The 144179-nt window shown below is 35.1% G+C and overlaps 1 protein-coding gene across 1 annotated transcript; it reads left to right on the plus strand.

Moving 5' to 3' along the window:
• Positions 1-5826: 5826 nt before the first annotated feature.
• On the plus strand, positions 5827-117564 carry LOC149798411 (receptor-type tyrosine-protein phosphatase epsilon-like). The gene is made up of 25 exons (XM_089963609.1): positions 5827-6056; positions 21857-22093; positions 33428-33622; positions 34479-34625; positions 38683-38823; positions 39782-39922; positions 46044-46184; positions 91956-92067; positions 92643-92743; positions 93156-93382; positions 93919-94006; positions 99080-99153; positions 99747-99783; positions 100177-100274; positions 100682-100807; positions 101356-101498; positions 102100-102235; positions 102597-102746; positions 103254-103410; positions 104282-104355; positions 104657-104794; positions 106239-106358; positions 106829-106983; positions 107407-107542; positions 113681-117564. Exons 1-25 carry the CDS (start codon positions 5999-6001, stop codon positions 113750-113752), a joined length of 3204 nt encoding a protein of 1067 aa, XP_089819735.1. The 5' UTR covers positions 5827-5998; the 3' UTR covers positions 113753-117564.
• The last annotated feature ends 26615 nt before the right edge of the window (positions 117565-144179 follow it).

The raw sequence follows: 144179 nt of genomic DNA on the forward strand, positions 1-144179 counted from the left end.
GTCTAAAGTGATGCCTTCTTGTTCGTAGTATTTCTCTTTGAATTGTCTTTGGTCTTCGGGAGTGTGACACCAGGAAGGATAGCCGCTGGCTTCTTGTTTCAGTTTCAAAAAGGCATCCACGTAGTCAGCGAAAATGCCTTTCTGAGTAGGGTCACCCTTGTGGTATTGTTGTGTCTTAGGAAAGTGGCAAATTTCGTACACTTCTAACAGTTGGTATCCCATGTCCAGAGCTTTGAACAATTCTACGCTGACCCAGGTTCCCGTCAAGGCACGTTCTTCCTGGCTGTGCTGACAAGGTTGGTCTTGGTTGCACGTTTCGGCACAAGTACGGCACAAGGGAAACATCAGTTTGCCTTGACAATGGTGAGGTAAGACGGGATGGTATAGGTTCGTGGGAGGCAAAACTTTGCACTTGATCAAGCCTTCGTATTGTCGAATGTTTTTCAGGTCGATGTGTTCCGTCAGCAATTGCGGGTGCCCTACGGGAAAGCGACAATATTTGCACACGTAGGGATACAGCGAACACACATCCAAGTATTTGATTTCTTCTCCTTTCTCTTCGTCGGCTTGGTACAGCAAACAGGTGGCATTGGTCCTTTCTCCCTACAAACTATCCCTCGGGTTCAGCGGGTCCATGAACTGGTAACTTTCCACGAGGCGTTTAAACTCGGGATCGGTTTTCATACGGTGATCGTACTCGTGTTCCCACATTTCCACCACTTGGTATCCTTGCTGTTCCAACTTTAGGCGCCGCTGACAAGTGTCCTGGTACAAGTCTTCCATGGTCCGTTGTAAAAACTGATTTTTAGTGTCACGGTCAGGGTAACAGACGGGAAATCCGTGAAATAAGCAACCGTTAAACTCGTACACGATCTTGGGGTCCCAGCCATCGACCGAATACGTTCCGATGGTCTTTTCACCCCCTCCGTTGCGGGCATGCTGAATCCATTTGTCTTCCTTGTCGCACAAGTAATGTAACCAACGTAGGGCTTTGACCGAGTATTGACGCTTGACATAGTGGGTCGTTTGAGGACTGATGACAGCCACGGTCTTTTCAGGCACGAATCGTTGGCGGTACACTAAGGAACACGCTTTGGCAATGGTGCAAGCTTCTTTCAAAGGATCGACCCCTCCGTGTTCCATGAACAGTTCTCGAAATTTTCCACAGCAGCGTCGTAAAATGTCCACGTCGGAACGACAATACTTTAACATTTCTTCCTGAAAGTCAAAAGGGTCCGAGGCGTGAGCCTGGTACCAAGCGTAGAAAGCTTCTTGTTGTTCGGTACGCATGTTGTCGGGGTCGTAATAGTGAGCCTCGGGCAAATGGGGTAGAACGGCATGTTGATTGGCTTCCGTATTGAAAAAGTGTGGAAAGTACCCTTTAGCCATTTCTGTCATTCCAAACGTTTTAGGCATTCGACTCAAAGGCATGGCCAAGTAACTCATCGAATCTTTAAACTGTACTTGTCCCACTTGCATGAAAATGATTTTGGCTCCGTTCAAAGTCACTTTAGGACGTTCGGTGCCTTGTTCCGTATAGTATCTCAAAAGAAACTGTCCATCGTATCCGGAGAAATTTTGAGCCATCACTGTGGCATGACGATGACATTCTCCGTAACGTTCGATGTCCTCTTGGCTCCACGTCTTGTCGATGGGGTTTAAGACCCATTGGGCAAAATCGGCTAACGTGTTCGGTCCCCGAAAGATTTTTTCACGCCCTCCGGGAATCTTGCTGCAGTGAGGGCAATGACTGAAGATAGGTTCTTGAATGCACTTCTCGCCCGCTCGATGAGCCACGCAAAAAATAGGAATGTGAATGCCGGTCTCTTGTATGCATTCGAAATCGAAAAAGATGAAATTGCCTTTCTTCTTGTGACCGTCCTCTTTCTCTGGTGGGGGTTGGTATTTTTGCACGTAGCATTGGTGTTCCAAGTCCACGATGTGGTGACAAATGTGACATTTTCTCTTTCCTCGACATACGTATGCCTTGGCCTTATTGGTACGTATGACTTGTTCACACGTAGGGCACAATCTCAGGAGTTGACAAGCACATTTCTTCTGTGAACCTTGTGTTTTCAGGTGTTGTTGGTAACAGGTAGGACTGACAAACGTGCGCAGACAAGTCGAACAAGGCACTGGTTCTTCGCTCAGACAGGGTGGAGAGGCTAAACATCCTGGGCATTTCCATCCACAATGCTTGTGTTGCTCTCGATTATTATAACCATAATCACATTTCTCACAATAATATCCGTATCCCAGGAATCCGGTGATACTGGTAATGGTATAGAAATGTTCATCGTGATGATAAAGGTGAATGTATTTTCCGTCCTTAAAGTCTTGGCCTCGAAACAATAGAGACCCACGCATTTCTTGAGGGTGCACTTTCAAGGTGTAGCGTGGAGCTAGGGCATCTTGCAATTTTTGCATCTCAGGAATGCCACAGGGTGTGTCTTTGGACAGGCCAGCTTGTTGCAACAGGAGTTCTGCTTCGTTTCGTTGTTTGGCTCGGTCCGATTGTTGAATAGTTTTCCAGGCTATTTTCCATTCTGCCGTGTCCTTCTTGTTGGCATAGGTTCGTCCCACCACGATGGCACGGGCTAAACACATCTGGTCTTGAGGGTTGTGAATTAGGACGAGACTCTTTTTGGTGTTGCGAAGGTCGTCCACCAATAACATCTTTTTGCGTTGTCCGGTCCCTTGAGGAGGAGAGACGTGAGCCATTTTCAGTGTGGCTTTACCATCGGTGATGTCAAACTGGTCATTAGATTGTTGTACGTGTTGAATCTTGTCCATGACTTTGGAAGGGGTCAGTTCTGCGGGTCTGCTAAACTCGATCCAAACAGGGGATTTCAAACCGTCGTGATCTATGGATAGTGTCAAGCGATCGTCTTCTTTGGCTTGACATTGTCGCTTGAGTGAGGTGAGCAAAGAATCCCACATCTCGGTGATGAACCCTTCTGCTTTCTCCAAGGGTACGTCGGCCTTGAAATCTTTAAACTTCACCGTGTAGGTGTAAGCCGTGGTTCTAAATTTTCTAGAGGAGCGCTTTTCCGTCTCTCGAATGGAATAGTACTTTTCGGGGTTGACTAAGGGTGGTGAACTTGGTTTAGAGGGTTCCAATTCTGGTTCACTCACGTCCTCTTCAAAATCACTGGCATGAATTTGTGCCAAGATTTCAGCTCTGGTACGAGGCGATAGATCACGTTTCTGCCTCTTACTTTCTTCTTCTTTCTTCTCAAATGAATAGGATCGTTTCATCTTGAGTGAAAAACGTCAAATGACTCAAGTTTAAACACCATAGACTAATTTATAGTCATGGCAGACTAGCGTATATAAAAGGGTGTGTGTCTTGTTCTTTCACTAGTCATTTCACTCTCAAGCCGAGCACAACGATGGAAGAGACTACCCAGATGGAACGTTTCGTCAGAGCTTTGCGAGGGGTCATTAGAAAATTCTCTTCAGACCAGCCTACGGACTACTCTCCTTCCTTTCGAGATAAAAGTCAAGATACTTGCTATATCTGTCAGAAGAAAGGGCATTGGTCTTCAGAGTGTCCAGACCGTCAAAAAAAAAAAAAAACAGGGACTAAAAAAGACAAAAGTCAAGATACCTGTTATTACTGTAAAGAAAAAGGACATTGGTCTCCAGATTGCCCAAAAAAGAAACAAGAGGAGTCAGAAGAAAAGAAGGATTCTTCAGAAGAAGAGAGGGATTCTTCGGAAGAAGAGAGGGATTCTTCAGAGGAAGAAGAGGAAGAAAGAAGACAATTCTATTTACAAGAGGCAAAGAAACAGGAGAAGAAGAAAAGAAGAAGGGAAGAAAATGAGGAAAAGACTGTGAAGAAATTAAAAAAACAGAGAGACTAAATAAGGAGAAAGAAGAAGTTAATGAACTTTTTATTAAAGTGTTCTGTTGTGTTGTGAATTGGATTGTAAAAAAATGGATAAAAGAATAAATGAATGATAGAAGGTAAGTGTCTTTGAGTTTTGATTTTAAAATAAGAAGCTACACTCACGCACTCATACAAAAAGACACGTACTATAAGGGTAAAATGGGTTGTTTTTTTTGGGTTATTGGCAAATTGAAATTGTATTTTTTTTCGAGAAATGTGGGTGGCCCTGAAAAGGGCCTTTTTCTTTATGATGTAGGGGTGAGTTTAAGCAATCAACTTTAACTGCCTTAAGCTTTTGCCACGGCCAAGGCCTACTTCTGGACTGCGTAATGTTGATGATGATGATTGGGTTGAAATCACTAAGGGTGGTAAGGTAGGCTTAGTCACAGGGTTTACGTGTTTAGCTCGGGAAGGTTGTATTCTCTCCGGTCGTAATAAAGAAGTCTGATACATTTGTTTCAGACTTCTTAACTCCGCTAAAATGTCCAACAGTACCGTGACCGTTTGATTTTCACCCTCTTGTTTCTTTGCTGCTACTTCTTCTTGCTGTTGTTGCTGTTGTTTTTTTCTTACCTCTTCTTCTTGCTGCTGTTGCTGTAGGAGAAAAGCTTGTTCCGCTTCCTTTTGTCGTTGTATAAATTTCTCCAATTCTTCTTTCTGTCTCTGTCTAAAATTCTCCACTTGCGGTAATTGAAAAGGTAACGAAGGTTCCGGAACAAATTCTTGCGAGGAGAGAAAACCCACAAAATCCCAATTCACCTCTTCTGAAAGTAAGTCCGGGTTCCCTTGGGCAGTCTCCCCTGCTGGTGCACCCCAATGGATCGTTTTCTGAGTTTCCGTCATGTTGAATCACTGTCGCATAGATTGACTGCACACAAGCGCTAACGAATCTATATAGACCACGTGACGTCACAGACTGCTCTCTTCGGATTGGATGCGAGCTGACTGAATTTTGTAACGCGTGTTCGGATTGGTGAATGAACTCAATCCGTTTCAATCCTTCCTCTACCTATAAATAAGCGCAGTTAACTGCATTGATTCACCTGTTCTCGTCGCTTCAAGATGTGGACTACAGTTGAGTCATCCACCCTTGTGTCTTCCATGATGTTCAGGAGAGACATGCTCATGTATGTCCGATCCAAGTGAACCGTTGTCCACAGGACAAACACCAGCCTGTGGATACGTAGGATCTACGTCGAAAGACAAGGATGCCTGAAAAGAGTGCTGATGTACGGACCAACAGTAAGACGCAGCCTAAGGACAAGAAGAAGACCAATGCGGTGCCCTTTATGTTAAGGGCATATTAACATAAACCCAAAGGCCCTTTTCAGGGCCAGCCATATTTCTCGAAAAGAGATAGCCTTTCAATTGCCTACCCCTTTTTTAAAAAATTTAAATTTAAATTTAAATTTAAATTTAAAAAAAATTTTAAAAAAATCCCATGTTCAATTTCCCTTGACGCCATAAAGTCCCACCCTGTTTAAATTCCTTTGACGCTAAACCGTCCCACGATTTTTCTCCATGTTAAATTTCCCTTGACGCTAATCTGTCCCACGATTTTTCTCCATGTTAAATTTACCTTGACGCTAATCTGTCCCAGGGGTCTCTGTAATGCTAATTCCCATTGACGCTAATGCATCCCCCCTTACTACTCACACACACACACATATATATATATATATATATATATAGAGAGAGAGAGAGAGAGAGAGAGAGAGAGAGAGAGAGAGAAGTGTGTGTATTACTGCAAATATTAAATCAAGTTATTCATAACAGAAACAATCCGGGTCAATATCGACGTAAGCATGCATTATGTATGATGTGTTCGGATATGAGACTAAATAGAGATAAGGTTCTGTTATCAGATCCAGCAATTTTCCCGTGTCAAAATGATAGAAGGAAATAAATGTCCTCATTATACTCGACGAGTTTGCGTTGCAGCGTTAATACAGGTTGAAAAGGATAGGACAGTGAACTTAATAACAAGATAAATATTTGTTTTACTAGTTAGTAGCGGAGAGTTATCTAATACAGCTGTTCTCGCAGAAGAGACAATGCCTGAAAAGAAGGGGTGAAACTATACACAACAGCATAACGTGAACACGAATGACACAGAAACTTTTGTTTTACGCCGTAATGTCTGCCTTTATTTATCAAGGAAAAGGTAAGTGTATATATACTTCTTTAAGGTGTAAATGGCTCGATGGTATACACATTATATCAGAATGCAGTACTGTGAACAGGGGATTCCTAACATCGTGGCGTAGTCAAGGTAAGTAGTTACCGTATATAATCAAAATGTCTTATTTTATATTTAGTGATCAGATCTAAACTATATTATAATCATATTAATGAACTGAATTTGTTAATTGTCCTTAATCATATGTTGTTAATTTTTCCACTCCAAACGGAAATTTTACTGCTGTTTAGCGGGAATTCAGTGGAGGTGAGGAATAGTTTTGTCATCCTCGTCAAGTGTATGTTTGTGTGTGTGTGTGTGTGATTTGGAGTTGTAGCGTAGTGTGTGTGTGTGTGATTTGGAGTTAACCATTTTTCAGACATATCGTTAAGATGAGTACAGTGAGACGGTTTACAGTGATTGTCTGGCATTGCGTCATCATACCGCATACATGTAGCATCATCTCCCACCATTCACACTATCCTGACACCAGGCCGACTAGGCCAGCCAGTCCTAACACTAACCTCTAAATGCTGTGCGCATAGTGAGACAGCTGCCAATATCGTTTTTTTTTTTTTTTTTTTGTCTTTCGTATGACTCGGCCAGGGTTCGAACCAGCTATAAGTCGCATCTGAGGTGGACGTTCTAACCATTAGAACACTGGAGCTGTCATCATGCTCGCCAAACTGATAACATTGCTTGCTGATGGTTTACTATCCATTTTGTTCAATGTACATTTATTGTACAATTATGCATATTCATTCATATTAATAACATATAAATCGTATTACTTACGCTTTAAATATATTCACTCAGCCGTAATAGCATGTGTGAGACTGACCAGCAAGGGCTGATTAAAAAACAAATCTGACGTTACGTCATTATAGACCAATGAACTAGCATCCATATGTTTTATTTATATGAAAATCAATGGATCAAATCAACAGTATTTAGCTTCAATAACAAATAATTTGGTGTCTATGATTAGTGTATATAGGAAAGTTTCATTTTTAAAATCGAATAATTTATGTAAATGTCACTAATTCTGTTCATTTGCATTGTTGCGGATACACATACTATTCTCTACTATTTTCATCCTTTAATGCCATCATTTAATTCAAAACGCATGTTGCGTTCTTGATTGTATACATTTCATCTTTTTGATTATTCCAATAGGATTTTTCTACCTATTCCCAACCGCAATCCTGCCCCACCTTGTGCATGGGTAAGTTCACAGAGGAAATCATAGATAAATAATTACTAAATCCTTGAAATCAAATATATATTTTTCATATTTTGGAGCTTGGCATTAAACATTATTTTTTTTAAATTCCACGGAATCCGCAAAATTTGTATCAGCAGTTCATTCACCCCCGTAATAAATGAATAAATGCAAACAAAGATAATTATATAGATAAAGACACTAAAGAAACATACACGGTGTAGCCTACTCTCTCTCTCTCTCTCTCTCTCTCTCTCTCTCTCTCTCTCTCTATATATATATATATATATATATATATATATATATATATATATATATATATATATATATATATATATGTGTGTGTGTGTGTGTGTATAACTGCCATCTCACCTCCGCTTGTGTGTGTTTGAATCTCGGAATCCGTCATTGTCGGTACGTGGGAATGCTTGACGGTAGCGTCCCGTGGTTCGGTGTTCCTTCCCGGTTTTTGGTTTTCGGGGTTTTTCCTCAACCACTTATACAGGCCATTATGTAGAGTCTATCGTTTAATGCAAAAATGTCATTAAACCCCATAACAACAACAACATAAAACTATATGGGCATATTCCTGCAGCGATGACTAGGACTATGCCTGTAAAAATTTGTGGAAGTTAAATTGCGATATACAATGACAATTTACATAACATAACAAATACTATTAAAGTAAAGAGGGAATTCAAAATGTTATTTTACATTATTTATTGATACGAGTTTTTGTAAGAATGTAATAATTGGGAAAGAACATAAAAATTCCTTGAATCCGGGCTGCGTGAGATCGATTGTTGTCCAATCTACATCCTCTATTTTACGCTTTTCAGTTTTGTCTTTTTCATTCAATTGAAGATCATAATTCAACTATTGAAACAAATTGTACAAAGCTCCAATGGAAATATTTTCCAGCGTAATGACTTATGTGAGAGATCATACATATATTTACAATATGTGTACTCTTCAAAATGATTAGAGTGTATGAAGACTCGTAGTTGTTACTGCTCAAACATTTAGGACAGTACAGAGTAATGCATCAGGTGTCTCAGTAGGTAGCGAGACTAAGAACACGCCATAACTGTATGTTTTGCAATTAGAATCCCCCATGCAGTCTAACATGAATGACGCATGTCATCATTTTTATTTTGCGGACAACAAAATCGACTAGGTGCGGTCCTATAAAGTACAGTTGCTCCTAGCCAAGAATTTGCAAATATATTAAACAGCTGATTTCGTTCATGTAGATTGTGTTTATTACTAAATAAACAGCTCATATTCATAACTATTGCAAATAAATGCCGGTGATAGCTAATACTGAGCGTGACGCAGAATGAGATAACATGGGCAAACGTGGCTGTAAAATTATTCGTCTCACCTAAACCTTACTCCAGATTACGTTCGTGGCAAATGGTAAGGTTATCAACGAATCTGGTATTTCGAAGCATTACGGTATTTCAGGTCCCACGTCGGTTAGGTAGCATATCACATTAAGTTCAACCATTTTCTCGACTGGCAAATATTTTAGAAATAATTTGGTTCTTTGTGCCACAATAGACATTGAAAGAATCAAAGATTCAAACGAAATAAAAAAAAATGCTCAAGGATGAATTTTAGTTAAAAAGCATATAGATAAATATAAACCATATCGGAGTCGTTGGCAATATGTGTCGATTCTCGTATTTACTGCATCAATACCGCTATGTATCGATATATTAGCTAGCCATACACCGTTATTAATGTGTATCCTCTCGAAAAAAGAACCGCTCTACGGTACAAGTAATGATATCTGAACGCTATCCCTAATTAATGTATGGTCATCTTGATTCTGACATACGTTATGTACCACATTTATCAAAGTCCTGACAAACAAAAAAAAATATTTTCTAAAGGTACGTATGTCTGTTTACTCAAGAGGAACAATTAGATCTACTTCTACCCCAAAGTATTTTGGTTAAACGCATTGAGCTTCTTAACATAGCTTTTTTAAAACCTGGATTATCTGTGCATTTCGCTCCCAACCAACCCTAGCTATATTATCATGCAATGGATTAAAGACATATATTATTCAATCATATAATTCTATAATCATTACTGCAAAGGATCCTTTTTATAACATATACCAACTCTTCGATAGTTTCAATCATCAGACAGTCATATACGCATTAATTTGTTTCGATAATGTAGATTGAGCTAATAAGGTTGCAACTAACAGTAACGTTTACGTCATGTAAGCGTAGAAGAATACGCATATAATCTAATGAATAATTTTCACATGTTTCAATTAAAGATTAGTGAGTATATCACAACATTATTCTGAAGGAGTATTTCTTTAAGGGTTTTTGTTTCTTAACATTGTACAAATTGGCCCGTATGCTGTTAATGTACAGACATACTCCGATTCGACTTATCCAGTTTTGTTTAAAGGTTGTGAAAACATAATTTTTCTATATTCTACTAATCATACATAACCACTTTGGATGAATCACCAACGTATATTTACGTACATTAAACAGTACAAGGGCAAGATGTGATCCACTGCTGCCTGCAAGGTACAAGTCAATACTTGCATGAACTTGTAGTGCTGACCTTCGACCTAGAACGTACGTGTTTGTTTTGATTAGACTGGCTAATCTAATCCATGTTATGGTTCTTAATTCAGTTCGAAAGATCTGAATTAATCTAACTTTATTGATCTTCACAAAAACGTACTCTCTCTCTTATCTAGCTGTTATGAATCTTGTACGTCTTAACATTCGGATTGATTTCTTATCTTTGTATTAATTGTATTTGTTGATGAGCACAATATGCACTTAAGAGATGCATTTACGTTAGTACTTTGGTTATCATATCGTCAATGGTATCTAGCTTCCGAATTGTATAATATTTACCTATTTCATAATTAAAGTTATCGTTGCAGGGCAACCTTACCTTCAAAGCTTTGAATTAAAGTTTATCAAAGTTGCATTAAACATGCTAAATAGAAAAGTACATATTACTCCAGTAAATCTAATTTAGATCATATCAGATTAAACTCAGTTTTAATATTGACAGTATTTTACAACCTGACAGTGATAATGCTAGTTGGCGTACCGGACAATCGTGTGCCGAGGACAAAGGTATATATATATATATATATATATATATATATATATATATATATATATATATATATATATACATGGGGATGTATTATGAAACATGTCACAGGGACAGAATTCCGGCATAGAGTCGTACTATGGTCGTAGAGATGTATATAAGGAGAGAAGTGAACAATTGTTTATGTTCTTATCTTAGTTACTGTTCTTATTATTATTTTTTGTATGTAAAATTATGTAATGTTTTGTTCAGATTTAATTTGAGTGGAATCTTTTAATTACGTCATGTATTAGAAGTATGAGGTGATCATATGACTGTTTTGACTAAATATCGAATGTCATGGTCATCTTGTTATCGGCACAGCAGTGTCGTGATTTATTTTGATTCGCAATTCAATCCTAGTATGGAAACAAAAATTGTTTTTACACGTAGTATTGATGCGCTGGCACAATTTTTTAAATCGATTTGAAAATAAATTGTCATAAATACAATGTATATGCGATGATTTGTGTCGCAAATTCAACTGTTTGCCTGACAATCAGAACAAAAACAACATTTTCAAACATTTTGATCAGTATTTCTAATATATTTTGTTTGAGCGGAAAGACGTATCCATCTTATGGTCCAATCTTCATGTCTTTTATATTTAAACTTTTACCACATATATTTCAAGTAGACCAGGCTGAACTTGATTTATGAATTTACTCCAAACGGAAACCACGCACAAACCACTAGTGTGGCGCCGTAAGCTCAGCTCTTAACAACCCGGAGCATGTACACTTTATATCCCTAATTTTATTATTTTCCATTTTATTGTGCAATAAATATAAAGTTTACAAATTGAAAGTTCTGGTAGAGAACATTAAGTAATAACTTGGGATTTTTATAAGCGCTATGCTTTCCCGTTCATTGTGGGTGTATAGATCTCAATGTCACCAACAAAACGTTCACGAGGAAAAATGCAGTTATAACTTATCAGCGATTCGCGTAGCGAAACCAATCCTCCTCAAGCGATGTATGAATGAGCTCTTTACATCCCCGATTTTTTTATATTTTCAATTCATTAACTATTGTTTAGTACAATTTAGTCATAGCATTCCGAAGCAACAGCAGTCATACTTTGTACAGAATACAATCTTAAGTAATATCAAACTTTTCTATTTTTAGAAACAGTGTCATATACCGTGATCACCTTTAATGCCATAAAATAGCTTCACACAGACCACTAAATATATCATGAATGACGGCTTTACAAACTAGAATATATATTTTAAACTTATCATATCGATATGAATTATTATTAAGTAAATCCAGTTAGTATCGAGTCTCAGACACAAAAATATCTGTGAAAGGAAATGCAACCTCTTCCCCGAAAGTCTAGTGGCTTATTTTCATTTATTCTGCCCTAGGAGGAGAGGCTTTATTTATTAAGTAACGCGTTCTGCAAAGTTTATTTTGAATATAACATCCTTTTCTAACACGCGGTCTAAGTTATTGATATAGTCATAATTGACCTATTGCATAATACGACTGTAAAGATTTTTGACGTCATACAACGTCGGTGATTAATACCATACATGAACTAGGTACAGAATCTAAGGGTCTACATTACGATCGTACAAGTCCAGTTGTTTTCACAAACATTTCTCACTACATTCTTTGACAGGATAAAATGATAATAGCGATCACATATTTACAGATTACTCAAACAGGGTTAACATTGATTCAAATAGAAAAGGATTTATGTGATACACATTATAGTATCACGAATCTAAATTAAGGACCATACAGAACAAAACCCGACATTTTTTCTAAAACTTAAGTATCTAATTAATAGTTTAAATTATACAATGAAAATTTAAGTAGAACTGACAGTTATTTTATAAACTCTAAAATAATCATAACACGTTCTACATACTTACAAAAAAATCGAATGCTCAGAACGAATCACAGGCCTTCGAATGTATTGATGTACGAACAGTCTTTATTTATTACAATAACATTATTCAGATATCCTTTGAGTTCAGTCACAATGCAATCAGAATAATATTTTTATTCAAACAGTAATATCAGCACTTTGTACGTCAAATGAGTAAACCAAATACGACATTAATTTCATCTGCAGACTGATATTAAAACAAACATAAAGGAAATAATGATTATAGCCACCAATTAATTGTCCATCGTTACGCCTAACATGGATACAGTCAACATCTCAATATGCTCCAACTGCATGCATGACATATTTCACATTATGCTACCTTGCAACAGGACCCACCTGACTGAGCCATTCAATCTAAAATCTACAGATATGCACTAAGTAAAAAGTCACACTAATGATAGACATAACACCTACCCTGATAAGAAATCAAAGACTTGCACAATAAACCTTCCTTTTACATATTAGTCAAACATACATATAATATTATAATAACATAAGTATGCATGAAGATGTCTTATGAATGACACAAGCATATACAAAATAAAGCAATATATTACTAATATACACGCGATAGTACATCTACAATTAAGGAGTCCTTTCCCTTGATGTAACTAATTATAATGTTATATTACTACAACATCAAACTACATTTCAACATCATCCGAGGTTTCGTTTGTACTGTATTAATGTAAATAAGCAGGTTGTAATCAATGAATACATTAAAAGGGAAGGAGCTGACTTACCATACACTTTAAAGTGTTGCAAATCCAATATTAAAGTCTAGAACTCATCGACAGTGGAATAATGTTTCTCGTGCTTGTTTAATGTTTTGAAGAAATAACATATATTATGCTCCACATCACTGTTATCTACTTGAATTAATGTGCCATCAACACCATCGTCACTTGCATCAACAGTTTAAACGGTTTGTTCAAATCTGGAGCTGAAATAATTGGTACACTCTTAACTATTGACTCTAATCTATCCTAAGCTTCCTGACATTTGACCGACCAACAAACCTTGGTCTCTTAATCGACAAATTGGTCGGGAGTTCAGCAATATTTTAGAGGGTTGGGCAAAAGTTTCGGTAATATCTAGACATACAAAACATCACTGGGAATTATGAGATATCCTTTACCGTAGCTTCTGCATATTTAACCTGTTAATGTTCCACAATATGTCCTAAAATGAAACACAAGCACTGCAAAACTCACGTTTATTTTTGGAGTGGTTTCAAGGTAATCGTTACAGGTGTGGCTGAATATTATGATATTATAGACTTACACGTCATAGCCATTTATACCAGATGTTATCACCATTATTAAATGCTGGAAATTTGATGGAGAGTTTTGTCATATGACATGGCAACATTGTATATTAATAGAGTCCATCTGGAATTGCAAATGCCGATTTCTTATTCCATGTGTGGAAGGTGCCAAAATACTTTCAAAAAGTCGAATATTTGGTGACATTTTTGTTTCCAATGTAGTCAATGCAATATTCGATTCGTGATATTATAAATGAATCTGACGTGGTCACTCTAGTAAGGGCATGTACGGAAAGTATTATCAGGTTTCAATAAAATCATTCCCCAAGAAATATTGAATTTATTTTTCAAATATTCATGCTTTGTAGAACTCATACTGTGAGTGTTTATTTCACGGCTGTAGAATGTACAAATCATAATGCTAAATTTTATTTCTTCCGGTCGGAATATCTGCAAAAAGTGCTATATTTGCAGAATAGTTGTTTCAATTAGTTCTAAACTTTATGTCGTAGACATGAAAGTTTCTGGTCGAGATTCTCTTTTCTTTCCGAGTTCCGAAGACTGGTTAAACCAATATCACTACAATCCGCATGTACAATTTAAATCCTCATTGCGTGGAACAGGTACAACTAAATTCATTCAGTGATTAACAGTGTTGCCTCAATGGACATACTCATTTAGCATATTCATATGGCATATTTGTGTCTGTTTCCGCCTCCTAGGCATGTTGGTGTCATAAAGTAAGTCACTTACTTTCCTTTTAACTGCATGGAGACCATACTACTTATCTGGAAGAGGACATCAGTTTTAACTGAGTAGATTGAAGATTAGTTCATGCAACCGCACAAACATTTGACAAATGGATTAGAAAAATAGAGATGTGTGAAAGCAAAACACACATAACCAAAGAACCACGAAAGGACACACAGACCTCTTAACGTTTTAAAGTTTAAGCCAGTATAAACTAAACATTTTGCGGTCCTTTTTATTACAAAGACTTGGACAAAAAACGTTGTCTGGCGGTTTTCTCATTTTCGTTCAAAAATGAATAGCAATGAGAAGAAAAATAAAACAAATATAAACTTCTCATAAAGCTTGTCTTGCTCTAAACAATTCTTCTATTTGATGACAGCAACACAGGCTTGGCGTAGTTAAACAAATATATGTGTACCTATTATATAATGCATGTGATTGGATTATGGATTGATTAGCAGCAGGGAACTGTATAGGTTTTGATATTCTGAAGCCGACGCATTATAGAAACTTTGCCAAGCATAAGAATGATTCTATAATTTATACAGCCTGTAACAACTTTGATATAATTGCATTAATATAAGGGCATTAGAATCGTACCTCTGACGTGATTTGTAAATATGTTAGTCAAATTGTGATCTTCAAGGCAAGATAGTATAATGCTGACCGAACTCAATCTTGGATTGTTTAACAAAGTAACACGAAGTCATTGGTTTATTGATATATGCTCTTATTGACCAATCCAGTTCGAAGAGGAATATGAAATAACTTACTAGATAGGTTTATATCAGTACGTGAGAGGCTGATCAGACCACTTTGTGTTCTCAAATGTATGTAGCGCATATGTCAGAAGATGCGATTTAGGTAAGGCGGTTCTGAGGTTTAAGTTGCTTGCAGTTCTGCACTACCGGTGCAATGATCATCTGTTCAAGGCAATGCAGACTATCATTCGTGAAACGGCCACATACTACGGCGACCGATCCATAATACCAGCTCTATCTCAACTCAACCGCCTACCCATCCTCATCTTTGGATTCACATTATCCGGGTTTCGAGCAGAGCTCAGTTCTCCAGCATTTATCAACGTCTCACAGTTTTATATCCATTCCGATCAGAAACCACAAATGGGAGTGATCTCGATCGAAAAAAGTGCACCCTTCTACAACTCATTTATGTGTGACTTGCGTTCTAGGTGGAGTTGCATACTATATCATATGGGAATTCACACTGGCATAGACAACGTGAAGGTATCATCCATGAGTTTTTGATATGCATCTTAAACGAAAGACAATCGCCTTTTAAAATACAGGCGTGGACAATCACCTGTGAGATGTAAGCAAATTAATATTTTTGATTGCACGCACTGAGGATATGTGGTTAGGGCGTTTTTGGTAACGACGTTGCAAGTACCATCAGTGCCACTGTTGGCGTCTTAACACACTAACCCCTAGCGACGACTTAACGGGGCATGAGGTAGTAGGCTACTGCCGAGCTCTGTAGCGTCATGGTCATGCATAATACACTAATGTTGGTGGCATTATAGAAACGTAGACCGATGCATCTCTACAATGATACCAATTAATCTTGAATATCTAGTTGCACTACAAAATACAGATAAAAAACCTCATTTTTTTGTACTACGACATTTTCCTACCGAAACTTCGCCAGTGGTCGGAATCCGATTTTGTGTGCGGAATTTAAACTTTTTGGTCTCAGATCTAAGGCAAACCGGTATGAACTGCAAACAGACAGCTAAGCATTGGAATAAAGAATGGTCTCGATGCAAAAATAATGGTTCCGTTCAGCAATACAAAAAGAATTCCAACTGTTACCCTTCTGCCTATGCCCGAATCAAATAGCCAATGAAAAACGATGTTTCGAACACAACTAGGCAATATGTTATTGAAAGATCATCAGGGATTTGGTAATTTTGAATCTATTCAGAAATAGTTTTCAAAATGTGTTTCCTACTCGACTTCAAGCGAAAATGTCAAAATCCTCCAGTGGTTAATGTGTTAAGTCTGAATATGTCACATTGTCGACGGGATTACAGCAATAAATGCTTCATATTATCTTAGGTAAGATTTAACTCAAAACGTTCAGAACGTTAGTGGTTTTATCCTCAGCAACAAGGGTACGATCAGCTCTCGGGGGGGGGGGGGGTCTGGTTATTACTTTATTTACCAGCATCGGAATCGTGACTGTGCTAAATGGACTCTAACGGGCAATACATTTCAGTGGTACTCAGTCTATCGTGTTGACGAACGTCTCATACTAAAGCTCTACAATTGGATTTGAGTCTATATAGACACCATTTCGTGTTAGGCCCCCAATGGAAACGTATAAGTGCCGTGAGTTTTAGTCGCTTAGGCCATTCAGCACTTACAATCTACAATATACTTTTCTTAAAGGCAAAATACAAAGTCATGGATGAAGGAAAGATAATAGACTATGGGCACGAATCATTGGTGTTCCCTGATAATCACTCGATTGACAAAGAAGACAGGGTATTGTTGAATGTCTTATAACAAGCGAAATATAAGGATAAGGAATACAAATCACTTGTGCGAGCGTATGTGTCCTGATCGAAGCGTGCATGTATCAGATGGGTTCTGGGTGGAACAAATAATTAAATCAGTTGGACGTAGAGCAGTGCTCATTCAGAACGTGCTAAATCATAGCAGCTATGGTTACTAGCAATTTTGCTGATGGAACAACAATAAAAGTACTGGCCTAGGGTACGTTTAATACAACGCATTTCACCAGCAGACCAATCAGAGTTTTAGTTCAAAAAGACGCGTTTTAAGGCATCATATTATTCGGCGCATGTATTATAGACAATCGCAGATCATGTATCTAAGGAACTATGCAAAAACACAACATCCGTATAATAGTCATGTGCAAGAAGATGTAGTAGACAAACAACAACATAACATGAAATAACGGCTGAATCGTACAAAGCGTATACAAAGCAAACAAAGAATCGAATGCCCAGGGAATAGCCCAAGCGCGCTATGAACTGGTGGAAACTCTCGCTGAAAATGCATAGTTGCCAAGTTGTGTGTTCTTATTGTTTGTAGTTTGAACCTGCGTAGAAACAATATACATTAGATAATTAAATCAACTGATTCGCTACTATGTCTGAAATATTTCAGTTTTAAGATTGTACCTCTATGCATATTGTGTAGATAAAAGAGCAATAATAAATTGTTAACCTAAATCTTTTCACGTGTCTATGGCTGCTCTACATTATCATATTCCACCTGTCCTGTTTATGTAATACTTATAAAAAGAGCAAAAGGGTTATATAAATAAAATGTATTACGAAACAACTATTATGTATATATAAGTATATAATAGTTCAGTATTTATTCAGTGTCTACTCGGCGCTTCTTTCCTTGTCTCTTGTATTCCTTGAATGGAACATCTATTGTCACTTTTAAGCAGTAGCCTGCAAATAGTGATGGGCTCCATTTGCCCTGATAGCGTTTCTCCAATGTTACAATGTCCTGATGAATTCGCTCGCCGAGCTCATCTCTCTCAGCTCCGCACTTTGGTGGAAAAATCTATATGAGAGTGCAAAGTTTTTATCTTTAGTGACATGTTGCAACCAAGGCTCTTGAATGCCTTGAGGAGGTTTTTCATCAACTCTCTGTAGTCGTGTGCCTCGTTGTTTCTGAGACACTTTGTTGCCACTAAATGTAAGGCTTTCCATGCCGTCCTTTCCTAGATACGCAGGGCACGGTCAAATGCATTATCTCTCGAAGTTCACGATCTTCCTTTATCTTAGCTTCACTTAACCTTGGCAATTTTCCACGGAGGTACTTGAAAACTGCTTGTGTTGTTTATTTTTAAATGGCCTTGACAGCGTTCTTCTTCAGACCCAGCTTCATCTGCAACGGTGTTAACAAAATCTATCTTGAGTGAATAAGTGGTTAATGATGAACACTTTTCATCCCAGGCACCAATGACTGTCGGTGTGGCCAATCTCTATTAATGTTGTGGGAATCTTTCGAACGACTATCCCGTTCGCAGAGAAAACAGTAGTACTTTCTGTATCCAATCTGTAGACCAAACAAGAGAGCACGAACCCTCAAATTTCCACAGCTACCACTGATGTTGATCATAGTTTATGCACCTCAAAGGTTTTTTTTCATGTTTTCATAGGTTTCTTTCATATGGACTGCATTACCAACTGGAAGTGATGGCAAAACGCTAGTAGTATGCAGGAAAACATATTTAAGACTAGTCATCGATGAATACCTGAACAGTCCCCATTAATTTGGATCATGAACGATGTTGAATGATGTCATCACATCATCGATGCTGTCGCAGGCTACAAGATCGCCTTCCATGAAGAAGACAAGAACCTTTTGACGGTCACGGAACATGCAAACCATAACAACAACTGCGAGGAGATTCCACTGCTGTAGTCTGGAGGCCAAGAGCTCTGATGCACTCTTGCAAAATTCCAAAGTCATTACAAGGTCATTTAGTTCACCTTGTATTATGAGGTGTAATTCAGAGGAGGAGGATGGGCGAAAATGTGGATTATGTAACATTGATCGTTCAGGACTAGACGTTCACTTCATAACAATCATAGCATACGTTATCTGCATTGTTCACACAAGCACGAAGCATCTCTGCTAATTGTGGCTGAACAGAAATGCATCCCTTTGCAAAATCACACACTGATAAATACGAGAGCACGACACGTTATGATTTCTAGGTCTGATATAGGGCAATTTGTGCAACAGAGTAATGTAAGCTTAGTTATAAATGCATCAATCAGGACGTCTAGGAATAACATGACGCAGATCATATCGTGCATGACGCATTACCAGCTTCAAATTCATCATTCATTGTTTGCCAGAAAGGCAACTACTGTCAAAACCCAGTCATATATTATTTAGTAGATCCAGTCGAAGATGTATTTGAGTCGATTCTGGTTTAAATTGAGAATACTTTCGTTTATAACTCACTTATCCTCCACCATTCCCAAAAAGGGTCGTATGTACTGACCAAGTATCAACTGTAAGCCTCATTTTCGTTCTCAGTGACCCATAGTTAGTAACGTTTGACTATATTTATTTCGGAAGCATTTTGACTCTATGACAGTTTAATCAAAGCGTAACTTCCGTAATCGCTGCTTGCTGTCACTACGACATGCTAATATCATGTGCGTCAGAATAGTAGTATTAGCATTATTTTGTCATGGGTTGTACTATTTGTAATCCATGCGCTATTTTACGTTCTAGTCTCCGACTGCTTTACATATGCATTTCATAATATTCCTTTGCTTAAAGATTCGGATCTTACCACTTTGGCATTAATGACTATAACCCCATAAAGTTATACAAATTACTAAATATTGCAGTGGATTGTTCTAAAGTCCATTAATTCTGCAATCTAGTGGTGATTGGTATATCAAAAAAATGGAGCAGAAGGAATTTCGGTCATGTTTGTGACCATAATTTCTGTTTGTCTGACAAAAATTGTATTTATTTGAAGGAAAAGGTGCACTTAGATGAATGATAGACATTATTATTTGCACCCTGTACCATAAAAACCAGGAGTCCCTATCGGAAAATAAAAGTAAAAGCTAGCAGCAAAAACGTTGTATCCTATCGTTCATACAATACCACTGTCAGGATAATCTTCCCCAATGACATATTTTGTTATGTAAATTAAAATCCCAACCACCAGCATGGCTTCCACAACCAAAGGAACAAAGTCATCAAGAAAAAAACATCAGGTGACCAGTTTAAACACAATGTTTCGTTTCTATAAATTGAATAGGTAAAAGCAGCAAAAACATAATATAAATAAAGATTTCACGCAACACGTTCATTCACAACTTATTTGTAGAATACTTAATATGAACTCCAAAAATCTCAAGATGACCGTGATTTACTCAAAATGAAAGGTTGATACTTACGATGAGTATAATAAAAATATGCAGGGTTGATGAGCTACAATTTTGCAATGTTAAACCAAAACCAAACCATGGTATATTCGTTTATAAAAATGAATATGCGCGTGATCGTAATCCAACAAAACTATGGTTCACTAATTTATAAAAATGAATATGCACGTGTTCAATGCATCGCTATACTAAATCGAATGACAAATGGTAGGTTTAGCTTTCTCGACAGATGCCGAAGAGACATCAAAATGTTCTTTTGTGAAAAATATCTTCATTAATTTTATATGTAGAAGGGAATGCGATTAAAATCAAATCTCCACAGTCATATGTGTAGATCTAACCGACACCAGTACGAGTTCATATTCTGTTGATCATGTGGTTTATTAATTAAATAACAACTAGTGACGCACGTAAAAAAAAGTATAAAGAATGAATCTCCCTAAAACGAACTTTCAAACCTTTTAGATAGGATCTTAAATATAAGTGGACTGGAGATTCCAGTGGTCACCAAAACATAATATTGTATCGGTGTCTGTCGCAACCGAACGTAGGACTGTCAGACAAATGTTAACGCATATACGTTTTGCGTTCTCCTCAACGGGCAGGGGATCAATATTCAATTTTGCAAATAAAATTAGAGCGCCTTGGTCCATGTTAAACACTAGCTCCTTTTGCCTGTAATTGAAGGCAGACAACCTGACTATTCGTACGCTTTTGTCATCTTCGTAAGTTATAAATATGTTGTTTGACTCATATTTGAGTTAAAGGTCTAGCCTTTTTTACGAATTTATAATGTTCTGAAAGAAAACATCTGACCAATGTTAGTGATGTCATTGTGTCATGTTTATCTATAATATTGTGGTGAATGACATTATTTTTTCATATCTTATGACAAGTTTGAAGAGTTGTTTTCAGTTGTGTTAAGATGTAATTTGATACTAATCATTTATTTAAAATTTAGTCGTTTAAATTACAAAGTCCTCATTGGTATGTTGGACAAAATTACTACTTGCGATTAGTGTGAATACAATCAGAGCCATTCTTGATTATATCATTGTGATGCATCAAAACTGTCGGTACTACAACCTATTAAAAACTATTGGCAGGTTGGCACATTAAAGATTGAAAATCATTATATCCTGTAGAACTTGTGATAAAACAATTAAGTTTATTTGTGGTTTAACTTACAATACTATAAGTTCCTTTTAAATTTTCACATTGTAACTCTGAAACATAGAAACTTAAATGAATTTGTTGATGTTACTAATTTTGATAGCTTATTTTATTTCTGCTACTTAAATTAAGACCATAATAGTAACTGGATAGTTTGTACCATTTTTAAATCTGGGTTCCCAGAATGCCTTCATATTGGGCGAACAAATGCAGCTGCAAAATATATGCGGCAGAACCAAGCTGGGAAAAACCTTCCATACTTATAGTGCAGAAAGTGTAGGCATTGTAGGGCATATTAGTTCGTATGGATAGATCGACGGACGGGATTTCAAATAGATCTAACATTACTCAAATTCATTTTAAAATAAATAAATAAAGGAAATACCTTTTTTCCAAGGCACGATTAATTTTGCTCTACATAAGACGGCGGACCAGTCAACAGTATTGGAATATAAGAATTTCCACTGGACTGCTGATAAGGCTGTGGATGGGGAAATAGATGCCAGTACTCCGGTGCAGTCCAAGACATGTAGCGCAACTGCTGTTGTAGACAAGGCTAACCATACCTGGGAAGTTGAAATTGGCTTCAACATTGCTGTAAAGACCGTCACGGTTTACGGAAGAACAGATCAAGGTATAGTTGCTTCTCAAACTTTGATCGTTTTAACCTCATCAAGAGAGGCTTATCAGCTTTTAATAGTCTTTTCTTAACATTTTAACAGTTTTACAAGTCAGTTTGAAGACGTGTATTATTGTTATTATTATTATTATTATTACTGAACATAAAGAGAAGAAAAAAGAAATTACATCGGTAAATAGTATAGCAAAGATTTGTGTACAGGTCATAAACTGTCGTTTGACTAAAATATCGCCTCGACCTCATTTTGAGGCTAAAATTATTCTAAAGGATTGAGAAAGGCAGAGTAAATGGAATAATTGCTCCAGGATAAACATCACTATTTGTTGAATGTCCATTGAGTTGTGGTGATCGGCAAGTTTCACATTTATTTCATTGCGAATGTGACTTTAGATTATTCACTCGTTTTCTGAAGTCAATCTTTTCGTAAATATATTACTTGATACAGATTTAGGAAGTCGTGAGATACGTTGTGCTTTGGCTCGACATCCTAACTTTTATTGGATAGTAAAGGTAACTCATGTAGCCGAAAAATAGGTACATCTTGAAATATACTTTTCAGACGTTGGAATAATCTGTTTCCACTGAGATACAAATGAAGATGTGCACCTTGGTCTTCTATTTGTTTTACTCCCCATGGTTTCGGCGGACAGCAACAAACAAATGGCGTTAGTCGTGAGCTTTTTTATATGCCTGATAATCTCCCATGGCTTGTTATCCGTGTGACGCGTGGACGTCAGCGCGCTTAACAAAATAGCTTCTTAGCCTTCCCACTTGAAATAAATTAGAAAGTTATAATTTTAATAAGTATAATTGGATAAAACAAATCGAAGTAGCTCCACATGGGGAAGACTATATTTTGTTATCAACTTTTTGTCGGCAAGTACTGTTTGATACACTTTGGCATAATTAGAATGGGTTGAGGCCTTATTCCGTGTGTAATATATCACGTTGGCGCTCTAGGACAAATACCTTTATGGTGAGCGAAAACGATGGGCCCGTTCGTATGAACGTTCCAAGCTAATGTCATAAATACATTTGAGAAAATGTTATATTAGAAATATTAAACAATATCTAAATGATGTCACTAACAATGATAAATTAACGACAAATAAAAATGCATCTGGGCAGCATGCGATGACATTAATAAAAGAGAAGAACTCAAAAATGATCACGTATGGACAAAGTTGCATAATATCATTACTCGCAATTTGGATGATGTTTATTTTCAACAGACGATAATGATTTATATACTTGATTGTTCTATCACATTTATTCATCAAGGTCACATGTAGATATATGTACTGATGTGAACTGGAGACAATCCCGTCTTCGTTTTATCACTCAGCGATAACTAACATTATACTTAATGGGTTATGAAAGCTCGCCAGATCTCGACGATATTCTCAACAAGATAAATTCACATTTTAGTCGTAGGGCAATAGATGTTATAGATTCTATGGCAGCTGAGGCACAAAGCCTTTCTGCCCAAATAATTATTATTGTAGACGATATGACATTCCTTTTAGAGATATATACATCTTTGTATATACATTATGACAATATCAGGTCGTCAGTCAATAGCCCGTTGGGAACAAAATAGGTATTTTGGGCATACTGGAACAAAATATATGACCATGCTCAAATTCACAACTCAGTGACCTTCACGCAGCGCGTGATACCATTCTCAGTGAACAGAAAGTTGTAAAATGTGATCTTGATCGTTTGTGTATGTCACCATGTCATACCACCCAAAGAAGTTTCAGAACTGCATCAGTATTTTCTTGAGGCAAAGGAAGAATTCGTCGTTTATAATGCCGCATATGTGTATTCTACATGATATTTTGAAAAACAGAAAGAGCAACGAGTTTACAAGGGCATAATGAACAACACATGTCCTGCATCTATTTGATGTCTTCTTCCTCCAGATTGATCGCCAAGAGATAAAATGAAGATTGTTATGAGGGATAAATTAGATCCTATACCGGTGGAACGACGTCACGGTACGTCTGTTGTCACGATAACACATCAGACTCCCTTTGGAGTTCTGAACGGCTTTAACAATATCAACGACAATAATGCATTCACACTTACCGCTGCGCTGTGATATATGGAGTTTATCTTGTGACCGGGAATTTTACTAATTATCCACGTAAATTTGGTGTTACTAAACATAGATGTGCCGGAATATCTCAGTGAGAAAACAATGTCGGAAACGCAGGTGCTAAACTTAATGTAACGGTCACTGAAGACGCCAGTTATCATCACGAAAATAACCGAGGAAGTTATTGATTACACAGGATAACAAAGATATTGAAAATCTTTCAACAGCGGTGTTGCCATAAAACTTATCCAACTTCACGCCCAAGCGTGGTGGGCTACTTTGCACTTTCCCTGCAAGCGTTCGTGTTAAAATTTACCTCGTTGATGTTTATGATAGCCAAACTGCTCTGCAAAATATCAAGAACAACATTATCATTTTTCCGAAAAAAATTATTTTCCACGAATTCAAAATCTTATATGATAAATGATCTAGTTGCAAGTCATACACTTATGTATCTAAATGGGGCATCTTATTCTGGTAAAACCGAGCTCAAGATCAACTTATATACAAATTTGGTTGAACATTCAAACCTCGTATGGGACGAAATATGTACCGTACACGTTGACACGGTGAAAATGATTTTACCATGGTTGAGTACCAATCCTTGTTGCATAATCATGTGTGGGAATCAATGTCATTCTCCACCTATTTGTTGCAGATCTCCCCATCACAGGCTGGTGTCCAAAGCGAATTATTGTGATAAAGATCTAGACGATCATTGCACCACCGATAATAGATTACGTGAGTTAAAGTTACAAATGCGACAAAAATATGACCTGAAAAGATGTGAACAAATGCGTGGGGCGATCGTGCAAAATTCATATGATGACTTTCTTGCCACCTGAATCTCAGCCATATAATTGTTCGTCACCGGTGAACAATTACGTTACACTCTTCAGTGTGAATTGTTAAGGCTTCATAAAGACAAATACCCAAATGAATATGCCCCAATCGTATACCGACGGTGGATACCCTGGGAAAATAAATCAACGTACCAATACCAGGATTGGAAACAACCCTCAATCTCAAACTTAATGGTACAAATCGATATGCCGTTGTGTTAGGTTGAGCATGCGACGAGCATTGATTCGACTTCATGGTGTCGTGCATACGCAACCACCGTTCGTTGATTAAATCGTCTAACAATATAGAGCTCACAGCTTTTCTGGATCATTGACCATCGCGTAGAATGGTCAAATCTTGCATAACTTGCTGTGTCGCGGGTCCAGTATGTATTACAAATCGCACGCGTTGAACTTGATAGCATTTTCAACAGCGCGTTGTTCAGCATCGAAATAAACTTGTCTCAACCGCTTCCCCAGAAAATTAGCATCATGATAGCAAACAAAACGTATCTTACCGACATTTTGACACCCAGCGAAGTTTTTTCTGACTGAAGTGATCTCGCCTGGATTACAGAATGGGCTTGGTACACCAACAGAATAGTCATTAATCGTGTTAATAACCAACGAGGTCATCTAAGTGGTAAAGTCATCATGCTATGTCTTGGGTGTACCCGGCCACACGGAGATATGTGCCTTGTGTGCTGTCACTCTGATAGAGAACTTTGTTGATGCATTACCCGCCATGGTCATACTGTGTATCCGCCGGTATCACTACCAACTCTTCTCTCACACACCAACGTAATCATTGCTGCGACGGGTCAAGTTTGAAATTGTGTTTGTCGTTAAACTTCAGATAGCATCAATAACTCTTCTTGTTCCACCTTCTGTATCTCCAGATGTTCATTGATATCACACTACAGCGAGGCTGGCGCTTGCCAATATTAGTTCAACATAGTTTACATCGGCTCCAGTGGTTTTTATTTTGGCCACGGCGGGTTTCATCGTTGTCGTGCTCGTAATTTAATTGTTTGATGCGGCTACGACCACATTAAGTCTTTCTGCCATTCCATAACCGTACCGCACGTGTACGGCTAAATTGTTTTAAAAAATATCATGTCGCATGCGATAATTTAATCCTGTTACGTTTCATAAACGAGTTTCGTCTCCTAGAAATTACCAGACTTGATCAACCTACGTCAGACTTGTCCAACATAATGGTCCACGCGTGAATATGCGTTTGGATGTGCCTGCGACCTCCGTGACCGTTTTCTATGTCAACGGTGTAACCTTCTTCTGACAGAACCAAAATATCCGACTGGTGAACTTCGTTGGGTGATTTAACGTCAAAAGACTCCCATGGATTTTATTCTTGATAAATCTGACATAAATGCTTGTCGCACCAACCAAATATCGGCAATATATTGTTTAAAACGCGAGAGACATTTCCTAATTTACTAACATTGCGGTGACTTTCCAATGACCACTGTTCTGTAATAAATCTATTCCATCATAGGAGTGTTAACACTCCAATATTTTTTAAGAGCCTAGCCAATTGCCTCCAACCGCTAACATTGCCCGTATTTCGGTTCTTATTAACCATCTTGCAAGATGTTGCCGCAAATATGGTGAACTAATTTTATTTAACCGGCCAATTGTTTTCACGATAAACTAGGTTTGGCTGAATTAAGTCACAGTTACTGAATGCAAGATTGTGTCGTTAACATCAGCGATCTGACTCCATGGCTGTTTGTCACAATCGAGAGGACATCGTTCTAGTAGAATGTTCAGTCGAGTTCCATTCCCATACTAATTATACACCGATAAATGTTTCCTCTCTTTGTATTTCGTTAATAGCGGCAATTGTCGCCTCCCTCAACGACGATGCACTGCAGCTAAACAACTTCTTTGCCGTCGACATAAATTTGTATATTTTCACGCCACATAGCGCACACATCCTTGTGATTGTGTTCCGTTTATTTATCTCGATGATGATATGTCCGTCTACTGCGTCCATGTAACACTTGAATCGCAGACAGTATAAACATGTGGGCATTTCATGTCACTATCGCATTCAATAAAACGCATTGACCAATGACAATAATTTGTCTGAAGAACGTTTACTATCCCGCGATGGGTTTCACATAGTTGACAATTCATCATCAAAATAACAACCGACCGGTAAAATTCCATTTGGCATAACCAAATAGTGTGAGTGAGATAATCATATGACCATTGCTTTGCAGTAAGACTCATTTGTTACTTAACCTAGTTCTGAGAATGCTACGATGGGAAAGTTTATATCTAGTTGTGTCAACCGCAGATGACCAGACAAATTATATCGTTCTGCAAGATTACAACGGGACCACCAAGAACATGGAAGTCAGCGACATTGTTGGATGCTTCAGCAGCATGAAAGACGAAAATGCCATAGAAGACACAGATATAACCATAGCAAGAGAAGCAACCGCAGTGACACTGATGCTGAGATAGCATCTTCCTGGGATATTTAAACAATCATATGTGCTACCCTCATTCATTCCTGAGAAAATCAGAAAAGACATTGTGGCACCAGAACACAGATATCGCCACGAAAAGGTCAAGAAAAGACGCTGATGATTTCTCTTGCATGTCTACGCATGAAATATCACCAGAGTAATAATCAGAACTGCCAAAGGTATTACAGATGATAACGAGGAAACCAGTATGACAAGTTTTGAGAAAAAGGCCAAGTTAGTCGCGAATGAGTATGACCACAGAGATAAATATTTATTGCAGCTTAGAAAAATCCTAAATCAAAGGGAGACAATTTAAGATGGGTTTATCGAGAAATTTCCCGTTTCACTAGGGTAAATAAAGATGAGCCCAGACGTGCCAAAGTTTTAAAATAAGTAGGGATTAAATTATCAAAATAAATTGTGTTAAAACATTAACAACCAGCTGAAAATCGATTAAAACATCGACTATAAAGACCGATTGAAACTCATAGTGAGAGGTCCGGTTTAAACAAGGCTATAAACCCCATCGGAATGACGCAATCGCGACACGAATCTTGGACCCACATATCGTACTCGTGCTGAGGTACGGGGTGATTGACTACCACGTTTAAAATAGCGACTAAAATCCTCTACGCAATTAAATTATTTGTCATCACACTTACACAGGTGACTTGCTAATAGCAATACTGGTATGCACGTTGAATCGGAATAGATTAATTCATCACTTGATATACTATATGGAAATACCACTACGAGTACCAACACGATTTTGTCAATGTCGAAGATGATGCCAGAATATCATGTTGTTTTTTCCCCAGCGCGGGTATGGCGCCCCGATAGGACACTTGAGATAGCAGTGGGTCAGCTACGTGTGTAAAACATTAGATAGGTGCCGTTTGTTTGAAAACTAGTCAACAATTTCGTCATGAAAAATGCAACGTGAATCACCGAATCATAAATTGCCCAAAGTAGCAATTCTCGGCCGCATTTGCGAGACGATCAATGCTTAATTTAATTAGCGTATATGCACAATAACATGACAATATTATAGTTCACGAGATGACACTCGATTCGGACATAGAGATAAAACCTTCCAGGTAACTCAATGACAATATTACATCGTCGATCAAAACGGCGCTCGGATGCGACTCAGGAACAAACCGTGGAACATTATCCCGATATCGATAGGCGTCATGTAGCACCAGATATCGTGACCACCATACAGGCGATCGCAGTAAATCTCAGGTGCGACGCCATTAATGGACGGTTTTTACCGGGGGAGGGCAAGGTGTATCGCGAAAGGAATATATTTTGTATATTTTTCACGAATATAACTCTGTGCGACATAATAATGGTCATAACAATATTTATATCCGCGTGAGATTCACACTGACATATTGAGATGTGTGTTTGCTTCATTTCCTAAAGAAACACAACCCGTTAGTTTGTATATCATTGGCACGACGACGTAATGGTAAGCTACAATTAGTCCCTCGTGTTAATTGTCATTAGTCTGTGGTATGAGCGGTTCTTTACTGTTAAATGGTCGTCAAGAACCATTACAAGAAATCAGTCTAAATTTTTAAAATCTAAATTATATCGCACAGACTAATCAGTTTTACGGGAGGAGAACAGAACGTTGATATATGAATCCAGATATTTCAGAAAGAATTCACCGCGTCGTATCCTATCTACTATTTTTATTTCGAGCGTCTCGATTTATTCAGACAGAGCGTCGTTATCATACATTTAAGAACATCTATGGATACGACAGGCACGGGTATTTGTGCCTTTCGATGAATCTCTGCGATAATGCCGGGTTTGTGAATAATGCTACTCGCGTTACAAGCATACGTCAACGGGATATGACATTCTCTGTGAGCCCAAAGCCGTCAAATTTTGGTTTACTTCAAATGGTACACACAAATCGAATAAAATATTGGAGAGGTGTCTTCTATGCCCGACAAATAACCTGATGCGAACGGTTCCATGAAACATGAATACATAATCTAGACTAGAATGATAGTCACAGTGCTCCCTTGGTTGCATGTTACATCAATCCGCGCAACATCATATATTTTACTATTATTGCCCGATGCTACGCGAGGATCAATCAAGCGCATCGCCGCGAGTGGAAGCGTTCAACCGCTCTGGCTATCAACGCTGTCAACACAAACCACAGTAGATCCTAATCTGTGTGGGGCATAATTTATAGCGGCGTTACGTATTGCCGTGAAAAACTCAACCAATCCGGTGACCGCGTTGCACAATTATAAGGATACGGCGAATATTACAGCCATCATATCGGGCCATTAAACATTGATGTAATTGAAATAATTGTATTACCATATATATTTATGGATGATCAAACAAAAGGAGAGACGGAAAACGATCTGCCTGCATGAACGCATCAAAATTGGAACACAAATGACGATTTAACCACGTTAGTGGACTACACTGAAGTAAATAAGGAAAAACCTGTCGTATTTCAAAATCAATTTTGGCAAGATAACAAGTACAAACATTAGAATGAATGACTTTAGTATTAGAATGCCTGCCTCGGTCACAGGTGATTTCTCCATAATCAACGAGGTATGCAAAATTAGAAATGCTAAGATATCCCTTGCGTACTCGCAGATAAAATATGAAGTATTATTTATCTCGCCCGCGATACAGTGCTGGAGAACTTAACATGAAAAACAAAATAACGATGTTGATGTGCGCAACCCAGAACGAGACCTGGAAGCTGTGACATAAAAAAGGTAGACATCCTAACTGTTGTACAGAAATGTGATATATATGAACATGTAAAGGCATTTCCCCGTTTAAGTGAAAATATCCCGGACGACTTTAAAACCATCGATACATTTGAAAACCCCAATAGTTTTAACATAAACCTTGCCGATATCTCTACGAAACGAACCACACTGGAATAAACGGGAACTAATGGTACAGTTTTACAATCTGGACTAGAAATTGCCATGACTGTGGAAATCACTAATTGATAGATCGGCGACACCAAATTGATTGATAGTCTGTACAGACTCACAATCAATTTGGTATCGCCGATATATCAATTAGTGATTTCCACAGTGACAGCAAAACCATTGAATCGTTGTATGGAAAACCCAATTAAATTTCATTGAAATTTTCTGATGTTGCCATGACATTAGCTACTCTGGAAATAGTGGTAACACAACACAAATTAATCTGGATCTAATATATGATATCACAATCGTTTACGATGAAATTTCTGAAGTCCGTTCTCATGAGTTTAAAAAATTAGATTTTCGAGAGCAGCGGGAAAACACATATAGAACCCTATGGTTGCGTGAATGCCTGCCCAAATGGGTATTATATTTTTAAATCTGGCATTCCGATTAAAGACAATCCAATGACGCACTAAATATCAGTTCTGGAGACACGGCTTGATTCATATTATATAAAGGTTGAATGACGTACAAGGCGTTGTACAACCGACCATTAAAATAATTCATAATTTAAAATAAACTTTGAGCAAACACTTCTACACATAGTTGCATGTGGATAAAGGGATGTCGGTGGGGATAAGACTAGATGAGTATTACACCTCTTTACCTGAATATAATATCGACTGGCGATGTGAGACAAAATTCGTGGTTACTGTCCAATGCAGCCTCTGACCACATAAAAAACCGCTGAGTCCATATGAGGGTTAAAAAACCTGCAATAGACCTCTGAATATTATAGAAGGGGAAAAATAGTTTGGTTAAATGCTGTTTTTAAATCTACCTAAAACAGATTATGTTTACTGCATTGAACTTTTAAATATAATTGCGAAAATGAATTATGGATGGGGTGGGTTTCGCAGCTTACAACGACTATCCTTAGATAATAAATAGTCAGTAATATCAACGTAAACAGTCAACAACGTAATTTTGAGCGTTAATTGATAAACGGCAACTTATACTACAGCAATACAAATGTAATCCCCATCAAGTTAAATTCAGAAGGACGCGGTATAATCAATACTGCATCTGAATCATGAATTATCAATAACACCGCAAGTGAGGTGTTTTGTATTATCTAAACATCACATTTTTGTACACTAGTCAGAGTTCCCGACTCCCAGCAACCTCTGACTGCGTGTCAGTATAAAATGTTTTCGCGACCCACCCCACATTTTTGTTTCCATCTCAATGCGAGTTTGAAGAATAGAAGGACACGGTGTGTCTTCTCTTCTGTTCAATGTCTCCGAGGTATGTGTAGTACGTTTGGTGGATAGAGACTGTAAGGAACCGCGAAAGAGATGCATGTTTTGGGTTTCCCGACTTTTATATTTCAGAGGGTAATTTCGATCGTGATTCTGGTTTTGTTCACTGCCTAAGCAAATTTTCCCCACTGAATCCTCTACTTCTAAGGTACCGTCTTACTCATAGTTTCTTGTCAATGCTTATCAGACTAAGACAGATTAGTCAGACCGTATGGAATATAATTTATTGCGCTTTCGGGTGTCAGCTGGTGATGAGCAATACTAGTAGGTCAATTCGTTTGCACTACAGCAGGATTATGATGTTCTCCCCCCAGGCATTAAAAATAACCCATTCGACCTGATTATATAGGATGCCTCATAGAGAAGCCATTTTTTAATTGTTGAAATGAAGCTATTGTTTTACAAGGCTATATTTAAGTAATATCCACATTGCTGTCCGATTAATTTAGAAGGAATGATTAATGTACAACAGGACCTTAACCATACTGAGATCACTATGAACACGTTTTACCAAAAAATCCGTTCCAGGTTAATGATCTAGTCGACCATCTTGTTTTCTCTTAGTTCTTAGATTTACTACTACTATGGGACGTTGGTATATAAGGAACTGGTATACACAGTGGTGAGTAGAGTATAGTTTATAGAGTTGGGTTCCCTAAATATGACAGTGAACGAACTCAGAACATTTATTTCAGTGCGATAGTCGTTTCTGGAAATGTTCATTTTAGAAGCTAAGAAAACTCCTCCAGCTTTATCGTCAGCTGATATAATGAAAGACAATATCTGGTCATGAAACAGCCCTGAAAAATGTCTGTCTTTTACGTTCTGACACTGTTCAGTCGGGCTCAGGGAACGAGAAAGTTATTTCAAAGTCAATACACTGAATAATAAGCGTGAACAGACTCGTATCGGTGTGCTTTCAAAACACAAACGAACTGTGAATACACAAATCAGCAATAGACAATGAAGATTAATATGTTAAAAACGAGACATGCTTCATGTTTTGAGTATAGCTCATAAAGTCTTTTTCTATCAGAAATGAAAGACATGACTATATGAAGTATCCTAAGTAATGTAAACGAAGTGTTGTTGCATACTCCCCAAACCTAGATGTCTTTCTGTCAAGAGATATAAGATAAAACTGAATAAAAAAGAATAACTCTAATACGGGGGAAGATATATTTCTCCATCCGCACCTAAACTGATCTTTGATTACGATCTATAGTTTTGCAATGAAGTTCAACCACGTTCATTGAAGGTAGACAATTTTTATTATTATCTTTTTTTTAATGATTAATCAGACAAATTACACGTATAATTTTATATACGCAATCCTAATCTCAGATAATGAGGTACTCGGCGTCAATAGAAAATAGATCATGCAGAGATCCGCACCTAATTTAATATGATTACAATTTTGTAGCTAATATAACATTCATGTTCAGGAAAAGTATAAAATAATTTTCTATGCGCAGTCCTCTAAAAAGACGCAGATCGTGTTTCCGTGTTCGAGTTGAAGAAGCTTGCACACCGAAACAGTATTGATTTATACTGGATATTTTATACTGAATTTGTTTATTAAGATGTGATGCTTTATGAAGGTAAATGTTTATCTTTTTCTTCCTTTTCATTTAGAGGACGATCAACTTTCAGGCTTTAAGCTGTATCTTGGTAATAATTCAAGGTCGTGGACTTACAGCCAACAATTAGTGGGAATCTCATCAGCTAATAACACACATGTTTTTAAACCTAATAACACCGTTGCTCGTTTCATCTCTTTGGTGAGGCTCAGCAATATCTTGACCATATGCGAAGTTATTGTTGATGGTGGTAAGTTGTTTATGATATGTTTACACTTTAAGTGGTCAACAAAGAATAACATATCAGATATAATAATATCTCAGTGATTCCCATAACGATTAGAAACAATATCAAGCTCGTTTTGCTTGAGGTACCTGATTAATGGCCCTCCCACTATTCATAAGATTGATTATTAACTTAATGTTTATTTAATTTTGTTGACAGTTGAACAAACATATAAATATATGCCGTCGAAGTTGTGTTGAGAGCTTTAAATAACCATTTGAAATAACGTCGAGTTGTTTTGATAATATATATATAAAAAATATCTATAAATCTACTTACAGTGAAAATATCTAATGAATAAAGAAATTTTAAGCATGGGTAAATTAATTAAAAGAGAAGAAATGCGAAATTGGTGGTTTGTTTTCCTGACAACTAAGTATGTAGCATATTAAATAGACACATTTCATATGTAAAACATATTTATCACATAAACTACATCTGAACATTTGTTCATGTTTGCAAAGATATTATGTTATTGGGTTCTAAACATTTAAATTTTATGTATGACACTCTTGTTATGACATATGAGTGAGTGATATCAGGATACTAAATGCGTCTTAGATGAATGTTAAAGTAAGTACTATTTATCCTGTGTAAAATCCCCATCCACATGTATTTTTGTCTTAATGATAATTGATGCATGCATGCATCCTCTCATGTTTAGTTATAACTTCATAGCCACATTATTCGGACAAAGCAATGATACCATTCGTAAATCTGGAGGGCAAAAAATGCTAAATTTATTTAATTTTATAATATTTTAATTTTTGCTAAATTTTATTTATTAAAAATTTAATATTCTCTACTTGACAAAACTTAGAGTGTACAGACGGTGTGTTCTCGGGGCTTACTGAGTTTTGTAACAATACATGTGGAAATTGTGTCCATGGCCAGCCATGTAACAAAACGGATGGAACGTGTCCTAACGGGTGTGATCCAGGATGGAAAGGAACTCATTGCAACCAAGGCAGGTGTACTATTTAACTAAATTAGAGTGATATTTTTAAAGAGTCTATCTTATTTCTGATAAAAAAGGCAACAGCACCTTAAATGCATTTAAATTATGTTCTCTAACAAACTAATACAATTCTTCAACCATTTTAGTTTTAAAGATGCAACATTTCCTTTCCTTGTTTTGTGTTTTTTTTTTAAACGGAAAGACTATAAATAATATATTAAAATTTAAATGTATTGATATCTTAAAATTAATTATGTTGCGTAAAGGTAACTACAATCGAAATAAAAACAAGGTTAAAATATGAAATATCTTATAGCAGTTTGGAAGGAATCTGTTTATATTATTCATATTGCTATTAGATGGTAGAATATGTCATTGTGAGGTTATATCTAAAGCTTCAAAAGTGTTTATGTTTATCTTATGATCATACATAGATGATGATTTAATTATTAAATATACATAAGTCTAAAAAATAATTGTATCAGCCAAAAATAAGGTTTCACATTACCATTATTGCAATATCACTTTTCATTATGTTTTCTCATTGCTTTATCACTGAGAGGCGTGAAACTGCAACTAACAGGGACGATGTGAACCAGAACAGAATACAGTGCTATATTTTAGATGCACAATTCAGATCGAGGAAAAAGGTTCATGACAACTTTTAATCCGTGATGACAATCAACGACATCATAGCAATTAATTTGCTCAGGAAATTGGCAGAGTAACCGACACTAATATTCACGATTAATAAAACAAGATTGCGTTACGAATATATACTATTAAAACAACTAGTAGAAATGATCGAAAACCAACACGTTTTATAACATAAGGCACATAATGTATCTCCCTAGAATACAATATCACAATTCATATAAAAAACAATGCTGAGTACCGTGAATTAAAACCTAGAGAGTCTTAAAGTTTATATCACTCTTCATCAATGTATGATGTTACAAATGAAACCCAGTGTTTTTACAAAAGAAGTAGAATATTGAATGTGCTGATGTGCATCTAGCCGCGAATATGCTAATGTGCCAATGGCCTAGAATGTGGCGGGTGTTAACATTATTTTGATGGATGACAATAATATAGTTCAAGACGTCCGTCGTAAATTAAGTATAACTCTAAATTAATGATTTAGTCACAATATTAATGAACACAATGTACTTCAAGTGAAGAATTTAAATTAAAAAAATCCAGACATATTAAAAATGGAATAGAACAATACAGATTGATTCTACTTGAAATTTTAGTAGAGATAAGGAAGTGTTTGTTTTAATGTTATATACCCCTCCACTTGCCCTAGGTCGCAAGGCCATTTTCTGGAAAACCTGATCCTAATGGAGACGTTCATTTCTGCAACCCTATATGTCAGAAAGAAGACTATATTTATAAAACAAAAACTGTGTAAAATATGTTTACAGGCACTATTCAATCTATAATCATAGAGAAATACTAGCTCTCCACATTGTTGATTACAAGCTAAATGTATCTAGTTAAATAGGCCCTACCCTGATTTGGAACAAAAATCAATTACAGAAACTAAAGATAACCACAGAATATAATCATTGGAAACACCTCTATAAACGATGCAAATTAACAATAAAGAACACATACCCTCATAAATAAAAAATATATGCAGTAAAGTTGTTTTGTTTATATCAGGCAATCATGCCTGTGATTAAAATGGCATTAGATGATGTCATATGACAACATACATACATGAAACAATACATTACTTCCATACACGTGAAAGCGCATCACCAATTACATAGTATATTCCCTTGGTTGTCTGATGTCAATCCTGCGACACGAAACTCTATCTTAAGAATCCCTGATTTATTTTTATATTGTTAATAAAGGTTAGGGGATTGTGGTCACTGAATACTATAATCAGAGAAGGAGCAGTACAAGATATACACTTCAACGTGTTGCAAAGCCAATATAAAAGCCAAATATTCTTTCTCGATTGTGTAATAACTTACCTGGCTATTGTTTAATTTGATAGAGAAATATCACAGTGATGATCTACACATTTTCTTCTTCATGAATCAATATTCCATCAGCCCCAACAATTGCGCCAACATACATTTTAAATGATTTATTTGGGATTTGGAGCTGAAAGAACTGGTGCACGCTTAAGGATGACTCTAAACTTACCAAAGGCCTCATGGCATGTCTTCAGACCAATGAAACATGTTTTCTTTACTCAACAAAATGGTTTTGGGGTAAGCTATTATGACAAATTTAGAGCAACATTTCCATAATATTCCGCTAAAGTTAAATTCGCATCAAATACTTTACTGATATGTACATGAAATTCATAGATAACCATGACAATAATTTCTAAAGGTTAAACTGGATAGTATCCCACAAAATGTCCTACAAAAAGTAAAACAAGCATCGCAAAAGTCACATTTACTTAACTGTAAGTGTTGCATCAATGAGTATGTCAACGAATTTCCGAATGGTTTCCATGTGATGTTGTATGGTGTCAATGTAAATGCCGATATCATCGATGTAAGCGTCACGGTTATCTAGAACAAATGTAATCATGTTCAATAAATGTTGACAAGTACAAGGCGAACCTTTAGCCCCAAGCCATTTTACTTTATGGTAATTTACATCTGGCGTTACTAATGACGAAATTTCATTTGCCCATTCTTTTGTGGAGTTTACCAGAATCCTTTCAAAAGTTTTAACTTCCTGACATATGTTGAATTTTACAATTTTATCAATGCAGCCGACAATTCTCAGCAATTGATAGGAAGTTGTTATAACTACAATATTCACCTTGTTTATTCAGTGCACATGCAGACACTACTGTCTGGTTTTGCCACAAGAATACGTGGCGAATTCCAGTCGGTTTGGCGTGGAGTATTGAAATCATTCTCGAGCAGATATTGAATACCTTTTCAAACGTTTCTGCCTGAGAGGGTTCATTTTAGATGAATGCTGTTTCTTTGATGCAAAATATACAGTTTCAACGTCGTGGTGGATTTTATTAGTTCGTGCTGAAAACTCCGGCAACAAGTCATTTTTTTCCTACTATCTATATTAGTTCACTCTTTGTTTTAGCTGCAGATATGAAAGTTCCTTGTCCAGTCTGTTTAATACTTCTGAATCATTACGATTAGTTACACCAGCGTCACTGCAGACTGTGATGAATATTTATTGAATTATCAATACGAGGCTCAAACGTGACCAATAGATGCGTCAGCTAAAGGAATAATTAATTTCTGATCAACATCATCCTCATTATCCCTTTGTGCAATTACTCTAGTAAATGAATTTAGACAAAGGTCAGTTACAAAATAGATACATACATACATTTAATATACATCGAGGAAAGGTAAGCACACAATATAGATCAAATATACATAACAATTAAAAATAATGAAAATATAATACATTTAACTCGAACAGTGCATTCGATCAGTTGAAACCATAATATATGGATATAAAAATTTGGAAATGTAAAACTGTGTATACGACAAAGATAATACAGATGTTAATTTTGGATGTGCGTCTATTGCTATTTCAGACACTTAAGATTACCCGTCAAAATCATGTTCAAGTTCGGTACACGAATAATGAGGTATCTGTCTGAAAATGAGCCAAAATGCTGTTACACTTAATAATCACTTTGTGGAAATTGTTTTCCAAGCAATGACAGCTGCTTCAAAACAGACGGACGTTGCACTGGTGAACATAAGGCTGGATGCAAAAGAGGTATATGGCAGGGTGCTGTTTGCAAAAAAGGTATGACATATTTTCGGATAAAATATAATTGTCCCCAACAGCTAGGTGTGATTGACACGTATGTTTCTTTCGTCGGGGACGGGACAACATGGCAACGCGTGCAGTGAAACGTGGCAATTGTTTTCACGGCAATGAGAGTTGCTTCAAAGAAAACGGAACCTGCACTGGTGGATGTAAAGCTGGATAACACAGTGATGATTGCAAAAATCGTATGACATTTTCAGACCAACAACAAATTGCCACCAAAAGCTAGATGTGATTTTTCGTTCCCATCCATTGACGCGTTTCTTTCTTTCTTCAGACTGTGACACGGGAAAATATGGCCATGGATGCAATGAAACATGTGGCAATTGCTTAGTCGACAATGAAAATTGTTCCAAAATAGACGGAAACTGCACTGGTGGATGTAAAGCTGGATATCAGGGTGATGGTTGCAAAAAAGGTATGAACTATTTTTAAAACAATTGAAAGCACGATCAAAAAAAGCCTAGATGAAATCTTTCTACCCAGCAACATTATGTAATGCCACTAGACGTTATTTTAAAGTCACGATTAATATCGTAAGTACCACGATCGATCACAGTTTTTGTATTAATAACCGTATAATGCCAGTGGATACAATAATTTCTTTCCAGCTGGTCTGGTCATGAACGGTCTGAAAACTATGCGACCATTAATTTCTGTTTTTTATTTCTTGAGATACACTCTGTCAAATTTTTGTTTTGCAATGTTAGCTGGCAATGATTTTAATAATACCCATTGATATAAACTGAGTTTTTGGCGTCAAAAGGCGCATTTAACAAAATTATATACTCACGGAATGAAGGAATCATCATGACCGATTATATTTCTTAATAGCTTCAAACATGCCAGTGGATAAAATAATCAACACTAGCAAGTCTGATGAAACAAGTTATCAAATACACGTAACCATTAAATTATAGTGGACTTTTTTAAAATTAATTGGTGTCCTCTCAGATTTTTCTGTTTCTATTTTTATACAAAATAATGATCTAATCTAGGGTGAGACTGTATCATGCATATTAACTCTTTGAACCTTGTACACATTTGACTGTCATATAAAAATTAACATGAACTCATTTAATTCACCTCTTACATTATCCAGATTATTTGGTGAAATGAACATGAAGGAATCATAAGGATGGATTGTATTTCTTAATAACTTCAAACATGCCAGTGGATACAATAATCAACACCAGTTAGTCTGGTGAAACAAGTTATCAAATACACTTGACCATTACATTCTTGTGGACTTATTGTTCATTTCGTGATGTACTCTCTGTCAGATATTTATGTTTTTATTTTCATTACAAATTAATGATATAATTCGAGGTTAGGACTACGAAAATGGCGTAATTAACATTTGTTTCTTTCATCAGCATGTGACAACGGAAAATATAGTTATAACTGCAACGAAACATGTGGTAATTGTTTATACGGCAATGGCAATTGTTCCACATTGGACGGAAACTGCTTCCATGGATGCCAGACTGGATGGATGGGTGACAATTGCAAAAGAGGTAAGTAATATTTTCAATGCAAACGTAAGTGCCACTAAAAGCTATATATGATACTGGCACTTTGATAAACAAGCGCGTGACATCAATAAGTAAATTTGACTAATATACGTAAGAAGTATGTGCTAGTGTTGGACCTGTTAAACACTTGTAAAGAAACAATTAAAATATTGTATATCTAAGACCATGTCTAGACCACTACTATTTAAGAAACCTACAAGGTCAAAATACCATATATAAAATTCTAATCTGGACTATAGCGAGTTATTTCAGTACTGGACCACATAAAAACATCCGTTTAAGTTTCGTTTCTATTTGCAATGGTATTCCTAAAGTACATGTCTGGGCTCCATGGAACAAAGAATCTATTTCTGGATCCCTCTTTTCTAAATAAAAAAGCCTACACCATTTACATTTATTTAATCTGGACGATAATGATAACTCAGAGCTTAACCAATGATATACATTATTTTACAGTCGCTTATCCCTACATGTGGATGTTCAGAAGGTACACTTTCTTTAAAGGAAGAATTGTAATAATTTTTGCCTATTCATATTTTATATAAAATTAAGAAGTATTCAAGTTCCTAATGAAAATACTAATTGTTTCATTTAATGAATGTGGGTGAACATATAATAGTATATGTATAGTTCAACATAACAAGAGAAACTCGGTAAACACGAGGTAATTCTGTTTGCGAACGAGGTCATGTAGACATCAACAGAAAATCAATATGGAATGCAACTCTAAAGCTTGTATAGCCCTGCGAAACTACAAAACTGGCTAACGTCCAATCAAAAAAGAAATTTATTATTAAATTAAACTATTACGACGCAACTGGTAAATACTAATTTATTTCATCATATTGTACACAGAATTCCTCCTAACTTATATTAAATGTAACAAGGAATACTGAGAAAGTATTTCAAGACCTGTTTTATATACCACTAAATTATAATCAGTGCATTTATTAAAATGAACTAGTCCTACTGAAAAAAGGTCTTAAAGAGCTGTTTTACTACAAAACAGATCGACAAAAATCTGTAGTAATATTCAGTGCATATAAGGTAATATACTGGAATCAGTCCAATGCGATATAAATAATATATACAAACCTAAAATGTACAAACACTATATTTCCATGTATATGAGCTAGTAATTCATAAATAAATTAAGAAAATAAGTATTTGTTATGAAATGCTGTGGACATATCTAGCAATCTGGTGGGGTGGCCAGCTTTCCGAAAGGCGAACACCTAACAGCTGGCACTTTTATATGATACAACAAACATAATGAAAATTTTCTCGTATGGTGAATTGATTTCAATGCAGCTTTCCATATTATGACAGTTAGATAACACGATCATGAAGTACAAGCAAAGGTAGATGCAACTTGATAGTAAAACCAATAATTATAACCAGACTTCTAAACTAATTAAATGAATTAATTAAAGATGGATTGCTGATAACAATTATTTCATTCAGGTCCTATCAGATGCAGAAAACTATGTTTTCCGAATTTTTTTTTTGGACAAAATGCGGATGATAAATACAAATAATAAGTATTTTGTACAATTGTTATATATATTAACTATACGTCACTGTTAGAAGAGAGAACAAATTAATAGTGAAAATGGAAAATGGATCGTTTACTGTGACTGAAGTTTAAATCCTCTTTATGTTTCATAATTTGTTCTCCAACTCAATACAAACCATATCAGCAGTTGAAACAGACGGGCGACACAATTTCACAATATAAATATAGACCTAGCTCCTGTTATGTACGTCAAATGGATATTGATCAGAGGATTGTACAAATCTTTCATAAAACACCAAATACCGTGCTCATTTGTGCAAAGGTCTTCATTGTACCATTAAAATGAATATGTGAACGAAAAGCAAATTTTAAGTATTTCTCCGATAATACTTACCAAAACAAATTACGTTAGGAATTTGATTGGAGAACGTATTCGAAGGAGAAAGCAGCTGTTTAAAAAAAAATAATGTTTCTCCGAGACTAGTTAAACACTCTAATTACTGAATAACCCTTCCAACTACCCCGCCATGCGAGCATCTTCGTTAGTATTTCGCTCGGCTAAACATGGGCGACCCCGATTGGTATCCAGGTAATGTAATGGGCAAGAGTTATTACCCTGTATATATTGATACAGGCTAGGAAAGACGAATTGTATTCTTTTATTTGTTCTAGATTTGCAAGTTAGCAGCCAAATATTCCCAACCTAATGTGATTTGAGAAAGTAATCGAAAGAGGAAGTTGATATTTAATAGATACAAAATCCCATATGTGCTTTGTTACGAGTTGGGCAACAGAAATTCCTTTACAAATTTATACGCCGTACCAAACTCGTTATTTCCAATAGGTTTCGGAAATATATAGCTTAGTCTTTATATCCCAGCTATGCTAGGCACTCTGCTTGAATGCAAAAAGATGTATCCAACAATTAACATTTAACAGTGTAAATCATACTCAGATTTCTACTAAAACAGGATGAAAAGGAATTTAAAATCTAAAGCTTGTAAATTTGTAATGTATTTAAATACAAGGCTAATGGATTTTTACGAGATAAAAATAACTAAAATATGTTCATTAACGAAATGAAGATCCTTCGTGAACTCAATCTCGTTTGAAAATATGTCTAAAATCTGTTTACTTATCATATCCAGCATAAAATCAATTTGTTATTTCAGAATTTTGTGTCTATTAGAAATTGTGTCATGAGTGCATGCATTTTACATTACTTTTTAAACTGAATGCTTACGTGAACACTCATTGCGATATTAAATGCAAGCCGGGAAGAAACGATTTTCCCCGAGTCTCCTGTAAAATACATCTCTTCATTTTTAGACCAGTCTCAAACTAAAAATTTTAAAGATTAACAGGGGCCCCGAGTGGCCGAGTGGTCTAAAGCGCTGTCCGTTACGGATCACTGCCATCTCACCTATATCTGGTCCGGTTCGAGTCTCGCATTCAGACAATGTAGGTATGTGAGAAAGCTTGCCAGTAGCTTCTCGTGGGTAGGTGGTTCTTTCCGGTGTTTTCCCGGGTTCATCCTCTACCATTACTTTTGTTCGCCATGTATAGCCTATCGTGTGTTGAAAAATGGCGTTAAACCCAACAGCAACAACAAGAAAGATAATGAGATGTGTGCAATACACCAGTGAGATATATTCAATTATTTGGGCCCCGAATTCCTAGATATAGTCCAGGTAGATGTCATCTTTTACTTGTCATACATACCAAGTTCTCAAGAAAGGCGAAACATATTTCAGACGGCTTAACGTATTAATATGTTTATACGTAACCACCAATAAATATTTATAAACTCAAATTCACAGTCAACGATGTTCTTACTGTAGATTGCAGCTTGATTTAATACCAGGTGAAAACCTTTCTAAAAAACTTATTAAAGTGTACATCCATCTTAAAAGCTGTTACTAATTCTTTGCTTTTATTAAAACTCTTACTATACGTTCAGAAGTTATAAAGTATTTTATTATTTTCGTTTGCTTACTAGAGAAAACACTCACAATAGCATGAAAAAGATGATCATATTAAGAAGATGATTGTTTTAGTCATCTGCAGTATGAAATTTTCATTTTTACACTGGTCTTAAATAAAGCATAATAAAGGTAAAGAGACGTGTAAACATTCGAGACAGGGAGCGCCAGATTTAGGAGCGGGGTACTATGAAATGGGGCTAGGAATTTTAGTGAAATTCTCAGTGGTTATTAATAATGAAGATTTAGTATACAGATTCACTTCATATCAAAAATAGTTTTCCTGTTCCATCCATGCATTTATCCTTTCTGTGCGTTTCTATTCTATGATCAAAGTTTCAGATATACCTTTTCTGTCAAGTTGACAGGTGTGACTTACGAAATGGTAGGGTTACAAAATAGAATGGAAGAAGGGAAGTTTGTCAAGGGCTTTATAGATATTTCACGTATGCCTAACATCCGGACTATATCAGAATATGAAAAACTCTATTCTTAAGTTTTATTATTATGTATGGTAATGTCGGAGAAGAAGGCGTGTTGCGTGGATTGAATAGCAAAACAGAGAACAGATGGTTCTAAGAGCGTAGTTTTTCAAAACAGTTTTATAGCTTCATAATCGTCATCAACAATATAATAAATATTCCCTACTTGCCCATAATTATTCCATTGAAAAAAGTATCGTATCTTAAGAAAAACTGCATAATGTCTGAGAAGCGTATCATGTGTGTCTGTGACTGGCTGGATGTGTTCACTCATCTGCATATTAATGCTGGCATGGAAATGGAAAGGATACAGGTTTGCAGATATATGTATTTGAACGTAATGGTATCACAGGCATTCTTAACATTTTAATACTTTTCTTCAAACTATTCAGTTCTCGTTAGGTTCCGTGATACCTTTTAATATTTTGATTCATATTTAAACAGTCCAGTGTTTCAATGATTGTTTCAGCCTTGATCTTCAAAAGAAACCTTTGAACACACTTGTAGTGTTGTTTTTCACCTACCCGCTTTTTCATCTTGCAATATGCTTTGAAAAGATTTTTCAAAATGCCTTTGTTCATGTTTTGGTTTTTTACGAAAGGTGTCTGGCATCTTATTGTCTCAAATACATTGCAGAATAACACGTCCTAAACCAAAAATCAATTATCATATACACTTTTATCTGTCCGAATGTATTGATTGTTTTAAATTAACGAGATTCTTAAAACAGTGCAGTTTTAAACAACGAAGCGTATATTCGGGGCATCATGAAGGTAAAACAACTTTAATTTTGAGTCTCTTCTAATTGTAAAACTGTACCACATATGTTAGGCCACACATCCATATTCAAACTGAAAGTGTCATTCCATTAATGTTCACAGGTTCGTTTAATATCCGTATGGAAATGTCCTTAAGATCTTTACACCTTTATTATTATGAATACAAATGGAAATGAATAAATGATCTGACCGGCGTCGTTACAAATAACTAGAACGTATTGTATATGAACTTTAAACATTGAATTATAGATTACAAATTAAGGAAAATTATGTTGAGACCATATTTAGCTTTGACAAATTCAAAATCAGTAATACCTCCCTGAATTTGTATCACCAATATAGATTACATTATGTTCCAGCCATTCCTAATAGATTAATTGTACTTTGTTCACTCTTACAAGTGCGTTCATCCATAAATTTGTTTTCATAAGCTCTTTTCCTGACCGATGTATATTTTTTCTATTAACATATGAAACGCCAATGAAACATGACGCTCTAAAACAGGTTTTGTTGGGTTTGTGTTTTTATAATGGCAGTACATTGTTATTTACTGAAAGGAACAGTTATTTAATCTCACTTATATCATACTCCAACAAACTGACAAACATTTGTTTGATAGAAGAGACATGCAAAGCCATGATATTTTCAAATTTAATAGAACTTTATAAATGTCTATCATTGCCAAGCCACCATTAGAAAATGTGTCATGCATAATGGTTCTGTGAATGTTGTGCAGAATTGACTGTCATATAAAAATGAACATGAACTCATTTAATTCACCTATTACATTATCCAGAGGATTTGGTGACGGAATGAACACACAATTAAGCTTATGAATAATTAAGTTTTTCAGAACTGTCATTTTAAAACTTGTTGTTATGAAAAGCTTTTTCTAATGTTTACAGACTTTATACTCATTTCTATTTTAATTTCAACATTGATCTTTATACATTTATTTAAATCCATCAAAACCTAATGCATAGTGATGTAAATTCAGTCATGGACTGTACATGTAATCTGTTATAAAATGCTTATGCACGATCAAAACCTAATTCTGATATTTAGAATTTGCATTATTATGCATACTGTTCGTATACAAAAACATACATTCACGTATGGCAGGAATCATACGGACGCATCGTATGTCCTAATAACTTCAGACATATCAGTTGATAGAATAATCAGCACCAGTTACTCTGGGGAAACAAGTTATCAGATACACGTGACCATTACATTCTTGTGAACTTATTGTTCATTTCGTGGGGTGCTCTCTGTCAGATATTTCTGTTTCTATTTTTAATACAAATTAATGATGGCGTAATTACCATTTGTTTCTTTCATCAGTCTGTGACACAGGGAAATACAGTTATAACTGCAACGAAACATGTGGTAATTGTTTACATGGCAATAGCAGTTGTTCTACATTGGACGGACACTGCTTCCATGGATGCCAGACTGGATGGATGGGTGACAATTGCAAGAGAGGTAAGTAATATTTTCAGTGCAAACGTAAGTGCCACTAAAAGCTATATATGATACTGGTACTTTGATAAACAAGCGCGTGACATCAATAAGTAACTTAGACCAATATGCGTAAGGAGTATGTGCTTGTGTTGAAGCTGTTAAATAATTGTAAAGAAACATTTAAAATCGTACATATATAAGACCATTTCTGGACCACTACTATTTAAGAAAATCCCGAGGTCAAAATACCATGTATGCAATTCTATAGCGATGTATTTCAGTACTGGACCACATACAAACAAACGTTTAAGTTTCGTTCCTATTTGTAATTATTTTCCTAAAGTACAAGTCTGGGTTCAATGCAACAAAGAGTCCATTTCTGGATCCCTCTTTTCTAAATAAAATAAATCTACACCATGTACATTTTCTTAATCTGGACGATAATGATAATTCAGAGCTTAACAAGTGATAAACATTTGTTTTTGTACAGTCGCTTATCTCTACATGTGGATGATAAGAAAGAACACCTTTTTAAAGGAAGAATTATAACAATTTTGGCCTATTCATATTTTATATAAAATTAAGAAGTATTCAAGTTCAAATGAAAATACTAATTGTTTCATTTACTGAATGTGGGTGAACATAGAATAGTGTATGTATAGTTCAACATATTAAGAGAAACTCGGTAAACACGAGGTAAATCTTTTTGCGAACGAGGTCATGTGGACTTCAGCAGAAAATAAACAGGTAATGCAATTTTAAAGCTTTATAGCCCTGCGAAACGACAAAGCTAGCTAACTTCCAGTCAAAAATGAACTTTATTATTAAATTAAACAATTACACAGCAACCGAGAAATAATTATGTATTTAACCATATTGTACAGAGAATTCCCACTCCCTTATATTAAATGTAACAAAGATTACCAAGAAAGTATTTCCAGGCCTGTTTTTTATATCACTAAATCATAAGTAGTACAATCATTATAATAAAATAGTTCTAATTAAAAAATGAAGGTCTTAAAGTGCTGCTTTACTACAAAATAGATCAACACAAATTTATAATAATGTTCATTGTAGAGAAACTAATATTCAGGGATCACTCCAATGGAATATAAATAACATATACAAATTAAAATATAGCACCACCATATTCCATATACATAAGTTAGTAATTCATATATAAATTTAGAAATTAAATATAACTTTTGAAACACTATGGAACGTTCTGGCAATCTGGTGGGGTGTCCACCATTCCGAAAGGCGAACAGCTAATAGCTGGGCACTTTGCTAAGATACAGTTACAAATATAATGAATTTTCTTTCTTCATATGGTCAATTGATTTCAATGCACGTTTCCATGTTATTATAGTTAGATAAGCACGATGCTGAAGTATAAGCAAGCTAGATGCACCTTGATATTTAAAAGCATTAACTCTGACCAGACTTTTATCATATGTACAGGATTTACATTAAAGATGGATTGGAGATAACTATTATTTTGTTTAGGCTATATCGGATTTAGAAATAACAAGTTTGTTTCAATTTTGTTTTGACATAATGTAGATTATAAATACAAATACTATGTATGTTTTACTATTCGTCTAGACATTAACTGTTTGTCACTGTTAGATGGCAGAAACAATGAAGGTGAAATGGAAAAATTCTCTTTTACTGGCCCCAAACCTATTATATTTGTTACGTATGGAACGTTTCATTCGTCTGTGACTCAAGTATCAAACTACTGTTATTTATCATAATGTGTTTTCCAATTTAAAACAAGGCAGTCACGAACATAACCATAAAAGCAATTGAAACAGACCCGTGACACAGTTTTGCAGTATAAATCAAGACCTAGCTCCTGTTATGTACGTCATATGGATATTGCTCAGAGGGTTGTACAAATCTTTCATAAATTACCAAATACCGTGTTCATTTGTGTAAAGGTATGCATTGTACAATTTGAAAGCATATGTGAATGAAAAGCAACTTTTCAGGTAATTATGTTTCTCCGATAATACTTACCCAAACAAATTACTTTAAGAATGTGGTTGGAGAATGTATTCGAACGAAAAAGCAAATTTTGTGAATAAATGATGTTTCTCCGAGACTACTTACACAATCAGATTACTTAATAACCCTTAGGCAATATAATGGGCAAGAGTTACTACCCTGTATATATTGATATAGGTTAGGAAAGACGAATTGTATTCTTTTACTGGTCTAGATTTGCGAGTTAGCAGCCTAATATTCCTAACCTAATGTGATTTGAGAAAGTATTCGAAAGACAAAGTTGATATGTAATAGATACAAAATCCAATGAATGTTTTTTTTTCCGAGTTAGGAAAAGGAAAACCATCGACATATCCATTCGCCGTATCAAACTCGTTATTACCGCTAAGTTTCGGAATGATATAGCTTTGTCTGAATATCCTAATTACGCAAATTATTCTGATTGAATGTAAAAAGATGTATCCAACAATTAACATTTAAGAACGTACATACACAGGTTTCTACTAAAACAGGATGAAAAGGAATTTAATGTGCAAAGCAAGTAAATTTTTAATGTATTTAAATAAAAGCCTAATGGATATGTATGACCTCAAATAACTAAAAGAAGTTCATTAACGAAATGAAGATCCTTCTTGAACTCTATTTCGTTTGAAAATATATCTAAAGATCTTTTAGTTTTCTTATCCATCATAAAGCTAATTTGTTATTTCAGAATTGTTTGCCTATTAGAAATTGTCTTATGGGTACACGTATTTTACATTACTTTGTAAACTGAATGCATACGTGAACACTCATTGCGATATTCAGTGCAAGCCTGGAAGGAATGTTTTTCCCCGAGTCTCCTGTAATATACATCTCTTCATTTTTAGACCAGTCTCAAACTAATCATTCTAAAGGAAACAACCCGATGTGTGCAATACACCAGTGAGAGATATTTCATTATTTAGGCCTTGAGTTCGTAGATATAGTCCAGGTAGATGTCATATTTTACTTGACATACATACCAAGTTCATAAGAAAGGCGAATCATATTTCTGTCAACAATGTCCTTACTGTGGATTGCTGCTTGATTCAATACCAAGGGAAAACCTTTCCAACAATCAAATTAAAGTGTACATCCATCCTAAAACCTGTTACTTGTTATTTGCTTTGATTAAAAATCTTACTGTATACTCAGAAGTTGTAAAAGTATTTTATATTCGTTTGCCTACTAGACAAAACACTCACCAGCAGGGAAAATATGATCATATTAAGAAGGTGATTTTGTGAGTCATCTGCAATATGAAATCTTCATATGTACACCGGTCTTAAAAAAAACATACTAAGGTAAAGATACGTATAAACATTAGAAACATATAGCACCTGAGAGAGGAGGAGGGTACCATGAATTGGGGCTAGGAGTGTTAGTGAAATTCTCAGTGGTTATGGATAATGAAGATTTGCTGTAAAGATTCACATCATATTAACAATCGTTCTCCTGTTCTATCCAGACATGTATCCCCTCTGTGTTTTATAGAGTTCGGAACTTATTTCAATTAGTCTTTTTCCTTGACAAAATCATGAGAACGTATGCGTTTTTATTCTCTCTTTAGAGTATCATGTATACATTTTCTGTCAATTTGACAGGTGCGACTAACGAAATGGTTGGCTTACAAAATAGAATGGAAGACAATATGTTTGTCAAGGGTTGTATACATAACATCAGGGCTTTATTAAATGTGGGAAAATCTATTCGTAACATTTATTATTCTGTATTGTAATGTTGCAGAAGAAGGCGCGTTACATGGAGCAAATGGCAAAACGGAGAACACATGGTTAGAATAACGTAGTTTTTCAAAACAGATTTGTAGTTTTATAATCATCATCAACATGATAATAAGTATTCCTTACTTGCACATAATTATTCCAATGAAAAATGTATCGTATCTTAAGAAAAAATATGCATAATGTCCGAGAAGCGTATCATGAGAGTCTGTGACTGGCTGGATGTGTTCTGTTATCTGTATAAGAATGCTGCCATGGAGATGGAGAGGAAACATGTTTGCAGGTATATGTGTTTGAACGTAATGCTATCACAGGTATTCTGAAGATGTTGATACTTTCATCAATTTATGCAGTTCTCGTTAGGTTTTGGCATACGTAGTAGTATATGACTGCGTAGTTTTCACACCGTCATTTGGATGTAAACATTCCAGTATTTCAATGATTGTTTCAGGCTTGATTTCCAAAGAAACCTTTGAACACACTTGTTTTGTTGTTTTTGTTTACCTGCTTTACCATCAATGTTTTGTCCATTTTCCAAAGCCACTCTTTAATTTGTAGATTTGAACTATTTCTTTAAATCAATATCAACGTATTATATCGTTCGCAATTATGTGTGTTATTAAAAGCGAAACATTTGTAAATCCTTGCCACAAAATATTTATGAAACCATGTATAGTGTAGCTTACGAAATAGTGTATTGTTTATACAAGTCTGTGTGTGCAACATCTTGCAATATCCTATGTTGTTGATGTACGGTTTAACGCCATTTTACAGCACACCATAAGCTATGCATCGCGGACAGTATTAATGGTGGAGGACGAACCCGGGAAAACACCGGAAAGAACCACCGACACACGAAAAGCTACTGGCAAGCTTTCGCACATACCCACATTAGACGAATCTGAGACTCGAACCCACGCAGACAGAGGTGATATGGTGATCGGTAACGGATATTTAATCTTACATATGTCATACTCCAAAAAATTGACAAATACTTTGTTTTGATAGAAGAGATATTCAAATCCATGATATGTTCAAAGCTAATTTAAATTTACAATGTCTATCGGCCACCATTAGAAAATGTGTTATGCATAATGGCCCTTTGAACTTTGTGCACATTTGACTGCCATATAAAAGTGAAAATGAACTCATTTAATTCACATATTACATTATCCAGAGGATTTGGTGACGGAATAAATACACCATTAAGCTTTTGAATAATGTAAGGTTTGAGAACTGTTATTTAACACATTGTTGTTATGGAACGCTTTTTCTAATGTATAAACAATTTATAATCATTTATATTTTATTTCCAAAATTAATCTTCATACATTTATCCAAATCCATCCAAACCTGAGGCCCAGTGATGTAAATTCAGTGACGGACTGTAATTGTAACCTGTTATATAAAACGTTTCTGCACTTTACGTTTTACTTTCTATCCAAAATGGCTGTCAGAATAAAAAAAGGAATTGCTTGCTTGTCCTTTTTAAAGGAATTTTAAACCCTGTACACACAATATCAAGTCGAATAAGAAGAACCACAAGAAGCTGTAAAGTGAATCATGTTATACTAGTAAACATACTAGTAACAATAATACATGGCTAATTCCTAAACATATGCATTAACAATACCCTATTTCCCACCACTGATTTTGTGATCTCTAAAACCTGATGTAGCAACAATACTACATAGCTCTCCACCTAACCCATGTAGTAACAATACCCTATTTCTAGGCACTGATTTGTTTTCTTCAAAATCTAATGTAGTGACAATACTACATGGCTCGCCACCAAACCCATGTAGTAACAATACCCTATTTATAGGGCACTGGTTTTGCGATTTCTAAACCTGATGTAGTAACAATACTACATAGCCTTCCACCAAAACCATGTAGTAACAATATCCTATTTCTAAGGCACTGGTTTTGTGATCTCTAAAACCTGATGTAGCAACAATACTACATAGCTCTCCGCCAAACTACTGTAGTAACAGTACCCTATTTCTAGGCACTGATTTTGTGATTCCGAAGCCTGATGTAGTAACAATACTACATAGCTCTCCACCAAACCCATCTAGTAATATTACCCTATTTCCATGTGACATTGTAAAACAGAGTCTGTGATCTCCAAAATATGATGTAGTAACATGCTACATTGTCAATCACCAAATTTGTATAGTAAGATTACTTTATTTCTAGGTCACATTGTAAAACTGATTGTCTTTATTTCCAAAACTTGATGTAGAGATAATACTACATTGTTCATTAGTTGTATTACCCTACTTCCATTTAATAGTGTAACACTAACTTATTTGATTTGCAAAACCTGGTTTAGTAAAAATACTACATCGTTAATTCCAAAGCACAAATAGCAACATTACCCTATTTCCATGGTAACAGTATACCATTTATTTGGTTCTTTAAAATATCTGATGTAAGATTACTAGATCTATGCCTCACACTGCCTCCAGAATATATAAAAACGATGTGTTGTTATTCCTATATGACTTGAACTTTGTGTTTAATATTAGTTGTAAATGCTTATTACATTACTCTACTGATTATTAAATGTACTACCCTCCCAAGTGGAGACTGCCCAAGGTAGTAATAATAGAATCCATCATATGCCTATGTGTAAATTATGAAAATTCCATCCTTGGCTCAGAATTTAAAGTGGTACACAAGGTTGTGCTGAGTGTTTGATGCAGATCTGTAATCCCAAGGGGAAAATTTCTATCCCAGATCAAAGCACAATGATTAATGTCTGACACATTTTAATCAAAATGGGAGTCCATGTCAAAAAGGCACACTGTTAATATTGCAGCAACTTTGAAACTTTCATTACCTAATGATAGAGCTTAAAAGTTAGATTTACACTGAACTATTCAGTGGAAACTTTCAGTGATGTTCCTTTTAGCTTTCAAAGAACATAAACACAGTAGTTAAATAACACACATATGAAGAGGTCACAAAAATAAGTCCACTTCTGTTGAAAAGATTAATCAAGATGGAAAAACATAATGACATAGTTCTCATTCAACTTTGAGATACAATTGATTTACCCTTCAGAAAAGATACAATAAGAATGTATATTTTATAAACAAAACAACAATTACAACAGCAGCTTTTTCAGCTTAAAATGCTTGTTTTGACTACTGGGAAAATATGTTCAGGTGTTGATGCAAATGAAGACATATTTAATATTTTGTGTGCTCCCAGTAAATGTGTATATGAATGTGATAATATCACTATATTGCCAAACATACCATATACCTAATTAAATTTAAGGTGATTCCTGAATACATTTACATATCATTTGATATTTGCTTATACGAAGAGGTGCTAATGTTAAAGGTGACTAGTTATAGATTTTATTGTGGAATAATATCTGGATACAAAGAAAGATGTCACCCCTACATCAAGTTTGTCATCCTGAAGATCATGCTAAACCTTCTTTATATGATCAGTGCACAGATATATACCTGACAAGTGTGTCACTTTAAACTGAATAATGAACATTTGTTTCAGATAATAAGGGCTGTTCCATTAAAACATACATGGGACAAAGGGAAGGCACGTTTAAAGTGGAGTACTCACCAATAGATGCTGTTTAGAAATTTCTTATAATTTTAATATGAACGCGTTGAAATCAAAGTACCATGGCATATATTTTTTGAAAACTGCCTTCCCTGGGTACCATGTATGTTTAAATGGAACAGCCCTAATGGTTATAATAGCGCAATCATATCTTTGTAAAGAAGCAAACAGTAACAAGTGTGCATATACTGTCTTCACAAAATAGTACAAAATACTTCCTATAGAGATTGTCGTAAGTTTAATATTTTAGCATTAAAGATTGAAAAAGTTTGTAAGTTTTGCTCAAATCTGTGATGTCTTGAAAGAATCAAATCGGTCTCAAAAGGAAAATAAATCACACAGATCGTATAGCAATTTACTTTTGTCATATGATTAATATCAATTTTGCAGTTTTGTGCCACAGTGACAAGATTGTTAGATTTATTTTAAATAATTTCTTATTCTAGTTTCCAGCCACTTCTTGTTAATATTTTTTATTGAAATTATATCTTTGGTGACATGTCCAAACAATTTACATGCTAGATAAGCTGCATGTATAACATGTTTGCCCTTCTTTATCAAGCTTCATTGACATTTTGCTGTATGCCAATTTCTTTTTGCACTTTTACTATTGGTTCTTTACAAAATATAAAGTGTTTTCGTCTGAAAAAATGGCCAGATACAAAAATTTGTGGGTGTATTCAACAAGAGCTAACTCTTGGTCTGTGCTTTCTGATCCTTTTCCTTCCTGCAATCAAAGATAGAAAAAAATTAATTTGTTACTTCTAATCGAAAAACCAACTGCATAAAATCTGTGAAGATGAAATAATTAAGGATATAATCTTGAGAAACACACTTTAAAGCATATAAATTTTGAATTTTTGGTCACAAATGTCCTAAAGACAGAAGGCTCATAGACCCACTACATGAATGAGTAAACCTCTGTAAACTTTACATTGGCATTAAGATACATATCATGGGGATAAATATTGATTTGTATTGAATTATACAATGGAATTTAATAAAGTTAGTCAGAATCATGCCGAAATATCACTAACATTTATTTGTAAAAATATAGGCTTAATAATAAGTGTGTATTTGGAATTAAGCTAACAAAGTACACCGCTCCCTCAGTAACTCATGCCCTGATAACTTGCAAACCCGCTTATTGTTAATTCCAATTAATTAATTTGTAACATGTGATCGGTTGTCGAAACCAGTTGGAACGATCTTTCATATGTTGGACATTTTGAAAATAAATGTTATTTAAACAGAATAACGAACAACTTCATTAGAAAAAGCACGTTATTAAAAATTAATATCGACATGATTGTAAAATGAGGAATTGGTCAATAAACAGCACAGTTCCATAATGACACTCCCCCCACCGTTTTCTTGATATCTAAGAGATTTTTTTTCTCAATTTTTGGAGTTCCCTTGGTAACTCACATCCTGCTTATAGTGTGGTCTATGTTTGTGCACCTCGTTATGAAGTAAGGAGTTTTATAATCAGTTATCCTACATATATAAAATTGTGTCTTTTGTATTCTTCCTACCATTGTCCAGTATTCATAGCATATATTGTAGAGGTTCTTTTTAACTTAATTCTCCACAAATACTTCCAATATGAATAAATATATGGTTGAAGTATTTAACATTACCGGACTTGCAACTGTGTAACTTTCATAATGACCAAATGGAGAATATCTTCCAACTCTTATTACCCAGCCTAATGATGTTATTGTCTTTTAGACTAAAGGTCTGCTTGGGTTATTATTGTGGTACTAGTCACAATACATCAAATTCGTATATAAAATACCTTGAAAGAATATTTATTGATATCTATAAGGCCATTCTTAAGCTTAAACTCAATCTGCAACTCAGTTAAAGCCAACACATTTTACATACATAACTGATATAGCTAATCACATCTACTGTATAAATTGAAAACAAAAAGTGTGACTTGGAAAATCTCATATAAAATATTCATCCATCTTTAAAAGAAAGTAATTTACTAGTTTAGAATTAACCAGTTCGATGTCATTTTGTTTATGGAAATTACATTATATAAGATTAAAAAAGTCAACTGAAAATATAACTATCAAATTAAAAGAAAATATTAAATCAATTGTCAAATATCATGACATTGAAAACATACTTTTGCATGTTGTCTGACTGCTATTGCAGATATCTGAAGTATTATCTTTTCTGTCATCAAGACAGCGTTCAAAACAAAAATATTGTCTTTTATCCCCCACTTATCTTTCTGTGCCATTTGGCTCTGCTGTTTATTGGTGTGATCCCTCTCAGACTTGTATCATAGAAGGGACTCCCTATGTCACTTCACTAAGGATGGAGTTTCAGAAATGACCAGGCAAAATAATATCAGTTTGCCTTTTATGAGAAACCCAGTTACTGGACTGGAGGACATGGAGGCTATCGTATTTCAGATTATCAATGTCAGTTTGTTGGAATCCAATTGACTGTAATTGCAACAAAGAGAAACCTGTTGATATGTGATTATGCAGCTGTTCCCCTGTAGCTGTGAAGGGTCACCTGAATGGGGAGTTTTCAGAATTAGATTTTGAAAATAAAAACATTTTAGCACAATCAAGCAAAAACAATTGGGGAAGACAGATTATATATATATATATATATATATATATATATATATATATATATATATATATATATATATATATATATATATATATATATATATATATATATATATATATATAATTGACCCAATTAGATGTTCAGGACATTATAACTTCATTGTATTTTATACTTTCCACACTTTGTAACACTTTGTACTTGAACATGCTGTCTTACAACAATTCCAAGTACAAAAAATTCACATATTCTGTCTATATCATTATTGGCTATGTATGTATTTATGTAAATGTGTTGTAACTGTGCATGGGAAAGACTATATGTATGCATGTATGTATGTATGTATGTATGTATGTATGTATGTATGTATGTATGTATGTATGTATGTATGTATGTATGTATGTTTGTATGCATGTGTGTGTGTGTGTGGATGGATGGATGATGGATGTGTGTGTGTATATATGTATGGATGGATGGAAGGATGGATGGAAGAATGGATGGATGTATGTATGTATGTATGTATGGATGGATGGATGGAAGAATGGATGTATATATGTATGTATTTGTGTATGTGTATGCGTGTGTGTGTGTGTATGTGTAATTTCACCTAGTAAAGGAACATGTGATGGCTCATTTCATAGGGAATCAGACTCATAATCCTAGCATTCAAACTTTGACAGTCTCCTCAAGCCAGCATTGCGCTAACCGTTTTGGTGTGTCCTTGGGAAAAGTATTTGGTTATAATGGTGCTGACAAAACCAAAAAAAGCAAAACACAAAAAATCCGGCTCTGTGGGTCAACAATATAATAACTAATGAAGCAGACTCCGAGAACAAATACTTACATTAACAAGGAAAACAAAATTAACCTCTGGGTTTTATCAACTCATTATAGTACCTACCTTGATATATAAAATCAAGTTATTGTATGCCATGCCCTGTCTTATCACTGTGAACACCATTTCATTGTCAAGATAACTTGTATATAATTTTTTCTACTTCATAATTCTTGTTTCCAATTGTTACTTTTCTAAAAGATTTGCAATGGTAGTTATATTGATTATTCTCTGGCTCATCTAAAGTTACAAATGGTTACATCGTTCAAGACTGCTCTCGTGGCCTAGTGGTTAGAGCATATGCCTTGGATATGGGAGGTCATGGGTTCGATCCCTGGCCAAGTCATACCAAAGACTTATAAAAAATTGGTACTAACAGCTGCCTCGCTTGGCACTCAGCAATAAGAGGTTTAAGTGTTAGGACTGGTTGACCTGGTGTCAGGATAATGTGACTGGGTGGGACATCATGCTACATGTCTGCATCATGGTGCTGCAATGCTAGACATCACTATAAACTGCCACACTGCAGACATCATACATCATAGCGATATGACTGAAAAATTGTTAAAGCTACGTTAAAAATTCAAATCACACACACACTTAATTTGTCACACCAGCATAAGTTGTCAGCTGTGTGATATACCATACCTTTATTCAATTCATTGTAATTAATAAACTGCATAGAAAACTGATCATCTTCATTCTATATTCAGAGTGATGCTCCTTTCAAAAGGAGAGGGTTAACATTAGAGGCAGCATGGTTCAAACACTGCCTTAGTTGCATGGTTTTCAAAGTATCAGTGCTTGTAGTTCCCAGTCAGCCTTTGTTTAGAGAAGATGACAATAAAGATCTAAACATAATCAACAATTTCATGTGCAGATTTCCCTACACCTGTATAAAAGTGTACAATAAATAACAGATTGGAACTTGCTGTTTAGTAAAGGCATTCAAGTAAAAAAAAGTAGAAAAAGCTATCAGAACCATATTGAATTATTTTCAAGCAAGTACGTCAGGCATAACCACTTACATACAGAACCATGTATAGCCTAATATGATTATCATACCAAAATTAATTTTAAGCCAGAAAACACTCAGCCCTCACAAGTTTTGTGTACCCATTCCTCTCTCTCTCTTTCTCTCATTGATTTATGCTCCAGTATAAAAAATAAGCATTGTACTCAAAGCTATAATGCTGTAGCTATTATTTTTTTCAAACTGTATAACATTTTCTGCATCAGTGTGCTTCTAGCAAACATGCTTGCAGACAACAACATCTTGCTACAGTAAATGGTTATGTATAGTAACAATATAGTAATTTTGATTGGTTCAATTTATTTAATGCAATTACATGCAGCAAACAGCGTATTTTCCTCCAAACAGTGCTGATGTCATAAACTATCCTAACAAATAGGTTTAAGATTGTGTCTTGTCAGTTTTGCAAACAAATCATAGATAACTTCTCTATCCAAATGTAAAAAACAGTGATATTCTTTTATTCAGGAAGGAGAGCCTTTTTCAGTTAAAATCTACTGAAATGAAATGATTAAGTTTAGTGGATTGGGCTGCCTCTATACTAAATTCAAGTTCCTCCCAAGCAGCTATGTTATAATTAGGTGATCATCATATTCATGCAGCTACTACCTTCTTCCCTGTATCATTTAGTTCTATCCATGTACATTTAAGGCCAGAAATGTCCAAGTCACACTGTAGAACAGTCTGAATGTTTTTTGTTTTTTTTAATGCTTGCATCACACTCAAGTGTAACCTTTCCTTCCTCTATTTCATCATTTAGAATAATATGCTTAAGCCACATCTCAGCAAAAATCACTACATTAGGAAAGAAAAAGTAAATATGAGTGTATCTGGTTGGCTGACCATCTCTGTTTTTTGTTGCTGACCCCTATCACTTTTTCTCCCTGCAGTACTTTTTTAAAATCCCAAATATATATATATATATATATATATATATATATATATATAATAGTGCAATATTAAATATACTTTTTGGGCCTCAGACATTATTGTCTATATCACGCTAACCCAGGATGGCATAGACCGGTATCCAACCTGCAAACTAAGATCTCTCTCTGTATCAAATCAATGTTACATCATATATTGTGTAATTAAAGTACATAATATTACAATAATTTCAACATGTTTGCGAACTGGGTTTAGGTTATATCAATGTCAACAAAAGTAAGATTCTAATAAAAAAAAAAACATTACTATGACAATAAAAAGAAACATTACTGGTAAAGAATGACCTTTATAAAAGTAAGTTTATGTGCATCAGATCAAATAACCAAACAAATGGTAGGTAACATTTGGCATTACAATGTGCTGATCACATTATATAATTTTAAAAGATATTAATTAATTAATATGAATAATAATAACATGATTGTAAATATTGTCCTAAGATAGGGATCTGAATACATGTAGTATCCAAGCTAAAACCTTGCATTACAAAATTTCAAAACTGTTGTATACATCTGTGAAAGTTGATTTGCACAAATGTCATACAACCTTATGCCAACAATTCTAACAGAACAATTTGGGAAAACACCACTGCCATAAAAGAAAGGGTCATTTGTTTTTATATTTCCCTGAACATAGACTACAGTTGTTCAAGGAACCATCTGACGGACTACATCATAATTCATTGTGACCACATTACTTTACAGGGAGTATTGGTTAACACTACTATATAGCATCATATTCTAAGCCCAAATCAAAACTTAATATTGGCTACTGTACAGAAGGAAAAAGAAAGAGGGAGACAAATATGTCAGTCTCTTAAGGGAAGAGAGTGCAAAACAAAAAGAATAGAGTGAGAGTGACAAAAAGAGCCTGTGTTTATTATAAGCACTTTCTACATGTACACATATTTAGCATACAAACATATATCAACACAAACACTTAGACAATATACACACATATACTTATATGGTCATGCACATTTGCATGTTATCACTAGATCAAACATTTGCTTGTTATTACAAGCTTTATAAAGTTGACAATATTTGCATTCTGTCACTATTTTAAATAATTATGTTCTCTTATTACTAATCTCATATGAGACCAAGAGCACTTTAACAATTTACTGCATTATTACCTTTGAAATTACTCTACTTTACTGATGTGTATATACAATTGCTAAATGTTTCTTCTCCTTTCAACAAAAGTATTAGAGGCCCCGAGTGGCTGAATGGTTTAAAGTGCTCTCCCTTATGGATCACTGCCATCTCACCTCGTTTTGCGTGGGTTCGAGTCTTGGATTCAGCTAATGTGGGTATGTGAGAAAGCTTGCTAATAGCTTCTCGTGGGTCGGTGGTTCTTTCCAGGGTTTTTCCTGGTTCTTCCTCCACCATTAATCCTGGCCACCATCTATAGCCTACCATGTGTTGAAAAATTTCTTTGAACCCTACAAAAACAACAACAACAACAACAACAAAAGTATCAAATAAACAAGGCCATACCAACAACTGTAAAAGTAAATATTTAACTTCTCTGAATTTGCTTTCATAATTAAGCTTGACCATATTGTCTAACTCTATAGAGAATGTAATACATGTACCTACATACCTAAATTAAGATGTATTCCAGTCTAAATGATATTCTTCACAGTACCTTATTGTACTTTATATAAATACACATTTAATTATTTTCCACTATTTATACAGAGTCCAAAAAATTTACAATATTAGTAGATAATATATAGAGTTGACTTAAGGGACTTTGAAAATTCATCCAGGGTGAGAGTGGTGTCTTCTGCCTACTGTGAAACTATATATTCTTTGTTTATAAGTGTATACCTGTGATTGTTAGCTGAAATATCTAAAACTATCTTGTTGTCATTTGCATCTGCTTTTACTCTGTGTATGGAAAACTGAAATTTATTGTTTAGTAAAAAAAAATGTATTCCCCTTGAATTGGATGCAGAGGAATTGAAGATACATTCATAAACCAAACATGATCTAATATGTGTCCCATCGTTTTATAATATGGAGGCAATTCTCAATAACTCATCCATTGTCCCTCTCTTAAAATTAATGATATTTGACATTGCTGAGTACTTTATTTCTGTATTTGCATAGACAGTCTTCTTCAAAACTGCAATAGTGAACATTTTATTTATTATTCTTTGGTTACATGTAAAACAGTTTCATACTGTCAATAAGATACTGAGAAAAGAGGAAAGACAAGAAGTAAACAAAGTCACAGGTGATACCTAAACACAAATTGTCCATGTTGTTAAGTGAACTATCTAAATGTTTTTAAAATGGTAAAACCAATGCCCAGTAATTTAATAAGAGTATTGCTGTGACTTGTTTGTCACTTATTTTTTAACTTTGCTTTTTTAATTTCTTTTTATCTAAAATATCTTAGCAATCCTAATGATGCAACCTGTGTAGTCTGCTTCATTGCTGTTCATTTGGTATTAGTGAAAAATCTTGCTTTTGGTTTACCAAGGGTTAACTTTCACCGACCCCCAATCCCACTCTCAAGGCAAATTTCTTAACTTAAGGCTGTGGTATGACTTTTTTTAAAAAATATTATTGTTTAATAATTAAAGATATGGATATATTTGTTAATTAGGTCTTTTAGACTTGTGGGGTGTTTTTTAAAACTGATGTGAGGCATGTACACCTCATATAATCACTGTACAGTAAGTAGCCAATGAAACACCCATAGTAATCTAGGAAGCAGAGATAGCCAGTTATAGCAGTAGACATGTTGGTTCAAGGCAAGTAGAATATCTCAAACACTGCTTGGATGAAAAAATATTTGGACTTGCATCTAGCTATTAAGTAGGCAATGTTCTTCAGAATCATTAACCAGGGAAAGGGCTGGTGTTTGCAATGTGAGTTCCACAAAACATTGCTGTCAAAAACGGCAGGCCTTCGAACATGAAAAATGCATGTAACAATTTGGGGATAAGGTGCAAAAACATTTTATTCTGTGAATTTCCATTGACTTATCAGGCCAAGTGAATGATATTCTTATGTTCTGCTTTATTATGCCTATCCAAAACTATGGCCCTCTTTGACCTCACTGATGTATTGTTTAATTTAAAAAAATTATTTGGCAGGTTTATGCAACATTAAATTTTGTCATACAAACTGTCCCTTGCACCCATGACCAGTTTTCGTAATACATGATCAGCATTAAAGAAGTGGATTTTAATTGCTCTCCAGTCTGACAGTAAGCCTTTAGACGATTTGTAGAAACAAAAGCAGACTGGTTTTCTGACTCTTCTTGTAAGTAAACAAGCTAAACTCAAGTTATACTAAATAATGATTGCAAAAAATAAGTAATTTGGGGACATCCATTACAGTTTTGCATGGTTAACAATAGGTATCTTCCTTGTGAAGATAGAAAGAAGGCTAAATGTGTGAGTGTGTGTGATTTGGATTTTTAACGTAGCTTTTTATTTTAAATCAGTAATATCACTATGATGTCTGCAGTGTGGCAGTTAATAGGGATGTATTTCACTGGGGCATCATACAGTAGACATGAAGCATGATGTCTCACCCAGTCACATTATCTGGACACTTAAGGCCAACCAGTCCTAACACTAAACCTGTTAATGCTGAGTGCCTAGCAAGGCAGCTGTCAGTACCATTTTTAGAAGTGTTTGGTATGACTTGTCCAGGGTTCAAACCTGCGACTCCCTCATTCGAGGCAGATGCTCTAACCACTAGTGGTTAAATAGGTAAAAAAGCTATTTTACAAACAATTTAATTTAGTATCAAACATAAAACAAATATTGTAGGAAAGGAACACTTCCATATATTAAATTTTAAAAACGTTATATGATACTAACTTATAAGTTTACTTACAAACTTGGTCAGATTTGCACTATGCTGTAAGATTTTACTTGGGAATGTGGTCTTTTAGTTTTGACAGATTTTCTCTCATCTAGAATCTGAGTTTTTATCATTATTCATGTTCCCATTATTCTTCCATTACAAAAATGACAGTTTACAAAGATTCATGTTTTACTTTTACCGTGAAGTCACATGTTGCCTTCATTATATCTTCCTTTATCACATAGTTCGAGCCTTTAAAAGTCTTCCTTGTGCCTTTTTTTTTTGCTTGTGTCCTTCAGAAAATTTCTGTCCTTATATCCGTATATCAGTATGGCCATTCCAAATCCACTTTAGTGTGATGGCAAGAAATTTTTCAACTAAGAATGATTAAAATTATATACATTTGAAATTTTCCAACACGCTGACGTGATGGAAAATATGCTAATCAGAAGAGTTTCTGGTGTAATTTTACTAGCCACCTTGGAAGGCTTTCCATAGACAAGATGATTTTTCTAATGCAATTTTTTGCTTGAAGGTGATCTGATGTCCTCTCAGCCAGCACATCCTGAGATGGCTTTTCCAGGGAGATATACTATGTTGTTTTTGTTGTCGTGGGTATCAATGTTTTTATTGCAGGCAAGGTAGAAAAAATTCTGATTTCACAAGTTTCATTTGTTCTTATTTCGCCCTATGTTTAAGAATTAGTTTGTAATTAGTGCTCTATTTCTTGGTTATTTTCTGTTAATTCTCCCCTGTGGTATTTTGCATGACTCACTCGTATATGTCCTAATGTTAGATCCTTCTGTGTTTATCATTCATAATTAGGTTGCGTGTTTATGTGGGCATACTTATCAGTCTTTTTTAGTAATTTGATTTCGGCTTCACCGCCTGCTGTCTTCCATCTGTCATCAGCTGGCCGGATTTCGGTCCACTTTCTCCTGCACATTGTGTTAGAGGCACTATGTGTCTAAATTAGTTTCTAATGATCTTTTTTTAAGCATACAGTTGCTGTTTTTGTTGTTGTAGGGTTTAACGCCATTTTTCAGCACACGATAGGCTATACATGGCGGCCAGTATTAAATATTTAATTAATTAATTAATCGACCCAAGAGAAGCTACTGGCAGATGTGCCATGCATACACACATACATACATACATGCATACATACATATTCTTGTCCATATGATGTAATCATTATTCTGTAGGACAGAAATTCTGTCTACATCTGTTGTAAAAATTATTCCATCTTAAATATACTTCTAATCAGAGTGCATGCAAGGAAATTGAGTGTTTCAAGAATAAAGGAAAGCATATCCCCCTCCCACTTGTATTATGGAGAAAATTCAGGTTTGGTAAAGTTATTTTATAATTACTTCAAATGGAGAGACAAATCCCTTGTGTGAAAAGATCAAAGTTTACAGCTGTTGAGATAGCAGTTACAGAGAATGGCAGAGCAGTTATATTGCCTGACATAGCAAGAGACATGTCGGCTATGTTGGACTATATTTGTACAATTACCTAGTGTCTGAGAACTGATGATGGGAGTATCAAACTAAATGTCAGTACCTGTTGGGTAATGAATGGGATCCAAAGTGGCTCTCTAGTTGTAAAACAAAGCAGAAGGCTAAGGACTGGAGAAAATCCAATTACTCACATCAGCTATGCTAAATGTGATTCATGCAATGCCCACTGCTTTGTATTTTAACTGCTAATATCTAGCAGTAAATGTAAGCATATGGCTTATTAAATGGGTTAGTATTATAAGCTGCCTGAAGTAAATCCTTGAATGTATTGCCATATAACACTGAAATGGTCAGTGAAACAGACTTTGTCTTTGATGAAGTAGGCAATTCCATGGAAAACAATTATGAAACTGAAAGTAATAATGCTTTAGGAACCTCATTAATGGAAAAGTATGTGTGGCAGGATAATGCTATATCCAAAAGTATTGAAGTTCTGGGTACAGCACTTATTGACAAATTGGGAAGTTCTTTGCAAGAAGATCTGTCACAAAGTCATGATGCTTCAGATACATCAGCTGCAGAGGAACACAACACTTTTCAAGATGACAACATGACTAAGAAAGATGATGTTGATGGATTTGGATCATCAATAACTTCTACAAAACCAGCATATTCAAGAAGTTGCTTCATGGATATCCAGATGGAAAACCCATCATTTACTGAAGGTATCAAGGTATGTAGCATCGTAAATGTTATACCACAAAATATTTATAAACCTTAAAATAAATGCAATGTATTTGAGGATGTTATCTATTCTGCTTGTAATTAATTGTAATATCTACCATTTTTTTCTTCAGATGTAGCAGTTAGCATTTACATTATTTTATATGATTCTTTAGTATCCTACTTCTGATTAAAATTTAGTCTAATTTATTATTTAACCAGGTGGTGTGGAACAATACGTTTTGTAGATGTAGATATGTGTAGAATTTGTACAGTTCTTATTGTGCCATTAATATAAGCACATCACAGCAATACAGAAATAAATGTTAGTCTGTTGATGTAGCTGCCAGTTCTAGCATGCAATTTAAGCCTCAAAATGGGGAGAGTGACACAACTGAATGCACTTATCCTTTTAAATGTTCACTTCATCATATAAAGATGTTCATGATCTTAGTTATCCTTAGTTTTCATGTGACATCAAATGTATTCAAGTTGCCGAGTGGTCGTAAGCGCTCTCCGTTACGGATCACTGCCATCTCACCCCTGTCTGTGTGGGTTTGAGTCTTGGATTCGGCTAGTGTGGGTATGTGAGAAAGCTTGCCAGTAGCTTCTCGTGGGTCGGTGGTTCTTACCGGGGTTTTTCCGGGTTCTTCCTCCACCATTAATACTGGCCGCCATGTATAGTCTTTCATGTGTTAAAAAATGGCATTAAACCCAACAACAAATGTATGCACTTTATCCAGAATTGCATTTTAGCGAGAAATATGTTTGTTAATTAGTTATGACACTATTTGCAGCTGGAAGATATTGCATGTGGTGATGCTCAGGGTTTTAGTGTCATTTAAAAAAGCCAAAACAATTCTAATTTTCTTGTATTTTGAAGATAAAATGTTCATTGTTGAATCATTATAGCTATAAAGTGTGTTTTACTGATGTTTATGTTCTTGTACCAAAATATGAAGTAAAATAAAAGAACAAAAAACAAATTTAAACTTATACATTTTATTACACAATTTAACTCTAAAACCTACGATTTAAGCATCTGCATCTATGATTTAAGCATATAAAATTACATCTTTGATGATACATGCAAATCGAATAAGAGCAAACAATTGAGAACTTACAGTAACTCCAAGCTGCTGGGAAAAGCTATGCAAGATGTAACAACATGCTTACAGAAAGCAAAACAATGTGTGAATTACTGTCTAAAAATGATAAGATAAACTGGTATCAAACAAGCAAGATGCTGATACTGAACAATTGTTTTGAAAGCAGAGTTGAGTGCTTTTTTTGACCAAATAGCTGATGGGAAGGACAAAAAAGGATTGTTTCTTGTTTTACTGATGGTGGAAAACGAGTGTGTGTATGTATGTGTGATTTTGGATTTTTAACATAGCTTTAACACTTTTTTCAGTCATATCCCTACGATGTCTGGAGAGTGACAGTTTATAGTGATGTTTAGCACTGGGGCATCATGCCGCAGACATGTTGCATGGTGTCCCACCCAGTCACAGTAACCTGGCATGCAGGCCGACCAGTCGCAACACTAACATCTTTATGCTGATCGCCAAGCAAGGCAGATGTTAGTACTGTTCAATATTTGTAAGTCTTTGGTATGACTCGACCGGGGATCGAACCCACGACCTCCCGTATACGAGGCAGATGCTCTAACCACTAGACCGCCAGAGCGGTTGATGGAAAGCATGTTTGTGGATTTGCTAAAGATGTTTGTATAGGATTGACAAACATTTATATTGCAAATACATAAAGAAACCTAAGGGTGGCACAATTTCAGCTGGATGCAGAAAAGGGAGTGGTAAAGGACAAGGAAGAGAACATGTAATATCTTGGCTTCAGGATTATGCATACCACCATGCTGACAGAATGACAGTTAATGGTGATATGATGATGCCTTACAAATCTAAAAAAAATAACAATATACGAGCAGAATCTGCATGAAAAAACAAATGATCCATGCAGTTAGTCGGTCAACATTTTTGGACATGTGGAACCAAAGTTTCCATCACCTGAAGTTAAAACAGGTTAGGAAATTTTCTTAGATCATGATTTAAGTAACTTGACTCGTTGTATAATTGCCATAGTTCATATGCAAATTATGTGATAAATCATCACTGCAATGACTCTAACTCTCACATATAATGTTCATCATGAGAGTATGGACATTACTGTCCATGTGAAATCTGAAGTCTATTGGCCTTAATATCAAGTCGTTGTTTTGCAATTGCATGCAGTTTAGTCTTTATCATTACTACAAAGTAGTCAGGAACTTGACACAGTCTTTCAACTTCTGGTCTAACAGATACTGAATGTAAACTGGGTAAATCAAATAATTTAATATTAAATCGATCAAGGCCATCTTGAAAATATTCTCACTACTAAATATTACAAAATATTTTAGAAGTTTATATTCAGTTTTCATAATAAATGTATTATTCTGTTTTTTGTAAAGGCAGGTATTATATGATCCTTCCAAGACATTAAGAGGTTAGTGTTAAGACTGCTTGATCTGGTGTCAGGATAATGTGACTGGGTGGGACATCATGCCCCAACATCTATATAAACTGCCACACTGTGGGCATTGTAGCGATATGACTGAAAATTGGTTAAAGCTACTTTAAAAATCCAAATCACACACACACATTTACGATCCAGCCTGTCCTACCATCTATATGTATGTTGATACATACATACATAATGTAGGTTCTTAAGAAATGCAGGTTGAGATCTGAAAGATGGCATACGTAATAGGCTTCATAACTACACACTTGGGTCTTCCCATTCTCCAGTGATGCCCTTGGGTAAGCCCCTGGAAGCTGTTGACAGCACCCTATAACCATATATAGTTTTAAAGGTCATATTGTATGCTATGTGCATGGTGGATCAAAATAGCATTAACAAAATTTCCATGCTAGTGTCTGCAATGTTTTCAAATAAACTATTTTATCTTTTAAGAAAATTGATGAGGGAAAAACTCTGTATTAGTGGAGATAATGACTCTATGCGTAGGCTATATGTTGAAAAGAGATCGATGGAAGAGCAGAACAGAATTTATATGAAACTAACAGCCTCCTAAGGAAAGAATTACCCAAATATCTGCCTTATATGGAATAACTACCAGAAATAACAGCATGAAATGCTAGTGACATTTTAATTCTATTACATGAGAAAGAAATTCTGCATTACATTACTGTTGAAAATATCTATATTTCATGATGATTAAAATGTTGTGTGCAATTACTTCAATATACTGAATATATTATATAAATAGCACCTTCAACAATCTCAACTAGACTGTATTATTACTGGCCATACTATTAAACCAGGCTTGTTGATGACAGCTTCAGAACAATGCAGTCTCCTAGGAACCACATTTTTACAAAATGTTTTCAAGTATAACAATGTAGAAATGCTACATTTGCAACTAATATTATGTCATCGGAGAGCAATGTAGTATTGTTACTACATCAGGTTTGGAAATCACAAAACCAGTGCCCTAGAAATAGGGTATTGTTACTACATGGGTTTGCTGAAGAGCTATGTAGTATTGTTACTACATCAGGTTTGGAAATCACAAAATCAGTGCCCTAGAAATAGGGCATTGTTACTACATGTGTTTGGGGGGTAGCTATGTAGTATTGTTACTACATCTGGCTTGGAAATCACAAAACCAGTACCCTAGAAACAGGGTATTGTTAATAAATGGGTTTGGGGGAGAGCTATGTAGTATTGTTACTACATCAGATTTTGAAGAAAACAAACCAGTGCCTAGAAATAGGGTATTGTTACTACATGGGTGTGTTGGAGAGTTATGTAGTATGGTCACTACATCAGAATTTAAAGAATACAAATCAATGCCTAGAAATAGGGCATTGTTACTACATGGGTTTGGGGGAAGGCTATGTAGTATTGTTACTACATCAGATTTTGAAGAAAACAAATCAATGCCTAGAAATAGGGTATTGTTACTACATGTGTTTGGTGGAAGGCTATGTAGTATTGTTACTACATCAGATTTTGAAGAAAACAAATCAATGCCTAGAAATAGGGTATTGTTACTACATGGGTTTGGTGGAGAGCTATGTAGTATTGTTGCTACATCAGGTTTTAGAGATCACAAAATCAGTGGTGGGAAATAGGGTATTGTTAATGCATATGTTTGGGAATTAACCATGTAGTATTGTTACTAGTATGTTTACTAGTACAACATGATTCACTTTACAACTTCTTGTGCTTCTTCTTATTAAACTTGATATTGTGTGTACAGGGTTTAAACTTCCTTTAAAAAGGACAAGCAAGCAATTCCTTTTTTATTCTGACAGCCATTCCAAACCTTTCAATTTTGGCAAAGTTAAGTGGTAGTCCTGAAAAAAGTATTGCAATGAAGTTTAATACGTCCAAAGAGGTTTTCAGAAATTCAAAGGAATTAAGAAGATTCAAAAGGGGTATGACCTGCAAATTCTGACAGTTATATAGCATTTCCCTTAGCTTGCTAGATTTTATAATTGTATTATTCTTTAATATTATAGACAAAATGTCTTCAGATACTAATAAGAGATAAAGGGATATTTGATTTCCATGTCTACAACCTTTGGAGACTTTGAAACACTCTGAAAGAAAGCCAGTTGGTAAATCTGCTGATTGGATAATACAATAAAACGTTTAGTGAAATAACACATTCTTAATCCAACATTAACGAAAGTAAGAAATTTAAAATGCTTGTTCAAATTCCAGTAATAATAGCATACTCGAAAATTGTGATTCCTCTATAATGTGCATTCAGGATCGGTGTATTTTCGCCAATATATAGTCCTTTCAAAACACTAATTTGATCGTGAGCTATTGATTTATTCAATACTGCCTTTTTTAAGCAATACAACATGATACTAATGTGTATACAATATTAAATACAAGAATTGGACTCCAGTTCCTCGGTGCTGTTTTTGGTGTATCTTCCTTGAGTGTGCAAGTGATAATACCTCGCTTCAAAACAATTGAGAATGATCCAGTTTTATATGATTCATAAATTGTTCCATCGATAAATTCTCAATTTTTATCCAAAATACTTTGATAAATTCAGCTGTAAAATATCTAATCTTGTACATTTGATATTTTTGCTTTTCAAACGATCAGGTACTTCTGTTTGGGTAATTTTTCAGCTCAGGTTAAAAGTTGCCCTTGGCTAAACATTTGAATTGTAAAGTTGTTTTATAAGGACGTCTAGTCTATATCTGCTACCTGTTTATAATAATGCTCTTTAACATCCCACATAATTTTAAACTGACTTGTTATGTTTTCATCTCCATCTTTAATTAATTTGTAATTGTTGTACCGATATAACTTATATTTTATAAATAGTTGGTTTTGTGCCCATGTCTGGATGTAAAAGTACTTCCTCTAAGCTTTTCTTCTCGCACACCTAGTCTTTTAACATATAAATTATGTTATAATGATTTTTTTTATTATTGGTGAATTTGAGCTGAATGCTTTTTTAACACCATATAAGTAATTCTGAGACAAAGAAAAATATTAATTGTGAAGACATGAAACTTTTCAGTGCCTTTAAACCTTGAGATGTGCGTTTGCATTGGCTAATCAAAGACTATCGTGTAATCGTTTGCACTTTAGAATCAAGACATATCAAGTGTTACCACAACAACACTATTGTTATTTAACTTGTTTGAAATTTTTAAATCCTAAATTGTCATTTGTTGTAAATGTCTTTCAGTTTAACATATACCTCATCTTGATCTTACAACTCAAATATATAAGTTGGTGCTCAAAATTTAAGCAAAACTTTCATTTACAGTCTATTCCTTCTTGATAGGATGTACACATGGGCGAGTTCCGATAGTGTATAGATTTTGCTTTCGATTATGGAACGACCGGTAGTCATTTTAAGCTTAAAAGGAACGGCGGTGTTGTAATTTATTCGTACCCTAAGGTTTATCCGTGCAGCCGTGTTTTGAACCTTTTGACGTTTCTGTAGTGGATACTAAGACGCACCAGATAAAAATTGAATTACAATACTGAAGCCTTGAAAGTACTAAGAATCACACGGGCGTTTTAATGGCCTCTAGCGAACGAAAATTGCGATCGGAGTTGACACGTCTGAGCTCCACGTTTGTAGTATTGCATAAGTTGCTTTAATTAGTGAGTGACACCTACGTTTCGTATTTTCTGTGTGAATATTATTCTGGTATTGCCAATACTTATTGTTTGAGATAAAGACTGTGAATAAGAAAGTCCATCCGTGCTGATCACTATAGTTTCAGTTATACGGTCATTCATCAGTAGCTTGTTACATGTCAACCATATCGGAAATGGAGCCCTCTATACATTGGATGGTAGCGTCAACATATGTTGGGCATCTAGATTTCTATATTTTAGAGCTATCAGCTTACTATAGGTGTGAGAAAACAGATGTTGATCTATATTACACCTGAGACCTGAGAGCGGCTTCATTTATAGAATGAAGCAAATGGGGTCGAGAAGAGAGACATGTGCAACAATAAAGTGTTGATTAACTGGGCTGGAATGTTTTCCTATCACGAACACAATTTCAAATACATGATGGGAATATTGAAGTAATATAATATGGTCTATTGTGTCAAATGCTGCAGGATGTAGAGAACTGTAAGCTATCTACTACCCAATGCAGAGCGAATTTCATTGACTACTCACGGAAAGTTAGATTCAGTACTATACGAGGCCATACTAAGACTGTACATTTCTAAAAGGACTATCGGAATTCCGATGAAATAAAAATTCGGATATGACGTCCTTGCATTATTAGTTATTGTTAAACGTTCGGTTCTTCAATAGAGGCTTACAATCGCAGTTGTGAAAGCTGATGGCTGTTATCCGGATGAGAATTGATAACATCGGTTAGTGATGTCAACAATAAATCTAAGCACTCAGGCAGCAGTGATGTCGGAGTCTCGTCGAGTACACATGACTTTGGGGAGCTCTTCGTCACAGCTGCATGCATCAAATCCATAGAGACGGTTTTGTTAAAGGTTGTCGTTTAAATTCTTTACACTACTATATAGTAAATACGAATAAATTGAGATCATTCCATCAAACCTTTTGTAATCGATTGAACTTTGTAAGGAAATAAATACACAAACAGGTATGGAACATCACAGCGATCAAAGGTCGGAAGAATTGATGTATATATATTCCATAACATTGGCTTGTTCTTATCCAAGTAAAGATCTCTGCAGCTGAAACATTTGGAGAATTTAGTACTAAAGTGGGCTAAATGTGCGGCATGAACTATGTTGTGACATTTTTCTTAACTGCTTCATAGATCTGCTTATGAATAGTGAGCCTCGCTAGAAAGCGGTGTTCTTTCTGTCTTACGACGTTCTCAGCATCTCTGTATCTAGATGAGTAAGATGATGTATAATGGTATAACAGACGTGACAGTACACATGTTTAGCCATATAATCGGATTTCATATCCGGCAATTATATTAAGTATTTAAAAATTCTCATGTGTTCAAAATATTTGATATTATCAAGCCATGAAAGTAAAATACTGAGTCACCATTTAGGTCATGTTTATATAATTGGGGATAAACGAGATAATCACGCTATGAAAATGAATTGTACAGAACACACAATTCGCCTTATTCCACTGCGGAATTGCAAAGATCGTACTATTCACGAGACTGCAGTAGTCTAAAGTAATGTCACCAGTTTGTAATACTTAAAGGTTACCAATACGTTCAATGTTGGAAGAACATTATTGTATTATATGTCTCTCAATGTTCAACCCCATGGAAATGACACAATTTACCGCTATTTCCTACAAGCACGTAAACAATAATATCCCTTTGTGATTAGTATTCAGATAATACAATTTAATATGCAAACGAAAACTAAAGCCATCGTAGTGTAATTATGCATGGTCAGTTACATCTCATTATCTAACGAAAGTACACGGGACAATTTTCGAACATTTATGTGCTCATCTTACATATTCGTAAAGTCCAAGGTTATAATATAAATGTTACTTGACATATTTGTTGATATCGATCTACTGAAATGGATAACTAACTAGTTGAAACTCTGCTTTGTTTAATACATATTTGACAATCATTTATACACCATAGCTTTATAGACCTCAGTAAATAATTTCTGAAAAACATACAGTTAGTGATTTCGTTAATAATTTTGATTTGCAATTTGATATGTTTGTGACGGATATTGGATGGATGGCTTCTTACTATGGCTATGGTAGTAATAATGGACGGACCAAGAAATGTGAGCGTAGAACAGAATATGATCATTATAACAAGAGAAAAACAGAATAATTTTGATTTTAGAGATTCATGTAACAAAAGTTCAAATATTGAGCAAGATTCGAATAGAAAAGAGACCATAGGTTTCAAAGGGAAATGAAGAAAAGGGCATATATTGTATTATGCGTCTTGACTTTGTAGGGTCGGATTATTTAATGTTTCGAAAGCGAATGTCATATTGAACTGAAATTTAAACATTGTATAATAGCATGGATACACAAACGATTTTCTTTCTTCAAAGTGCACAATTCAGTAGACCTGCATTTGATAATCTCGTTTGACTAACGAATTAAACTGTTCTAAATGGTTCACAAATACACTCGCCATGGTACATATCTGTAGCTGTTGATTGTTGAGGATAATTTCTCAATTAGCTAACACTATATTTTTAACGATGACAACACTTAAATTTATTTTCTGCTTAGCATAATGCAAGTTTAAAGTCATCAGTTTTAGAGGGAGGATAATATCATATCGCTTTAAACGACCAAGTATGCCTACGTTAACTCAGAAGACTAAATCCATGAAGAAACTGAAACATATATAATGTCATTATTTCTACATAGCTTCTAAATTGGTGAATTTCAATACTAATTATATGAACACAGGAACATATGTAAAGGACAAAACAAGTGTTGTTATATCAATTATTTATCCAGCAGACAGCACGTACTCCTACATAGGCCATTTTTATATAGTTCGCAGTTTCGAGCAATAAATCACGTGAGTCCACTAGATGCAAAAATCGCATTTCCTCCGCAATTGTTTAATTGGAAACAATTAAATTGCTCAGGGTGGAACTTTGCTTGTACATAAATTGTAATTGGCTGCTACGAAGCTAATGTCGCTATCAGTTAGGAGCCCAGGTGCAAATATTGATTGGTCTGTTTGTCCCTCATGTTTCAGTTATTATGTCTTTATTGGGCCATGAAACGGTTGCCTCTATTTTTTTTCTTTATCTTTTACCCTCTTTCTTTGTTTTTAAGTATCGTACTGAACGTTTGTTTCTTTGTATCTGTAGCAGATTGGCAGTGTCTGCCTTGTTTAACGGACTTACCGTCATAGAAAATGGTAAAACGCATCATTTGCTCTGACTTTGAACTATGAACTACTTTCATATTTTTTAGACTTCGAAACTATCAGTGGATCTTTCATTACCATCAACTTCAAAAGACTGATAATTTTGTTTCGGTTAGCAAGCGCGATCTTTTACATGGGGTGGAATTATCATTGACCACCTGTATCTGAGTAAAAGAGGTCATAAGAGTTAGAGTGATGAGACAATCTGAGACTATATCGTCTTTCTTACCATCGCAGATTGTAGATGGTGCTATCCGCTGTGCAGAAATGAACTAGCCGTTGGTCAAGTGAATAAACAATATACGGAATGCTAATGAAATATATTTAATATATAGCGCCTAAAAAGTCGACTTTGCTGTCACTTATACGACGTCGTATCTTGTTATTGTTACACCTTTGACTTTTATCGATACGAAAGTATTCATTGTAGTAATGGCACTTAAAGTGGCGATAAATGCCAACAATTAAGGTTAGTTGGTATGACTTGTGTGCAGAGGAGGCAAGCAAATAATTGCATTCCTCTTTCTACTCCACTGTGTTAGTGTCGGTGAGAACTGTATTTACGTCCGAGGCTTATCTTTGCCTTCAGTGATGGACTCACGTTAAGAAAGACGATACTATGAAAAGAAACTAGGTGATATCCAATAAAATTAAGCATTGTTATGTTGGTTAATTTGTTTATGCTTATGTTTGATGTATAATTGCATGTTAGACTTGACCTTGTCAAGTTCACTGTGTACCTGACTATATAAGTTTATGTTGTCCTTACTTTACAAACAAATAATACCTAGTTAATTTAGATCTAAAGGTGCGGAATAAATATTAGAATCATTATCAATAATGTAGACTTGATTGTTTGGGTCTGGTTCTAGGATATTAAGATTCCATTAGGAAAGAACATGCTGTACCTGTTGTTTCCTGTGTCCTTTATTGTATTTTCTTACAACATTGAATTTTTCAGAAATGAGATTTGTACTCATCGTTTGCGACTTAGTTTTTTTTATATAATCTTGTTTACTTAAAGACTGTTTAATACTTGTATTTAACATCTGAGGTAAATTAGTCTTGTTGTTGGGTTCAGTATTTGACTTGGGCGGAACTGTTAGTTAAAATTATCATTCACTGACAATACAAAGGAAGTATCAAAAACATTCTTATAATGTAACATTAATTGGGTATTTAATGTTTACAGACAAGAACAATTTTGAATGCATGAAAACACTTAGCACATGATCACAATTCAGGCCATTAGTACATTACCACGTTCGGGATTTCGGGCACATCAATCGCGTTCAATAATTGAATTTATTTGGAATACCGCTGGAATTCAGTTAAATATGTATGCATTTGAATTAGTTATACATAATTTATGTCTAATTAGAAATACTATAAGTTGTTTTTAAATTTATATTTGTATCCCAGGAAAACATATTATTTGGTAAATCTTACAAAACTTGCTGGTTTTTGTTATTTTCTGTTATATAGTTAAGATAATAGAATCATACTACAATCGTAATAATGGTAATATTTGCCGAACGGGAAGATGGCATGGCCTTTTGTCTGTTGTCATTTAAACATGCAAAATTAAGTGGTTTATGGTACGAATTAATGCAGGTTTCGTCGAAATTTGATATTCTAAATTGCGTGCCTTTGAGCCCACTTTCTCTCATAACCTAGTCCTGTTCACTTAATACTAACCAGTTCCATCTTAGGTTGCAGTTTCGCTCAAAAGATGGTTATCTTCTGGGCATTTTTCGTTCTCAGATCAGGAAATCACTTTAAATATCCATAGAAGATATTGCCCTTAAAATCATCTTAACCAATGTAAGCAATATGCTTGATATAACTGAGCACAGATTGTCAGGACTATTTGTCCCATCTAATGATATTCTGGGTTAGTGGTTAGACCGTCCGCCTCGGAAGCGGGAGGTCGTGGGTTAGAACCCCGGCCGAGTCATACCAAACACTTACGGAAATGGTACTAACAACTACCTCGTTTGGCGCTCAGTTTTAAGATGTTAGTGTCAGAACTGGTTTGCCTGGTGTCAGAATAATATGACTGAGTGGGACATCATGCTACGTGTCTGTGGCATGATGCCCCAGTGCTAGACATTACTATAAACTGCCACACTGCAGAGATAGTAGCAATTTGACTGATATTTTTTTAAAGCTACTTTAAAAATCCAAATCACAAACACGCTTTCTCTAAGTGTTGACTCCAGGACTCTCTGAATACAAGATGCTCGATAGACCGATAGCCTGACATTTAAGACAGTGTAGCCCCAAATGATCTTTTGAGTTTGTCTTCGCCATAAGTTGTCTGAATTCATTCTTTACAGTCCGACAGTAATGAAATAATTCTAACTAGATTAAATTTACGAAGAAATCCATATATTATTGGTTGGAGACATTTCATATAGCATTATTACTTTATTGTTTCATTTTGAAAATAAATTTTCATCCAATAGTAAAAATATACACAATTAAGCTTTAAACCTAATAAATATGCAAGTGTCAAATTTATTAACATTTACAATTATCTCAATAATAAAGTTGTGGTATTTTTATTTTTAAAAACATGGCAACCAGGAATTAAAATGCAGTGCTTTAAATACACGTTCTGTTTTCAAATTGAGTCATGATCCTCTTTTCCGCTATATTTTGTTTCGCAAAACCTAGCGATGAGATGGCTGTCTTTGTGACTCGGATACACCAGCGGCATCAAATGTCCAGCAGGCGACTAGTTCACGTCACCGAAGGAAATTATTTGCTTTTTTTAGTTTGCTAGGAATACAGTGGTAAAGGATTGGTTCATTTGTATTGATTGATTCAGTTTTGATTATATTTCTTTCCATTCGTTTTTTATTTGCATTTATGTCTTGCAACAACAATTATTTCTTTTGATATTTTTTGTTCAATTTCCTTGATAACTTGTTTACTTCTTGTTGTACTGCTACTGTGGCAAATATCCGGTAGTTTGGGACCATTCTAGTATGTAAGTAAATAAGCTTAATCTCAAGATTATGACAGTCACCGTTATTGGGTAAAGGTTATTTGTATGCTATTTGTCTGTATATGATCTGTCGAACCAGTTATATTTGTGTCTGCCTTTTCTCGTGTTCTCATCGTTACGATGTATTCCTTCATACTTTCAAGATATGCGCAAACCATTTCTTGCATTTACGTTAACATACCAATGAAACAAAATAAGTTTATTTATCTGTTTGTAAAAAAGCACATTGTTCAAGACAGTCACATGTTTTATTTCTTTATTTCCTATTTTGCTTTAAAATATAAAGTTTTAGATTGAATTAAGGAACTTCATCCCACAAAATATACCACTACAATTAAGTTTTTAACGTCCCATAATCATCAGATCCAACACACCAATAACCAAGGCCATCATCCGTCACCATCGTCAAAGCATGACCACCTTCATCATCAATAATCATCACCATGACCACCACAACCATCATCAGCGTCATCATCATTACCAACAATCACCGTCGTCTTCTTCAACTACATCATCAATGAATTTCAATAAAGAGTGAAGCATGGATAATAAATAAATACGCAAATAATATGAAAAAACAAACTGAAACTCCATATTGTTTAAGCATTGGTGTGAGTGTGACGACTTAAATGAGACCATAAATCAACGGAAATACAGAATAATAATAAAAAATATAGGAGAAAACCTGATTCTGAAGTATCATCTGCGACCGTAATGTCAATATTTAAATATTGGCATATCATCTAGGAGCTGAATTTCCGTAACCTCGTATGCAAAATTTCCGCGCCTATTCGGTTACTTTCGGTGTTTGACGTCATAGTAGCGAATCCAGCATCCGAACTGGGAGTTGCCAGAGTAAAAGACAAAGCCGTTTCGCGTTTCTTTCTTAGCACATTAAGAAAAGCTCGTGGACAACATTTTGTATTCTTTTCCAAAGATAAAGGCATAAAGAAAGTATGGATACATTATAACAAGCGAGTCGATTTCAAAGCAACAACATACAGCACTCTGTGATCATTAAATTTCTAAAGGAATGTTACGAGAACGATCCTGAAAAATGTCAGCTCTAGGATATGCAAATGCTAGGCCTAGGCTAAAGGTTGTCACTGTTCCATTCATACTGTTGGTTATTTTAAATCCTGGGAAAAGTGTTAAACCTAGTAAGTGACCACAAAATGCAACAATCAATAAACAAATTGTGTATCTACACCAGAAGTGCTACAAATCTGAAAGCCCTACATCCAGGGCCCCTCTGATTTTGGTTCGGACCCATCCTCTATTCAAAGTTTGGTGCCCGTCGGGTTTGTCGGAATAAAACTGTTTGCATGAGGAAACTTGGATCGCGCTGATGAATTGAGTAAATGTATTTTCAAGATGTTGACATACATACCTTAACATGGCACAATCGAAAACAAATCACCTCTGTCCTATGTGAAATTGAGATCTGATTTTAATCAACTGAAAGCTTTGCTAAAAATAAAATTCTAAACAACTGACACGGTTATGTTTCAAGAAAACACAGTTTTCAGTAATCTTAAACAAAAATTAAAAATTAACAAGAAAATGTCAGTCTATGCCTGTTACACGTAGTGTGTATAAGCGGCAATCTGTAATGATTGGAACTGATATAAAACTATCCCTTGGGATGGTTAAATAGCAGCGACTAAAATAAAAGAGGTCAGTTATAAAATCAAAGTTTCAATTTAACTGGCTGACAATAGAATTTGGGGGGAGGCTACTATTGACTCCACCCCTAGCCCCGATGTGCGAGCGCCTATGGGACGCGCCATTTCTCCCTCTGATAAGGCCTTATTATCCCCCAGAACAAGACCCTTGTATCTTAGTCTGGTCAGCTGTGGCTAAACTGCATAATAGCTAAAGGTTAGACTTGAGTACACAAGCATAAGGGTAGTGTGACTAATTAACAGTTAATCATTATCAATTTATTTATCTTGTGAAAAAGGCTGCCCTTCTGACATACCTGAAAGGAACCATGTTCAACAATATGTATATGTAAACATCAGCATTGATTGGCAAATAAACGATGCCCTATTTTATTATAACTTACGATGCCTAGGATTTCATTTTAACAGTTAAAATCTGCTTTTCCCACATTTAAATCCAACCTTATTTCTTTAGGTTTAAATCTTAAGGCGTGCAACACTGTTTACTGAATAAAATATTTATTCTGAATCAGTTTTTTGGGGTCACATATATTGCGTGGCACATTTTCTTGTATTCCTTCTTTTAATTTAATCATGGTAATTAAGCTTTACATATACGGCAGAGGAATGTCAGGCGTTAACTGGCCGAGTTTCTTTGGTGGAAATGGAGATTGATTTTGGTTGCAGAAAAATGTTGTCAACATTCACAGTGATCATTCATGGGATTTAAGCTAATTGGTGACATTTTTTTAATGTTTTTATTACTACAATTATGTTGTAGTGTTTTACAAAATCTGAAATTTACCTGAATAATGTTTAATCTTAACATTCTATTTACTGAAGAAAAAAACTCGTTTGATATTTATTATTTCGTTACTACAATATTCGCAAGTGATAAAATGGAACATGGCATCTGTGGATTGTATACGTTTTATCTATTTATGTATGTTTGTTTCTTCTTCTGGGAAATGAAAATTGGCAGACATAATAGGGAGTTCTCTGCGAAAACTCGGGAGATAGTACGAGATCTGGAGGTAGGTGTGGAAATATCCCCAAAATAGGGAGGTTTTTCTCCTGGCTTGAGAGTTGACAGGTATGAACTGTCCGGGCTTGTAGAATTTCAGTCAGGGCTAGTGAGTTTATTTAAGTCACCAGCGCTGGGCCCGGTTCTAAATAATTTCTTTAAGCACTGACTGCAGATTTATTTGTGGGTTTTGTATGTGTGTGAAAAACTAATGCTTAGGTTTCGACCAATGACAACCGTTCTCAATGCCTTTAACACCTGCAAGGTAATGGATTTGTTTCACACACAAGTCTGTCCCCGTTTCAGTCTTTTCGCCCAGAATTCAGTATTATCTCTCAGCGTTTCAGTGTTGGGTGTATATTTTCAAGATATCATACCTTCGGTGGTGTGTGTGTGTGTGTGTGTGTGTTTGTGTGTGTGTGTGTGTGTGTGTGTGTGTGTGTGTGTGTTGGGGGTAGGTAATGAATATGGCATTTACATATACTACGATTGAACCTCATCCTTTTTAAATTAATTTATTGCAGTGTGGTAACTTTTGAATTTTTACATTGGGCACGATCACTTAATCCGTATCACATTTTTGCACAGCACACGATGCATAGTTATTTGCTTAAAATTACATTGCATTTTTTAAGTTCCAAAATATGAAATATGAGCACCTTCTTACTGTTGTAATGTTCTGCTGTCAGGTCTTGAACACATTATTAACACACAACTCAACTGATATAGTTATGAGCATAAATCTGCAGCATATTCAACTTTTGAATGAGCAACCCCAATCTGATCTCATCTGTCTCGCTCGCCATGTATATGTTTGTATTTGAGGACTGGCTAGTATTGCATCAAGGGACCACGTGATCTATCGTCTCATCAAAGCTCGGAAAAACTCGGCCATTTACGGAATCGTGGTATCTTCCGCGAAAATAATCACTACCCCGCCTACGATATTTAATTTATAAACATCACAGTCCAATTAAAATTTGTAGAGAATTACATACATAAAAGGAAAGTTTTGTTTTCTTGTCTCCTTTAATTTACCTTTTTAGCATCGATCGCAGCGTAAAAAGATTTTCAATATACAAGGCGTATTTTGTCAACTCGGACAACAATATTACTCCCTAAGCTCAAAGACGTATAGATTACACAGATATTCAGAGCAAACAGTAAAATTATTTCAAGAACATGCAGAGTTATTTCTGTTGCACAAACGTTATGGAATATGTACACGCAAAATGAATGTTTTGTTATGTATATCTGTAATTTTAAAAAATGTTGTTCATGACTATCAATCGTAATGATTATGCATAAAGAAGATATTATATTGTAAATTAGTTTTAGCAACAGGCATGAATTATATTAGAGAATATTATTAATGCCTGTTGATAGCATATGATCGATAAATAGGCGTTTAAATAACTGTCTACTATCTTCAGTAATAATATTAATGATAAAAACTGTTTGCAAGTGTTTTTTTCCGCATTGTATGGATATTTGCTAGGTATCATGTCGTAAGTAGGAGAAAATGCGTTGTACGCTTTTATATTTTGTTTATAAGGAGAGAAAAAGCAATTGATTTCGTTCCTATTCGGGTTTTTATTTCATTTGTTTTTGTGTTAATGTCACTCTCCATATACATGTAATGTTGTGTTTAGAAACTATGATAGGACATGTTTTTTTTTTATAGGATTGTTCATTCTAATTTACATGGTGCTCATTTGTCTAAAATATTATTCTTAAACTATTGCGAATTACTGAACGGAGTTCTAGACATATTTTGATTACCCAGTATATAAAGCTCATTCGGAACATTCGGTTCCTTTTGACTTTAATATAACATTTTAGGTTTATTTTAAATTCAGTTCATAATGTTGTTAGTTCCTCTTAAATTTTAATTTAATAAATCTGTAATTAAATTTCGTTACAAAACCTAATAATTTATGTTATTTACTTTGTTACTACAGAGTCATATCAGAACTTGGTGGCAAGTCATGAATCTCATTAATATTTCATTTAATTAAAATTTGTTTTTGAAATTTAATTTCATTTTGTTTCAGAAATTTATTTTCCCATGGTCTTTTGATTTACATAGAACAACCAACAAACGTTCACAATGTAGTTAGGGGTTGAGAATTTTGTTTCCCTGAGATAGTTGGAGTGTTTAAGTAAAAAAGAGTTGTTGGAGCTTGCAAGCCGCTTTCATTTTCGGACATAAAACTGTCTCTGTTAACAAAGGAAATTATAACCCTTTTGGTCCAGTATTTGGTGAAGAAACAAATTTATGATGCAAATGCTTTGAGTTTAATTCGTAAATTTGTATCTAGCTTTAATAGGAATGAAATGTAATTGCCATTTAAATAAAAGATACAAAAAGATCTAAGGAAAGAGAGAAACGAAATGAAAATGCTAATACATGTGCAGAAACGAAAAAAGGAAAAGGGAAATGTGGGAAACGTAAATACAGATACAAAAGAAAGAGAGATGAGAACACAGAGAGACACAGAAAAGGTAGGGAAATGCAATTTAGATTAAAAGAATTATAACGGATGAGCAAAACAGACTTCCCTCACGAATGTTGTGGTTTTGATGTTACCTAAAACTAATAGATGAGTATTCTCATAAAAAATAATTAAATCAATATTTTCCTGAAGTTATTAAATGGCTGATTATTTGAAATGGCCAAGAGAGCAGTTGTCTTTGTTACTACAAAGTGTACGTGTTGGGGAAACTCGTAAAATTTATGTGATTTGTAATGTGATTTTGATTTTTAAAGTAGCTTTAACAATTTTTCAGTCATATCGCTACGATGTCTGCGGTGTTGCAGTTTATAGTGATGTCTAGCACTGGGGCATCATGCCGCAGACATGATATCCCACCCAGTCACATTATCCTGACTCCAGGCTGACCAGTCCTAACACTAACCTCTTAATGCTGAGCGCCAAGCGAGGAAGCTGTTAGTACCATTTTTGTAAGTCTCTTGTATGACTCGGCCGGGGATCCAACCCACGACCCCCGCATCCGAGGCGGACTCTCAAACCACTAGGCCACGGGAGCGGTTCCTAAAGTTTATATTTCACTGCCATTAGAAGCATGGGTAGTATAAAAACGGTATACAAGTTGATACCTGCGGCACAAAATACCAACCCATGACTAGTTTGCTATTAAAATAGGAAGTGACACATGGAGCTCATCAAAGCCTTTGTTTCTCAGATACATTGCTTGTATCGGAGAAGTAGGCTTGTTCTGACAATGTTCTTATTCAAGATGGAGAGTGCAGCTTTATTCAAGTTCCAATCCATATTATAACTTTGTCATCAAACATAGTCTCATTATCTGTCACCTTCGGAGCAGGTTAATAATTTGCTCATTGAGTGTCTTCCTTTATTACTAGGCAATGACCTAGCTCGACATATGGTTGAGGTTAAGCCATTTGTAACTAACAAGGTTTGTTTGGATCAGAAGACGATCCTATTTAAAATAAAATCCATGATTTATACCCTGCTTGGCTAATTACTAGAGCTGTGGGAACAAAGCTCTTGAGAATGAAATGAATTATGAACGTATTTTTTAGTTGACATATATTCAGTGAGTCTTTCGATGAGGTCACCTTTGCTCCTAGTACTGATCAATCAAACGATATTGATCACATTAATTCTTTTATAATACTCGTTCTCTCCCATGTAATCTGGGTGACTAAGGGCACTTGTTATCGAATAGGTATAAGATCCTAATATTTCCTATTTGTTTCGGAGGCCTTTTTACAAAACTGAAGCTACCAAGGTTTCCCGTTTTTAAAGAAACGTGGTCCTTATGGGAAAATGGGGACATTCTGAGGTACTCGCTGGTGATGAGTGGTCAATGAGCTTTCAAAGTTTTTATCCTAAGTCGTACAGAGAGGACATTCTTAGTTTAGCCCTTGACATGTTCTTTTCTAGTCATATATGAATCAATAAGACTTATAAGATTTCGAATCATTTTATAAGCCGAGAATGAAAAGTGATGATTCTAAATACTATACAACATGTCAATATTGACAATCTCATGTTTTGTTCTTTTTAAACCAGTGTTTGGACATACTGTCTGGAACCATTAAAGTTCTTAAAAGACAAACTTCTTTCGACAGACGATTCAGAGATTAATATTCTTGATTATGTCTTTGAAGTCAAATGAAAATTATTAAAGGCTTGTGAAAAAACAAAAAACGATCTTAAATCTACCAAAACAAAAATGGAATTAAAGTATAATAAACTACAAAGACAAGAACTTGCATCCTAATGATACAGTTTTGATTCTATTGCACATACCTTAACATGTTCTTTATACAGTTAAAAAGAAGATATCATTTTTACACCTGGGAGTGGTAAACCAGAATAAAATCTGCCTTATCAAACTATTAAAGGAGTATGTTGATAGAGACAGTCCTGTTAATCATTCAGTGACTTTTTGTACCTGATTTTCACAATGAAGCTTAAAATGATGGCGTGTAACCGGGTTGTAGTGACCATTGTTAACCAGTCTTGTAAAGTTGGAAATAATGGAGAATCTCGAACAGAAATTTTCATACCAACAGCCACATGAAAAGAATGAATTATAAAAGCTCTTATGTTACTTTGAGTACCTTGAAAACGCAAAATGATTATTTGATAAAGAATGATTTGTTGAGCCAGGCAACAGTCAAGAGTTCACCGTGTATTCTTAGGCCAAAACTAGCAATACCTTCCGTATTTCCACTCACATAATTTTAATAACTTAATTCAACTCCGTATTAAATTGTCAACCTTTGTGTCAACCATTAGAGGTATACCACTGTGTATTGCATTATTCAATGCCCAATCAGTAGGACCACCGTAAGAGCGCACAGACATAGTTAATTTTATCAACTATCAGAATATCTACGTCTTTTTCCTGACGGAAACATGGCTAAAGACATCAAGCGATAACCCCATGCGCGCGGATTTAACACCCAACGGTTAATATATCAAGTTGTTCCCCCGCCACTCTCGCTTAGATGGAATTGCTGTCATCACAAAGAACTCCATGCTCAAACGTCTTAACCACACCACAATCTTCAGTTTCTACCAATTATCATTTACACTAGTCCAAACCACACTCACTTTGGAACAAAGGTCATTCCATTTTTTGTCCCACTACCACCCTCCTCCTAGCAGAGGAAACAAGCTAACCCAATCGCCCGTTTTTTGGAGCAGTTTTCGAATCTCCTGGAGTATAGACGTTCGATAGGTGGAAACCTGATTATTCTTGGAGATTTCAGCTTTCACTTTGACTCTCCTTGAAACCATTACACATCAAAACTACTAGATTCAGTTAATGTTTTGAACCTCAAACAGTCCGTTAACTAGCCAACCCATAAACATGGTCACATTTCAGAGTGGATTCTTTATAGACCTGATGATAATATTATTCTGTCATCCCTGGTATCCCACGAACTTGCATCAGATCACATCTGCATTATATGCCATCTTGACGTATCAGTAACTAATCATCCACCTTTATTTGCTACAAAGAGAAATCTCCTTATTATAAATAGAACCAAACTAATGCATGACATCCAAGCAAACCTAACAACATTCTTACCTCCTACAACAGAATAACTAGATAACTGCCTGCGTTCATTGCTCGACAAACAGTGCAGAGTAGCAATTCAAAAGTGTTCTCCGTGGTTTGGTAGTGTTGTGGACCAGATTTGTACTGCTAAAAGAGACACCCGTAAAAGTGAGAGGCTTTGGCTTTCCACCAGAATCACTATTCATAAGCAAATATATGAAGCCGCTAAGAATAACATCACAAACATAGTCCATGCAGCGAAATCATGGACGATCATGGAAAGTTTCAGCTGCAAAGACCTCTTCGACATTACTAACAAGCTAATGTTAAGGAACTAATGTACACCGCTTCTCTCCACTCAACCTTCCGGACCTCTTTGCAACTTTTTTCAGTGACAATGTACAAACCGTTATAAATAAGCCTGACAACATAATTTCAATTGACTCTTCATCACCATACAGTTGCGATACAGAATTTCAGCGGCAACCATTAGAAGTATTTGAACCTGTCTCTATTTATTTAGTACGTACAATCGTGACGAAGGGTGCAACAACGTCATGTGAACTTGATCCAATTCCAACATCACTGCTGCTTGAGTGCTTAGATCCAGCATTGTCTGGTGTTATTAATACCTCTCTCTCATCCGCGAAATTACCATCATTTGTCCAATCTGCCATTGTAAAGCCTCTGCTGAAGAAACCAACACTCGAACATAACGATTTAAAGAACTACCGCCCAGATTCTAATCTCCCATTCATATACAAAATCTTAGAAAACGTTGTTCTATCCCAACATGTATCTCATCTCAATTTAAACAGTCTTCGTAGCATTGTACAGCCTGGATATCGACCCTTAATTAAGTTCTCCCTGCTTTTGATAGCGGAAATATTACATTTATCACCCTCCTCAGGATACAGCCTTACCGTGGTTCACGTCCTTCTTGCCTAACAGGACACAACTTTTGTCTGCAAATGGAATACACACCAGCCCAGTTGATCGATGTTGCATTGTTCCAGATGGGGTCTGTTCTTGGTCCTGTTCTCTTCATTATGTACACTCAGCCGCTCTCAAGTGTCTTAGATTGATATCCAGTATCTCACCAATTGCACGCTGATGACACCAAAATATACAAATCTAGCCACCCAGCTGAAGTTGATGCTATTATCCAAGGTGTAAAGAGGTATATTTCTGATGTCTGCAGATGAATGATAATACAACAGAGGCCAGTCTGATCACAACACAAAGACTTTCACATTCACATCCTTTACCCCAAACAATAAATATCAGCAACACTAACATTAAATTCACGCAGTCGCTATGAAACCAAGGTGTTACTCTGGACAGTACTTGACATGAACATATGCAAGGCCTCATATCTTCAGCTGATACGCATCAGCTCCATTCGCAAATATCTTTCAGATGATGCCACTAAAACACTTGTGTTCAATAGAACTTTCAAGGCTGGACTTTTGTAACTCAATTATGCCTGGTTCGTCTCAATATCTACTCCAGAATCTTCAAAAGGTTCAAAGCACAGATGCTAGGATCCTCTTTAGAGTGCCACGACCAAAGTACATCTGTCTACTCCTCTGTACCCTACACTGGATATCCATGCGATCCAGAATCAAACACAAAATGTGTTTTCTGTGATACGTTTCATTGACAGACCATAGTCCAACATACCCATCCGGCCTCATCCACGGGTACACAGCAGCAAGATACTTACGCTCCTCTTCTGACAATCGTATACTCAGTATTCCCACTATGAAAACAGTCATATGGACAACGTTCTTTTGCATACCAAGGGCAAGCAACGTGGAACGAATTGCCGACTGAACATAGACACAAAAACACAGTGATCCCATTCAAGAGTGCTCTTAAAACTCACCTATTTCGACTGCAAGAACAAACGTACAGACCTAATAACGTTTGCTACCTGAAATATTTTCAGCATCCTTTTATATTTTCTAATTTCATGCTGTTTGTATTTTGTAATTATGTCATTTATATATGTTTGTTTATGTTATTGGTGTTGTCTAATGTTGTAAAGCGCTTAGAGCTTCTAAAGATTAGGCGCTATACAAAGTCCTCATTATTATTTATTATTATTACTACAAACAAATGAAAAGTGTTACCAAAACAGATTCATTTTAATACCAAAAATAGATGACTTCAAAAGGGTATTGGTATATGCCACATACGGTTAGAGCAAAACAAATTTCGACCTTTCATAACTCCGTTTGGAATCTATCAATATAAAAAGACGCCATTTGCTATGAAAATATCTACCTCGACACTCCAGCGTTTAATGACCATGGTAGCATAGTTTATATATGTAGGTGATGCTTGCATTGATGACCTCAACGAGACCTGGAATGATCACCTGGAAAGTATCCAGAATTTCGTTGCATGACCGAGTGGGGCAAATTTGACAATTATTTTACATAAAAGTGAATTTATCTTTGCTTGTGTTACATTTTAAGACATCTTTCTATGCATGGTTAAGTTCAACCACTAGAATCTATTGTTAAAGATATCACTGAATTCTCAATGCCTATCAATAAAAGGCAAGTGGTGCAATTTTTGGGCTTGCAGCACATTACCGGAAACTTTGCTCAAAATATTTTCATAATTGCTGATACTTTGATGAATTTCTTATGTAAGAAAATCAAGTTTGATTGGTAAAAGAAATTAGGAGGCTCTCGATACTTTAAACATTGCACAGGTTATTTCAGCTCCAGATATCAACCAATAATTTAACATAATATGTTCGTACAAGTATTTCTTTAAAAAATATAAAATATGAACCAGGAAAACAATTCAACTATTGAGCATGATTGCTCGGCTTGAAATTTGGCATTACAGAGATTTGAAGTGTATATTAATTTATCTCATTTTCTGATTCTTGCATTCAGGGACTAAAATCACCTCAATTTTATCAGCATCCATTAACGAGAAGTTAGTCCCATATCCCTTGTTTGTTTCCGTGCAAGGACTTATTTTATGTTCTTTTTGTTAATAAGTGTTTACTTGTTTTTTTGTATATGTGTAGAGATAAGTGTTTGTCCATAAATAACTACAATTTAACATTGCATATCTCCTTTCCCTCTGTTGCATTTATACGTGCATATGTGAAGTTGGATAGTAAGCATGAATGCTGTATTATACTTGTATATATTAGTGACAATAATGTACATCTCCTTTGCGTCTGTCTTTAAGGATAGTGTGGGTCTGTACGAATATGTGCTAGTCATCACAACTCTGCACATACTTTAAACTCCCGTATATATCAAACTTACCGCTAAATTTCTTTACAAAATAGTAAGATATCCAATTTATTATTTTTAAGTGCTTTATTATTTAATTTAACATTTGTCATATCTTTATCCTTTTACGATGTCTTAAATTGTTCAGACTGTTTTAACATTGGTTAAGTTCCTTATTAATTTATAATTAATATTTTCTGTCATTTTCAGTCTACACAAACTATATGTCAGCTATGAATTTTAGTATTAAGTTTAGTTTGGACCAAAGTTGTACATATATAATATTTTGGAGTCTCGGGGGATGTCATTTAAAGTCAGCATAAGTAACGGGATTTTAGTGTAAATTTTAGAGATCGGTCATTTCACTGAAATAGGCGTGTTATTTTAATTTTCTGTAATTCTTTTACAGCTTTGCAGTTTTGGTAATACTTTTAGTCAGACCATATTTTAAATATAGCATTCCAGAATTTTTAAGTCTCTTTAAATTTCTCTTTTATTTTCGGTATTTCGCTGTGTCTTTTATTCACTGATTTCAACAAAATATTCCAGTTACTGTTAGAATCTGTTAAATGTGTTGCCATTTTTTAAGGGTTTGTATTATTTTTCTTCTAGGTCATATATTTAACATAAGATTCTGGCTTTCTGCTATAATTTGTGTTGAACGCTTTTAGTAACAGCTTTTATAATGGTATGTAAGACTCTTCGTTGTTTAGCATATGTTGATGCTTGTCAGTAGAACGGGGTGTTAGTAGGTGCGGGTAATTGTCGTTAAGAATATTATAGTAAAATTAGCTTCAGCTATAATTGTTTTTGGCTGGTCGGTATGTACCGGTGATGGTCTGTATGTGTGGGTAAGAGAGAGCACAACTAGGCATTGGTCAATAAGGGTGGAACTATCTCAGCAACGCCACGCGACATCCTCCATTTTACAAAGAGCATAGACATTAGAATGGTCTTAAGTTAGATTTCCATACGGCCTGAAAGTATCCCCAAATTATAAGTCCCCCAATTATAAATTCAAAACGTCTGAAAGTGTCTCGGAATGTTCAGTTCGCGTCTTTTCTCATACAGTCCCTTTGTGCTCATACTATTGAGACCCACACTATCGAATTATCATTTTCCCCACGTCGACCCAAAATAATAATCCTATGCACATTTTTTAGAAATGGCCGCGTAATGTTCAGTGCCATATTACCATCGTGTCCCCATAAATACCATATAACAAATTATAAACGAGTTTTACTTTTGCAATTATATATCATTTGTTAAATTTATATTTTATGTCTGCTCTGACAGTACTTTACTTCTTTATTGCATAAGTGTACAATATCATACATCATACTCTACATTCTACACCGAGTAATGATTACTTGTGCATGCAATAAGATCATATTGTTTAACGTCTTTCTCTCAATTTTATATTAGTCTATTTCAATTCAATAAAGATGACCACGGTCTTTCCTACTGACTGTTACACTTTGTGTGCCATATATTTGTTTTCAAACATCGATTACACTGGCATATGTACCTCAAAATATGTTTATTGTGTATTTATTATATACTAATAAGTATCTAATATATACGACTGATATCTCTAGAACTATAAACATTTGTAGGAAGTTGTACTTTCATGGTTATCTTTTGCACACCTATTAGGTACCGTCTATTTATGTTGTTTCAGATAATTGTTTATCTTTGCAACATTTGTATATAGGTTTCATGGCATATTTGCAGTGATATTTCATTTAATTATTCCTCGCTGAAGCTATGCAATTAATACTACATGTAACACACATGTTCGTACATTTCATTAATGGTTTCCTCTCTCATTAGTACTATGTTAAGTGGTTTTTCATTGATGGAGAGGGCCTTATCTAAGTTGTACAGCTTCTTGCACAACCACATTTGCTTGTTTAAAATATCTATAAGATATGCCTTACCAAACTCGTTTGATGCATTAACTAGGTGAACTTAAAATGGTTAAAGTGCCTGAACATAAAATAACAGAAATGCAACAACTTCATGTCATCCACTTATTTTCTACCACTGAAAATTATTATGCAAATAAGTCGGGGAACAAAGTTATTTGTTTTGGAAAGGTCTCAAGATAGCACATACTATGGACAAAAATAATATATTTTCCAATAATATGACTTGGATCATGGAGAGAAAAACAAAACCTATAGTACGTACAAATACAATAAGAAGTGGCATTCATTATTTCTTTTCTTTAAAACAAGTTTGCAACAAAGATCATGTGATTTATAAAAAGCGCATTTTTGTTTGATCTATGTTTCAGTTACTTAACACTTGACAAGTAAATAATATTAACGAATGACTCAAGGCAAACTTAGAGAATAGTACCTGCATTCCTGAGAAATTAAAATTCGCTGTATGTACCTAGCAATAACACACATAACAAATGTTGATAGATGAATCGTTTAAGTTTGAAATAATATCATCATGCATTCTTCTTTACAATATCTGAAATGGACATATGAATTACAGATCATAGGTAACCCATTGTGTTATTTGTATGTTCTTCGTTCAGCTGTACATATTTATAATCATACCATTCAGATAAAGATTAAATGTTACCTCTCTTAGGATGCATGATATGTTAAAAGCAAACGATTACATACATATTAATAAATCTTATTATAGTACATGCTCGAAAAGGAAACGTTCTACTGACATTTGCTTTATTTCAATAATTTTTAAACATCATTAAAATGATTCCTACGAAGACTTTGCTTCTAGCGCCGATGTGACTTTCCAAGGTACATTCGTGCCGTCGAATCAAGACCTCAAAACCTGTTTGATGATTCGAATCAGGCACGAAGGCAGTTTATATATGTACTACAGACCAGCTTTAAAACCAAAACTGATGACGTATTAGATTAACTACATTTATAGATGTAAACTTATAGCCTAATTTCGTATGTGATATCATAAAAGCGATGAGTAAATGTTTATATAAATATAATAGTTATGTTGGTGTGTATTCTGAAGCTTGCGTAGATATACGTTTTATAGTGATTATGTTCATTTTTTCAGGTTCGGAAAAGTTAGAACAAACAGGTGTCGATGTTGATCTTGTTGGAGGATCTGCCGGTTCTGGCATTGCCGTAGTCGCTTTAATTGTCGTTGTAATTATTGTTGTCAGACGGTGAGATTTGATGGTTTAACTGCAAATACATAAATATTTAATCGACAATATTATCTCTTTTTAAAGCAGTTAGAGGAAAGTCAAAGGAATATTGCAAATATTTGTTTTTCTTATATAAGGGGATTGGTGTAAAGGTAAAATACTAGAAAATAAATTTTTTATTTCATTGCATAACAAGAATATTAATTTAGAAACTGGCTTTATATCAATTGTTCAGAATTTTAATCAAATGATATATATACATATATATATATATATATGTGTGTGTGTGTGTGTGTGTGTGTGTGTGTGTGTGTGTGTGTGTAGGTATGTGTGTATATATGTGTGTGTATGTGTGTGCTGTTCCAACTTAATGCTTATCTATGTCAATATTGTCAGACATTACCATTTTATTTTTGGTTATACAATAATAGGTTGAAATAATTGATCACCTTACGCTTGAAATCCAAGGCCTGAATCATCAACATTCATCGATTATAATGCGTTTTCAAATACACTTTACTATTTAATCACGTCATGGTATGTACTGGTTGACATGTGCGTATTGAATGATACAGTTCCGTTGAATTTCGCAGGAGGCGCAAAACTCCACTATCTTATCCATCAACGGGGAATGAATTGTCTAATAAGAAGGAAGATGTCGTTGTTTATGAGAATCCATCGAACTTCAGTATAGGTTAGTCCTTGCTTTCATAAATATCGATATAAATGTTATCTTTAGAAAAGCAATCATTTATGTTAAATTGATTTATTATCAAAAACAATGTCATCATTTTCAGCAACACGTTTCCGAATTGCTTTCAATCTTATAATTTCATTTCTCCATAATAAAAAAACTTTCTTTGATGTGTCTGACTTGTAGTTCTGTTTTGGTTCTATTTGATATGTACTGAATTTCGCACAAATGGGCAAAGAGGTTACGATGTTATATATATCTCCGTTTGAATTCAGATATATGAGATCGACGTTTTTATTATCATTTTTTAAATTATTTGACATATATATATATATTTTGAGAGTAAACTAGCGCGAATAATGTTTAAGGCGTTCATCTCTGGTTTTGGTTTTCTCTCTCTGTGTACGTTAAGACAGTGATATGGTGACAGTCGCAGAAGAAAGAACTGAAACTAAAGCAAGTACGAGCACGACAACACAAAAAGATGGGGAAAGAGATATCAAACTAAATAATGAAGATAGTGAAACATACTATAACTTAGGACATGAGTTGCAGAATGGATCTATACCATTGTCAAGACTCTGGGATTATGTCCAGGAGAATTTTCTGGATGATACATATTTTACGGAAGAGTTTGAGGTATGACTAACCTAAACGTAATCTAAATAACTCGACATCTTGAAACAATTGAATGCTGGTATCATATTCTTATAAACGAACGCGTGACTGAGTTGTTCTAAAATGTATCTGATGTAAAGTGTGCACAGAGAATGTCCCTGTTGTTGGTCGGATCCAACTCAGTTTTGCCTCTGATAGAACTGTGGATTAGTACAAGAATTCTTTAACCTATAGTGAGAATTCTAGCATCGCACTTTAATGCGTTACTTTTTTTAATGGACGTAAAAGCATAAACACGTTTGCAAGTAACGTTGAAGAACGTAAACATGTTTAATTTTGTTTGATATTAAATTGTCATCGCCTCTAAAGTCTGCATATATTTCACCTGTATGTAATGATCCAAAGGTTAAATACTCTTTTCATCATCCCTTTTCTGGAACTATATAATTACTAAAAAACTTACTAATGTTATTATTGTATATTGTATTTATAATTTGTTTAGTTTTTATGTTAAATAATGCTACAAAAGTAACGTATAATATATGTTTTTTATCAAGAAATTGCCATCCGGCCCACAGCTTCCAATGACTGTTGCTCTTCGATCTCAAAACAGGAATAAAAATAGATACAAACAGCTGTATCCATGTAAGTATGGGTTGGCAGTATAATTTCCAAAGTAATTTTGGTAATCCATCCGTCAAAGTATAATAGAATAAATTTCCTGTAATCGTTATAAAGTAAATTACTATCTAAACTCTAGGTCTTACATAAAAAAAGAACAGATAAAAAAAACACGGATTGTAAATTCAACAAATAATTTATATCGCTAGGATACAAAGTCAGAATGTAAAAATAACTTTTCGAACTGTGAATTAAATCCCAAATAATCATAGAACTTCTAACACAAGCCCTGATTGACAAAGTTCTGAATAAACGTTAGTGATGTTTCAACATAAATCCAACTCTGAAAGTGATGATATGCCTGTGATATCCTGATGTATTATGACGTCTCAACAGTCTTTTGTTGAAACACAGTAATATAATCCAAGAATATGTCATCATTTGAATTTCACTATAATTCCAAGTCTTTCTATCCGAGCATTTTATTATGGAACTCTTTATATTTCGGGAGAAGAATACTTTTGAAATTAAATAATTTAAGTCCAAAAACAAATCTAACACAAAAAAAAACAACTTGATTCGGCTCAGATGTTATCGCACGAATGACTGATTTTGTACTAAACATTATTGATATATAAAGAACTAAACATAAAAGAATAACCAGGATGAGAGACAAGAGTTCATAGGTCTGTAAGAAACATAGTCATAATTAGAAGGACTGTATAAAAGCATTCGACAAACATCACGTATACCAGGTATAGCTATGTGAACATTACCAATGTCCTTGACTCATCTTAAGATAATATCCTAATATTTGCCCTTCACTCAGAAAAAAGTACACATTGCTGTTTACAAAACTGTCAGTGATGTTGGAGAACGTCAACTACTAGATACAACTTCACATCACCGAGAGCGTATAGTGAAGATAAAATACGAACCAACGAACTATGCAACTTAAATATACATAAATCCACACATTCTTTGTAGATAATATTTTAGAACACCATCGTCACGCAACAATTACGTGGTAATCATTTATTTTTAGAATGCTTCAACCTACACAATAATAATAATAATAATAATAATAATAATAATGATAATAATAATGAGCACTTTGTATAGCGCCTAATCTTTAGAGCTCTAAGCGCTTTACAACATTATACAACACCTATAAGATAAAAAACATTTAATAATATTATTACAAAAACAAACAACAAGAAATTAGAAAAACATTAAAAAATAAAAAACATGCTGAGAATAGTTCAGGTAGCAAACATTATTAGGTCTTTGAATTTGTTCTTGCAGTCGAAATAAGTGAGTTTTGAGAGCCCTCTTGAATGTGATCACTGTGTCTTCGTGTCTAAGTTCAGTGAGCAATTCATTCCACGTTGCGGGGCCCTGGTATTCAAACGAACGGTGTCCATATGCCATTGTTTTCATAGTGGGGATAATGAGTATACGATTGTGAGATGAGGAGCGTAAGTATCTTGCTGGTGTATACACATGGGTGAGATCGGATAGGTATGTTGGACTAGAGTCCGACAGTGAAACATATCACAGAGAACAAATTTTGTGTTTGATTCTGGATCGCATGCATAGCCAGTGTAGGGTATATAGCAGCGGGGAAGTGTGCTCTGATTGTGGTACTCTAAGTATGATCCGAGCAGCTGTATTTTGAACTTTTTTATAGTTTCTGGAGTAGATATTGAGATGAACCAGACAGAATTGAGTTACAATAGTCCAGTCTTGAAAGTACTAATGAACACATAAGTGTTTTAGTGGCATCAACAGAAAGATATTTACGAATTGAGCTGATGCGTCTCAGTTCAAGATATGCAGCCTTGCATATGTTCATGACATGTTGGTGCAATGTGAGAGTACTGTCCAGAGTAATACCTATGTTTCGTACTGATTGTGTGAATTTATTGTTGGCGTTGCTGATATTTATTGTTTGACGTAACGATGTGAACGAGAAAATCTTTGTGTTGTGATCAGAATGGCCTCAGCTTTATCATCATTCATCTGCAGCTTGTTACATGTCATCCATGATTTCACATCAGAAATGCACCTCTCTACACCAAGGATGGTAGCATCAACTTCAGTTGGGTGGCTAGATTTGTATATTTGGATCTGATAATCGTTCAGTTGGTGAGACACTGGATGGTGATCTATGACACTTGAGAGCGATGAGTGTACAGAATGAAGAGAACAGGTCCAAGAACAGACCCCTGTGGAACACCACAACATAGATCAACTGGGCGGGAGTGTATTCCATTTGCAGATATAATGTGTGTCCTGTTGACCAAGTAGGACTTGAACCACAGTAAGGCTGTATTATGAATGCCAAATGCATGCTGGAGACGGTAAAGTAATATATCATGGTTTATTGTGTCAAATGCTGCAGATAAATAAAGGAGAGTGAGGACTGTAATCTTTCCGCTATCCAACGCAGTCCTGTGACAAGGGCGATATGCAGATTGTACATTGCCAAAAAGACTGTTTGAATTTAGATGAAATACAAGCTGGGATAGAACAACCTTTTCTAAGATTTTGTATATGAATGGAAGATTAGAAACTGGGAGGTAGTTCTTTAAATCGTTATGGTCTAGTTTTGGTTTCTTCAGCAGAGGCTTTACAATGGCAGTTTTGACAAGATGATAGGAATTCCCCGGATGAGAGAGAGGTATTAATAACATCAGTTGGTGAAGACAATACTGGATCTAAGCACTCAAGCAGCAGTGATGTTGGAATTGGATCAAGTTCACATGACTTTGGTGCACTCTTCATAAGGATTGTACGTACGAAATCCATAGAGACAGGTTCAGATGCTGCTAACGGTTCCGCTCAAATTCTGTATCCCAACTGTATGGTCACGACGAGTCAATTGAAATTGTGGTGTCAAGCTTATCTCTAATGGTTTGTACTTTGCCACGGAAGAAATTTGCAAATATGTCAGGAAGGTCGACTGGAGAGAAGGTAGTTGGAAGTGGTGATGATTTGTTCCTTGACATTAACTGGTTAGTGATCTCGAAGAGCCCTTTGCAGCTGGAACTTTCCATAATCTTAGTAATGTAGTGGGCTGATTTCGCTGCATGCACTATAGTTGTGACATTCTTCTTAGACTTCGTAGATTTGCTTATGAATAGTGAGTCTGGTGGAAAGCCAGAGCCTATCAGCTTTACGGCGGTCTCTTTTAGCAATGCGAAGCTGGTCCCTAACACTTTTTAATTGATACTCTGCACTTGGTAGCTGGGGCATGTTTGTCAAGCAATGAACGCAGACAGTTATCGAGTTGTTCTGCGGTAGGAGGTAAGCAAGTTGTTAGGTTAGCTTGGATGTCGTGAATTAGTTTGATTCTATTTATCATACGGAGGTTTCTCTCAGTAATATATAAAGGTGGAGGGTTAGGGACTGATACGTCAGGATGGAATATAACACAGCGGTGATCTGACGCAAGGTCACGGGATACCAGGGAGGATCGTAGAATGTTATCAGTCTATTAAGAATCCAGTCTAAAATGTGACCATGTTTATGGGTGGGTTGGTTAACCGACTGTTTGAGGTTGAAAACATTAATGGAATCTATGAGTTTTGATGTATTTGAGTTTCCGGGACAGTCAAAGTGAAAATTGAAATCTCCAAGAATAATCAGGTTGTTCCTATAGAATTTCCATTGTGCAGGAAATTCGGAGACTGCTGCAAAAAGAGAGTCAGTCAGCTTGTTTTTCTACTAGGAGGAGGGCGGTATATGCGGAAACAATGTAATGACTTTGCTCCATTGTGAGTGTGGTTTGGACTAGTTCAAACGATGTGTGGTCGAAACTGAATGTTGTGGTGTAGTTAAGACGTTTTATCATGGAGTTATTTGTAATGCAGCAATTCCACCTCCGCGAGAATTACGGGGGAATGACTTGATGGTGTAACCAGTAGGTGTTACATCAGTACACTTGAGTTCATCGCCTGATGATTTTAGCCAGGTTTCTGTCGCGAAAAATATGTCAACATTTTGGTCGTTGATACTTACTGGGCATTGAACAATGCAATGCGCAGAGGTATCTCTTGGATAGTTGACACAAAGGTTGACGAAGTAATAGGGATTTGAATTAGGTTATCTAAATTAACGGTCGAATTTTTTAAATGGTTGTGCCGAAATAAGGGAGATAACTGGGATTCTTCTTCCTGTTCTTTGAGAAGAGGAAGGAACACAAATTATGCATTGTCAACAGTAGACTATATTCATAATTTTATCATCTGAAAAGTAAATATTCTTGATAAATTATAAATAAACGTAAAAGAAAGGTTGGTATCTAGTAACAACTGCACTTTAATGATCACGTATGATGATTATGAATAAAAGGACATGTAGTAAAACAATTGGAACATTAACACCTAGCTGGCATACCAAGTAAAGAAATCTATGGAAATGTTTCGGACGAATACATTTTGTAATTGTAATGCAATTTACAAATACGTAACAAATACATTAAGTTATCGAATCAACTGTAATTTGAAATTATCTGTCACTGTTGACTGAAGTCATTTTCAGGAAACACACCGGAACACATAATTGATGATATCGTGCAGAAATATTCGTTTATCACTTTGCATGAGCCTGCGTCAGTCAATGATGATGCTATCTTTTTCTACAGAAAAAAGGCTATAACTCAGAATGTCATCAATATCAAATTCAGTTCTCAAAAACATCCTGACATGATTATAAAGGAATGAAAAATAAATTACAATAAATCAAACACAAATTATTCTGCGATAAACTTGCTATTATTCAATGATGTATAACATTTGAACCCATCTCGTAGTTATTGGTAATATCAATAATTTTTAACAGCCTCGAAATAACTTAGATGTAAGCTTATTTTAAAAAGAAAGCCAATCAGTAAATTTTACTAATTGATTAAATTATTGGTTTTGCATTCTGAATCATAACGAGACTTGTGAAGAACGAATTATTGTAATTTGACACTCTGTGATTTTATTCCCGTGCTAATTATATTAATCTGAGAAATTGTAATATGAATAATTAAATAAAACTGAGGTCTAAATTATTCCAAACTCATATTTGTTCTATTTCTGGCTTCAGATGACGTAAACCGTGTTCTACTTAATCCAATGGGTAATGATGACAGTGACTACATCAATGCATCTTTTGTTGACGTGAGTGTTTTACACCATCGCAACAAAAACCTTTAGATAACTGATGTTGACACATGGTTATATTACATTGCTTTTGCAACAATCTCCTGATCCAAAAACGAAACTGACGTAGTTTTGGATATTTATAAATATAGTGCTACTGGTATACGAACAAAATTGATGGAATATTTGTAAACTCATATTATCATCTTATTTTTTATTCTTTGTAACCATTCTCGCTCATATGATGATTAACAAAACTATTTTTTAATTGTGTTTTTTTTTTTAATATTTCTATTGTAATCTTTCGTGGCAAAATACTTTAATTAAATGATCTCGATTAATATCTACGGTTTGTATTGAGACGGAAAGCGCAAGTACACATGTACTATTCTATTATAAAATGTCTTACCCATTTTTCTTCATCTATGCTTTCACTTCTATATTTTAGTACTACACCTACTACTACTACTATTACTAGTATAACTATTTCTAGTACCATGCCCCTAACGTTGCCTCCAAAAATTATTTATTTTTTGTTGTTGTATTTATTATTATTATTATTATTATTATTATTATTATTATTATTATTATTATTATTATTATTATTGTAGGGCTATTCCGGTCCAAAGATGTATATCGCTTCTCAAGGTATACAAACTCACATCTAACGTCTATGTATTCTTTAAACTTTACAATTTCAAAGGACACAATGTCATAATCATTGTAAGATATAAATGCATTTCTTAGTTATATGATTTTCAATTATTGTTTTATATGTTTATGGATTAAATTTTGTTGATATAACTTACATTAGTATGTTATAGACATATACTTTATTGTAAGTGGTTTTTGCTAAGGCCTTCAAGATACAGTGGCTAGATTTCGTGTGCGAAAGCCAGTATCCATTAACAGCGATATTTCGCCTCGGTGACTGAGATTATGCTCAATATATTTTAAACGTAATTCTTCAATTATGCTTTATTGTTTAGTATTGTAAAGTTACTGTACTGGTACAGGTACCTCTGGCATATTTTGTTGAAGGTACAACCAAAGATAACATCGATGATTTTTGGCGGATGCTGTGGCAATATGACGTGGAAAAGATAGTTATGCTCACGGGACTTGTGGAAGGTGGAAATGTACGTACACTGAAATGCATGCAAATTTATATAACATTACTGGATTGAAATGGACACGTGTAAGCTATTATACAATATAATAGTCCTCTCTCATTTTCATCAGCTACCTTCACCATGATTTTTTCTTTGATAGACCTTTTAGTGGATGTACCTTTCTAATTAGTTTTCACTTGTCCGGTATCGTTTTTCAAATATTTAGTGTCTGCATTTTAATAATATCATAACATTTTGTTTCTTTACCTTAAAATATTATGATTTTATTAAGCCAGTGATTGTTTTTGATTATAACAATCTGCATTTCTGCAGAGCTTGATCTCCTGGTGGTCGGTGTTTATGGTATTACGTGAGTTAGAGAAAAGAATTCTAATCACAATACCCATTTGGCTCGTTCTGTACACTTTTTATAGCAAAAGTGTGAATTATATTGGCCGGTGGAGGTGGGACAAAGTAGTGCATTTGGCAGCGTTGCTGTGAGACTGCTTGATACGGATTTGTTTGCTGACTACGACATGCGTACCTTGGAAATGACTGTTGTAAGTACAATTATAATTGCAGATATCAATATATAATTCAGATTACAAGCTCCTCGTGCAACGAGGTCAAAGAAGACATATGTATTTTTTATTCGTACTCATGATGATATCAACATTGTTTTAGTCAATTTATAAGATACAGTGTTTCAAATATATAGTCTGATCCATTTCTCCTAGAAATGTTTTAACGTTTGGCTATGAAAGATACAAAAGTTTGTTCATTTCATGTTCCCAATTTCTTGATATTGACTGAAATAAGGTAGGTAGGTCCTGTGTTATATTTATGCACTAGGTTAATTGTTGGTCCTAAAACGAGAATAAAAAGTAAACACAAATACAATAGAAAACAAATTCGGATAAGCGAGTATAAAAGAAAAACTGAAGATAAAAATGCAAAAAGACATACAACAAATTTGGTTGGTGCTGCGAGTTTCGAACACGGAACATTTTGTCTGGCAAGCGGGACACAGACAGAAAAAAGATAGATATGATTGTTTATATATTAGATGTGTGTGATTTTGCGATGTAGCTAATTTAATAATTTTCAGGGCATCCTGTCAAAGCGCTTGACTCAATTCCACTACACAGCGTGGCCAGACAAAGGTGTACCGAAGGCTGCTTCTTCTATTGTTCAGTTCTGGAGAAGTGTTAACAGAGTACCTACAACAAGACCAATCGTTGTCCACTGCAGGTGCAATACCTTATTATGTACTTGTATGCGTGTGTGTTTGCTTGTTTCTTGGAGGATTTTACGACCAACAGTTTTCCTTAACAATAGTGTCTCAATTGTTGAGCCCAAAACTGAATTAATTTTAGAATTATTCTGGTCACTGAAGCAACCTGGTACTTCGAAAAATAGAGTTTGTTTAAAGTGTATATAAAATATTTGGCTTATGGTTTGTTCCTAATTATTTTCGGCATTAATTCTTAATAATTTTGGTGTTAATTTATACCCCATTCTTCCTTAATATGATGATGTCATATTTGTACATTTTCACACATATGTTTCAGTCTCATAACGGACGTCTTGATTAATTACCCTGTCAGAATATTTTCTACCTTTTTAAAATGTGCACTGGTTGTTAGGAATAATCTGTCTGAAGTCACGTAGAAACGATTTCTTCATTTACCAGCTTATTGTCTCGTTCTAGTCTGTCTTGCAAACATTTTTATATCAATTCAGACGCTCAGTTACTGCGATAAAAGATGACATAATAGCTCACTGAAGCAGAAACAGCGTTCTTACGTTAATTTTGTCATGGCCAATTTAGCTTAGTTCATCTTTCATTTAGTGCAGGAATCGGTCGGACTGGAACATATATAGCACTGGACTACCTGGCAAACCAAGCGAAGGTGGAAGGACTTGTGAATGTGTTGGCATGTGTATCGAACCTGCGACGTCAAAGAGTGAATTTAGTGCAAACAAAGGTCATAATACCAATATTGGTATCCATACTCTTAAGGCAACATAAAATTCTGATCATAAAGAATAATATGTATCTCTATGAAAGGTATAAATAAACGTGAGACACGTTTGTCGGCCATGTAAATTATACATATTTGTTCACTTAGTTTAAAGACCACATAGAAAGTATTTTGGGAAATGGGATAAACAGTTCCTAACAAACACCACATGCGATTTTTAATCAAGCAGGTTTACAGATTTCTAATTTCCATTTGGGAGTAGGGATGTCATGAAATATGCTTTTGTTAAAACTATGTGTCGATTTGATTGTTACATACATTAGACTGGCAAGTGTATTTCGTGTAATATTTTTTGTGATTGTAGGAACAGTATATTTTCCTTCATGAGACACTAGTGGAAGCCTTAATGTTGTCAGGAACGGCGACGTCGTCGGATAACTTTCCGAAAGTGTACAATGAGTTAATGGAAGTTAATAGTGAAAGTGGAAAGATCAAACTAGAGCTTGAATATGAGGTTGAGTACTTTTGTCACTTTTATCGACGCATTATTTATTTTCAATGTATTTGACTTATTTTTATTATGTTCATTTGTTTATGAATATTTAATATCCCACCTACTACTAAGTATGTCCATTTGTTCATGAACATTTAATATCCCACTTACTACTAAAATCAGATAATGAACGTGTTCATATTTGATACAGTTATGTCCTTTTAATGACGCTTTTCTGCTTCATTCTAATGACTGATAATGAAAGTTGTTATTGAACAAATTGTGCTTAACATGTTTATTTAAAGATCACCTGTTAACATCAATAATCTATCTTTCATAATTTGTTTATCGGCCACTTGCTCAAATGCATTCTTAAAACAACCATATTTCAAGAAGCCATTTTTCATCAGATGCCCCTGACAAACCACAGGCTTCACTTTATACAACTAGTAAGTTTTAAAAATACACGAAGGACCACTAGATTAAAGTTTGTATATCATTTAGTTGATCATACTAATATTTTTCCAGAGGTTGCAAAATGAAGTTTTCAGCCACGAGAATGTGTACGCTACCATTAAAATGGAGGATAATGATGAAGAGGGATGCGATTCGAAACAAGATGAGTTCAGTGCCGCTAAAAAGTCTGAAAACATAGCTAAAAACAGACATAAAAATATATTGCCAGGTAAATATTATATATCACCTAAATTAGATGATATTATCTAAAATTACTATAACATTTGTGGCATACCCCAAATGACAATGTAATCCGATATGTGGCAATGTGGTTAGAGCGTCCGCCTCGAATGCGGGAGATTGCGAGTTCGAACCCTGCCGCGTCATGCCAAAAACCTGCAAAAACGGTACTAACAGCCACCTCGCTAGGTGCTCAGCATTATGGGGGTATTATTAAGACTGGTCGGCCTGGTGTCAGGATAATGTGACTGGGTGGGACATGATGCTATATTTCTGCTGCATAATGTCCCATTGCAAGACATCACTATAAACTGACAAACTGAAGACATCGTGCGATAAAACTGAAATAATGTTAAAACTACGTTTAAAACCCGAATCACACACTCACACACACACACACACACACACACACACATGTCAGTGTTAATGTAACCTGGAATTAAAATAAGAAAACTCTTAGAATGCTTTTCTAGGTTACATAAAGAAAACGAGTAAATGACACCTAAAGAAAACTTTAAGGTATATTTATAACATACCTCACCCACAATTGTAACTCTCGAGTGAAAATATAATTCAAATGATTCGAACGCATAAAAGCATACAAACATTGTCGTATGACATAGTGGATGTAGACAATTAGAAAAGAATATACCAGAAACAAAAACTATATTGCATAATATCGATGATGGTATAGCTATTTATGACTGAGTTTGGTTCTTCTTAACATTAATTTACAAATTACTTTCTAAATCTTTTATAAAGGTCAATCATGTAGCAAGCATCAGAGAATTGGAGTTAAATTAGGACTCTTCTATATTTTATATCACGACAATCTAACAAATGTTTAACATTTTTTGCAGCTGACAGACACAGGGTGTATCTCAGTACACTAGTTTCGAGCAGAAATGACTACATCAATGCTGTTATAGTACCAGTGAGTATATGTTTGTGTCTTGTGCACAACACATTTACCAACCTCTGATATAAAAACGTTATGTCAAACTCTCAGTATTCAACAGTTTGTATTCATTCATTTAGAATTATTAGCTTGTTATATCTCAAAGTAACTAGTTAACATTAAAGGTATTTTATTTTACTTTAAGATATTTTTCTTCTACTCGGATGTAATGAAACTTACGCATATAATGCATTTTAAAACGCTAAATCATAAACTAGTGTGGCACAGTGTCAGAATGGTCTCTGTTTTACTTAGTAAGCATCTATCAACATTTCAGAGTCACCGACAGAAAATGGGGTTTATTTTGACGCAAATGCCTCTAACAGACACCGTCATCGACTTCTGGAGAATGATCAATGATCTCGAAATCAGAACAATCATCATGCTTAACTCGGAGAGCTCGAAAACACGTGACGTATGTTGACCTAATTACCTAATCGACTCGCCAAATAAGCACAAAGACAAATGCTTTAGAAAATTACAAAAGAAACAAGACCTTATGCATTTGTTTTGTTGATATCAACTCATTATTTGGGATTTCAATGTGCCGAATCGGCTGTACTTTTAAGTAAATGGTCGATTTGTTACACTATCAAAATGGGTTTAATTTACAGAAACGGTTCTAATATTGATATTTTAAGAAAAGTGCATGATTATAGGTACTTGAACCTCAATGGCATTATACATACATATATATTCGCATGTTTCCAGGTTTGCAGCCAATTAAACATTTTGGCAAAGTCGTCAGCTCCTTTGCTCGATTATCTACGAGTTATCTTATCGCGACTTACTTTCGGCAAACAACAAAAGCATCTCGCTACTTTTATTCATCCTGAAACTGGCAAAAATGTTTACACGAAACTAACTTCAGTTACAAAGATCTCAATAGTATGCCCATCCCCCATACTTTGATAAATCACTTCCGTAGAATGTGATCAAGACAGGAAGTTGCCCATCCTACGCACTCAATAGTGTTCAAAGAAAACGATACAGTATTTAAGAACTTCTAAGAGGCTCTGGATATTATCTAAAAGAAACAATAAATTAATAAAGTCATAAAATGCTAGTGTCTTGAAAAGCTTCATGTAGAAATGATTATAAATAACAAGGTCCTACGTCAATACATTTTAAATTATTTAGTTTCTTTGATATATTTTTTTAATAATTTTCTCATATTCATCACTTCTTTAATTTATACTAACATATGTGGAACACGTTCTACGTGAATAAATCCCATTGCAATATAACATATCACGCTTGGTACTTTACATTTCGAACTCTCCGTAAAGGCAATCTTCCTAGGAAAGCTGAACCGGCGAAATGGTCATCCATGATATGTCTTAAAACCTTTAAAAATTCTGAAACCCTCCAAGTTATATTATTTTTAATCTTTATAAATTATTCAGCAAATAGTTAAATCAGATATGTCACTTCTGAAGTCCATAGACCATTACGTTGTGTTATCGTGCTAACCAGTTCGTTAAGCTCCACTTCCCTTTTCAGTCTTCTTTGTGCGTTGTGGGGACAGGAGTGGGTGACATTTTATATTTTCATTTTGTCTGTGGATGACAATGTACAGATTATTCAATACATTTTCTAAGCACCGTTATAGTTCTCAGTATTTGACCCAGTTTAACTCTTTATGGTGGTAGAACGTATTCTAAAATCCCAGGGCATGGCTTTGAATTTAATTTCATATCACCCAATATCACGCTGGGAATAACTATTAATCATCGCAATCTTTCTGAACCTCAGTCGTTTGTTTCTAATGTGCTTTTCGCTTTCTCGTTTGACATATTATTTTACTGTTGAGGATTCCTGTGTAGTGAATTCAGATTGAGACAATACAATTTTTACAGATTGGAATCTACTGGCCTAAAGACAGAGAAGTGCGGTTTGGAATGTTCTCAATAAGACTTGCAAAGCAAGAAAGACACAAAAATTTTCTGGAACGTACATTATCCTTCTCATTTATTGGGGTAAGTTGAATTTAATAATCTGTAATTTTAAAAATCCAGATGATTGTTCAGCTGATATGTCAAAGTTTATGTGCAACCATTCCTCTCACCATCTCTGTGTCTCCCTGTATTTCTCATACCGATTCTCTCTCTCTCTCTCTCTCTCTCTCTCTCTCTCTCTCTCTCTCTCTCTCTCTCTATATATATATATATATATATATATATATATATATATATATATATATATATATATATATATATATATATATATATATATGTAGCTGTGAACTGCCTCTTTTAAGTGTCTTGCGATTTGTATCAATGACGTCGCTTTTGACATCATTATTTTGCAATTTCTGACTAGATTATATTGTTAACCTAGTCTTCTATGACTAAAATCCTGATAAAGCTGGGACATCCTAACGCGCAATGAGTACTGAAAAGTGTCGAAAATTTAAAACCAAACTAAAATGTTTATTTATATTTTTGAGGATGAGGCTACAAGATCCATAAAACAGTTTCAATTTACGAAGTGGACTGAAACAGCAGATATACCCGAAAACACTGAATCATTTCTGCAACTTGTTGATGCTGTTGACAAATGGCAAAAAGAAAGGGATGCAAAACCTCTCGTTGTCCACTGCATGTATGTTCTCGGTGTATCCTTCTCGAAGATTTTATAAATATAAGTATCTCATCCATTTAGAAATTATCAAAATGGGTAATCTCTCTGTATCTATATCTATCTAATTTCAATTATTGAATATCCGATGCAGGGTAATGTCTCACTTTATCATTATTTCTAGTACATAAATACGTTTCTTTTTACTACGTTGTCTGATCATATTCTAAATGCTCTTAAAGGTTTATAAAATTGTCGACAGCATATACTTTTGTTTGCTGGACTTTAAATTATGATATATTCATTAGTTCCAATATTGTAATTTTGTTATTACTTAATTAATTAACAATAGACAACACTGACATTTGAAACAAACATACGAGTTAATAATGCAGTAATTGAAAATAGGAGCTTGAGGTTTCATTGAATGTCATGTTCTCGCTCAAGCAATGGTGCTGAGAGGAGCGGATTGTACTGTGTTATTTCCACGGTGATTGACAGACTGAACGTGGAACGAGACGTGGCGATTACCCAGACGATTAAACGAATACGAGCAATTCGTCAGCAGATCATACCAAATTATGTAAGTGTCTATATTTGCATATCTGTATCTATATATATATATGTATGTGGCTCTATCTACTTTGTACTATAGTATAGGTAATCTTACTATTTGATTGTACTGTTCAAGCAATGTAGGACGGTTTAAAGCGACTAATAACAGTACATTACGGTATATTCTTAATGAAACAAAGGATTTTCTCGTCTATATCGGGTTAGATTAGAACAAAATACATTTTTTCATGAAAATGAATAATTACGCTTTCACGAATTGACATTTGAATCATAAAAACATATAAAACGGTCTGCTTGCAAAGAGAAAACAGATATTCGGTCCATTGCAAATACGTTGGTAAGGTGTATGTATGTATGTATGTATGTATGTATGTATGTATGTATGTATGTACGTATATATGTATGTATGTATGTATGCATGCATATATGTATGTATATATCATGTGGAGTGTACAGGAGTGTATTGGACGGGTAGCACCTCTTGTGGGGGTACAGTCTTGCCTCCTTTGGGATACTTTGCCCTTCCTCACTTTAGTCCAAGTCAACGAGCAAGTCATTTGGTCATCCTTCAGCACAAAGTCCTGCAGGGAAGGACGAGCGACAAACCGGCAGGTGTGGGTACACTGGCAGCCGTAGCCGCAAATCTTCACACAGGCTACTCAGGCCATATGGTAGTTCATCACTAACACGGAGCAGCAGTGGAGTCCAGCAGCCTCATGAGCTACTGTGCAATCCTTTTTTTAGGATTCACACTGCTCTCATCAATGGCATTAGCAAGGGGCTAGAAAAGTAAAACCTGCATGTTCTATCCTTCCCTAACTAGCTAACGGCGGCTGGAGGGGACCCTACATCAGAGGTGGAAACACTACAAAGAAAAAGATGAAAATCATCCCTTTCTATAAAAATTATGCTGACAGCCCTCGGATGAGAATTGCCCTTATGGGCAGAGAGCTAGTATCTAGTATATAACATCTATATAAGACTACACCGTCGTTTGGTGGGGAGGAAGTGAGGAGCAACGTGAGGCTGGAGTAGTCTTGGTAGTGAAGCCTGATTTTGTTAACAAGCTAGCTGATCTTACAAAGGGTGTGAATGTCATGCTAATGGCCATGAAACTCCCACTATCGAATGGAATAAAGCATGTTACAATCATCAGTGCCTACGCACTAACCATTGGTCAATCCAGATGAAACAAGGGGCACGTTTTATGAACTCCACTCTATCATAACCTCTGTTCTCAAATCTGACAAGCTCATCATCCCTAGTTTTCTTATATCGGCTCTGACAGCATATGCTGGGAATGGGTCATTGGAAGGTATACTGTCAACAGTAATGGTCTTCTATTGCTTCTGACATGCGAAGAGCATGAACAGCTCATCACCAACACAGTTTTCTGCATCCCTACCCGCAACAAAAATACATGGATGCAGCTCTAATTTAAGTACAGTCATCTCATTGACTACGGGTTAGTCAGGAAGAGGGATATGCGGGATGTGACTAAGTACACGTGCAGAATGTTGGACTGACCATCGTCCTGTAGTCTCCAAGCCAAACATCCGTATCCAACCTAAAAGACGCCCGCAAGGCAAGAATATTCCAAAACGTCTGAACATCGCCAGGCTGAAGAACTCGAACTCCAAATCGACCTGTGTCAGCACTGTGAAAAACCATTTGCATTCCACCACTCGGGACATACAGAATGTGAATGCAGCCTGCGTGACCCTTAGAGAACTGGTATACAAAACCACAACAGAGATCTTAGGGAAATCCACCAGAAAGCACAACAGCTGACTTGATGAGAAATGCGAAAACATCATGGAGCTGATGGATGAAAAGCATCATCACTATAAAGCATACACAAATTATCCTATGACCACTTCAAAGAAAGATACCTTCATTAACATCCGTACAACTGTTCAACAGGAACTGCGGAAGATGCAGGATTTCAGGCTGAGTAACACAGTTGATGAGATCCAAAACCATGCTGTCAAGCATGATATGCAGAGGTTTTCATGATGCGCTGAATGAAGTAAATGGCCCATCATCATCAGGATCATCCCCTCACCTCAGTGCTGTTGGGAACACACTGATCACATACAAAGAGAAGATCCTCGAAAGGTGGGCTGAGCACTTCAACTGCGTCATTAGACGCTCAACATTCATCAATAATGAAGCCAGTAATCGGCTTCTTAAAGTACCAGTCAATGTGCCAGTCAAGGGATCACTGAATGGCCCACGAATCATGTTAGAGACCCAGAAAGTAATACTTCTGCTCTTAAGTGGCATGACTCCTGACTCAGACTCAATCGCAGCAGAGATATACAAGGAAAGCGGTGCAGCTCTGACTGAAAAGCTGCATCATTGTTTCATCTCATAAAGAATAAAGAGACGATCCCACGGGAATTCACAGATGATACTATTATACATCTGCATCAGCGCATAGGAAATCTTAAGGCTTGTGACAACTACCGAGGTATCTCTTTGCTCTCTATCGCAGGCAAAATACTCGCCAAGATTCTCCTCAACCATCTCACATCACACCTTGACTATGAACTCCTACCAGAAAGTCAATGTGGATTCCGAAAGGAGCGTGGAACCATGGACATGGTGTTCGCTGCTAGGCAGTTGCAAGAGGAAAGCCGAGAGCAGAATACTTACAATTTCTCGATCTTTGAAGACCTGACCAAGGCCTTCGACACTGTTAGCAAAGAGCACCTGCAGAAGATCATGGCCAAGTACGGGTGCCAAAGTGAATGTATCACCATGGTGTACAAATTCCACGATGGTATGCAAACTATAGTGCGGAACAATGGTAAGACATCAGATTCCTTTCCTGTCTCAAACGGAGTACAGCATGGTTGTGTACAGGCGCCAACACTTTTCATTATATTGTTCTCAGCCATGCTCACTAATGCCTTCAGAGATGGTGACGTAGGAATCAGCATCAAATACCGAACTAATGGCAAACTGTTCGGCTCCAAGCAAAAACTAAGGTCACAACATACTTCATCAGAGACTTTGTATGTGCTGATGACTTCCCCATCAACGCAGGTTCTGAAGCTGACAAGTAAAAAAACGTCGACAAGTCCTATAATGCTTGCACAAATTTCGGCCGTGCGATCAACACATAGAAGACTGAATAAATGTATCACCCAGTCCCTGAAAAACCGTATGCTGAGCCAAAACTCACAGTCAACGACAACAAACTGGGCGAAGCGAATAAGTTGATCATTCTTGGCAGCACTCTGTCCCATAATGTCTTAATAGATGACGCAGTTAATGCCAGGATTGCAAACGCCAACTCAGCATTCGGCTTACTGCACACCAAGATCTGGACGAGACGAGGCATTAGTCTTCAGACAAAGTTGAAGGTGTACAGATCGACAGTACTCCCTGTGTTATTATACGCCTGCGAAATCTGGAATGTGTATCAAAGTAATGCATCACTTCGACACTACATGCTTCAAAATACTCCAAAATATAAAGTGGCAAGCCAGGATCCCGGATACCGAGGTCCTTGCCCAAGCACGCCTTATTAGCATTTATAACATCATGATTAATTCATAATTGCGATGGGCAGGTCTTGTAGGTTGCATGCCAGACCAGTGGCATCTCAAAAAATACTTTTATGGCGAGTTTGAACAAGAAAAACGCAGCAAAGGAGGACAGAGAAAGCGTTACAAGGACACCCTGATGACGTCATTGAAGTACATTGGCATTAACTATGACGCATGGAATTAGATTGCCAAGAACAGGATCGCAAGGCGCTGCTCCATCACTAAAGGTGCTTCAGCTTGCGAGGCTAACAGGACAGCCACGGCAAAACAACGGAGAAAGGCCATGAAAAATAAGGCCTACACAGAGCCTTTCTAAACAACCCCTCATCACACTCCAAGAGGGCAGCCTTCACCATGTGCAGGACAGTTCAGGTGAAGCTTTGCAAGATCCAGCACTCCTGGACAGACACTAAAGCAGACCATATTCAGGTCCATGCAGACAGAAATTACTCAAAGTGCTTCTACGATGCCATGAAAGCTGCCCACCTCCTTAGTCCTCTGCGTACTATATTCTTCTCAGTGCATATGGGAAAACACTGCTTACTCCAATAGCGATGGGCCAAACATTTCAGTAATGTAATCAACTGTCTATCATCCATCAACGATGATGCAATGGAACGCTTGCTTCAAGTGGAACCTAATGCTGAGCTGAACACTCCACCCAGTATGCAAGCGGTTAAGAAGCCATTAGTCAGTTGTCCTGTGGAGACGTCCCAGGATCAAATGTAATACATGCCGAGGCGTGCAATGTTGGGTACATATACTGCTGAAAACGCTCATAGACCGCTTACAAGCAATATGGAATGAAGGAATGGTCCCATATAACATTTAAAGACGTTTACAGAATTTACCTCTACAGGGCTACTATCAGTGCTAAGAAAACCACAAAGAAATACCTTGTCAATTCCTGAGAAACCACTTTCTCGCGTTCTGCTCAATCGCCTCCTTCAGACTTGAGCAAGGTCTACTACCCGAAAGATAGTGTGGTTTACTCACAGGTCGCGGGACAGTCAACGTGATTTTTGCTGCACAACTATTCTAGAATTAGTTAATGAAGCAACACAGAGACATAAATGACAAAGGTGTTCGATACGGTCAGCAGATACAGACTTTTGAAGATAATTGAAAGATTAGGCTGTACTTAGAAGTTCATCACAGTCGTTCGCCAGTTCCACGACGTCATGATGGCCCGCATAAAGGACGATGGTGAACACTCCGATGCGTTCTGGCACCCACCCTTTCAGCATAATGTTCACTGCCATGCCACGACGTCATGATGGCCCGCATAAAGGACGATGGTGAACACTCCGATGCGTTCTGGCACCCACCCTTTCAGCATAATGTTCACTGCCATGCTCACAGATGCGTTTAAAAGAGTGATGAGGACATCCATGTCAGATACAGGTCTGACGGAAATTTGTGCGACCCCAGGGTGCTACTGGAATTCACCTGTGTGGAGAAAACAGTCATTACGGACTTCCTCTTTGCTGACGAATCCGCCTTCAATGCCTGCTAATAATAAAACATGCAGACCAGCATGAACAGGTTCGCTCAGGCATACGACATCTAGGAACTCACGATAAGCACCAAAAAGACAGAAGTCATGTACGAACCTGCAACTGGGAAGCCATATTGTTAACCACCCAGCATCACAGTATGAAACTCCAGGTTGTCGACAGGTTCACGTATCTGGTCAGCAGCAGAGTGGTCAAAGCCAGCTCAGCCTTCTGGAGACTACATGGACATGTTTGGGTTTGGGACTGCAATGGAGTCAGTCTTACCACCAAGCCCAAAGTGTACCGTGCTACAGCAATCATCACCCTCCTGTATGACAGTGAGACATGAACTGTATATACCAGTCATTTTCAATAACGTAATCAATTTCACATGAGCTGTCTCCGAAAGATTTTGCGAATAAGGTGACACGACAAAATTCCTGATACCGAGGTTTTCACAAGGGCCTGCATCCGATTCTGTCTCCACGCTACTGCAAATGGTCCAAGTTAGGTGGGCCGGACACATCGTCCTTATGCACGATGAACGTCTTCCAAAATAGGTGCTCTTTGGCGAACTCAGCGATTGAAAGCGAGCTGTTGGGGGACAAAACAAATGATCCAAAGACTAACTGAAGGTGTCCTTGAACACCTACACATCAACAGTGTCTCATGAGAGACATTTGCACAATATCGTATGTATGTATGTATGTATATATGTATGTATGTATGTATGTATGTATGTATGTATGTATGTATGTATGTATGTATGTATGTATGTATGTATGCATGTATGTGTATGTATGCATGTACGTACGTACGCATGCACGCACGCACGTACGTACGTATGTATATGTATGTATGTATGTATGTATGAAGGTAGGTAGGTAGGTAGGTATACGCGTAGATAATACTGGTATGAAATGCACACAAGGCGTTATCTATCTTGTTTCGATTGATTATAACTAAATGTGTGCATCATAATGATCATTTGTCAACAATAATATATAATAATGCATTCCGAACTGCGTAACTTCTCTTTTCTTCTATGACGTATTTACTACTAAGATTGTTTGTTTTTTGTTTTCCTTTTAGGAACAATTCCAGTTTTGCCACGAATGCATATTGCAGTACATTAAGAAGTTTGAAACATACTCCAACTTCTGAAAAGACATTTATCTCCCTGTCCAACGTTCTCGTTCTTATTGTCCATAAAAAATAATATCTTCATTGAATTATAACTATTACTGAATGATAAAGTGTATACAATGTATATCTTAATTTGTGCAAACTGTATTTTTGCCTATAAACATAGCCCAGCTAATTAAGTTATATCTTCAATACTGCAAATTTTCAGATTTCCTTTCCGAACATTTGTGCTTGGAATATACATACTTTAAATTTTCAATCTTATTTTATTTTTTTATTTAAATTCTTTTAAGAAGGGTTTGGAAATCAATATTGATTAAATCCTGTTTTACTAGTCTTGTACATTTTAAATTTGTCCAAAAGAATGAGGTTTCCAAAACAAAATTGTTGTAGGTTTTCATTAAGGGTCATGTAGAAACACATCGTTCCTCTACTTTATTCCGTTGTTTCAGCTTTCTTATTTTAGTATATCATACATAGTTTAATAGATAAGTTGTTTCTGTTTTTCTCATTAGCTCTGCATTAACCATATCCATCGAATTGGTAAACAGAGATACCTGTGGTCGTCAGTCTAATGACGATACGTGCCTTCGTGTCTCATTCCCTCGTGAATTTGGTTCCCCGTCCGAACCTTAAGATGCCTTATGTTTAGAAGACATATGAAAGGTTCAACTTGCAGTGTTTTCCTCAAAATCTAACAGTCATGATACCTGTTTAACAATGGTATCAGCAAATCACTTCCTTCCATGATGCCATCAAACATTGACCACGTTACTAAGAAAAAAACATTCAAATTCTTAAATAGTACTCAACAGAAATTTACCATATTTGACTGAGAGCAATCCAGTATGAAGACACGTCCATTTCCAAATGAAATATTAGTGAAAATGGGAATATTCAGCAACAAGTTATTTTGCTTTCAACCTTAACCAACTCAATCAGACTAAATGTGACAAAAAGAGTACGGATTTTAAAGCCTTTCAGATTTATATAAAACAATGAATACTAGAGATCATATGTAGCCTGCGTTACTGAGTATAGAAGAGAATATTTGTAAACACCTATGTATCAAAGACTGCTTGAATGAATTCGACGGAAATCACCTTGGCATTGACGTCTTCTAATGTTACGCAAATGATGTTGGTGTACCATATATATGGAAGAAGAAAACCAAAAACAAAAACCTTAAAAGAACTGGTTTTATGACATATTCAATCAAACCACTAGAAAACATTTCTACAGGAATATTCCGCTAATCCGGATTAATTAGCCAACTTCTCAGCTTTGGATGTTACGCAGATGTCATCCAGTTGAACGCTATCTTGTTATGCTGTATTTATTTCCAGTCTGCAATTGTCTCCCTTTTTATTTCTCTCCCGCTTTAAATTTAGTTCATTTGTACGTTTACTTATTTCGACGTATCGTTATATATTTGAAAGAAGAAAAATAAATGAAATTTGAAGATTATGGATTGCATTTATATAAATATAAATGGGCAACTGTGTTTTATATTCACACAACGTATTTCATGATATTATTCGAAAGTTTTATCATGCAAGAGCAAACAAATCACATGAAATAGTGTCATTAAAATACAAACTGATCAATTAAAGAATTGACACAATATTATATTGCACAATTTATAATGACCATTTCGAACAACTTAGTACGTGTATCATTTATCAAGTTGGCATTGGTGCACAAAACCATATTTTAAAAGATGCTGTTTATAAAAAATATAATTTAGCATGCACACTAAAGATCTACGTTTCACTCAAAACCGGACATAAGGTCAAAATTGATATTATTAATTATAAATAATTATTCATTTCACTTGTTTACAATCTCTAGAAAGGTAATTCCAGTTATTGCACACCCAGAAGTCACAGTGATCAAGCCACATAATGCGAATGCAAATTATCTGTACGTGTATAGTCACCAAATAACTTGGAGAAGATAATTTGTAAATTGACAATCCTATAAAGCTTCGATCCATTATAATCCGTTTTCATTCATATATGAAATGTTCCAGTGTATAAAATCACTTTGATATGGTTCTAATGCACACAAAATCTCTTTAAATTTGAAATCTTAGCTGTCTAGTCAACTTTTGTATGCAAATGATGTAACCATATCGATGTGTAATGTGTACATGAATATGATATGTACATATAATGCAGCATTCAATAGTTAATGTTTCTTAAATCTGATGGCAAATATTAAATAACGATAAAATTTAGACTTGAAATACTCGGGTGTATTCCATCAGTGAATAATATGAACACATTGTGCAACATAGAGTGACGATACCAGTATCGTGGTTATACTAATATAAAGACTTGATGTGGATATATATTTCATCACTGTAGGGTATGAGTATAGGTTGAATACCCCAAATGAAAAACAACTCTTAAAATAAGTAAAACTGTTAAGATTTTGCTGCTGCTCATCTTCACGAAAGGGCAGTGGCAATTTTTCTACAACTTATATTTCACTTTAGCTATGAATCAAGTTTAGATATATGTATCGCACAACAGTCGACATTATTACATACTGCTTTCTTGTTTGAAAACGAAGAATAAATTTATAATTAAACCTTCATACCATGTGTCTTATGATATAATGAATTGTTCATCATTTTTGTCACAGTATTTATAATAGTCAAACATCATGTTGCATGACCTGTAATGGCAAAATCGATTTATCTACCTCAGATTAGGTTGGCCAGATATATAAAGTACTGATTGTACAGTTTAGAACATGCCACTTTGAAGTACAATATTTATTATTTTTAAATTAAGATCGATATCCATATTAACAATGCCAATTTCTACTCCATATATAGACAGGAATGTTTTCAGCGAATTTCCTGAACTCTTTATATCATGTATTTTATATCAGGTTGAAGTTAGGTGGGAAACTATTTATTCTACGTCGAATTTTCTAAAAATCAATTCCACATATTTTGCCACGCGTATAGAACATACTGAGTCAGATCGTATTTTAAGTCAGTATATGGAACCTTCCATTTAGTAATGGGTGACTACAGGTCCGCCAAACAAGACTGAGATACACTGGGATTAATTAATTAAGAAGTATCAACGTTACGGGTGCAACGACGGGTTATATATAGTTTGCTTTTATATATGCATGCATCTTTATATATTATATTTTGACGATATTTGCTTCATCAAATCAGGAATTCATCTTTTCCTTAAGTCTAACCATCATAATTAAAATACAATATTGGAAAGCATGTAATCTACGTATTATATAAAAATCGGCTCAACCTTTTACGTTTACAAAATGTATGACTTTTTCACGTATCAAACAAATTGAAGAAAAGTTCGTTTGACTTAATGTATTATATGTATTGCATAAATACACCTTGTATTATTTGAGAGACTCTTTTTGTCATTTAGCCCAAGCATTTTAATAGATACCCTCTTTATGTGCATGGTTGGACAAGTGGATTCACGTTGATTGTTTCACCTCTTTTACCAACTACCAATTGAACTTCCTACTTACTAATCAACCTAGCTAGTATTCTTTCCAAATAATTTTAATAATTACTCTCTTTATGTGTATGGTTGGATAATTGGATTTATGTTTAATTTTGTACTTACCTACCTACGTCTAGGATTATATAAGTCTACCCATCATAATTAAAATACAATATTGGAAAGTATATAATGTACGTATTATACAAAAATTGGCTAAACTGTTTAGGTTTACAAATTGTATGACTTTTTTACGTATCAAACAAATTGAGGAAAAGTTCGTTTGACTTAATGTATTATATGTATTACATAAATACACCTTGTATTATTTGAGAGACTCTTTTTATCATTTAGCCCAAGCATTTTAATAGATACCCTCTTTATGTGTATGGTTGGACAAGTGGATTCATGTTGATTGTTTCACCTCTTTTACCAACTACCAATTGAACTTCCTACTTACTAATCAACCTAGCTAGTATTCTGGCCAAATAATTTTAATAATTACTATCTTTATGTGTATGGTTGGATAATTGAATTTATGTTTAATTTTGTACTTACCTACTTACCTACCTACGTCCAGGAATATATATATATATATATATATATATATACATATATATATATATATATATATATATATATATATATATATATATATATATATATATATATTCGCATCCGAGCATACGTTTTCGCGCAAAAGTAGGCGTTTCCTATTTACGTATAATATATGGATGCTGCTATACAATACGTTACAAAATGACCAGGCTCACAGGTTAGTCTATGTGTAGTCCTGAAAAAATTTGAAAACTTTAAAGGTTCTAATACCTATTCTTTAAAACTTACCAAATCATCATGGGATCGTTTCACTAAAAATGCCGTTACTTGCAAACAATGTCAGAAGTTACGTCCGCCGTAACTTACGCAAAGTGAGCCTTTCTCAGAAGTGTGCCTAAATCAGATAAATCATCGCATCTTAAGTATCTGCCGCAAGGTTTATTCCTATGACTCTTCAGCGACTGGAGACAAGAAAGGTGTCTTTAGTGATGTTAACTTCCTGTACGAATTACGGCCTCATAGAGGACAATATCACAATCACGAACAACCATAATGTCAGAGGTAAACTCACGGTCTAATAAAACGTCGGGGACAAGCGGGGTAGCCCCACTACTACAGTTACAGCTAAAAGTACAGACTAAATACAAACAAGTAGAACTTGGTTCATAAAAACGAACAATGGACATAGAAATACAGAAGTTTACTAAAAAACTGTGTAAAAGTAGGTGAAGTGAGCAACGGATAAATAACAGCAAATGGAAGACAATGTAGTATATGCATTATGAAATATATTTTTTGTTGTTTATGTATCAACATCCATGTTATAAGCATCATAGTTTTATCATTGATGCCATTGTAAAACATATCATAATAGTTGTGCCTTAACGTCCCCGATTAATATAATCATATAATAATATATTGTTATTAGTTTTCTTTGGAAATTATTTATCTTCAATATTTACTACACAAATCAATGTTAAATTATTTAGCTCCATGTGTAGATTCCCAGATAAGCTGTACATACCATAGCAGGCATACAATAACAGACTAATGGAGACTTCAAAATATAAATGTTCTCACAAAGAAGAACATTAGAAGAATGCTGGAAATTCTTGAAAGAAAAATGTTTCAATTGAAAAAAGAAATTTTGATGACACAAGATCGTGATTCTCTGTGTCACCCAAAATATTTTGTGTAAGATGGAATTACTGAAATGAAATTCAGTGTTTTTGTTCTGTAAATAAAGAATTTATAACAAAAATTCCAATGATCATTATTGACCTAGTGATATGCATATATTTTGAACATTATCTAACTGTTTATTACGTTCATTTTGTATGATGTATCTGTATGCATCATTGAGGCAGAATGTTGTGTTCGGAAATGCAGGGAAACGTGTATGTGGTCCTTTCTTGTACGTTAAAACCAATGCATCGAAAAAATGATAGGATGGTGAGACAATACTTATCGAGTGTCAAGACGCACAGATGTGAGAGTTAATGTATAGAACGAAAAACGGCAAGCTAATTGAAAAGAATTTTGGCATGTTTCTAATTTTGTCGTCTAAATGGTTTTGTTTCAAGTTCTTGTTCTTATTTCAAAACACACATACACACACACACACATGCGCGCAAGTAGATTCTCAATGGGCATGTACATATTTCAGAGTGTCATATTTAAATATGAACTGATGAGGCAAAATACAAACCTGAAAGTGTACGGGTAGTGGTTGAGATCACAACGTTTGTCTCTCACCGTATATATCAGCTGAGAATAATAATTCTTGGAAAGCGATACGGTGATATTAAAAATAGGTCATCCAAAGTATCGAGGACCTGTTATCTGTGCCGGAACATACAATGGTTTCTCAAATTTTGTACGATATTTTGATTTTGAGTAAGTCCGAAGATGATAAAAACGGCCGTTTGTCCTTGCACAAAACTTAACGCAAGCAAGCTCTCTGCCTTAAAGGAGACTAGAAATCAAAATTTTCCTTTTACGTATTTAATTCTCTACAGATTTTAATTCGACTGTCATGTTTATAAATTAAATATCGTAAGCGAGTAGTGCTTTTAATGCATGGAAGATACCACGATTCCGTAAATTGCCGAGTTTTTCCGAGGTTTGATGAGCCGACAGATCACGTTGTACCATGACGCAATAATAGCCAGTCCTCGAATACAAACATAAACATTGGCGAGCGAGGCAGACGGAAGGAGACCACATTTGGGTTGCACATTTAAAACTTGAATCTGCACTCTGATATACTAGTTTATGTACTGTACTGGCCAGTGCTAAAATATTTTTTTTAGGCACAGGCCCCGGGCTGGTGACTTAAATAAACTCAAGCTCTGACTGAAATTCCAAAATCCCGGACAATTCATACCTGTCAACTCTCAAGCCAGGAGAAAAACCTCCGATTTGGGGGGTATTTCCTCATCTACCCCGATCTCGTAATATCTCTAAATTTTTCGCAGGGAGTTCCGATTATTACATTATGTCTGTCAATTTTCATTTGTCAGATAAAAAGCACCCCAACCCCAAACCATTTGTAAATAGATATAACGAATGCAATCCACAGTCTAAACTTCCACACTGCAGACATCGTAGTGATATGACTGAAAAATTGTTAAAGCTACGTTAAAAATTCAAATCACACTCAAACACGTCTAAATCGAGCACTGGATGAAATAATTACTATCTCACAACAGTTTTTTTTTTTTCTTTTTTTCTTCTTCAGTGAATAGAACGTGAAAATTAAACATTATTCAAGTAATTTTCAGATGTTTTTAAACAACTACAACAGTACTATAGTATAAAAAAACTAAAAGAATAAAATTGTCACCAATTAGCTTAAATGAATGATCACTGTGAAATTTTATCTGCAAACAAAATCGCATCTTCATTTCCGCCAAAGAAACTCGGCCAGTTAACACCTGACCTTCCTCTACCGTATATGTAAAGTTTAATTACCATGATTAAATTACAAGGAATACAACAAAATATACCGTGCAGTATATGTGGCCCTAAAGAATTAATTCTGAATAAATATTTTGTTCAGCAAACAGTGTTGCAAGCATTAAGACTTAAACCTGAAGTCCATGGCATCGTAAGTAACAACAAAATAGGCATCGTTTATTTGGCAATCAATTGCTGGTGCTTACACATACACACACTGTCGAACACGGTTTCTTTGAAGTATGTCCGAAATTCAGTCCTTTTCATAAGATCAATGCAATGATAAGGAGTATGTTCATTAGTCACACCGGCTTTATTGTTTGCGTACTTAAATCAAAACTTTAGCTATTTTGCAATTTAGCCAAAGCTGACCAGAATATGCAAAATGGGCTTGTCCCGGTGGAATAATAAGGCGTATCACATGGAGAAAAGGTAGATCCCATGGGCGCTTGCACATTTGGGCAAGGGGTTGAGTCAATAGTCACCCCCACGCCCCCAGTTTATATTGTCAGCATTTAATGTTAAACTTTAACTCTTTTTTTTAACCATTGCTATTTAAACTGCCCAAAGAATAGTTTTATATCAGTTCCAATCATTGCAGATTACCGTTTATACATACTACATGTATACAATAATTTTTTTTTTAAATTTGTAAAAAAAAAAATTATAAGATTACTGAAAATTGTGTTTTCTCGAAACACGACAGGTTTAGAATCTTATTTTTGGCAAAGCGTACATTTGATTAAAATCATATCTAAATTTTACCTCGGGCAGTAGTGATTTGATTTAGATTGTGCCGTGTTAAGGCATGTATGTCAACATCTTGAAAATACATTTATTCGTTTCACCAGCGCGATCAAAGTTTCCTCAGGCACACAATTTTTATTTCGATAAGCCTGACGGGCACCTCACTTTGAATACAGGATGGGCCGGAACTAAAACCAGAGGGCCCAGGGTGTCGAGCTATCAGATTTATTTTTAGCACTGCTGGTGTAGAAAAAAGATCTGTTAATTGATTGTTGCATTTTGTGGTCACTTACTCGGCCTTCTGCCTATTTTCGTGACTCGCACGTAAAGCTTTTTTCCCAGGATTTAAAGTATTAAACGTTATGTCTGGAACAGCGCCAACTTTTAGTCTAAGCCTAGCATTTGCGTATCCTTGAGCTGCCATTTTTTCAGAATTCCTCTCGTAACAGTCCTTTGAGAAACGTAACGAGCACAGAGTGCTGTATGGTGTTGCTTTGAAATCGACTCGTTTGTAATAATGTATCCATTCTTTCATTATGCCTTTATCTTTCGGAAAAGAAAAAATATGTTGTCCACAGACTTTTCTTAATGTTCTATTACACTCGTGAGCAACGCAGAACGGTATTGACTTTTACTCTGGCAACTCCCATTTGGGCTGCTGGAGTCGCTACTATGACGTCACATCCCGAAAGTAACCGAATAGGCGAGGAAATTTTGCATACGAGGTCACGGAAATTCAGCTTCTAGAATATAGGCCACTGTTTTAATATTGGCATTACGGTCGCAGATGATACTTCAGAATAAGGTTTTCTGCTATAGTATTGGTTTCTGGTATCCTTTAACGTTAAGCGAGTGTTTACGTTAATGCATAGTTTACGGAAGGTTAGTGAAACGGGAAAATTCTGCTTACGCAAGGTCGTTTGCTTAATTTACGCTAAACATATGTCACGCTAAGCTTACTCACTTTAGTGAAACGGACCCCATGCATTTTCCCCACTCATAACTGAATACTTTAATATCATAGATGAAGTTCACGTCCATTCATTGTCAAAATTTTATTGAGCACACGCATTAGGTCCGTCGGAAAGAATACTCTCAATAATTTAGGGTCAGTGAAGAAAGTTTAACAGAAGGCTTGCAAAAGTGTCAATGAACAACATCATGGTTCAAAAAGAAGTTGTACCACTATATAGAGCTACGACAGAGTAATTTACATATTTTGTTCTGTATATATATATATATATATATATATATATATATATATATATATATATATATATATATATATATATATATATATATATACATATATATATATATATACATGCATACATACATGCATACATATGTATATATACAAACATCATAACCTGAATACCAAGTATGACTAATTTATTTAATTTGATTTAGTGTTTGCAGTTAGCAAAAAGAACATACCCATTGGTTGAAAACAAAACATTGGCAAGATTATACCAATATTGAAATCTTTTTGCAAATTGTTTCATACATGACGTTATTGGAATTAAACTTCATTAAGAACATGTTTCGTCGTAGCTCTCTGAGTGGTTAGATGTCGTGGGTTTGATCTCCGACCGAGTCATACCAAAGACTTACAAATATAGTACTAACAGCTCAGCATTAAGAGGTTACAATTAGGACTGGTCGGCCTGGTGTCAGGATAATGTGACTGGGTGGGATATCATGTTACACATCTGCGACTGGATGCCCCAGTGCTATGCATCACTGTATGCTGCCACACTGCAGACATCGTAGCGATATAACTGAAAAATTGTTAAAGCTACGTCAAACATCCAAATCACAAACACGCACATGTATGCATGCATACATACATACATTGGTGCATCCAAAACTGCGTACACAGAAAGCTGCAACAGAGCGGGAGATAATACTAATATTATTTAATAAGGCGGGTATAGCCACACAAGGTGATTTCCTTCTGATCATCATTCAGAAAATATTAAGGGTCGCATAAACATCTACGACTGCATTATCGTTATTCATGTCAAGCGTGGGTCGTCAAAGTGTGGTCAGTACCAGTCTAGTATCTACTACTGGACAATGGTTCTTTTAGCACAATAATACATAAAAACACGAAGGATTATTAACTAGACAAAGGATCATTGTATAATCTATGGGCAATTAAGAATACTGTATCCGAGGAGTGCCTTAGGGTCATGCCTGAACAGTAAATGAATGTCCGTACTGTTCTGGTTCAATATCAGAAGCATGCAGGAAGCTGGTGACAAGGATGAGATTCTAGAATCTTGTCATGGTAATATCCATTCAGCGATATCTTCGCGAGACACGATCGCCTGAAACGTTTGGCTTGATATTGAAATGAACCGCAAAAAAAATCGAAATGGATATTGTTAGGATGATACCAGTAATCGCTTACTATCTAGAAGAAAACAAAACTTTTAGACGCTAGAACAGATGTTTAAAATCAGCAAATTGTTATGCAGGTGTGTCAGCTGCAATAATCACATTCATTTGTAAAAGCATGGAAAAGCAATCCAAGCATCCACGCGTTTATTATCCCGGTAAACATTTCTGGAAAGTTCTGCATTTATGGTGATTTTATATATTATTATACATTGAAAATAATTGATGACGTAAAGTCATATCGTCCTGTCATAGCTCATTACAACCCGACCAGCCAACTAAAAGCGTTGAACTCAATAACCTTTAGCAGGTCATTTGTTCCTGGTGAGTGAAAGAAAAGATTATTAAAATATGCTACGCGCGACATATTGAAATAAAGATCGGCTATGTATGTTAAAATATTAGGATAATGTTGATAATGCTGATATAATTTCAATCGCGTCGTCTCGCATAATATCAATTCAGCCAGTAAATACGTCACTTTCTCTCCGACAGCATCTGCGTGTTCATGCGCTAGTGTGGACATTTCGTCATGGCGGACGTAGCGTATACCGTTATAACAACTTAGCACGATTTAGTTGATCACACAATAATATACTGTTCTAGGACCCTATGGGCATAAACTAAGTAAAAGAAAGAAGTAAAACGAAAAAGTTTTGTAGAACGTAGCAAATAATGTAAATATCACAGCTATAAATGAAACTGAGAGGGACTTAGTCTTATGATATGGATACAAAATAATCCTGGAAAAGCTTTCGTAAAGTCCAAAAGAATCAAAAGGTTCATATAAATTTCATATCTGGAAATATACTGTTCCGCTAAGAATCGTGACGTTGTGAAATTGGCATTGTCCAGAACTCCATTACATAATTCACAGTAGTTCCTAAATAATATTATTTCCATAGAAAACTTTTTATTCCCACTGAACAGTCCAAATAAATGATTTTCTCTCAGACAATATCAGTTACAACATACAACACACCTGCAGACTTGATGTTACAACATGAACACAATATATAACAATGACAGCAAAATATAAATTAATCTGATTGCTCATTTCTCCCATTACATACACAATCAAGAGTCTATTACGACAATAAGTCGCAATAAACCCCATGTGACAGGCCTTATTGCCCATTCTAATATTTCAAAATAGTATTCATGCGGCCAGAAACACAGCAGATGTATATTTGTGTAATTCTTCTAAGATATTTCCTGTCGTAAACATACTTAATACTAATTATATAATTAGTAACTGTTAAGTTATGGAAGAATATATTTATGGATATGATGCAATGTTACGTTCTTTAATATCCAACAATAGACCCGACGCACTTACACAAACTCCAGCTATTGCCTATAATTTATATTCAAGAATTTAAAAAATTAGGGAAAATCATGTACCAAGAGTTGCAAAAAAAAAACAGATATACATAATACCTCCCCCTTGAAGAAACGAAAATTATGCAATTCATTTTTCATTCACCACAAATGATCATACTAAATAGATTACACAGGAAGATGTATAATGATATACAAATATGTGTAAAAAAAATACAGAACTGCATCTTCGTTTAAATGTTCTATTCCTCTTGATATGCAGAATTCATCATTCAACATTCAAGTGTATCAGATTATTCTCTTTTTTCATTTTGCTGATGAAAGTTAGGAACTTGTGATCACTAAATACAATAATCGGAGAAGGACGAGAATTAATATACACTTCAAAGTGTTGTAAAGCCATAATTATAAGCCAGACACTTGTTCTAGATAGTATAATAATGTCTCTAGTGCTTGTCTAAATAGCGAAGTAACACACTGCATGATCCACACCATTTTTATTTTTATGAATGATTACGCCACCATCCTAGCATCACTTGCATGAACAGCTATTTTAAACGATTTGTTGAAATCTGGCGCAGAAAGAACTGGCCGACCTTTAAGTGTGCCCTCTACTTTTTCGAACGCAGCCTGACATGTCAGATCAATAACATGTGGTCTTTTTACTCACTAACTTTGTCAGGTGCTCAACAATTATGAAACAATTTGGGCAAAATTTCCCATAATGTCCACCTATACTCCAAATTCGTATCAGTTCCTATACTGACAGGCAAAGAAAATTCAAAGATAGGTTTAACGTTACATTATACAAGCTTGGTAGACTTGACCATCTCTAACAATTTGTCGCACAAATGTGACATAAGTTAAGCAAAAGTCATTTTTAATTAAATTAATTGTCAAATTTGAATAATTCAGTCGCAAGAAAAATTTCATGATCGTTCTAGGAGATCTTATCAGGAAACGCTCTTTGTAGTACTATTGTCTTTATGGGCATCTCAGCCATCGTTACCACGGGTTATCATGTTTTTAGGCGCTGGTATGTTGAAGGAGACGTTTTTCATACGAAATAACATCACTTTGTATTGGTAAAGTCCGTCTGGAGTTTCAAAACCGAAATTGTTCTATCCATATGTAGAATCTGCCAGAATTGTTTCAACATGTCAATCTTGGTGACATTTGTTGCATTTCTAATTTTGTTAATACAGTCATCAATTCTTGGCATGGAAAATGAGTCTGTCTTGGTGATACTATTTACTTTTCTGTAGTCATTTAGCACACGGAAAGTTTTATCTGGTTTCGGCACAAGACTGCACAGCGGGCTTCAGTTATTTTTTCTTGGTTCAATAAAGAAAACAAATATTCTATTTCTGTTTCAATTATAAAAGGTGCGATATCAAAAGTTTAGATTTTGATTCTGTAACATTTCAGAATTTTAAAGATTGTTTCAAGCAAAGTCACCACAGTCCGGTTGTACGTCACCAGTTAGATCGGCATTGTGCGGGACATGAATAATTATATGAATTGAATGATTTACAGAACGATTTAGATTAACATGCCTTATTATTTATGATTTATATGGCTTAACTATTTCTATTTCCGCCTTCATAAAGTGTCGATACCATAAAACGTAATCTGAAGATGGTTTGGAGGTATGGATGAAAGACTACGAATTGTATCACCCAAGGTGATATGCTTGCTCTTTCTTTTTAAGTCTTGTCCTACCTTACTTTCATTCTTGATTGTGTAGACTGGATATTATTTCTTGACATGTCATACGCTATTGCCAATTTGTATTTAAAATCAGTGAAATAATTAAGTTGTTGTTGTTGTTGATGTTTTTGTGGGGTTTAACGCTATTTTTCAGCACACGATAGGCTATGTATGGCGGCCACTATTAATGGTGGAGAAAGAACCCGGGAAAACCCCAAGAAGAACCATCGACCCACGAGAAGCTACTGGCAAGCTTTCTCACATACTCACATTGGCCGAATCCTAGACTCGAACCATCGTAGACAGAGGTGAGATGGCAGTGATCCTTAACGGACAGTAATTTAGACTAATCGGCCATTCGGGGCCCCATATGATCAAATAAATTAATCTCTAATTTATCTGTTAAAACAAACTTTTTTTTTTCAGCAACTTGATTGTCAACGAACAGTGTGTCAGAAAATACATTTAAAAAGCTAAACATCAAGGACTTTAAAAGAGCAAACAGCAATAAATGAATACCTTCGCCACAATTGTTTCTGGTGCTAAAGCAACATAACCTTATCAAATTATTTAACGTCTGATGATAAGCAGATAACCTAAATTGTTGGATACCTAATTTATACATAACTTGTAGGAAAACCTCTGACATGAAATTATAACCTTGATCAGATTTGACGGATTTGTGATGGCGAAAGGGGTAGAGATCTTTATCAAGGCTTTGGCTATAGTTTTAGTCTTAATATTCCGTAAAGAAAGTACCCCTGGAAACCATATTTACGCACACATTATGGTCAATAAATATTGATTATTTGGTCTGGTCTTAGGTAAGATAACTACACAGTTTAACAGTATTCTCCTCAACGACTCGTCAAATGCAGGAATAGGTTATAAATAAGCTTTAGGTATCATTTGAATGGACTGTCCTACCATTTCACAATTGTGTCAAAATCTGCTATAATTAGAAACACCACTTTTAGTTAACGGCCAATAAAAGCTAATGTAAGATATTGTCAATGGTTTTATAGACTCTTAAATGACCAGCCAAGGGGTTTTAATGAGCTAAACTACGAATTGCCTGTCTGTACAACTTAAGAATAACAATTTGATTGTTCACTGAACATTCGTCATACATACCTTATGTAGACACACTTTCTCATAAGGATCTTATTAGTTTAAAAATCTAGAAAGTTGATATCACTGCGGGGTCAGCTTTGTTAATAGTCCTCTGAGACAAGGAGGAGATTTCGGGGTCTTTTTCCTTTTATACAACACGTTATTTTCCTTCATCACCCTGATTAGAAGCAATATAATGATTGGTTACATGGAGATTACAATGATCAATATCTTTCATTGATTAGTAACAGTGACCGGAGTGACCTCATCAAAGGACTGATGAATGCCTTTGTCAGCAAAAAGAAATAACTACTTGATCAACTTTATTCTCAAGAACTTTTTTGCCAAAGCTCTAATAACAGCACAAACAAGGTATACATCAAGGGTTTTATTTTCAAAGGAACAACTGTTTGACCCCAACAAGGTTATTCAGTGACAAGTAGACTAACCACAAACAAATTCTCCTCAATAAATAAACACCCTAAATGGGCAAAATATTCATAGAACGCCGATAGTCACTGGTTCTGAAACTCTGTCTGATGTTAAATTAACATATTGGAGTGGGACCTTAAATAAAAAAGCACATTCTACTCCATGAACAAGAACATTCTGAGAAAAAGAAGACTTTTAATCTAACGGCAAAGTACTTGATAATAAAAGACTCTGAGAAGCTTCTGTGTCCCTTCCTATTTTAGCTGGAGTAAGATTAGCCTAATGATTAATAAGGGATATAGAACCCTTCGACACGAATGGTTATTAATTATCTACACAAAAATCGGACTGGGGTTTGTTTGATCTAACAAATTTACTGTTTTCAATACAAGACCATGATCTTGACCTATGAGAAATAAGAACATTTGTATTTAATTCTGTCTCTCTTTTAACTTAAAGCAATCATAAATAGCGTGCCCAAGTTTCATGCAATAGGTAGTATACTTTGGAAGAGATATGAATTTGTAAAAAGACTTATGAGACTTTTGATTCTTATCGGTTATACCAGATTGAAACGTGTAAGTACTTGCTTGAGAGTGAGGAGGTTTCTTACTAAACATCTGCTGAGAGGATCAAGGATTGCCAAAAGAAACCTAACTTCACTCTGGACGCAGTTCTTGAATTTTTCAATTAATATTAGTTGTCTAAGTTTGGAATATTCTTCATCATGTTAGAAGTACACCAGCTATCAAACAGTTTTTTCCCCTACCAAACTCGAAATGCGTTTAGATAATTTCTTGATCACAATTCCTAAACCTGCGTATATATGCCTCATGCTCCAATGCATAACCATTCAAGATACATTACTTGCCCAACTCATATTCAGCACTTGCCTCGAGACACAAACATAAAGTATAAACTTCACGTGTATTACCAATAACTACAGTCTGTAGTAATAGTCCAATGCTCTCTTGGCTATATAACAGAAAGAAGCAACATCAAGGTTTCTAAAACTTTAACAAAATGAATTATCAAAGTTATAAATGAAAATATTAAGGGAACTTACTGTATTATGAGGTGATTACAACATAATCCTGGAAAAGGTCTATTAAAATCCAAACGACTGTAAAGATTCATTGCAAATTTCAGATTTGGCAATGAATGGTGACGTTCTCAAAATGGCGTTGTCCATCACTCCTTTGAATAATTTACAATAGTTCCAGAGTAACGGTATAGTCCAATGAGCACATTCTATTGAAATTTACAAATTAATGTTTTTCCTCTCACAAATATATAAGTACAACATAAAACACATCAGTAGACTTGATATTACAACATGAAAGAAGAAACAAAGAATGACTCAAAAAAAGAATGAATCTTATTGCTCCGTTCACACTTTATATGCATATTTCTTTGCCTATTGCGACTATATATTTCGCATTATACCCCACGTCATTGATTTTAAAAATCAATCTAATATTTCGAAATACCTATTCATGTGACCGAACCCAACCAATGGAGGTTAACTTAGTTTTTCCAAAATATCGAAAGACCTACCTCTCCACAGCAAATGTTCGTTTCTGACCCTTTTAAGGCATATCCGGCAGAATGTTTTTCGTGTTATCAAGTTTATGGTCATCATATTTCCTGAGGTCGCCGGATCCATGCAAAGTTTTTTTTATCTAACAGTGGTGTACATGGTCCTTATTCTGTCCAATGTATATCAGTTCTACTTTAGTTGTGTTTTTTGACGGTGTGTGTTCTGATATTTCTACAGGATAAACAATGTTAACACGCTCATCCTCACGAAACAAATTAATGGAAACTTTATTGAGCTGCTTAAACATCTGTTTCTTGTCCAACTGTAGTATAAATTCGATCCGATTCTATTCGATGTCTCGATGACAACACACTTACCATGATCACGCGTCTATTACTTTTGTATTCCTCGAAGGATAATCAGTCTCCTAATGTTTCATTGTAAACGTATACACGCATAATTTATTCGGTTGGATCGTTATTGACTCAAACGGGTTTATAATGGCATCATGTGTAGCAGCAGTAAACACCGGATCAATGTTTAGTAATATGACCTCGGTTGCATTTATTTGGCTGCATACATCTGTGCCAGTAGCTTGGTCTTTGAACAATAACATGCTGGTGGCGATGTTACGACTAAAATGATCCACGACTTGATTATTCGGTTTACAGGTCGCAGATTCAAAGACACTTCAACTGTCACTAACAAATGATATTCATCGTTGACACCAAAAGCTCTTGCTGACGCTACCGTAAGAAGGGATTCGTGGATTGTGACAAAAATCTTATGCGGCAATACATTAATATCTCAGTCGCAGGTTTCGAAAACCGTCAGACCTTGCTTGTTTATCTCATCGAACCCTCGGTCAATGTACTATAGGTACCCGTATTTCCTAGACGATTAATCGATGTGATTCTAATAGAACAATTTAATAATAATCAGGAGTGTACTGTAATAAAAATATTATACAACGTGGTTATATAAAACTCTCATGTGTCAACAAATTCAATGGATACATAGTTAGCATCTTAGCGCGGCGAGCTAATCATACCCCCGTCATCATTTGCGTCATTCTGCATAGTCATTATACGCTGGAGCTGGACACAGTGGGGATTTACCAGCAACTGCGGACATATGTTGCTGCTGTTCTTTAAAGTGGCTCCTCCTATGATTGTTTTCCGTTTAATTTTCCTGAGTCTTATCTTTATACACTGCAAAACACGTTTTTTGTACAGTTGTTTGGATACGTTTGTACTTGTCTGGATGGGTTTATACTTTCTGATTGGAGATAAAACGTGACCCCTTCGTTGTCAAAAAGCACAGGTTGTCCGGACTGATTCGTAATCGACATGGTCACAGTGAAAATACTGTGGGAATTACTGACCGCATAAAAAATCAGTGGAAAAAATTGTATGGTCATTAAAGAGCCACGTGCCTTTCTTGGACACAACCTATAAATCACTAAGCTGCAATCGCCGCATGTATCATAAGACCATTTGGTGATCCAACAGTTAATGAGTAAACGATTCATGTTGCTGATGTTCACTGGAACATCTCCATCCTTAACGGCATTTGCAGCGAACCGACGTCATGTAAAACTAAGAAGCGATCGAATGTATTGTCGACATTGCAGTCCTCACTTAACCCTCCGCGAGCGTGATTTTGGTCTTTTCCGTGATTTAATTAGACTGAACTGGAATTTTACTCGCTGTGTGGTTGTTTGCGGTAAAAAGTCGACGTATTTCGTTGACGATATGGTGAGTTCGCATCGATGCCGCATCGGAAACGGTAGTATGTGCTCTCAAGTTGGCAAAGTTGTGGTCAACGCGATTTCGTACTCAGCTTCGTTGTCAATGAAATCTGGGTCGCCTGACGCACCGTAGAATTATCGCTGGTGACCTGGTTAGATTTTGAGAGCAGAGTTGTGTTTGTCATAGACATGGTTGGTATATAATAAATCTGTGGATAACCATATTTTTTGGAGGTTCAGATGAAAGTTGTGTAGGGGTGAACCGACTCATATATGGCATCGGTGATAATCTTCCTGCCCTTGGCAAAGCTTGGTCTGGCGTTGTTTGGCCTAGCACCTTTCTTTTTTCTTTCATTCTTGGCTGATTATTGTTTATCGTACTAGAAACTCTCTCGTTTTATGCCAATATCGGTATTTAAGTTTGATTTTATTTTGGCTCATGTCCTATCATCAAATACTTCTACCTGAACGTGATAATTATCACGTTCTTCTCCCGGAATGATCTCATCAGGTTCTTTTATCATAACTGTTTGTTTTGTTTCTCAGTCGCAGAGAATATGACCTCCGTAGATTTAAATGTTTCTTAAAATATGGTAACTTTTTTTGCAAGACGTGATTATAAACCGTTTACTTGCTATATCGTCTTATGTTACTTGTTTATGATCGAATAAACAGTAACACAAGAAAGACTGAAAACAACAAGCTTTGAAAAATATCATAATTTATTTCCCTGGAAATATTCTGTAAAAATGAAAAAATATGAACTTACGGCTTTAAGAATCAAACCCAAAAGTAATCCAAGAATAATCCACGATTTTTTTTAGAAGTCATAATAACAAAATGTTCAAAGTTCGAGTCCCGACAAAAAATCCACGACGGAAGACGATGACGTCTGCAATAATCTGTAGTGTTGAAGCAAGAAATATCACTCAGATTTTGGAAATCAAATAAATTGTTGTCAGAACTATCTTTGTTCAAGACTTTCACATAAACACGCTATTTTCCAGGGAAAAAATGAATTAATCCTTTTGAATCCAAGTAATTGAAAATAACTCCAAACAGCAAAACAGTGTAAGAGCCCATCTACTACTGAGAATATCTCTCCAAAACAAAGCTGCTATCAAATCCTAAAACGCAAAAAGGGGGCCACATGATTATGTTCCAGAATATCGTCGAAATTATGTACTTGTTAAAGATCACGTACACTCAGTCTGACCCTGACGAAAACCAATCATTTTACTCTAAGAAATAAAAAACAAAAACAATTATTTACATCTTAAACACGTAGTGCCATCGTGACTTCGACACCAACGAGTCATCTCAAAATAAAAATTGAACTTATTTACATGGTTGCTACTAATTTAAAATCTGGTGTTTATAAAACGAACAGTCAAAGTCAAACTATTTTCTGGAAAAAGTGTCATCTCCAGCGAAGAAATTTACATTACAATAGCATGTAATGAAAAATATTTAAAAAAATAAAACTGACAAACAAACAATTAAATTGAAATATATATAGATTAAATCAGATATAATTAAATCAAATATATATTAAACTTCACCCATAAAGAAAAAGAAAGGTTGATACATAAAGCTTTTTACCACAGACTAATTATAAATGAGGTTAAAAATAACTTATATAAATTACACACAGTGGACATGAAATAATAATTGTTATAGACCGAAAAATGCGTCTGATATTAAACTATATTTTCCCTTGATGTGCCTGATGTCAAGATTATATTCCTGTAACAACAAAATCTACCTTAGTAGTCATTGACTTTGATTTTCCATCTTGCCGATGAAAGTAAGGGAGCTGTGGTTACTAAACACAATAATCGGAGAAGGAGCTGAACTAAAGTAAACTTCAAAATGTTATAATGACAATATCAAAGCCAAACATTCCTTCTCGACTGTTGAATAATTTGTTTGGTGCTTATTTAATATCTTAGAAAAATAGCACACTGGACGATCAATACCATTTTCACCTCATTGAATTAAAACGGTTTCAACCCCAATATCACTTGCATCAACAGACAATTTATAAGATTGGCTGAAATTTGGAGCTGTAAGAACTAGACCGCTTTTAAGCATGGCTTTCAAATTGTCCAATGCCTCTTGACATTTTTCAGTCTAAAGGAACTTGTTTATCTTACTCAATAAATTTGCCAGGGGTTCAGCAATTATATAAAAATTGGAACAAAATTTTCGATTGTATCCAACCATACCCCAAAATCGCATCAGTTGTTTTTCATTTACAGGCACGGGAAATTCAGAGATAGCCTTGACCTTAGCATCTATTGGTTTAAGTTGTCCATGTCCAACGATATGTCCTAGAAAAGTTACACTAGCACGGTAAAACTCACTTTCAGATAAATGTCAATCATGCAACTGTGAGCCTGTCAAAGAATTTCCGAATTCTTGCTAAATGTTCTTTCCAGGTGTTGTTGTAGATGATGACATTATCTATGTAACATTCACAATTGTCTAGACCAGAGGTAATCATATTCATGAGACGTTGAAATGTATTTGGCGACCCTTTCATCCCAAACGGCATTACTTTATATTGGTAAAGTCCATCTGGAGTCACGAATGCCGGAATTTCCTTTGCCCTTTCCGTTCGTGGAATTTGCCAAAATCCTTTCAGACGTTCAAATTTGGTGACATAATTGGCATTCCCGATCTTATCAATACAGTCATCGATTCTTGGTAATGGGAATGAATCTGTTTTTGTCACACTATTAACCATCCTATAATACGGGTAATACAGAAAGTTTTATCTGGTTTTAGAACATGTATGCATGGTGAACTCCAGTCACTTTTAATGGACTCAATAAAATCATTCCCCAGCAAATATTTAATTTCTTTTTTCAAGTATTCCTGTTTGAGAGGGTTCATCAAGTATTGATGTTTTTCCACAGGTTTAGAATTTACAATTTTAACTTCATGGAAAATGTTGTTGGTTCTTGTAGGAACATCTGGAAATAAGTGCTCATATTCAAATAATAACTGTTTAAGTTATTTCTTTCTTGATCTCTTGCAACTGTGAAAGTTTCTGGTCGAGATCTTTCATAATTTCTGAATTACGAAGATTTGTCTCTCAAATATCAGTATAATCCGATGATATTCCTTCATTTAAATCTTCACTGAGTGGGACAGGTAAAGCTAAATTAATTGCATGTTTAACCTGGTTATCTCTTTGAAATTACTGGTACCCCTATAATTTATTTAGATACCATGAGCACTAATATTATAATTTAACACATTTATGTTCTTTTTAATCTTGTAACTGTTGTAATATCCAATCTGAAGAAAAATTCGAAGAATGAGCAAGAGAGTCATAATTATATTGTTACCAAACTCAAAGGTTATTTCCATTTTGGTTCTGTCAAATTGTCAAATAGTAATTTCACTTTTGACTTAAATTGCTGAATGCTAAATTCAAGCATAATAGGCTGGAAAGGTCCAGACCTATAATTTGACCCTTGACCTGATTGGATAGAATTGGAAAGGACAAATTCAGTAAACGACTTTATCAAAGCTTTTACTATTATCTTAGATTTTATATTCCTCAAGGAAAGTTCCCCTGGTATTGGTTACCTGCCTATGTCTTAGGTAAGGGACCAACACAGTCTCCCATAATTCTACTAAATGGTTCGTCAAAGACAGGAATAGGATGTAGATGAGCCTTGGGAATTTTCCGATTCGGTTTTTATATCATTTGACAGGTATGATAAGATCTACAGTATTTACTAGCATCACTTTTGATTTTTTGCCAATAGAAGTGAGTTACGGTCTTGTAATAAATTTTATTGATCCCTAAATGACCGGCCAATGGAGTTTAATCTGCCGGACTAATTATTTCCTGTCCGTAAGGTTTTGGAACTAAAATTTTATAGTTCACTGACCCTTCGTCATCAGCAGGTACCCCTAGGGAGGTCTCCATTTTCTCATAAGAATTACATTTTTAATGAAATAATAGACAGCAATTTCAGTAGCTTCAGTTTCACTAATGGCCTTTTGAAACGAACAGGAGATCTCAGGATATTTTTCCTGTTTGACAAAAAGTAATTGTCGTTTATCACCCTGATCAGAATAAAATGAATGAGTAGTTAAAAGAGGATAACTGTGATCAATACCTTCTGATTAATCCAAACAAGGAGCGAAAGTGATTTCAACACATGTTTCGGCATAAAGGAGTACTTTCCTTATCAACATCATTCTCAAATGCTTTCCTCTCCATAGCTCTGGTAAATGCACAAGCTGGGAATAATTCAGGGAATTCATTTTCAATTGGATCGACTTCCTGATCCTAGAAAGGCTAATCAGTTACAAGTGAATTAACCATAACTTTATCTCCAGCTAGGTCGTTGCCTAGTAATAAATGAATGCCCTCGACGGGTAAAAAGAGACTGTTCTGAATGTCACGGGTCCTGATACTAAGTCTGATGACAAATTTACAAGATTATTAACAGAGCCGCACTCTGCTCCCTGAATAAGAACATTCTCATTAGAAGAAGACTTCTCAGAAAAACGCAAAATATCTGACAATAAGAGACTCTGAGAAGCTGCTGTGTCCCTTAAAATTTTAATAGAGATAGGATTGGACAAATCACCCAAGAGTGATATAGAACTGTTTGATATGAATGGTTCATAATTCTCCATAATGAAATCAGACTGGGGTTTATTAGACTCAACAGATGTATTGCTTTAAATACATGATTGTGACATTGACCTCTTAGAAATAATTGCATTTGGAATAGGTATGTCTTGATTCTGATGCCTGTTTTCAATTTGCAGCAATCAGAAATAACGTGTCCTTTTTCTTCCAATAGGTACACGTAGGAAGAGACAAGGATCTTGAATCAAGCTTCTCTAAAGTTTGATTTTTAGAAGTTGTGCCAGTTTGAGTTTTAGAAGGGCTTGTATTAGGCTGAAATAATTTTCTGCCAGAAAACTGTCGAGTAGAAGCCTTATTTACAAAAGAAACTTTATGAGCTAAAGCAACTTGTCAGCGTCATGAGCAGCATTTTCTAAGGTTTCGATCTTATACTTGTCAAGATAAACCCTAATGTCACTATGGACACAATTTTTGAAATCTTCAAGTAATATAACTTGTTTGAGACTTTCATAATCTTGTTCAACTTTCTTGCCTAAGCACAATCTATCAAATAACTGCTTGTTTTCTCTAGCAAATTCGACATGAGTTTGTCCAGCTTCTTCCTATAGTTTCTTAATTTTTGCCGATAAGCTTCAGGGATTAACTCATGACCCCTTAGGATGCATTATTTAAACACATCATAATTACCAATTTGATGATCTGACAGTTAATTGAAAATATCACTAGCCTTACCAGTGAGTACACATTGTAATAACTGAGTCCAATGCTCCCTTGGCCATTTCAAATTTTCAGAAACTTTTTAAAACGAGTAAAGTATTTGTCTGCTTCTTTTTCTCTGAAAGGGGGCACTAATCTAATATTCTTTGCACGATCAAAACTTAAATGTGGATTTGAAGTATGAATTTGCTTTTCATTTGCCATTTCCATTTCTTTCATTATGCATTGATATTAACTCTCTTTCTCTCTTTTTCCGCTTGTAAATGCATTTGTTCTTTTTTTAACTGCATTTGTCTTTCTTTCTTTCTTTCTTCCTTATCTAACTGCATTTGCATCTGTTTTTCTTTCTCTCTTTCCTGTCTGTCTCTTTCCCCTTTCTCATATTGTAATTGCATTTGTTTTTTTCTTCTTTTGTAATAACATTTGTTCTTTTCTTTCTCCAGTTTCATTTGTTTTATTTCTTCTTCCAACTGCAACTGCATTTGTTTCTCTTCTTTTTCTTTCTGAAGTTCCAGCTTCGTCAATTCCAATTCCATCTTGTATTTTTATTATAATTCCTTTACTTTTATGTCAAAGCCTGATATAGGCTTATTGATTAACTCCACAGCACTTTTATCCAAATCATTCTTTTCTACCAAGTACTGAACCAAAATATTTCTTATTTCTTGCTTCGTTAGGGAAACCTTTACCTCAGAAAGATCGTATTTCCTGGCACGTTGAATCAATTCATTTTTTTGAATAGTTCTAATTGTTCCTTGGTAGTATTTGAAAGAAAGATTTCTACTTTTAATGACATCTTAGAACAAGCTTGCCGACTTCACTAAAGATTTAAAAACCTAGGGGAATTAAATTTCAAAAGGCAAAGTTTTTTAAAATATTCTAGCCAAAATAGAAAATCCCGGTAGAGCCTCCAGTTCTTATGTTATGTGTTTAGACTCGAATAAACAGTAACACAAAAAGATAGTGAAAACAAGTTTTGAAAAATATAATAATTTAATTCCCTCGAAATATTTTGTAAAAATGAAAAAATATGAACTTACGGTTTTAAGAATCAAATCAAAAAATAATCCAAGAATAATCCAGGAATAAAATTGTTAGAAGTCCTAATAAAAAATGTTCAAATTATTTCAAGGTCGAGCCAAAGATGGAAGACGATGACGTATGCTGTAATCTGTAGTGTTGAAGTTTTCAGTTCCTTGTAGAAACAAGAAATAACACTCCGGCTCCGGAAATCTGAAAAACTTTTTGTAAGAGATGTTTTGGTTCAAGAATTTCACATGACAGACGTAATGTTCAAGAACGAAAAGAATGTATTCTTTTGAATCCAAGTAATTTGAAATAACTCCAAACAGCACAACAATCAACTTCCAATGAAAGAGCCCAACTACCACTGAGAATCTCTCCAAAACAAAGGTTATAATGTATTCTAAAACGCAAAGAGGGGTCACGTGATCATGTTCCAAAACTGATCGAAATTATGTACTTGTTTTAGATCATGTACACCCAGTGTGGCCCAGGCAAAAACCAATCATTTTGCTCTAAGAAATATAAAATGAAAAAATAGTTTACATCTTAAAGACGTAATCTCATCATGACCTCAACAACAACAAGTCATTTTAAAATAAAATTGAACTTATTTACGTGGTTGATACTAATTTTTAATCAAGATCAGGATCTAGATCAACAGTCGAAAGTGTTAGATGATGCATAAACCATTATGTTGAATAAGAAGTAAGCGATATTAGGGTCTCAAGCATATCTTTAACACTGGAATAGCAAAATGGATACATGTTATGTATATTTTTGTTGTGACTTTTACTTTTGGTGTGGAGAGTGCATATGAGCTACAGATAGGTGTTGTAAAGCTTTAAAATCATCGTAATAATGAACCTGCTTACAAGTTTTGGGAAATTTCCTATCGGATGGTCCAGCCAGATGCGTTCTGTTGCGACGTAGAAATATTGTTCGTTCAGCCAAGTAGGAAGCATTGGGACATGGAATTAGTTCATCCTTATTTCCTATGGGTTTTTAATATCACTCTGCAGATGTGTTTAAATGTTGTTTTGAGATGTAATTTGAGATACATCATTTGCTTGGTATATCCATTGTAATTACAAAGTGATTATTGACTCGGGACATAAATATTATTCTGCGATTATTACTAATTTATTGAAAGGAATTTTGGACAATGTCATCGTGATACATCAAAACTGTTGTGACATCCACACATTCGAGAACCTTCAGTTCATTCGAAACACTCATTTCGTTAGGATTATTATATATTACTTTGAATTTATTTTATAATACTCTAAGCTCCTCATAAATTATCATTTTGTAACTTACAGAATTAAATAATTTGCTAAGTTGTACAAAACTAGTTGGTATTGCTTCTTTCTGTTACTTAGTTTATGACAATAGAGTCATAACAATAAGTATGTATGTTAAACTTGTAATATGGCCGAAAATGGAGAAAACGATTAATTTGCATTGGCACTTTGTGTTAGAAGTTGTAGCAGACTGACAACATATAAGGCGTTTGTATCATGTTTGATGCATTATTTCGGAATTTGTGTTGTCTTTACCTTAAAATATTGCACTCCTTTCTGCAAGAATATCATATTAAAGATAATGTAAGTTGCAAGATAAGTGATATAAAAGATGCAAGATTTCTTTATCGATTTTCTAGAAATGGGGCTTGTCTTTTTCAACATGTAACAAAAGTAACAAATTTATGGATTTTCTTTTACGGATTTTAGATCATCATATAGTTTGCGCATGAAACAGTATAGGGGAATTCGCTTCGACGTTTATGTTTCCCGTATGTGTTAAGTTGAAATGACAAGAAATATTACTGGGAAAATAGTTTTTCAGATCATCAAAGATAAGGAAAGTGGTATAATGCTTCGAATGATGGAACAATAATGAATAAAAAACAGATCTGGCATAATAAATTATAAAGAGAAATACGCATAGGGGGATTATTCTTGAAAAGCATACGTTGATAATATTAAAATTTTGATATATATTGTTATAATATTTATTATTATTATTATTATTATTATTATTATTATCATTATTATTATTATTATTATTATTATTATTATTATTATTATTATTATTATCATTAGTTGTTTCACTACTTTTGTTTAGGAACAGTTCCGTTTTTGTCATGAATGCATAATAGAACATATGAAGACATTCAAAACTTACACAAACTGTTAGAATAATGGGAAGTACTGTTGCTGCTATATCTCTGGTATCCAGTCTGAATAAATGTCTAGCAACGACACCTTTTATGTTAACCTAGATTTATCCAGAACATTTTTCATTTTATTTTCAACTTGTTTTGATAGTTTAATACATTTAAACCAATTGCTATTCTACTAATTGAAAACAAAAAGCTGTTTTTCAAATGCATGTTTTTTTGTTTTGTTTTTTTATAAAGAAAAGCTCTTTAAACAATGCTAGATGTTACAAATGTTCAAGGCTGCACCTACGGTTGATGAAATCAATCTTATATCAGACACTTTATGCAGAGTTTGTTGCTTTATATATTTAGTTAAAATAGCATTTTTATTTTATGTACAATTTATAATCATTTGCTTCAATGAAAATATAGTAGTAGTAGTACAGAGATGGGGAAGAATGCACAAGAATAAAACAGTAGTATATAGGTATATAGTGTTCGACGCCGAAGCACCAATTCAAAATGAATGTTCACATACACGTTGTGAAATCAACTGATTTGTAACGTTAATATGATTTTGTTTACACTTATTTGTATCCTGACCATGCTGACTAATAATTACAACAAGAAAAATAAATTTAAGAAAAGGGCAGTTTCCGATTGCAGCTCTATACATTATTGCATTCAAGAGGGATTTGCCAACTATCTTAGGCTTCTGTAAGGTATTAGGCTTCTTTTAAATATGATGTGAACTTCTATGTTTGTCAGTTTTCATAATACAGATTTAAAACAGGTATAAGGGATATCACATATGTAACTACTGGTTCACAAACTTTCGTTACTGTGATATATGTGGTTAATAAGCCCATCTACCAATACGTCCAGCTTCATAATAACTGATTTGTAACTACTTCTCAAAAATGATCTAGGCAGTGAGCCTGAAGTATGTGTCCATATATGACCCTTGCATTAGTATAGCTCTATGTTAATAAATCAGTACTATCAATTAATCAGCACATCAAACGTGAGACCACTATTTTCATATCTTGTTCACTGTCGCCATCGTTTCTTGAACATGGTTACTGTTTGAATAGTATTCATATGTGTGCTTTGGAACGTAACTTTAATTTGTATTAAGTTGTAAAAATGTTTTGTCATCTCTGTGATACTTCATGATAAATTTTGAAAATCTTTTAAATAATGCCCATATTAATATTTGAACTAATGTTGAAAATACTGTGCACATAAGGGCTGTAATTCTTTTCAATATAAGGCACCTTTGTCAGTAAGAAACAGCCGGTATTATTCCGTATTTAGCATTTGAAAACTGGGGCCACAAGGGCCTACATATATTGTTTTGCTCTGGTCAGCTTGTCTCGCTGACAAGCTATTGTTTATATAGTTTGCTATGGAACTCGTATGGGCTAATGCACCGTTGATGCTACACCATAGTTTTCTTAAGCACATTTCTGTGATTAGGGGCTGCTCTTTTTCAACATCTGTCTAGCTATTTGTCCACTAATACCTGTCTTTACAAGCAATATTTAATCTAGTTTTTATAATTTTCTTTTAGCTATTGTGCGAACGTGTTCGTTATATTTAGAGAAATAAACACATTTATACACGAAATTCATCGTGCAAATGTATAGTACAACTAATATAATTACTATTACTACTACAGTGCAAATGTTTAATTTTAGAAGGTTACAGATTCATTATTTAGACCTAGTTTACCTTCTGTATTTGTGTATACTTGTCTGTCTGTGTTTGTGTGCTTCTTTTTCATAAACTGAAGCTCGTTCAAAACCGATATTTTTATGAATATATCTTATTCCTAAAAGAATATCTCTATATAATGTTTTTTTGACTTTCTGCAAAAAACATTATATGCAGTGCATATAAACTGTTATAGTGAAATCAGTTTGTTTTCTTATTAATAATGTGTGTGGATGAAGAAAAATAAATTTTGATAGCTATTATGTAATACAACTAAATAAAATATTATATGGAATTAAATATTGCTAAATTTGAAAGAGTGGGATAATAGTGAATTATGTTCACCTTTACACCAGTCTGTATTGGAATGTTATAAACTGATGTACAACAGTGTGCACTGTAATGTTTAAATATGCGGTTAAACAGTCAGCAATACAATATTTTAACATGCTGTAATTATGTTTGCATTGCAGTGTTTTAATATGATATATATCATTCTTCATTAAAATCTTTTAACATACTGTACACCAGACTGCATTGCAATGTTTTAACATACTACAGCTGCAGTTCATAATGCCTAGGTCTTATTCATACTCATCTTCAGAAAAAATTTAACACATTGATAAATAAGCAAGTCTTATCCGGTAAACATCGTCTGAGCTTCCAGACAGCGATTGGTTGGAGATCAGTATGGACCTTTGCATAATGTAGAAAAATCAGGTCCGATTCCAGTTTAGATCTGTACAATTGTTCTTCACAGTGAACTAGTGTTGTAATATTCCTCTTCCAAATATGTTTCGACACATAGAATAGGTTGCTCATTTTTAAGTGGAAAATATCTCGCAGTTGGTATTTCGCAAGAACATTGTATATATCTTTAACGGAACCAATGCTCTAAAACACGTGAATCACGAAATCAAGAATTCTTGTGGTGAATACAGTTTTCCATGCTCATGAAACAATTGCTCTGCAGATTTTATTCAAGAAGCCTAATTTGATTTTATCAACATACCCCTCCAATGACTCCATTTCAAGACTGCTTATTGTTGTCTCTTTAGGTGATCGCTAATCGAGATTGTGAATTCGTCTTGCAGCTTGTCTTTAACAGACTGTTAGGTCATATATGTGTGGGTGAGCCAAGGTTGACTACACGAACAATCGATACATCATAGCAGACAAAACTATTTTTGTCCAGATTTTAGCTTTGTAACTGGATTTATTTTTTCTAAGTATATCACTACAACGTAATAACATGATGATCTTTCGTGATCATCATCGTTTGCTACTGTCCCAACATTCATTAGAATGGTCTGAGGAGAGAGTAACCCCAGCATATATTCTTGATAAACCGATTGAATACGATTATATCCGAACATGAACAAGTTTTCTTGCATGATTATTTTCTTTGAAAATATGATAATATTGTTTTTTTACCAGCATTGTATCTTAGTCTCCAAAGTCATGGCGATTCAGAAGCAGAATACCCATGGCAATTAAATGATGAGGATGGCAGGGTCGTGTACTCAGTAAAACGCATGGGATGCTTAGATTACCAAATTGTATTCTAGATCTAGTTTAATAGAATTAGGCAATGTATTATTACTAGGATTAGCCATACTGAAATAGTTTTCCTGACGTACCCCTTGGCTTAAAGTGTTGTTTATGTGTGGGTCTCGGTGCTCGAACCATACATTAAATGTAGTTTTTTTTTATTAAAGTCTCTTACTAAGCATTGCCGACTACTTGGATCTGTTCTCGATTGTTATCATACCTTAAGGCGAAGACTCACTGGACCTATGACTGTAGAAACACCCAACGATGTTGTCCAGGAAAGCGATACTTAAATCAGTCAAATAATAATCAGGACTGAATCAATTGCATTTTCCGATCATGGTAACGTGAAAACAAAAATTAAAGACATGTATCGATTAAACACAGATTTTCCTTATAAATGACCATTCCGGCTGTAAACCAGCTCAAGCAACTCGCCCGGGAGTGTAAAATAACGACTCCAAGCGGTATAAGTAATGTTAGGACATCATTCAGAGGCATCGCAGTTGATTGTGGAATCACCTTCGCAAATTGGAAATATAACATGATTCATAAACGAGACATTCGGGCTGAATTAGCACACGTGGTGGACGATGAACAA

Source organism: Sinohyriopsis cumingii, chromosome 6 (assembly GCF_028554795.1).
Source record: "Sinohyriopsis cumingii isolate HCF-2022 chromosome 6, ASM2855479v2, whole genome shotgun sequence".
Classification (NCBI taxonomy): domain Eukaryota; kingdom Metazoa; phylum Mollusca; class Bivalvia; order Unionida; family Unionidae; genus Sinohyriopsis; species Sinohyriopsis cumingii.

Bases quoted from the DNA above. Each gene is read 5' to 3' on its own strand.
- LOC149798411 (XM_089963609.1), top strand. From the start codon at position 5,999: ATGACACAGAAACTTTTGTTTTACGCCGTAATGTCTGCCTTTATTTAT. The intron at 22,094-33,427 runs GTATAGTTGCTT...CTTTTCATTTAG, and splicing joins TTACGGAAGAACAGATCAAG to AGGACGATCAACTTTCAGGC. The intron at 103,411-104,281 runs GTAAATATTATA...CATTTTTTGCAG, and splicing joins ACATAAAAATATATTGCCAG to CTGACAGACACAGGGTGTAT.